Here is a 121,896-nt window from a genome sequence, read left to right as displayed (position 1 = left end):
TTCTCTTTAATTCCAGGTTAGTTTTATGGATTAATTTTAAATAGAAAAATGAAAATTTTAATTTCTTTTAATTTGAGTCAATTTTTTATGTTTTATTTATTGTTATTATATTATTTATCTCATTTTAAATGTGACAGTAAAATAATTGTGTTCTTAAATCCTGTAAACTAAATTCTTTTTCTATATTTCAAATGTGAGATAAAAATAATTGCGTTGATAAACCTTTTTTTTATGAGTTGATATCAATTTCTATAAGTATTTTTTTGAAATTATTTTTTATAACATTTTAAACAATTTCTAATCCAATTTCACAATTTTTTATATTTATTTCACTCAACCCGCGAGTCAGCCCGTTAATCCGCGAGCTCGTAGCGAGCCGGGTTGGGTTCATATTTCTCTGGCTCGTTAAAACCTCAGATTGACACAACCCAACCCGTTTTCAACCCAACCCATACGGGCTGACTCATATGGGCCGGGCTGGCCCGTATAGACACCCGAGTGAGTGATTGAGAAAAAAAAAATGCAATATATGAAACATCATGTGATAAATTTTTATTTGAAATAAAAAATTTTGGGGGACAATAAGTTAAAAGATACATAAACATACAAGTAAATAATGCATATATTCATTTAAAAAAAATGCATATATTTAAAAAACCCATTTTTGACTGTATCTCTATCATCTTATCATATTGATTATTGACTCTATTATTTCTCTCCATTCCCTTTCCATCTAATGTCTACAAATCACTTTCCAAGAATGAAAGTTAAACCCTGAATCCCAACTCTATTCACCTTCTCATTTATCTCCTAACCAATGACTATGAGAACCTCCTCATTCCCTTCATCTTATTCATCACTGCAGTTCACTCATCTCTGGCTGATATCGCCGGCATATAAAGCGTTGAAGGTACGGTAATCACTTCGTGCTCTTTCAACACATTTTTCCGTGCAGCTGATTTTCATTTTCTGCTCGTTTTGTTTGCATTTTGTTTCTAGGGTTGTGTTTAAGCTTGGATCATATTCGCAGACATCGTTTTTATGAATGCTAAGCTGTATTAGTAGGTTAGGTTATGCGTTATGCTGTTTGCCTTAAATAATTTGGTGTAGAAGTATGGAAGTTTTTTTAAATTGCAGAGAAGAACTATGATTCTTGATTTCCTTCAATATTTTTTTAATGAACAAATGAATTGCATTGCTCATCGATGCTTTGTGTGCGTAGAAATACAAATGATTGCGCTTCCGCCATTGTTACTAACCTTGTTTTTATTTCCATGATCTGCTCCAGAGATGAGACTCCGTTTATATGGGCATATCTACCGAGTCGCTTTTATATGTGAGGGCCAAGTCGATTCCATGGTCAATGCTTGTACATGTGAGTATTAATTACCTTTCATATAGATCATCTGTTAAAGTTGGTGTTTCATACTCAGGAGGAGGTTTTAACTTTTTAAAAGATAAAAAGACTGAACCATGGGTTTAATAGTAAGTCCAGGATGCAATTATGAACTGAAAGTAGGTAAATGATAACTGGGTTTAGACCCCGTTTGAATACCAGCTTATTAGAGCAAATTGGAGCATATCTACTAAAAAAAGCACTAAATAAGCTCCAATAAGTGTTTTTTTATTTGCATCCAAACGGCGTTACAAAAAAGCTTCGTATGTGAAGATGGAATGGTGGGAGATGCATTATTTACATTGCAAGAGATGAAAATTTGAACTACTAAACATTCTTTGAATTACAAGACAGCATTTGGTCCCCCATCCGACCTCAAGAACTAGTTGATAATTAGTGTCCAAGGGCAATTTACACATGTAGCATACTTTTTTTTTTCTTCCCTGGTGATGATTGTTACCTTTAAGATCATGATGGATGTATCGTGTGTGTAAAGATAGTGATTAACATTTAAGGAAAATTTTTGACTTTCAAAACTTATCTTTTGTTAAAAGCTTGAACCCTGTAGTTATAATGTTTCTTTAATCTTTATGACTGTTCTCCCATTGCTGCATTTGTTTTTGGGTTTTGCTAAAGTTTCAACAATAGTCAGGCCTTATCTTTAATCTCTTCCGCCCCCTTCGTTGCAGTTTTTGATGCACTTAATGCATCTGGAAAGTGGAAAGTGCTAATTTTAACAAAACCTTCACTTTCCACTCATCTAATTTGGAGATTACTCGGCCCTTTAGGTCGAATTTGGAGATTACTCAGCCATCTAGGGCGAATTCGGAGGTTTACTTGGCCCTCTAGGGCTAATTTGCTTCATATGTCTTGAATTTGTTGCTTTCTTTCTAAGTTAACCAAATGGCTTGAGAGTTAAATCTAACTCCAGAGATGTACTATGCTACATCAGCCGGAAGCTTCTAACAATAGTGAAATGACCTTACATTAGCTAAAAATAAAATGTGCATTGTTAACCAGTAATATTTTAGATAGCATTAAGTGCACAACACAGATAGCTAGGGATCCTAAAAAACAGAATGGAACTTAACTTAAACATTTAACTTGAGCATTCCCAATTCCAACCACATTGATAAGCAAGATAACTAGGTATCCTAAAAAACATAATGGAAAAATAATCCTATACACAGAACACACACTGGAAGGATTCAGAAAAGTTTGGTAAACAAAGGAACAATACTAAGATGCCAGTGATAGCAACACAACCAATGCAAAAAGAAATAGATAATTTTAGCTTAATGAAATTACAGTATTAAACTTCATTGAATATCAGGAAAGGTCCTAGATTTTCTAAAATTATAAGAAAACTAGAGTATTGACTCATAGAAGAGCCAACTGAGCTTTTCTCCATGAGCAAATTCTCTGGAGAATGTCTACACGGTTCAGTTGGAGATATAGCGGAAGACCGGATACAACATCTTCGCTCTTGGATGCTTCACTGTTGTCATTAAGAGGAAACCGAAACCCCTCAAGAAAGACATCAATTCCTGCCAGGTGCTGAGCCCATATACAAGGACATGAAGCTCTGAAAATCGAACGTCATAGACTCATAGCGTCTCCAACAAAGAGTTTGGCTGACTGCATCACCTTTCACATAGAAAGGAATGGCACATGAAAAACGAGTTGGAGACAGTATTAAAGATGAGGATAGCTAAATGAAGAACATGTCAATAACAAGAAGACTGCTAACCTGGTGTGGAAGCTCGAGTCCTGTATCATTGGGGAATAATTTGCATAAGATTTCATTGTCAGGACCATAGTTAGGTCCTTCTATTCCAACCCATACAACATTCAACTTCACGAAGTACTAAAACCTTAGCGCTAGCTTTTTACATAACAAAAACCTATCTAATAAAACGTAATATAACATCCTGAACTCCTGCCAAAATCCATAGCGAATCCTTTCCTTCATTGGAACCCGTTTAGCTAGTTATGGTTTTGATGGATCAGATTAGCAACAATCATATTCTACTGCCATAAATGCCTATATACTGGAAGAAACTGGCAAGGCTATCTTCATAAAATTTCTGACATGCCTCAATCGCATAGATAAAGAAGAAAAATGCTATTTAAACTACTTCTAAAATTACACTGTTTTGCAATTTGTACGCAAATGCTGAATCTTTTGATCCCCTTCCAACCTAAGGGATTTCTAAAGTTCAGTTTAAGGCCTCATTCTCATATGTATAATGTAGCTTTTGTATGTTCATTAGAAATAGCTAATATAAGCAATGAGTTGCCTATAGATGGGAATAATGGGATGATTTTGAACTTTATACCTATATAGAAAGAAATAAAAGTATAATTGATGAAAAAGGAAATAAAAAATGTATGATTTTAATGTATTTACTGGCGATTTAATTCGAAGGGAGGGCCTGACACTCGCAATTCTATCCTCATCTGAGTTTTACCTCATGCACTTCGGGCAGTCGTCCGTAGCATTCACAAGGAGGATGAACTTCTTTTCTAGGAGAAGAAGCAATGACGGTATTCGAGGAATAAACATGGGCTAACTCTGTGCCAACAGTCGCAATAAGACAGAGGATGCAAGCGTTATTCGGAATGATTCCGCGTAAAGCGTTTGTAGTGGTCTAGGTAGCGCAATTGCTAGAGCATGGGAGAATGAAGAGTAATGATTTCAACTATTCACTATTTCATGAAGCTCGATCTTTCCCCCGCATGAACCTTACAACCAAGAGAAACCATGAACCAAAATAGAAGAGTTTCCCCCACCAATGAGTAAGCCTTAGGCAAGCTCATAAGCCAGAATTGAGGCTTCTCGTTTTTTAGATGGAATAAAGGGGGTTTTCTAGTTAGAGAGTAATGTGTTGGGGCTAATGTAGGATTCTCTCAAGGGCTTACTGGATTAGTTAAATACCTAATGCATTCTCCAACCGAAAAAGTCATTTTTGGAGGATAAATTATGCGGTTTTGGCAACCATTCCAGTAGCTAATCCTACCCAGAACGTAGCACCTCAGACCACTCAACCTCAGGGCTCAAATAACTGTGTTCGACTTGAAGAGGATGATTATGGACTTCATTCAAGAAAAGAAATTAACATTTTTTCAAGATTCTGTACAAAAAAAACTTAAATAGAGGGACAAGACATATATTGTGTATATAAGATTCATTTTTATTCTAAAAGTTTCCAACAAAAGATTTTTAATTCAATTTTTTTTCCTACTCGAACTAATCCAACTACTTGGCTTTTTTTAATTTAAAGTGATTGGTGTTATTTAGGTTAAAAATAATAGATGAATTGAGTCTAAAAAAAATAAGAGTTGTACCTGTATGGAATTCTTTTACAGAAATATGATCTCTATCCCCTTTATCCATTCTCCTATTCTACCTTGGGCTATGAATTTCTCTATCAATTCCATTACCTTTTTTTGGTGTTCAAAATCAATTCCATTACCTTATCCTTACTCATGAGGTTCCAACATTTGATCCTTAATCAATTGGTAGGGGTCATCCGCTCAAGAGCGTTTTTTCTCTTATTGCATGTGTAAGAAAATTAGCCAAATTACCAGTCAATAAAGTAGAGGGAGAGAAGGAAAAAGTGCAAAGGATTAAGGCCCAGTTTGGAAGAGCTTATTTGAGCTTATCTGACAGCATAAGCTCTTATGCCAGTGTTTGGGAGAGCTTATGCAAACAGCTTATGGTATGCCATAAGCTATTTTCAGCTTATTTTCATAAGCTACTCATGATAGCTTATGAAAAACAGCTTATGCTTATACACAGCTTATTTTTAATTTATTTCAATAAATTTTTTAAAATAGCTTATGAATAAGCGCTTATGTCATAAGCGCTTATAACCATAAACGCTTAATTAAGCTGTTTATCCAAACGGGGCCTAATAAGTTGGAGGGGAAAGGAATGGTTGACACATTGACTGCCATCAAGAAAAATAGAACCCAACATTCAGGCCAACATTATCTTCGTCTAATTTTCACACATTTTCTCTTTTAATCACTCATCTATTTGCGTCTCTTCATCTATAATATTTCTCATTTCTATTTCTTCTATTCCCACCTTGTGGTGTTGATGAAGTTTTAACCTTTTGAAGAAAAAAAATTGTATCACACAAGTTTATTTTATTTTATTTTATTGTTCAGTTCCGGTCTATATTTAAATCTAATTTAAAGCGGTTTGGGTTTAATAAATTTTTCAACTTTCATCTTAATTTTATTTTTGAGATGTCAGTATATAAATCTCAAAATATTTAATACATATTAAAATATAAGTTATAGTGTGCCATATTTTATTCGTAAGTCATATGTCATATATAGCATAACTAATATGAATTTTTTTCATATCATTGCTATCAGAAAGAATCAATACACTTTTATAATTTTATTTCTGTTTTAATTTAATTAAATGATTAGACATTTACTATCAGAAAAATTGTATTTTTTTTCATGCAGATTGTCTCTGATTCAAATGTTCAATAAAAGTTAATTGTACTTCCCCATTGTCGTTAAAAGTCATAAAAAAATAGTGCTAGTCTGCCTCTTCGCCAACTCAAAATCTCAAATAACGTTGGAGTTGCTTGTGTGAATAGTTTCCAATTGATCACACAAATAGAAAATGTCACATCACACACAGTGGCGTTTTTTGATTCTTAAGTCATGTGAAGCTCCTTTGTATCTTCATACTTCTTCAGGTTCTTTCGCTTAAACATGAAGCTATTCATGTTTTTCTTAGCATGGGCTTTTGCTCTTTTAGCTTCATCATTGGCTTCTGCTGCGACTGTGGAACAAATATTCAAAGTAATTAACTACTTCATTTGATTTCTTTTTGCTCAACTAGTTGCTGATTGCTATCTTATAATGTTGGGTTTGCTTCATTAAACAACCTAGTGTGTATATTTTATTTTGTCCATAAAACAGGTTACAAATAGGCAAGTTGATTAGACTGGTAGTTAGTGGTTAAAAATAGGCAACCTAGTGTGTATATTTTATTTCCAAATTAGTTTCAGTTTGTTATTCTCGTAGTGCCTAGTAGTTTAGTTTCTGTTTGAGGAAAGAGTTAATAGGTTGTATATAAAGAACTCATCCCAACCTTTGTACCTTACCTTGTTCATTTTTCATTCAATACAAGTTGATTACAGATTCGCCGACACCATATCCTTACACCATTGAAAAAGCGCAAGATTCTTCTTGCCCCCTTTACATCCATCCCAATGAAAATCCATCCATGGTTCTAGTTTCAACTGTCTTATTGAAGAGTAACTACCATAGCTGGTCGAAGTCAATGAAGATGAGTCTCCTCACAAAAAATAAGCTGGGATTCGTGGAAGAAAGTGTAGCAGAACCAGCAGAATAAACTACTGACTTATCTTTGTGAGAAGATGAGTCTCCTCACAAAGAATAAGCATCCTTCTTTTGGTATACTTTCTCTTTTAAGTCAGTAGTTTTCCTTCATTACTTGGAATAGGGGTCATGTTTGTGATGTATGTCACTTTACCAAGCAAAAGAAACTATCTTTTCCTTCTGGTGTTACTCAATCTAATGAAAATTTTGAGTTGATCCATGTGGATTTTTTGGGTCTTGCATCCATTTCTTCTTTACATGGTCATAGGTATTTCGTTACTGTTGTTGATCATTGTTGAAGGTATACTTGGCTGCTTTTGCTTAAAACTAACTCAGATGTCCAGTCCCTTTTGCAAAATTTGTCTTATGATTGAATTTGGCACTCATGTTAAGACCATTAGATCAGACATTGGACTTAGTTTTTCCTCACTCAGTTTTTTGTTAAGGCTTAATAGATCAAAAGTCATGTGTTGAGACTTGGGACACCTCAACAAAATGCCATAGTTGAAAGAAAGCATCTCACATTCTAAATGTCACTAGAGCCTTACTTTTTTAAGCTCATCTCCCTAAATCCTTTTTGTCATATGTTGTTAGCCATGCTGTGTTTCTCATTAATAGACTCCCCCTACACCCTTTTTTGCCAACAAAACTCCATATGAGCTTTTATATCAAAAACCACCTTAATTTAGTTACCTTAGGTCCTTTGGTTCCCTATCCACACTTCTAAGAAACATAACCAAATTTGATCAAGGGCAAGAAAATACATCATCATTGGTTTTACACCTGGCACAAAAGGTGACCTATTGTTAGGGAAATTCTGATTTCACGACATGTGCTCTTCTATGAGCATCCATTTCCTTTCCATTGTCTCACACATAACTTCGACTGTGACAATTCCTGTTCTCTTCCTTTACCTACATCTTTGGGCACTGACCTAACATATTTTACTGTGCCAAATCACCAAGCCACAAATCCAATCTCTCTACCTGCTGTTTCACCACATACCTCAGACTCCTTCATTGTCTAATCCCACTGTAAGACATTCTATCTGTCCTAAAAGATTGCCCTCTTACAATATTATCAGCATACCATTCCATCCACAACTGCATCATATTCCTCTACTGGCACAAAATCCACAGGTATAAAGCATCTTTTATCCTCTGTGATTTCTTATCATTCATTGTTGGTTAGACTGGTAGTTAGTTAAGTTGTTTCCAAATTAGTTTCAGTTTGTTATTCGGTTAGTGACTAGTAGTTTAGTTTCTGTTTAAGGAAAGAGTTAATAGGTTGTATTTAAAGGACTCATCCTCAACCTTTGTACCTTACCTTGTTCATTTTTCATTCAATAAAGGTTATTACGGATTCAATAGTCCAGTTGCCGCCGTGGCCTTTAGTGTAACACAAGTACAACTAACTTCACAATTTGCGTTGCACTTGATTGTTTGTGCTTACCTGTAATTTTCCTCATCAAATATGCATCTAAAACAAACATATATGTTTTTAGTTTCTACCTAAAATGTTCATTTGTTTGACTGTATGTTCATCTTGTATTGCAGGTTCAAAACAGGACTATCAAACGCTTGTGCAATGAGCGAGTAATTGTCACAGTTAATGGTCTTTTCCCTGGACCAACGATAAATGTCCACGAAGGTGACACTGTGATTGTCCATGTATTCAACGAGGCACCCTACAATATCACTATTCACTGGTAAATACATCCTTATATCTTCTAAGAATTTGATAAAATAGCATGAAGTGATCTTTTGTCAACATATTCTTCACGTTCCCATTTCAAATTCAAATTCAACACTTTATACCCATGAGTGAGCATCACTTCCTTTATTTGAGAGATTATTGGTGATTTTTTTTTTTCTTTTGAAAGACTTGAGTGTGATGATATCTTCCGGGGTTAATTTAGTTACTTTTGAATGATTAATACGGTGAATCATGTAGATTTTAGGTAATCAACTTGAATGTTTTACTCTATAAATCATTACTAGTGAAATTGTCCTGTTTCTGTTTGAAATGCCCTGAATCTTTGTTTCCCTTAAATTAATGTCTCATGGTTTATGAAATTTTGAACTACATGTGTAGGCATGGAGTGTTTCAGCTCTTTAGTGGTTGGGCAGATGGTCCTGAATATGTAACTCAGTGCCCAATTAGTTCAGGAAATAATTATACATATAAATTCAAGGTGCAAAACCAAGAAGGAACATTATGGTGGCACGCTCATGCATCTGTTTTACGAGCCACAGTTCATGGTGCTTTCATCATTCACCCTCGTTCTGGTCAATTTCCATTTCCCAAACCCTACAAGCAAATTCCTATTATATTAGGTATTAGTTTCTTTTATGACACATTTCCTCTTAACTATATATAGTGAGCCTTCTTTATCTATGAAGTAAGTCTTGCTCTAGCAATCTCCAAAATATAATTAAAAAATCTGTAATTACTTCAAAGTGTTATAATATTTTAACAAGTAAATATTTTATTCAAATGCAGGTGATTGGTATAATGCTGGTGTTGAGGATATGGAGAAAGCTCTCGCCGCTGGGGGTCGTCCTGAGTTATCTAGTTCCTTCACAATCAATGGATTGCCTGGAGATATCTTCAGTTGTTCTCAAAAAGGTATATTATATATCCTTTAATAGTAGTGTTTAATATGGTTTTACATTGCGGTAGCAATTGCGGTTACAGTTGTGATTGCAATTCTTAAAGTTGTAGAAATTTCTAGATAAGTTCAGCTGATGCCGCTGCAATTGTAGTTGTGTTGCAGTGAAGAGAACTTGGAAAACATGTATATTTTAGTCACAATTGAGGTTGTCGACTGCAATTCAAAATAGTTGTGCTTAGCCTTCTCAATTGTCAAGTGTTAATGCATTTTATATTTGACATAATGGGTTTTGAAGTACCCACAACTGTAATTGACCGCAGTTGCAGCCATATAAACCGCATCTGAACGCAATTCCCTAATGCAGCCGCAACTGCGTCCACAACTTCAATTTAAAACCCTGCATTTAGTATACCAATTGAATCTAATGCAAACATGTGAAATCATTTACCTTGTTCACATTTTAAACAATTTAACTCTTTCAAACTACAGGACAGAATTCAGAGACATTCAAGATGAAGGTGAAGCAAGGAAAAACCTACATGCTACGAATGGTCAACGCTGTACTCGAACTGCATCTATTCGTCACACTAGCTAATCACAATTTCACAGTTGTTGCTGTGGATGCTACATACACTGACCCTTATGTGACCGATGTCATTGTTATTGCCCCTGGCCAAACCCTTGATGCTTTATTCACCGCAAACCAACCCATTGGTTCATATTACATGGTTGCATCTCCTTATAAATCTGGTGGTAAAATGTTTGATAATATCACATCTCGTGGTATAGTCGTTTATGATCATCAATATGCACAATACTCATCGTCACATCTTGTGATGCCATCCCTACCATCATTGAACCCTATGATGCCATTCCTACCACCCTTCAATGACACTCCAACAGCTCACAAATTCTATAGCAACATAACTAGTTTAGTAGGGGCCCCGCATTGGGTTCCAGTCCCACTTGAGGTGGATGAGCACATGTTCATTACCGTTGGATTAAACCTACAAAGGTGTGATCCAGCGACCGTCACCAATGACACGTGTAAGGGTCCAATGAATCATACTTTATCTCCTAGCATGAACAATGAGTCATTTGTGCTCCCTAAGGGGAGAGGGTACTCAATGTTGGAAGCGTTTTTTGAAAATATGAGTGGAGTGTATACTACAGATTTCCCTAGCAAGCCTCCAGTTATGTTTGACTTCACAAATCCTGACATTAGATTTGATTTGAATCTTATATTTGCCCCAAAATCAACAAAGGTAAAGAAGCTCAAGTTCAATTCAACGGTGGAGATTGTGTTTCAAAATACAGCTTTTATTCATACGGATAACCATGCCATGCATCTTCATGGGTTTAACTTCCATGTTTTGGCTCAAGGGTTTGGGAATTTCGACCCCACCAGTGACGAAGCCAAGTTTAACTTGGTGAACCCTCAAATACGCAACACAATTGGTGTGCCTGTGGGAGGATGGGCTGTCATCAGATTCCAAGCAAACAATCCAGGTATTAAATTTCTTGTTTATTTCATGTCAAGTCATCAATTCAAAAATAGCACCACCCCTTTTATACAACCTATCCGTTCGCACTCCATCCGCACTTACACCAAGGTTGAGAAAGAAAGAAATGAGAGATATGACAAGTAAATGATAGAGAAAGAAGATATAGAAAAAGAAAGTGAGTGAAAATGAGATGGAATAGAAAGTCGTGTGAATGAATGAATGAATAAAAACTCTTTTATATACCATTTCACAACATCTCATAATTGTTGATGTAGTTAAATTAATTAGGGGAAATTATATCGTTAGCCATATTAAAAGTTGGCTCATCCATGCACCATATTTGTACTACTAACATGGTAAAAGCATGTTTATAATATGCTCCTTATATGATAAAATGAATTTGTAGATAAATGAACATTTTTTTGTCAACGGTATACAAAAGCATTAGTTTGACCTTAATTAAAAAAGTGATGTGAATCAAGTTAGAAAAGGTAAGTACTTAAATACTATTCAGATACAAATGCTGTTACTCCATCAAAATAACATATGGTACAGATTTAATTGCTTGAAGTTTTGACCAACGACGTGGGCTTCTGATCCTTTTTGTTTTTTGTTTTTGAACAGATCCTTTTTTAAACAAACAGAAACACTAATTAATTTATTAATTAATGGAGAAAGTAAAATCCTTTTTGGTGAATGTTGAAACTTTTTCTATGTCATAAGAAGCAAGATTTCCGATATAGATAATAGTCATATCATCTTGTTGAGGATAACACCCTCTAACACCTTGGTTAATTTTGCAGGGGTATGGTTTGTGCATTGCCATGTGGAACATCATACTCACCGGGGATTTAATATGGCTTTTGAGGTTGAGAATGGACCAACTTTGTCAACTTCACTCACTCCACCCCCAGCTGATCTGCCAAAATGTTAACCAGGTTTGAAACTGGAGAAACACCCAGTATCAAAAATCAGCACCAACTCTGCCCCGTTTTACATGTTTTCTTGAAATTTAAGCTCTTCTTGTCTTTGAATATTTGAAGCATTGTAAAATCTCTTCAAATTATAAAAAATGATAGGGTTGTATTTCTTACACAAAAATGGTTATATATATTATATTTGTCTTTACTATAGTAATATCATAAATTCATATTGAACTTTCAGTTTTCTATAGACTAGAACTAGTTCACATCCTCGTTTTTTGGAGACGGTTTGCTTACACTCAAAATGAAAAGAGAAAATTGATTAAAGAAATTCTTATAAATTGGGGCACATTATGCCATGTCAAGATCATTTTAAGCTGCTCTGGTGCACAAGTAGGAGTTTTTCCTGTAATTGTTGGCTTCACATTAGAACATTTGGTGGTTGTTGGGCTCTGTTAAATCTAAGATCAACATCATTTAGCTCTACACTTTCACATGGTACACCACTACTGCAAACAAGAACCACCCCTTTCTGAGTTGCTGAAGTTCCCTTAACATTCTTGAAGGAAACCTTGCTTATCTTTATATTATATGGACTCTGAGTCATTCAAAGCAACCAATAGATGGACAAAAATTAGTCATTTAAATTAATTTAGTTTATACACAATTTGATCATTAAATTTAAAACATCAAATTTAGTAATGTTAAAATAATAATATATAGGGTTATTGGGTTAATGGTTGAATTAGTCTCTGAGTTTGTAAGCGAGTTTGATTTTAGTTTCTCTGAGGAAAAATGACGATTAGTGGCGGTCAAAAACCGCCAGTAATTGTAAAAATGACCGCCACTAAACGTAATTTATCCTCGGGTGGTCTAAAAATCAAACTCGCTTACAAACTCAGGGACTAATTCGACCATTAACCTTATATATTATTATTTTAACAATTACTAAATTTGATGTTTTGAAATAGTTTTGAATGAAATATTTATAAAATTTAAACATTTCTTGATGAGAAAGCATTCTTTTATTTTTTATTTTATTTAAATATTTAGGGAATATTTCATTAGCATCTTTTAGATGATGTTAAAAGAGGTAAAGATTTTTTTATTTTTTTTGAAATGGAGGTGAAGAAATTATAATTCATTCACAAAAGGTGCTAAAATTATAATTCATTCACATTTCCACATCATTTCCCCTTTTACTTTTTTATTTATCTTTTTCTTCTTCTTTCATTCATATCACCCATCACAATTTCTCTTTTTCTCAATTTACTTCCTTAACTTTCTTTTCTTTTCACTCAATTTCCACTTAAATAGGAGTGTGAGTGAAGGTGTGGTGGAGTGTAAATTTTATTGAAGATGCTGAAGAATCCCTCGTGGCACAACCATTGAAATCCTCGATTGATCACAGTCACAAAAAGGAAAATGATATGAAGAAGATAAGTGGGACCATGAGTATCACAAATCATTACTGACCTTACAATATCTCATTCCTTCAGTGCCTTACAACACAATCCATGCAACTCACCACTGAAAAGATAGACAAAAATATCTAACAAAAAATTAAAACTTTTGCAACAACCATGGTTGCAATGGCAGCAGCAACAGCATCTTCCCAGTTGATTTTCTCAAAGCCTTGTTTCTCCTCACGCCTCTGCCCCTTCCAACTCTGTGTCTTTGACACCAAAACAGTTATTTCAAATAGCAGCAGGAGAAAGCATGTGGGTGGCTCTGGTGTTAGATGCATGGCTGTGGGGGAAGCAAAAGCAACCACTGAGACAAAGAAGAGAAGTGGATATGAGCTTCAAACTCTAACTAGCTGGTTGCTGAAGCAGGAGCAAGCAGGGGTTATTGATGCTGAGCTCACTATTGTTCTGTCTAGCATTTCCATGGCATGCAAACAGATTGCTTCTTTGGTGCAGAGAGCTAGCATTTCCAATCTCACTGGGATTCAAGGAGCTGTGAATATTCAAGGGGAAGATCAGAAAAAACTTGATGTTGTCTCCAATGAGGTCAGTGTCACAAGATTCTATTGGTCTTTTCTAGAGTTATATTATGTGCCTCTTTGGATCGGCGTAGTCTAAAATTGTGTTGTAAAATTCAGTTGTAAAATCTCACAGTCGATTATATTTTCAACGCAGAAGTAGTCTCTCTAACTTCTACCAGAAATGATTTCGAATCTGAAATCAATTATGCAAAATGACTCTCAAACATGAGCATTTTCATCCATAATTGATTTTACTCTACCAGAATCGGTTCAAGAGTTTCGCTAAGGGAAACCAAACACAGTCTATATCTGCTTCTATTCAATGAGTAATTTTGATTTTGCCCATGTTAAAAAAAAAACAAGTATCCTAATGAAAGGATTAGACAAAAAGGAGTTGTATTGTTTGTCTTTGTCAACCTTTATTATCAAAATTGTAGCTTCATGAATGCAAAGGCTTGTTTAGGTAGCTATCATTAACACATTGCATTGAATAGGTGTTCTCAAACTGCTTGAGGTCAAGTGGAAGAACAGGAATAATAGCATCAGAGGAAGAGGATGTGCCAGTTGCAGTTGAAGAGAGTTATTCTGGGAACTACATTGTAGTATTTGACCCACTTGATGGGTCATCCAATATTGATGCTGCAGTATCAACTGGGTCCATTTTTGGGATTTACAGCCCCAATGATGAGTGTCTTGCGGATGTTGGTGATGACCCCACAGTAAGTTTGGGAATTAATATGTTTTGAAATTTAAAATAAGTTGATTCAATTCACTTCATTTAATCAAGAAATAACAGATGCATAACTACAATTAAGGATCTTGAAACTTCCGATTAAATTTCCAAAGGTAAGGATAATAAGGTTCTGTTATAAGAAAATTGAAAAGGTATTCTATTTTCTTTTTTTATATGATTGATTATCTTGTTATAAAAATTCCACTAATAATAATAAGGTTAAAACGTAAGTAACTAGGAATCAAGTGGATTACATCTTACTTCTGTTAATTAAATTAAAACATATTCTCAAATTGTAATTGAATCACTATAAAATGTTAAAATATGGTAGTTAGAAGAAACAGAGAAAGCTAACAAGGGTAAGCTCAAATTTTAAGATCAACATTGTCAACATAAAGATTATAGATTCATTTCTTACTAGTGATCTTTAGCCTCATTTGAGACATGTAGCATATAACCTTGACCTTGGAATGAGCATCCTCCATCTCCCCCAAAACTTTCTCTCATCATGAAAGGAAGATATAAGTATAAAGAAACAACTAAGAAAATGGATACATTGTTGATGGGTTAGTTTCAGCACTTAATGTACATGTTAATTTGCAGCTTGACACAGAAGAACAAAGGTGCATTGTGAATGTGTGCCAACCAGGAAGCAACCTTCTTGCAGCTGGTTACTGCATGTACTCTAGCTCAGTAATCTTTGTTCTCACAGTTGGAAAAGGAGTGTTTGTATTCTCATTAGACCCCATGTATGGCGAGTTCGTTTTGACTCAAGAAAATCTCCAGATACCAAAAGCAGGGAAAATCTATTCTTTCAATGAAGGGAATTATCTGTTGTGGGATGATAAGTTAAAGAAATACATTGATAATCTCAAGGAGCCAGGTCCTAGTGGGAAGCCTTATTCTGCAAGGTACATTGGTAGTTTGGTAGGAGACTTCCACAGGACAATTCTATATGGTGGGATTTATGGGTACCCTAGGGACAAGAAAAGCAAGAATGGGAAGCTTAGGCTTTTGTATGAATGTGCTCCTATGAGCTTCATTGTAGAACAGGCTGGTGGAAAAGGTTCAGATGGACATCAGAGAATACTTGACATTCAACCAACAGAAGTAAGAGCCTATCTGATTCCCTTTTCAGTTTCCTGAATTTAAAAACTATCTTCACTGATGTTATGCCTCTTAAAGCTTTAAAATTTCATGACCAATGTTTTAATGTCTCATTCATATTTTCTTTTCATGGGCAGATTCATCAACGTGTTCCTCTCTACATTGGAAGCGTAGAGGAGGTGGAGAAAGTGGAAAAGTTCCTGGCTTAAATGAAATGTAAATGCAAGGAAAGCTAATTTGTTTATCAAGTTTATGGTCAATGGAACTTTTTACAGTCAAGCGGTTTTAAGAATTCATTTTTTGTTTTTTTCTCCTATATTTTGTGCAAAGAAAAAGATAAAAAAAGCAAAAATCATTCCAAGGGTTCTCTTATTTCTACAGCACATATTACCAAGCCTTCATTGCGTCTAGTATTGATGTATCAAATGAGATGTAATGCCTCCGTAAATTTCCTTACTCTTCTGTTGCTAAGCTGATTTAAAATCACTAAGCTGATTTAAAATCACATATGCCTGAAAGGTTGAGTAGTTTAGATGCCTCATGCCTCTCAATGGAAGACAACATTGCGAGAAGAAATAGAAACCTTAAACAAAAACAAGACTTGCAACCTGTTGAATTTCATACAGGTTAAACGGCTGTCAGGAAGCAGGTTTGCAAAATCAAATTGGATGGCAATCATAATGTGCAACAATAACGTGGAAGACTGGTGGTCAAAGAATATACTTAGAAAGAATGTATTGACTTCAACAAGATATTCTCTCCAACTATCAAACTTGACACTAATAGGGTAGTCCTTGCACGTGATATTTGATTCCGTCATTATTAGCCTCAAATACAACAAACCACTACCATGCCAGTGTACATACTACAAGAAATTTGTAAATTAATGACTTAATACATCAGAAGGCCCCTGAAATTGTAAAGGGAATCAATTCCAGGGCCTGAAAAATTTTCGCATCAAATTGGGTCCCTAAGAATTTTTTTTTAATTCAATTAATGACAAAGGGTGTCAGACGGTGATGTGGCTTCAATTTTAGCCTACTCAGCTTTTCCACGTGGCATTTTAAATTTTTTTAATTGAAAAATTCAAAAACTTTATTTTTTAATTCCACCTCATATATTAAAACCTAAATTAAAAAAACCCAGAAATTTCCTCTTCTTCATCATTTGCAATTCCAAAAAATCATCTCTGTCATCCATTATATTTTTCCATCTTCAACCCCTAAACTTAAAAAACCCAGAAATTTGCTCTTCATCATTTCCATCTTCAATCTATAGCTTCTCCTCCTCCTCCTCCATCTCTTTCTTCACAGGAATAATCCCAAACTAAATACCTTCACCACTGGAACCACCACCGTGAACGTTGTGAGCAGGAAGAGCAACTTTGTGGGGTTTTTGTTCGTTGACCCCAAAATCTTCATTGAGAGGTGGGAGTTGCTGGTTGAAGTAGCGGCTGAAATTTTCAAGACTGTTGAAGGCAAGGTGGTTGCTTCAATTAACAGATCCGAACCCTTGTGCTCTGGTACGACACCATCAGATCTGTCACGCTTTCATTCCCTCGATGGTGGTTGTTGGTAGAACAAATGGATCTCGACGTTTCCTCTTCCAAGCTTCGATCTCACTCTCTCTTTGCAGAGGTGCTCTCTTGGAAAAAGAGGAAGGGAAGGAAGAGGTGGTGGCGCTGATGTGGGTAAGGTTTTGTGTTGGGGAAAGAGGAAGAGAAGAAATGGGTGGCGGCTGGAATGCTGGCTTGGTGGTTTAGCCGTTTAGGAAATTTATGGTTCACCAGATTAGGGATTATTAATTATTAGATTAGGTTTTATTTAGATTAGGGATTTTATTTAGGTTAGGTTCTTATTTAGATTAGGTTTTTTATTTTTTTTATTTATGCTTTAATATGAGTTGGAATTAAAAAATAAAGTTTTATAATTTTTCAATTTAAAAAAAATTAAAAATGCCATGTGGAATTGCTGAGTAGGATAAAATTGAAGTCTGGCAGCATTTGACCTTAATTGAATTAAAAAAAAATTCGTAGGGACCCAATTTGATGCGAAAATTTTTCAGGCCCTGGAATTGATTCCCTTTATAATTTCAGGGGCCTTCTGATGTATTAAGCCTAAATTAATAATATAATCGTCTCAATGTTGTCTGTAGATGAGACCCAAGAGGGTGACCAGCCGGCCCGCTAAGCTGAAGGACTACGTCGTTTAGGGTCGGGGCCTTAACATGGATGAATTGATTTTCACTTACACTTTGTTTGGTAGGATAGAGAGAGATAGAGAAGAGAGAGTAGAGAAGAGAGAAGTTGAGTAGAGAGAAATATGTGAGAAATAAAGTATATTTGTTGATTGTTTGGCATGATAGAGATGAAAGAGAGAGATGAGAGAAAGAATGGGGTGGATAATATAAAATAAAAAACTAAAAAATTTAATTTTTAGAAAAAGACTATGATGTCCAGCAAAAGAAAAAAAATTACAACTTTCAATAGCCTTGGAGAGAGAGAAGACAAGGACAAAATAGGAAACAAAAAAGTAAACATCATTCACATGCTATTTCTTCTCAAATTGGAGAGAGGAAAAAAAGGAGTGGGACCCACGTTAAAAAGTTATCTCTTCACTAGAGATGTAGCTACCAAACAAGGTTGGTTTGAGCATTTCTTCTCTATCTCTCTCTCCCCTATCTCTCTCTTGCCAAACTCTCTTCAAACAAACATTATTGTTTCGTTATTTCCTTTTGTATTTTCACTCTTTTAATTCAATCAAGAACCTAGAAGTTGGGGTGGGAATAGGCTGGACTCAGGTAGACTTTGCGTAAATAGGCATAGTCTATTTAAAAAAATTTAACGTATGAGTCTAGCCTGTCCTGTCAAAAGGCTTTTTTTTCTTGGTCCGATGGGTTTCTTGATTCAAAAGAGGGGCCCGAACAATTTTCTGAAGAATGAAGCACACACACGCCTTACCCTTTGCCTCGTACATCTCTCTTCTTCACTCTGTTTCCAAATTAAATTGATAGCTTAAATCAGGTCCTGCTTTTGAATTCTTGGATAATGCCTCTTGGTAAATTTGATGATGGTTAATTCTTGCTTGGGCAATTCAGTTTCGTAAGTTGAAATCAACTTAATGGTCTTGATAATTTTTCATCTTCCCTTTTCGCCTCAGGCAGAATACTATTATTCTTTATGATACACGTGATCAAAGACAATTCACTGAGAAGCCTTTCCATCACTGTGTCATGTGTCAACTGAAGTTGTTGTCCCGATTACCATTCACTGATGCAGGGTTGGCTTCTTGGTTGCAAAAGGTTAGGGCTTTGTGCATTTTATTTATGTTAATTACTGGGAGCGTAACACAGCTTTTTCTTTGTAGTCCTAGGACTTTTAGGCAACAGGCTTAAAAGCAGTTGATGTCCTTGATGTATTAACTTTGTGCAAATGTTTCGTCTATGTTTGTACCCTCTATGTTTCTCAAAAGTGTAACGAATGCTCTGTTGGACCTTGATTGGATAGAACCCTAGATACGCTATACTATAAAGAAAACAATAAAGATAAGAATAAAAAAAAGCTGAATATTCATTGATTCCATTAAGGTCCAGTACATCGTACATATAAAGGACAATCCTAAGAATGAGGGATGAGAGACAAGTGTCACCATCATGATGGCAGGAAGATACTAGAACCTGTACCGACTAACGAAAGAAAGAAATTCAAAAACAATTAAATAAAGTCTTCCAGCCTCTTGGGTTTGTTAACCTTCCTCTTGGGCCTCTCATTAGCAATTGGTTGTGGCCCAATAGTTGGGGAGCTATCAACTCCTTTCCCCTTAGGAAGAGCCTTGTCCGCAAGGCTAGTAGGGTTTGGGCTGAACCCGGCTGAGGTGGCGTGATCCGGAAGGGCTTGGGGACAGCTGGACTGCACTAAAGGAACACGCGTGACTGGAGCCTTGTCGGTGGTCAACGAGTCATCATGTGAAGTGTTTACAGGGGTAGGTACTTGTGATTGAACAGAGCACTGTTGAACCTCTGCATGTTGGGTATTTGCTGTGGGTAAATTTGAGCTCGGAGAATCGATAATGGCCCCAAGGTTTGAAGAAGCGGAGCCTAGAGTCGGCGTTTGTGTTGGACCTGCGAAAGGGTGGGCTTGGGAAAGGACGGGTGACGGGGCGATAACGGTAGAAGGAACATCAGCGAACAAGTCTGTGGCCAAGGGGGGAAGGGGTGCAAAGGAGGCTTGTGGGTCACCATGGAATCGTTTGAGGAGTGATGCATGGAACACGGGGTGCAATCTGGAGGTTGGAGGGAGGTCCAGTTCGTAGGCAACCTTGCCGATGCGGCGGAGCACCTTGAAGGGACCGTAGTAGCGTTTGGCCAGTTTGTTGTTGGAGCGGCGGGCCAAGCTTTACTGGCGGTAGGGTTGCAGGCAGAGCAATACCCAGGAGTCTACCTCAAAGGTAACTTCCTTACGCTTTTTGTCAGCTTGCATTTTCATCCGTTGTTGAGCTCTGGCCAAGTTGGCTTTGAGGGACTGGAGGATGACTGATCTGTGTTGTAGGGATTCGTCGAGGAGTGTAACAGATGAGCTGCCAGCAACATAGTCCAGTATGGAGGGGGGAAAGCGACCGTAAAGGGCCCGGAATGGTGTCATGCCAGTGGCCGAATGGAAGCTCGTGTTATACCAAAGCTCAGCCAAGTGGAGGTATTTGAACCAAGTGCGAGGTTGTTCCCCAGCAAAGCAACGTAGATATGTTTCAAGTCCCCGATTGACCACCTCCGTTTGGCCGTCGGTTTCAGGATGGTAAGCGGAGCTGAAGCGAAGCTTGGTGCCCATGACCCGGAATAAATCACGCCAGAAATGGCTAAGAAATAGCTTGTCGCGATCCGAAACAATGGAACGGGGCATACCATGAAGCCTACAGATTTCGACTGAAAAGCGAGCAGCAAGCGATTGGGCGGTGAAGTGTGAAGGGAGCCCCATAAAGTGGGCATACTTGCTCAGTCGGTCCACCACCACCCAAATTACTGAATGTCCGTGGGATTGGGGAAGGCCGGTGATGAAATCCATAGAGAGGTCTTCCCACACCTGAGCTGGACAGGGTAAAGGTTGGAGTAATCCCCCTTTTTTGGTTGGCAAATATTTGTTGTGTTGGCATTGAACGCAGGTGGTGATAAATTGTTTGGTGTCCTGTTTCAGCCCCGGCCAATTGAAGGAGGATGCAATGCGTGCCAGTGTTGGCTTGAGACCTGAATGGCCAGCTATGGGGGTGGAGTGGAACTCAGTGATGATGTTGTGGCGCAAATGGAGAGACTCGGGTACGAAAATGCTACCGCGGTAGAATAGCAGACCTTGATGAAATGTGAATTCAGATTGCGCGATTGAGTCCTGTACTAACTGCTCTCCTTCCTTGGTTGTGTAGTGGGTTTTGAGGTGATCGATGATAGACGGGACTTGAGAGGAGAACACTGCCAGAAGGGAGGGGTCCTGTGAGTGACAACGTGATAGAGCATCTGCGACTCTATTTTCGGGGCCAGGTTTGTAGTGAATTTCATAGTCAAACCCCAGTAATCGTGTGGCCCACTTCAGTTGTTCCGGAGTCTGGAAGGTCTGGGACATCAAATGTTTCAGGCTTTGCTGATCGGTGAAGATTTTGAATTTGTGACCAATAAGGTACTGACGCCATTTCTTCACTGCTTCAGTGACCGCGAACATTTCCCTTACATAAGTGGATTGTTGTTGCATGTGTAGGGAGAGCTTGCGGCTGAAGAAGGCTATGGGGTGGCGATCTTGGGATAGAACCGCACCAATTGCTAGCCCGGAAGCGTCGGTTTCGACCTCAAAAGGTTGCTGGAAATTGGGCATGGCAAGCACTGGAGCAGAAGTGATTAAGTCCTTCAACTTGGTAAATGCGGAAGCAGCTGAAGAATTCCATGCAAATTTCTCAGGCCTGTCATTCTTGTTGGTCTTGAGGAGTTCTGTAAGTGGGGCAGCGTGAGCAGCATAGTTCCGAATGAAACGGCGGTAAAACCCGGTCAAACCGAGGAAGCCGCGGAGGGTTGTGAGGTTGTGGGGAGGTGGCCAATCTAGGATAGCCTGGACCTTGGAGGGGTCGGGTCCAACTCCTTCGGCGGTGATGATGTGGCCGAGATAATTGACAGAGGTTACCCCAAAAATACACTTAGAGAGTTTGGCAAAGAATTTGTTAGATAACATAACAGATAAGACGGTGTCCAAATGATCTAAGTGTGTGGAGTAAGAGGGGCTGTAAACAAGGATATCGTCAAAAAATACCAGCACAAATTTCCGCAAGTATGGACGGAGGAGATCATTCATGGCGGCCTGAAATGTGGATGGGGCGTTTGTGAGGCCAAAGGGCATTACGAGGAATTCGTAGTGACCGTCGGCAGTGCGGAAGGCTGTTTTGTGTGTGTCCTCCGGGGCAACTCAAATTTGGTGGAAACCGGAGCGGAGATCCAGTTTGGAGAAGTATTTGGCTCCACCCAATTCGTCCAAGAGTTCGTCGATTGTGGGAATGGGAAATCGATCCTTGATGGTAAGGGAATTAAGGCTACGATAGTCCACGCAAAAACGCCATGTTCCGTCCTTTTTCTTGATGAGGAGGACCGGGGAAGAGAAGGGGCTAGTGCTGGGAACGACGATCCCCTCTTGGAGCATGTCGGTCAGTATTGTAGCCATGGCTTCTTTTTGTGAGTGTGGGTAGCGGTATGGACGAACGTTGACCGGAGGGGTGTTGGGTAAAAGGGTGATCCGGTGGTCGTGGGAACGGGGAGGGGGTAACTCGTGGGTGAGGGAAGGCTAGTATCGATGGGTAGTGATGAAGGAATGAAGGAAATAGTATGGAATTCAGCGATGGAGTCGGTGTGGCACAAGCGCAAGAACGTGTTGAAGGTGGCTGGCGTAGGTGGAAGGAGGGGGCGGCCGGTGAGGGTGCAGGGAGAACCATTGACCATAAAAGTAATTTGTGGGATACTGAAATCAGATTCGATTCTGCTAAGGGTAGCCAGCCACTCTAGTCCTAAGACCACATCAGCGCCGTGAACATCGAGTAGGTGGAACGGAACCTGAAAGGTGTGACCCTCGAGGATGACCTCTGTCCCAGGACAGAAACCGGAACAGACAGGTGGGCACCGTTTCCAACCATAACTGGGAAACTGGTGATGGGAATGGTGGGTAGGCCGAGGAAATTTGCCACGCGAGGAGGAACCACGTTGTGTGTGCTTCCTGTGTCCACGAGGATGTTCACCGGTTGCCCCATAACAAAACCTTGAAATCGAAGGGCCTTTAGAGAAGGCTTCCCGTCGACAGCTTGAGCGGAGAGGTGGAAGTGGAGGGATTCTTCGTGGATAGCCTCGGTGGCTGGGGAAGCAGAGTCGGAGGCGGCCGCAGTAAGTGGATCCTCCGGGGAGAGCACCTCATCTTGGTCATCGACTAGGAGGAGAAAGAGCTTGGGTTGACACTTGTGCCCAAAGGTGTATTTCTCATCACAGTTGAAACAGAGGCCAAGGGCGCGTCGTTCTTGCTGCTGCGCCTGTGATAGTCGTTTGATGGGTAAGGAAGGTGTTGGGGAAGGTTTGGGAGGTTGAGATGCGGGTGGTGCTGTTGGCCGGGGGTTGGTGGAAGAGTTCAGAGGGGATGGAGTAGGTGGAATGTGCTGGGTTGGTCGCGGGAAACGGGAGTTGAAAGGCTTAGGTTCCCGGATCTTGGCTTCAATCATTTTTGCCAGGCCAATGGCGTGGGACACAGAATAGGGTCGGAGGATAGCAAGCTCTTTCTGAATATCAGGGGCCAGCCCAGAAATGAAGCAATCCATCATCGTTTCTGGAGAGAGGCCTATAACCTGGTTCGATATGCGTTCGAACTTGGCCTGGAAATCAGCAACGGTGGAGGTCTGACGGAGCTTGAATAATTCTTGCTGGTGGTTCTCGTAAGCTGAAGGGCCAAAACGAACCGCAAGAGCCCTGGTGAAAGCTTCCCAGGTAGTGAGTTGGTAGTTATGGTACATCCATTTATACCAACTAAGAGCTTCGCCTTTCATATAAAAAGAAACTAACTCCAGTCGTTGTTCCGCAGGTGTTTGGTGGAGCTGGAAAAATTGCTCCGCGTGAAAGAGCCAGTCCAACGGGTCATGGCTGTCGAACAGCTGCAACTGCAGCTTTAAGTTTTTGGGTAGAGCTTGAGGGTTTGTGAGTGGTGGATGGCCAGTACCCAGTGGGGGAACAATGAACCCAGGGGGGGTGAGGGAAGGAAGATGGTGGGTGAGGAGGAAAACCTAAGTGATTGTGGGGTTGCGGTGGAGGGGTGAATGTGTGGTGGGTGGGAGAGCCAGTATGAAGATGGTGGAAACATGGGGAAGGGGTAGTGAACGGAGGTGGGGTGGGGGTGGGGGTGGGGGTGGAGGTGGATGGGGTGGGTTCTGGAGAGACAAAGCTGAAACCCGCTCGAAGAGCCCATCCATGGCGGAACGCATATCAGCTTGTAATGAAGAGGTGATGGATGAGAGCCGCTCATCAATGACAGCAAGGACCTCGGGACTGATGTTCTCGGTAGGAGGCATAGAGAGCAGATCTATGAAAGCACCAAATGTTGGACCTTGATTGGATAGAACCCTAGATACCCTATACTATAAAGAAAGCAATAAAAATAAGAATAAAAAAAAGCTGAATATTCATTGATTCCATTAAGGTCCAGTACATCGTACATATAAAGGACAGTCCTAAGAATGAGGGATGAGAGACAAGTGTCACCATCATGATGGCAAGAAGATACTAGAACCTGTACCGACTAACGAAAGAAAGAAATTCAAAAACAATTAAATAAAGTCTTCCAGCCTCTTGGGTTTGTTAACCTTCCTCTTGGGCCTCTCATTAGCAATTGGTTGTGGCCCAATAGTTGGGGAGCTATCATGCTCCTCCGTTACTCTTACGTTAAAAAACTAACAGAAGAGCTAACACGTGGAAATTACGTTTGAAATTGGAAAAAAAAAAGAGTGGGATAGATCCATACCGAGGTCCTTTAAGTGGCAAAACCGACACCCAACTAGTAGAGCTACATAGAGAATTGAGTTATTTATCAACATAATTTTATTTATATCATTTATTTCTTCATTTTCTTTTCACCCCCAAAGTTCTTCTCCCTTTCCCTTTCCCTTTCATGCTGCCATCTCTCCTTTCCCTTTTCACCCCGAAACGTCTCAATTGTAATTTGCAGACAGAGTGATAAGTTGCTTATCCAAAATACATATTGTTGTAGCTTTATTTACTACAAAAGTTGAATATTCAAGCACACAAGAAAGCAATTAGGATTCAAATTTTAATGTTAGTTCAATACTAAAGTAACAATAACTCAGACTTCAAAATAGGTTCTAAATCTTAGTTAAAATCTTAAATACTAACCAACTAGATTTAACACTAACAAATAACCAAAAGAAGGGCGAACGCTATAGACAATCACTTAAAGGGTGACAGTTTTAGCTTAACCAAATAGACCAAGTGTTCAAGGTATAAATGAATGGGGTTATCATCCTAAATGAAAAGCAGCCTTGGATAGCCACTAAGGAATAATTGATGTAAAGCATCTCCAGCAGTAAGCAGAGTTAACAAGTCAGCCTAATCATTCTTCAATTTGTCACTCATTTACAATTTTCTTGATCCAAAGACCGCGGGCGCTTTTTCTCTGTAAGCATAACATAGCAGCGAGTTAACATTGTTGGATCTATATTGATAACTGATTTATGAGAGCAAGTAGCATCTGAGAAAATGTATAGAACAATTGGAAAATTAATTTACCAGGGCTAAAAACCGTTATGCTTTTTGTGACAGATTTCATTGCAGTAAGACAATCAGGGCCTGCAAAAATTAAAGCATCTTAGTAAATTGTACTCAGCTAACAAAACTGAGATTTACAAAATGATTTCATTACCTAGTATTCTCATGTCTTTCTCACACCGAACTTCAGCCACATTTGATATGTCAGGTGTGACATGACCACTATTGCATTCATTATATGACCTGTTAGATAATGAAAAAGAATATCAGATATAAAAGCTGGACTAAGATCTGATTTGGATACGGACTAAAGAGCGCTTATTGGAGCTTATCTACAAAAAAAGGCAGTAGATAAGCTCTAATAAGTGTTTTTCGGTCCGCATCCAAACAGACTCTAACTAAAAAATGAACTAGCAGGATTAAACAGAAACAATACCCAGAAGCATTATCCTCAGAAGGACTTGATGTTGTTGGATTGTAAGAAAAATCAATGCCATCACAAGGAAAGTCTAGATCATTCAACAGTTCACTGAAGGAGAAGTCAATTCCTAAGGCATCTAAGTTAGGAAAATCAATGCCAAATATGTCCAAATCCTTTTCAGACTCAGATGTAGAGATCTCATTGGGCAATGGATTGTTCAAGCTCTCAGGAATATCAACAGCGTCGAAGTCCAACCTGCTCCTAACATGATCCCTCTTATTCACCCTGTTTGAATCTGTCTTCACAGGAGAAATGCAATGACTCATCTCTATGTAAGCCATCTGTTTTGCAGGGCTGACCATAACCCTCCTGGTTGAAATTACAGTGCAACGAGTCGGCGCAGCCTCTCGATTGCTAGGTGCAACTGACGAAATCTCAGCAGGGGATATATTTGTATCACTTTGCAATGATTTTCCTCTTGGAGGTGTCTTGGGAACTGGTGAATTACTTGAAACAGCATGTGAAGACTGGTTAAATAAGCATTTAGCAACATTGGATCCTTGAACTTGTGACTCACTGGGTGTGCATTTCTCAGCTGAAGTCCTAATTGCAGAAGGTTGAGCCTCCATTTGAATACTGGCAACATTATTAGACTGCTGTAATGTGTTTTGACCTGAGAATGAAGATAAAGCAAAATGTATATGATGATTTAATGAGATTGGCATATATCAACAAAATGTATATTATGATTTAATGAGATTAGCATATACCTTGGCTGGGAATTTTCCTAGTTGATGATCTACCTCGAGATTTTTTGGCAGCTAAAGGAGCATCAACAGCTTTAGTGTCTTTTCTCTTTCTGTCAGATACGTTTGTCAAGAGTGTTGATGAGTTTCCACCCTCAGCATTTGAATTGCTAGAAGGAGGCAATGACTGTATATTCATTCTGTTTTGCGTAGAAGTAGGAACACCTACACCTAATACCAAAGCAGTGAAGATCATAATCAAGAAAGGTCAATATGTCACTCAAATTACTCAAGTGAAAACTAGTTCTCATTCCACCTTTTCAAGATGCAACTTAAGGATGAAGCCAATTGCAACTTAATGCTAAAAGGTTTAGAACTATAGACAAACTCTGAAGCCAATTGACAATTATTCACCATTACATAATATAGATTATAATTGTTCCTAGCTTACACATATTAAAGAGAACACCAAAAATAATCTTGTCACTAAGTAAACATAATTTTTGCTGAATATATTATACAGCGCAACCATGTCAATGAGAGTTCTTCAGTCTCCTTGACTGTAGATATCTGCAAGTTTTCTTTACTTTTCAGAACCACAATCTTGGTAAGAACTACAAGCATACACTATATAACTAATGAGCATTTTCATTTACTTACAATAAACAAAGTAGAATTGAAAACCCTAAATTGAATGTGCTCCGTATAACATATGAGTTGACATTAACTAAAACAAAAGTATATTGATTAATCAGCAAACTTGTCAATTTCTGCATCAAAAATCTTGTAAAGTTCTCCTTGGAGGAAAATTACCATACATTTGACCTGCACATATTGGTGAGGGCAAGGGATTGTACCTGAGTTAGGTTTGTTACTGAATGTTTTTTGAGGAACCACCGCACCCGCAGATTTTGCAGCCGGAAGAGGGAGGTTTCCACTAGCATTGTAAGCAGTCATGACATTCTGCATACCCTGCAACAGCATTTGAACCCTATTTTTCTCTTGTTCAACAATGGCCCTTTCTTGATCCACCATCACCTTCTGCTCCTTCAAACAGATATACTCATCCAGCATCTGCCCCAATGTCAACAAACTCCTGGGTGCCTGAAAAAAAATACCCAAATTTTCCATAAAAACCAAGAACCCTAATCCTAATGCACAAATCTAAAAATCCAAACTTTAATATCAAAACTAAATACCCAGATGAATTTTTTTGTGTAAAACTGGAGAAAAACTAAAAGGGTCGCGGAAAATGTAAATGGGCATTGAAAAATCCGAAACCCAAGAAAAGGGGCATCACTGAAAACCCCAAATTAACGATAGAAAATGAGACCCAATGAAAATGGAGAAAAACAAAAGGGGGAGTGAAAGAGTACTACCTCATGAACAGGTGAATGGGCGATGAGGGAAGAAGCTTCGATTCTGAAGGCGGAGCGAGTGGAGGAGAAATTGTTGTCAGCAAGGTACCTATCGACGATGAATGCGACCTGTGTAGGGGTGACCTTGCCTTTGCCAAAGGTCTCTGGCTTCTTCGGTTTGGAATTGGATTGCTTCCCCGCCATTGCTTGCAGTGAGTTGATGAGTGAGATCAGATCAGAGATGCATTTGGCGCTGCCTTAAAAACTGGATGCAAAACCACGCGGGAGTTTTGTTTTCAACTGGTGAGAGAGCGTCTTCCTAAATTTTGGTCCTTTTGGCGGTAAACATAAAAAAATATACTGCATAAATGGCAAATTGATTTTATACTCTTCAAATTTTGATACAATCAAAGGAATTTTAACCATTAAATAAAAATCCAACGGTTCAGATTCAAAGATCGAATTCAACAGATGATTTGTTAAGGGTAGAGATGGCAAGAAAACTCAAACTCACGGGTCCTACCCAAACCCAACCCGAAATTTCGGGCGAAACACGATATTTTTGGGTTTGGGTGTGGGTTTGAGTTTTACCCAAATTTTAAAACTTGTCTGGGTTTGGGTGTGGAATTGATTAAACCCGCACCCAAACCCAAATCCAAATTTGTGGTTGTTGTTGTTTGTTGAAGACTTCGACCAGGAAGTTTAATTAGAAGAATATTGAAGAATGAAGTTTAATTAGACATTTAGACTTGAGATGTTTATAAATCCATGAATTATGTTGTTTATCAGCTTATATTCATAAACTATAATTTTTCCTTTCTATTGGAAAGATAATGAGGTTTAATCAGCTTATGTTCATGTTGTTTCCGGATCGGGTATTTGAGTTTTTTGCGGGTTCGGTGCTCACATCGGGTTTTGGATTTGAGTTTGGGTAACCCGAAACCCAAGGGTTTGGATTTAATTTTTGCACCCATATTGGGTTTGAGTTTGGGGTTAGGTGTTAAGTTCGGGTTCGGGTTCAGGCGTGGGAATGGTCAAACCCGCACCCACGAGGCCCATTGCCAACCCTAGTTAAGGGCGAAAGTTGAACCCTCCGATTTTCATTTCATTAGTTGAATTTTTTTTTTTCGAACTCTCGTTAGTTGAAAATTTGAAAGTTCTTGAATGTTGATTGCGCTAAATACACTAAAAATTGACACCGAGAACTCATGGATTTGGATCATTTCATGTATATATATTGGTTGTGTTTGGCACGCTTAGCTGATAGCTGAAAAGCTAGCTAAAAGCTGAAAGCTGATAAGCTAGCTGAAAGCTGAAAAGCTACATAATTAGAACAAAAGTGTTTGGTAAAACTAGCTGAAGTTGTAAAATGACATAAAATGACATACTTGTATAATTTTTTTTTTATTTAACATTTTTTCACATTAATACCTATATGATATTAATATTAATATTATTATAAATAATTTAATTTCACTCAAGTTATTTATCATCTTAAAAATATAATATTATTAATACTTATTTAATTTTCTATAATTTTATTAAATTAAATAGAATAAAAAAAATTAGTAATTAGTAATATAAAATTATTTGTTTCATTCCAAAGTAATAATTATTTGTGTGTGGGAACGATATACATATGAGACAAGTGTGAACTGATAAGTAAACATGTTTACATATAAGGCTAAAGGTGGAATTTTAATAAAATAATAAGGATAAAAATGAGAATATGTTTAATAAGCTATAAGTTTTAAGCTACCTGAGATAGCTTATAGCTTTAAGCTTTAAGCTATTGAAATAAGCTCATTCACCAAACACTTTTATAGAGCTTTTAAGTTAGTCAAATAAGCTTTAAGCTAGTCAAATAAGCTATAAGATAGCTGAAATGACATGTCAAACATAGTCATTGTTTTAATAATCTTGATGATAATGATTCTAACCCATTTAATTCAGTTATCTCAAATTGATCCCTGACCCCTCACGTTCTGACTTATCATATTATTATTATTATTATTATTATTATTATTATTATTATTATTATTATTATCTCAACAATCTTACAAAGTAATTATATGTCCACACATTGCGTGTATCATATTTTAGTAATTTCTTAAATCTGAAGCTAAGATGTCGAGCTGCCACAACATGTTATCTAAGCAATTTTAGATTGTAAGTTAAAAATATGACAATCACTACAAGAATAACGAAAATTGTTGATGGTAAAAAATCGTAGACAAGCCCTAAATGTCATTGTTAAAGAGAAATTATCAATAACCAAAGATTTGCCGGTATTAAGCTCCTTGATTGTATTTACTGACGATTTTTGAAAAGCGGTCGGTAACTTAGCATTGGTCATAGTCGTTTATATACAATATCAATAGTTGATAAGTTACCGACCACACAGATAGTCAGTAATAAGCCGATCCGGACGAAAAAAATAAAAACCTTTACCACGGATGAAAGTGCTTCTTTGGTCGAAAAAAAATTAATTTTTTATTTCTTGCTCTCTTCATTGATAGAACTCATTTATAGTTTAGTAAAAATTACTCATATTATTAAATAATATAATATAAATGTAAAACTTTTCATTCGATTTCCATATTTAGTCCTTTTATAAATCAATAAAATAATATCTACTATATACAAAATTAGAAAAATAAAATATTGAACACTAAAGTTATTTCATCAAAATCATAATTATTAATATTTATTCAATAAAAATATATCAATAATATGTAAGTTATTTTCTACATATACTTATCATATTAATTATAAATAGCAATTTAAAATATTTAGACTCTTTTAGATTTCCTCAGAGTCTAGGTATTGTAAATTAAGAATGATAAAATGCATGTTTATATAACACATTTAAAATGTATGTTTACATAACAAACATATAATACATGTTTTATTTTGTTACACGGAAAAATACATATAATACATGTTTACTATCTATATATGTGTTTGTCTATATAATCTACAAATATTCATAACATTTTATGAAATGTATATTTTTTGTATATATTGAGTAAAATTAATAATATGAAAAATGACATTATATTTTTTATTTCTACAAAATTCTTATTAATGAATTAAGTTTTTTTTAAACAATTTATATTTAGTACTATGAAAAAGTAAGCTAGTTGCATGATTTATTGTTACTTTTCGACTTCAAAAAAGAAAAAGAAAAACGGGGTCTTTCGGTAGTCATCATCATGCGATAACTATTCTTAACATGGTTGATTTTGGGTCAAGCGAAGAATATCACGAAGTTTCTTTAACAATTTTGGTGGATAACACACTCTCTTAAGCTTTTTGACATTGCCGCTATGGACCATTGCAAGACTCGTGGGTGTGGATGTTATTGAAGAGACAAAAATTGGCAGCTTGAGCTCATTGTATCGAAGTGTCATTGCTCTTGTAAAAGAGCAATTATGGTCACCAACATGCAAAGAGATGCTGATACCACTGGACCTAGGCCCCAACGTACAATCCAAAAACCAGCCCGCTACAAGGACTTCTACTAGAAGCTTCTAGCTAATTCTATTTCTATTCAGCTTTTTAATTATTTCCCATAGGGAAACTATATATGTCTAATGAATCAAGTCAGCTTAGTCTTCTAAAAAGGATTGGGCCATATGTTGGGCCTTCCTTGCTTTGGGACCAAGACTGTAGTAGTTAAATAGCCTTTGTATTTCCTTTTGAAAATTAATGAGAAAATTCGAGCCTTGCTCACATCTTGGTATTTTTCCTTTATTTCCTTTTTCCTCTGCTAGGGCTTTCCCTAGAACAACTTCTTGCTACCAGATTTTGGTGCTTTCATTTCCCCTGCCATGGCTTCTTCGTCCCGTACCCCCATGGAGGACCTCGAAGACCGCTTCACCTCCCTGCTGCGCCGCCTCGAGTTTCAAGACGCCAGAAACGACGTATTCAATGCCATTTTGCAAGGCCTATCTCAACAGATGACAGATCTGACGGCTCAACAACGCCGGCAACCACCGCAGCCTCCGCCGGGGTTCGAGTCCCTCGCTTCTGCCTCGTTCCAAACTCCCACCGGCCTTCTCACCTGCGGATCTGGTTCGCTACCCCCGAAGGTACCCAAGCTCAAACTCTCTTCCTTCTCTGGCGTAGATCCCCTCGACTGGTTGTTCAAAGCTGAACAATACTTCCAGTATCTTCAAACACCACCGGATCAACGCTTGGGCCTCATCGGCTTCTTCATGGATGGCGCCGCCCTGAGCTGGTACAAGTGGCTCCATCAGAATGGCCAGATCTTAACATGGGAGGAGTTCACACGCTCCCTGACCTTGCGTTTTGGTCCATCAGCAAATGAAAACCCCCAACAGGAACTCTTTAAGCTTCAGCAACTAACCTCTGTAGCTGAATACCAGTCACGGTTTGAAAAGCTGAGTAATCAGGTATTGGGGCTTTCCCCTGAAACCATTTTAAATTGCTTCATCTCTGGTTTGAGTCCTGCCATTAAGCGCGAGTTAGCTATCCTACGCCCATACTCTGTTACACAAGCTATTGGGTTAGCAAAACTTGTTGAATCGAAACTCAGGGACTCACCCAAACCTACACCATTCCGCTCATCGACCCCTCCTTCCCCAGGGAGACTCGTTCCGCCCGTGGGTGGCGCGGCGAATCCACAACCCGCGACTCCTCGGCCAGCGGCACGCCCGGCGAATGCTTCGCCCGCAGCTAGACCAACCCAGTACCCCATTCGGCGCCTCACCGCCACTCAGATGCAGGAACGCAGGGCACAGGGTTTGTGCTACAATTGCGATGAGCGTTATGTGGTGGGACACCGTTGCCGCACCAACCAGTTCCTCATCCTTCAAGTTGAAGACCCGGACGAAGACCCTGACCCTGACAATGACCAGCACAGTGTAGGAGAAGCTGAGACGGAAGAAGCAGTTCACTTCCAAATTTCAAATTCAGCCATAAGAGGTTTACCTTCTCCTAAAACTCTGAAGTTTCAGGGCTCAATATTTGGACAACGCGTGCAGGTGCTTGTGGACACGGGGAGTTCACACAACATCATGCCACCTCGCATGGCTCAGTACCTGCACCTCCCTGTGCAAGTCGTCAGCTCATTCCCAGTGATGGTTGGAAATGGGGCACACCTCTTCTGCGCCGGGATTTGCTCGAACACACCTTTATTGATAAATGGCCAGGTGTTTCAAGTTCTGTTCCACCTCTTCGACATACAAGGCGCGGACGTCGTCTTGGGCATGGCCTGGCTACGAACCCTGGGCACCACCACCGCAGACTGGGCAATCCCAACCATGACCTTCCTTTTCAACGGCGAACCATTCACTATTTCGGGCCAGCCCCAACCTCCTCCTGACTCAGCTTCCTTCCATTAGTTCCAACGGTTGACCCACCAGCACACAATCTCCGAATACCCCACCATCTCCATGCTTCCCACAGCTGGCGCTGTCCAACCAGAATTCCTGCAAATAGACTCGTTAGAAAACAAACCAGTGGAGCTAAATCAGTCAATTTGGGAATTGCTTAAGTCTTATGAGTCAGTATTCAAACCTCCCCAAGGGCTGCCACCCCCACGAACGCACGACCACCAGATTACCTTGCTACCTAACACCTCCCCAGTCTACGTGCGTCCATACAGATACCCCCACTCACAAAAAGAAGCGATGACAACCCTCCTCTCTGATATGCTGCGAGAAGGCATTGTGGTGCCTAGCACCAGCCCTTTCTTGTCACCTGTGCTTCTTATAAAAAAGAAAGATGGGACGTGGAGGTTTTGCGTTGACTATCGCGCATTGAACTCTCTTACTGTCAAGGATAGTTTCCCTATCCCAACTGTGGATGAGCTGCTCGATGAGCTCGGTGGATCCACCATCTTCACGAAGATCGATTTGCGTTCTGGCTTCCACCAGATTCGGGTAGCTCCTCAAGACACTCACAAGACCGCCTTTCGGACAGTAGATGGGCATTATGAGTTCAAGGTGATGCCATTTGGCCTCACCAACGCCCCATCCACCTTCCAATCCGCGATGAATGATCTTCTGCGACCTTATCTCCGCCGCTTCGTGCTTGTGTTCTTTGATGATATATTGATCTATAGCCCTACCTTGGAGGCACACCTGGAACATCTCAACACCATCTTGACAGCCTTGCTAACCAATCAATATTTTTCCAAGCTATCCAAGTGCGATTTTGGTGTCGACACTGTCAGTTACTTGGGACACCTTGTCTCAGCAAAGGGAGTGCAACCAGACCCTGAAAAGATCACAGCCATAGTGGATTGGCCAGCACCGAAGTCCCTCACCGCCCTCAGAGGATTCCTCGGGCTAACAGGCTTCTACAGGAGGTTCGTGCGCAATTACGCAGCCCACGCGGCACCCCTCACCGACCTCTTGAAGCAAGGGGGATTTGAATGGAATCCCTCCGCTGATGAAGCTTTCAAACGATTGAAGGAGTTGGTCACCACGGCTCCCGTCCTCACGCTTCCCGACTTTAAGCTACCCTTCTTCATAGAGACAGATGCGTCAGGACTAGCAGTTGGAGCTGTGCTCTCCCAAAAGGGTCACCCTATTGCCTTCTTCAGTAAGAAGCTCACCCTACAGATGCAATCACAATCCACCTATGTTAGGGAAATGTATGCTATTACAGAGTCAGTAAAGAAATGGAGGCAATACTTGATAAGCCACAAGTTCCATGTTTACATTGACCAACAAAGCCTGAGGCATTTGCTTACATAGTCCATCCAAACACCATAACAACAAAAATGGGCCTCAAATTGACAGGGTTTGAATTTGAGATTCATTACAAACTAGGCTCTAGTAATAAGGTGGCAGATGCGCTATCCCGAAGCTTTGCAGAGGATTCCACGAGCACCTTTCACTCCTTTACTACAGTCGTGCCTTCAATCCTTGTTGAATTGCTCCAATTTTATCAAACCTCAAAGGGTCAAACAGAAATGCGTCAGAAATTACTAGAGAAAGGGTTTTATCAACATCAAGGGTTGCTTTACTACAAACGGGGAATTTACCTTCCAGACTTACCTTCAATGCGGAGGAACATACTCGCTGAGTATCACGCTTCGCCGACGGCAGGTCATTCTGGGCTGCAACCCACGTTGGCTCGCCTTGCTGCTTCCTTCAATTGGCCAGGACTATACACACAAGCCTCGCATGCCAACATAACAAGTATCTTCCCACTAAGAAGCAAGGCCTTTTGCAGCCCTTACCTAGTCCTACCTTAGTGTGGGAGGACCTCTCCATGGATTTCATCACTGGACTGCCAAACTCCCATGGCCATTCCGTAATCTGGGTCATAGTTGACAGATTAACTAAGTATGACCACTTCATTGGGTTGCCCTCCAAATTCACTACTGAGAACCTAGCGGGAAGTTTTGCCACCGACATATGTAAACTCCATGGAATACCCCGATCAATTGTGTCTGATCGGGACAAGCTCTTCTTGAGCCAGTTCTGGAGGGAGCTTTTCCGCGTCCAGGGAACCCAGCTTCGGTTTAGCACGTCGTACCACCCTGAGTCCGACGGACAAACCGAGGTAGTCAACAGGGGGTTGGAAACGTACCTCCGATGCTATGCCGGCGAGCAACCCAATACCTGGTACCGTTACCTTCATCTGGCAGAATATTGGTATAACACGGCTCATCACTCTTCCGCTGGAATGAGCCCATTCAAAGCCTTGTATGGAAGACCAGCCCCATCGATGTTGAACTATGTTCCTGGAAGCACCACCGTGGAATCCTTGGATGCAACCCTGCAAAACCGCAATATCATCCTCAAAATACTCAAGGCCAATCTGGGAAGGGCTCAACACAGAATGAAGTTGGAGAAGGATAAGCATCGGCAAGAAGTTACCTTCACCGCCGGAGATCAGGTCCTCTTGCGGTTGAGACCTTACCGCCAGCAGTCCCTCCTGCGCCGGAACAACCAAAAGTTGTCACCGCGCTACTATGGCCCCTTCCAGATTGTCAACAAGATCGGATCTGTTGCATACCATCTGGATCTGCCGGGTTCAAGCCGCCTCCACCCAGCCTTCCATGTGTCGTTGCTCAAACGGTTCCATGGAGATCCTGTGCGCGCGCTCTCCCCTCTTCCACCTTTAGCCACCGACATCGCCGGAGACACACCCGCGACCATGGAAGCTCCATGCGCAGACAAGCCAGCAGAAAGGCAACCCTTGAAAGAAAAGGAGAAGGGATCGAATGAAGACAGCTCCATTGCTCACACAAATCCAACCCCCAAGGATCCAACCTCAGACTTGGATTTTGGCTCAGGCCAAAAGAGAGAAAAGGAGGCAGCTTCAACCTCTGGAAGTACAAAACAAAACACAAGTACTTCAGTTCACACCTCCAACCCTAATATCACTTCTGAAGGAAACGAGGACCCAGGAGACCCATCCGATCCTCACAACCTTTTCCCATCCAACGGTCCAACTAAGGCAATTGCCTTGGATCCTTCCTTTCTCTCTTCAGCGAACAATCAGCGGGACCACCAAGGCCACACAGCTGGCTCGCACGTGCCAAAATGAGCCTCGGGCAGTGAGCCCAACACGCAAACGGCTCCAGACCCTTCCGTTAGTCCCACGCGCCTGCCACGCGGTTCAAATCAATCAACGGGAATCTGAGTCATCCACCGTCCGATGCATCCACTCATCAACCTAGCCATGAGGACATGTCTTGTCTTCCAAGGGTTGGTATTGATACCACTGGACCTAGGCCCAAACGTACAATCCAAAAACCAGCCCGCTACAAGGACTTCTACTAGAAGCTTCTAGCTAATTCTATTTCTATTCAGCTTTTTAATTATTTCCCATAGGGAAACTATATATGTCTAATGAATCAAGTCAGCTTAGTCTTCTAAAAAGGATTGGGCCATATGTTGGGCCTTCCTTGCTTTGGGACCAAGACTGTAGTAGTTAAATAGCCTTTGTATTTCCTTTTGAAAATTAATGAGAAAATTCGAGCCTTGCTCACATCTTGGTATTTTTCCTTTATTTCCTTTTTCCTCTGCTAGGGCTTTCCCTAGAACAACTTCTTGCTACCAGATGCTTCTACATCCAAGAAAATTCATGGAAGGTTATTGTCAGCAGTTGAAGCTCAACATTGACACACAAATGCTCTGAGTGTTGTAGCACAAGTCGTTTCAGTGCAAGAATCAGAAATGCTCATGTGGAAAAGTAATGAACAAGTTAATATTGCTAGAAGATTGTTCGAGTGTAGGGAAAGAGAAGGGCTTTATTAAAGAAACAACCAAGTTTTACATAAAAATAGAACTAACAATAAATCATGCAACTAACTTACTTTTTTACCATCAGCGATTCTCGTTCTTGTAGTGATTGTCATATTTGTAACTTACAACTTAAAATGGCTTAGATGACATGTTGTGACAGCTCGACATCTTAGCTTCAGATTTAAGAAATTATTAAAATATGATACACGCAATGCGTTGACATATAATTACATTGTAAGATTGTTGAGAGATTAAAAAAATATAACAATAATAATAATAATAATAATAATAATAATAATAATAATAATAATAATAATAATAATAATATGATAAGTCAGAACGTGAGAGGTCATGGATCAATTTGAGATAACTGAATTAAATGGGTTAGAATCATATCATCAAGAGCATTGGAGATGAGTTGAGACGTCATTTAAAAATCTGATGTGACAAGCAAAGAGTAAGAAAGAAGAGTTGTGTTGTCAGTGTTACAATACGAGCATAAGAATTAATATATTATTAGACTCAAACCCGCACGATGTGCGTGAGAAAAAGATTTCATGATTTTTCTATATTTAAAAGTTATATATTGACAACTAGTAATGTTAAAACAAAAACAATTTAGTGAATTGGTGGTCCATTAGTTGTTTAATAATTTTGTTTCATCAACAATCTTTCTATTCTTTGGACCAAATCATGAATCTTTTCTCTATAAGAATTATTTTATTGGACATGGTGAAAATAATTTAGTTTTTTTTCCCCATTTTCCTCCTAGAAAAACTGTGAATGAATAGTTAAATTTACATATTATCAATCAAATACTTCCATCCAAGTTCTTATTATCAATTTAAATAGGAGTCTAGTTAGTCAAAATCAAAGGCTTATAAGCAAGACCCTCCATAATATTGGAAGGAAAATTATGAGATGAAGCCTATGACTGAGGCTATCAGGTTGATAAACAATGCATTCGAGTACATACTCCAGTCTGAGGGAGTAACATTAGAAAAAGACTATCCATACACATAAAGAGATCGTGACCGTAGCAAATTTGATAAAAGCAAAATTGAGACCATTTGATGAATTTAAGTGTGGTTTCCCACTTTAAGAACAAATTGTTGAATCTTGGAAGAATGATCCTCTTGCAAGTATTTTTTGTTCCAGTCAAAATAATTGACCATAGGAAATAGCTGATATATGACCATAGAACACCAAATAAGAACCGAAATAGATTGCATGTCTTTTTTTTTTATGACCGCTCATATAGAAAATATTGTTTGGATCTCTAACATGTCCTCTTCTCCTTCCACAAATAAATTATAGACATATATATCTATTTTTGTAAATAGTATAGACCGATTGAAATTTAGAGATATACTGATACTTGATTTGTTCGGTACAATTTCTATCAATACAAAGAGTCTTTGTGCAGACATATAGAAAAGAAAGCTTGGAACTTGCTTATGTTCCAATAATGGGGATTAGAAAGCTCAATTAAGTGGGATATGTCTTAAATAGATTGGGGAAAAAACATAGATGCAAAATTGATCAAAGTTATAATTTTATTTTCTATTTTTTTCTTAGAAAACCAAATAGAGAATGAGAAATGAGACCGAGTGTAGGTTAGCTTACCGTGTGAGAAAGAAGAGTGCGACATTTGTCACAACTGTTTCATTTGACTTATCTTGCTTTTCTATTAAATTATGAGATGATCCATGGTAAGGAAGTAGTGCTGATTATGAATAGGTGGTAGTAAGAAAACTGCTTTGGATTGGTGGAAGCATATATGACATAAATAAAATGAATGAATTGATGAAATGAAAATATAATGTTGGGAGAGAATTGAGTGTGGTGTAGATGTAACAGTTTGTAAGTAGAATGAGGACTCGTTCGATACATCATATTAGACATGATAGTATAAACTTATACAATACATTATGGACTTATTCATTGTTTGGTGCTCACATTGTATTGTATAAGCTTATACATCAATTCCCTCTTATACATTAAAATGATGGATTATTTAATCCGCCATATAGATGATGGATAAGACATGATAAGAATGTGATGTATAAACTACTTGAATATATTTAATCAACCGTCACCACCACCACCCTCCACCACCATGTCGCCACCACCCTCCACCGTTGCCGCGACCACCACCGCCACCATAATCACCTACCAATACCACCACTATTGTCGCCACCAAATTATATAGTGTATGACCAAACATTGTCTAGTATTAAAATTTTATCAGGCCTTATCTTATCAGGCCTAATACAATCAGGTCTTATATTATCAGACAAGTTTGGAATATAGATGGTTGTACCGTAAGTGTGATTGCATAATTTTTTAGATAGGAACGTTTCATGGAACCTTTAATAAATTTTTTAATCTTTTCTCTATAGTATTGGGAGAGTTTTTTATGGAGTAATGATATCTTAACACCTCACTTTCTTTTACATTTTATTTTCACTCTTTCTTCTTCATATTTCTCCCAGCATTTTCTATCACATAATACATCATATCACTTATTCTCTTCTTGATTACTGGGGTGAAGGTGAAAAATGGGTGAGTAAGTACCAATATTCTTCTCAAACTTATCGCAGCCTTTCTGAACAGAACGGTAGCTAGAATGCGGTGTGTTTTAGAGCGTGGACCATCGCCGAAATCATCATATGACAGCTCCATTTGTGTCGTGTAATTGTATAATCCAAAGTTCTACTTCCTTAATGGCAAAGAAACCCGATATATAAGGCACCGCGTAATCCATAACGTGGTCTCTGAGCTATCAACTATGGAGGAGCCTCTGCTATCAGGTACAAATTTCAATTCTTACCCTGTATAAATTTTTTCAATTTTTGTTGTTGATCTTGAATGTTTATCATGATTTTGATTCTGGGTATTTATAATTTTTTGTTTTTGTGTTGGGTTTGAAGTAGAACAATCGGTTGAGAAGCAGAGTGAAAAATGGAGCTCATATCAACATATGGGTCGAACCGGTTCTGCTTCATTGGGTGGGACTGAGGTGAGTGTGGGTGAAATACGATCTGCTGCTGCTGCTGCTGCTGCTTCTTCTTCTGCAGGTTACTATCCTCCTTCTCTTCATGGAGCTTTGGTTGGATCGCCCGAGCCTGATCCTACAGGTGAGCGCTCTTGGTGTTTTCTAATCCTGTTTTCAATGATCATGGTTGGTTTGGACTTTTATGTTATATGTTTCTGATGTTCATTTCCATGACTAATTACTGAAAAAATGTATTCATCATCACCATCTTCTCCCTTTTTTTTTATAATTATGTAAACTTTAAAGGTTGTGGAAATTATAGGATCCAAGTAACATTTAATGAAATTTAAGGAACCTGAGTTGGGGCAATTTGTTTGTTTTTCTTTAGAAACATCTTTGATATATATGAAGCAAACATATTACTGCTAGTTTTCTGGCTTATGTTCATTGTAGAAGAGTATTTTCCGATGTAAACCTGCATGTTAAACTTGTTGCAGTGCAAGCACCTGTTTATCAAGGTGGATATGGAGGAGATTATGGTGGACCCAGAACCGAATACAAGAGGTATGGGTACCTGAAGCGAACCTATGAAAGATGTGTTTTAGATGACTTGTCATATTGAAACTAGGCTGTGCGTGAGGCTTTCTAATTTTGTGGTTTTAATGCCCGAAGGAGTTAATAGTTCTGGTTTCATTCTACAATGATTTAAACCGTTTTTTGGCGGATGTTAGATGTTTGATTGTTGAAATTAATAAAAGGGCAGAGTCAGCCATAGATAGTGAAGTTCAGATATACCAACATTATTGGGAGTGTATAATAGTATGGTCTCAAGTCAGCATTCATCAATTGCGTTTTCATCAGTGTTTATGATACTTTCTAACATACATTTTAATAATTAATCATATCGAGATAGCTTCCTAGCTTGCAGTATTATTGTTATCTTTGACCAATGTGTCTATTTGTCCGGTTCCTCATTTTAGTCTTGTCTTACTTTCTTGGCACGTTTGGTCTTTCACCTTATTTTGAGTGAAAGCATTGAGTTTGTACTTTGTGCATGTGTGAATGGGTAGAAAAATGTCCAATTACATTAGATAGTAAAGATGATGATGATGTTGTTATCCATTGAAAAAGCTGCATGATAGATCAAGACATTTGGTCCAACTCTTGGCTTAAGGCTCTACGAATAACCCTGAAATGATTGAATCAATTATTATGAATTTACTGTGTGATAGATAGTTAGAGCATTAAATTTAGAGTTACAAGGGCTTTTACGGATGTAGCTTTTGAGTGATCTGAGGGGTCTACACATCTAGAAGACTACAGGGCTGAAAATAGAAACAAAGGTATATGGGGTTTGATATCAAAGGGTCCCAAAAATATATGAAACTATAGAAGTCTTTAAGTTCCCTTCAATGTTCATGTGCCCCCCTATGTCCTCATCAAAAGGGTTGATTTTGGTCTCTTTGGTTTAACATGACCTTCAAGGAACCAAGGAATATTTACTACTTGAAAATTTGTGATCACATATATTCGATCTGTGTGATGATGTTACTATTCTCATGGAAAACTACAGTATTTTTGCAAGTTGAAAATTTGTAGTTAAATATATCTGATCGGGGTTGAGGTGTTATACTGTTATGTACCTTTCATATGGAGTCATGCACAAAAAAGTTAATCTTATACAGCATGAATCAACTAGTTTAAATACTTGTTTATTTGCATTGGAAATGCTCCAGTTCGATAAGATTAGTGGATCACTCACAGATATTTAGTCTTGCATATTCCACGCGGATGTCTAGTTCTGAGTTTGAGGGGATGTGTAAGTCCCACATTGACTAGAGACATAACTTAATTCGTCTTTATAAAGGGTAGAGCAACTCTCACCTTTGAGATAGATAGATTCATTCGTCTTTGAAAGATTTCCCTATAACTATAGGAGTGCATCAAGGGTCAATTTGAGCCCTTATCTCTTCATCATAGTTCTAGATATACTTACAGAACACATACACGGGACAGCACCACGGTGCATGATGTTAGTTGATGATATAGATTTAATTGGAAAGTCGAGAGAAAAATTAAATGAAAAGTAAGAGATATGGAGACAAGCCTTGGAAACACATGGCTTCCGCCCAATGCTGTCAAAGCTTACTATATAGTATATAGCCAGCTCTGTAGCACCGTTGTGGCGTGTAGTGGCCTCTGGCTGTTCCTGGTTGCTGTGTAGCATCACAATTTAGTGTAGCCAGATGTTGTGGTGGGTAAAGCAATAGAAACGGCGCTATTTGGTCATCATTTGGTGGGATTGATGAGAACCTAAAGATTCCCTAAAAGAATTATCTTTAAGGTTGGTTGTGGGGGATATTTTAGGGTTTCTCTTCAAATACATACTTAAAAGGGTTTGAAGTGATAAAAACCTTTTCACGCCTTTCTTCCTTCCTCTCCCCAAGCTAACCCTTAGATGGTCTGTTATAGTTCATGTAGTTAACCCCACCTAGTGGGAAAAATCTTAGATGATGATGATGGTGGTATATTATATATATCTAATTAAAAAGCATTGTTCACATCTAAGTTGTCTCTAAAATGTACGTTTTCAACAAAACCCATTATGATATGGATTTCCCGAGTTGAATTTTCCAGCACTATATTGGCAAATAATCTTGGGTGATCCACTTTTAGGGAAACCTTGGATGAAGTAGAGATACGAGAGTTACTCATTGATCATGTAGGCCACCGTTGTTGTTGGGGTAGCCGTCCTGCTCGATCATGGAAGATTCATGCGGTGGAAGACTGTAACGTTTATGTTGGAACTCTGGATACTTTTATAGAGGAAAGAGAGATCATAAAAGAGACGGAGACATACCTTGGTGGCAGTTTTGATGGACAGGATAAAGGGCCTGAACTAAGTATTTGGGAATTGGATCTAAGGTCTCAGTTTCCTGTTCTGTTTGCACCCTACAAAGAAGTACGTGAAAAGATTCCTCATTCTGAAATTATTGAGAAATGCTCAGGTGATTTCTGGATTTGCATCTCAAAGTTTCACAAATCAAATCTATATGTATATATATACTGCTATTTTCTTAATATTTCCTTTTGCCTCTCCTAACAAAACCCTGGAATTATTTTCAGGTTGTGCTGGGCGGGGGGATCTAGTCTGTGCCACATGCAATGCAGGCCAAGAACCTGGATATTATAAAGAAAATCAGATGAACCAGTGTTCTACATGTTATGGAAGGGGTTTGATTGCTCATAAAGATGGTTCTGACACCCTGTGAGTAGTTTTTTTGCTCACATGGAGTAGGTGAAGCTATGGTGCATATAGCAATGGAAAATCTAGGATGCATTGCTTTTTGTGAATGTGGAAATTTAAATTTGTAATCCATTTATTCAATTTTCATTGTCTTGCAGATGTGTGAAATGTAATGGTAAAGGGAAGATTCCTTGTGCGACTTGTGGATCTCGTGGACTAATTAAGTGTGAAACATGCAATGGAAGTGGATCTCTTCTATCACGCAGTGTTGCCATTATTAAATGGTATGTCAATCTGCCACGTCAAATCATGCATTGTCTAATTTTGTATAACTATGAGGGGTACAATTGGTGCCGACTGTACATGCTTCAATGATCTCTAGATTAATTTTAATCAAACTTAGTGTAACTGTTTAGAATAAATCACCCGGAGGAGTTGCTTTACTAGGTACCCACTTTAAAGGCTTACGTGCTTTTTAGTAGGGACTATATTTTTTTGGAGGAATTTATTTGTTTGGTTCCGTAGTTTTCAAAATCCCCTTCCATATACTATTTGATGTCCAAAACAGTGTGATATGTATACAAGAAATCTGTATAGAGTGAAGTGCATCACCAGTTATTATGAACTGATCTATGGTTGATACGTTATCAGTAATTGTTATTGTTAGATTATATACTTAAGCTATTCAGGTCAATTTAAATAAACAAGGCCTTTGTGTCTGGTAGCAAGATTGTCTTATTCATGTTGGGAAGTAAAATAAATTCACTCTAATGCTGATTCTATAACTTCCCTGCATAAACTTGTACTGTCTTATTTTGATTGTCCTTGACAATGTCCTGCATATTTTAGCTATCCCCCACTTCCTCCAATTTGCTCAAGAAAGATTTGCAACGGTTTTTTACAAAAATATGTGTTTGACAAAACAAGAGAATTTTAAACATGGTAAATGTAGGTAGTAAGAGGCAAATCATATTAAAAGAGTGTAGCTCAACAAGTGAAATAAACCTGAATTTCCCTATGATAATACATTTTGTGTTTTGAACATGCTCTTAAAGCTGAAGTTGGTATCTGAGGTTTAAAATAAAGTTTGCTGTTTGTTGGTGTGAGATTTGGAGAGTATGGCTTTCTAATTAGAGGTAGAAAGATGTGAATGTTAAGGTGTATCTTGGTAAAACATGATAAGAAAAGCTCCAAGATAAAGCTTTAAAATGTTGTTTGATGGGAGAGTTGTCTGACATGGGTTTCAGAAACATTCAACATCCAGAATCTAATTAAGAAAAGTCTTAGGAAAGGTTCCTAAGATGGCTTGATCTTTTTTGAAATATAGATTCTTATGTCCTAGTTTACATAGTAAAATTAAAGCCAAAATGCCAAGGATGATTGTAGGGAGAAAAGCATTAACATAATTTTAAATAATGGAAAGCAGAGTTTACAGAAAATGGAGCATTTACTATTTATGATCTTTATGTGGCCATGAATCCATGATGAAGATTTTGTACTGTTCGAAGGTACATGCGGCAACTCAAAATAGTGAGGGACAAAATGTCTGTCGTAGTTTGATGTTTGAGCATTGCTGCTCAAACCCTTGTGCAATTTGAAATCTGTCAATCTATTGATGATCAGATCAAATATTGTAAAATTACTTTATTCATATTTTCAGTATCATGCTACTTCATACATGTAATCTTCTAAAAAGTTCCTTGTCATACAGTTTCATGTTATTTGTCATATAGATTCATTTTCAGTATTGAGCTCGCGTGTACTGTTACAGGAAGACACTTTCAACTCGAAAAGTAAATGCAACAAGAGGAGCAGCATCAGTACCAGATGAGGTTTTCCACAGAGCCAAAGGAGTTCAGCTATGCAACACTCAGGCTTACCAGTGCACTCCTGCGTTTTTCGCTGATTCCTTCTTTCTCAACAAGTTCTCTTCTGAAGTCATTGCTGAGAGAGCTCAAGTACCGACCACCGCAAGGATCATATGTGAGAGACACACAATCTCAGTTGTGCCGGTGACTCGCGTCACCATGGCTCATCGTCGGCAATCCTTCAGTTTCTATATCATAGGATATAGCAGGGAGGTGTATTTAAAGGATTATTACCCCTCTAGATATTGCTGGGGCTTGTGTCCATGTTTGGAGTGGTTGAAGTTATAATGTTAGAAAAAAATTCCATCCTGGCAGCATTTGGCAGATGTACATGTGAGTTCTATGTTGTTCGTTCTGGTTGAGAATAACAGAAACAGATTTCTGTGTTTAAGGGGTTTGTAGATGAACTTTATTGTATGCATGATATATCCATTGGCTTGTATGGATCACAGCTATGTGGTTACATTTATGAAATAAAGCTAGATTCAAGTGGTACCAATTACCATACCACCTGTAAATACTTGATATTACTGTTATTCTTTCATTTATTCATCAACATGTTTGCATCGTTTAAGTGATGAATACTTGTTATTGGTTCAATAATTTCTTAGCTTGTTTGGATCACTAAACTGGTAAGATACATGGGAATAGTAGCAACACAATTCTTTTATGGGAATAGGGTACTAAATGTACTGTTTAATGGTAATAATCTTCTCCATTATTGGTTTAATCATAATTCAGCATGACATTATGCTCGTAAAATGTCACTTTTTCTCAATACATAAGAGAAAGAGAGTTTCTTCCTTTTTTGAGTTGGAAAAACTGAAATGTCCTTGAGACTAAACCAAGTAACCAACTGATTTCCAGGAAACATGTTCTTAGACAACTTAGGTCCTTTGAAGAGAGCTTATTGTATGATATCATAAAAGGGCATGTGAGACGGTTGGAAATTGAAAGTCCTGGCCTACACAAGACCAGTCACAAGTCAACAAATTCAGTTCAAATACCGAATGCATTCAACTAGAAGACTCTACTCGTTCACCCACAATTGTAGCCAATGCTAGTGTAGTTATTATAGTTAAAAAATAAAAAGAGAAGAAAAGGAAAAGGAACGCAACCTACCTTCTCCCAAAGACAAAAAAATACTACTGTACTTGATTTTTTTAACCATCGATGTCCTTTATGAAAGTCAATTTTATTTGAGTGTCACCTAAAATATTCCCATAATAGATATGCGTGAGACTAATATCTTATCTCACTGTCAGCGCACTAAGCTTTCAATTTGTTAGAGTTGGTAATTAAATCCCCAATCACTTACTTACATGATAAAGTGTTGAATCACTATGCAAACTCACTTAATTATAAAATTAAATTTATATAAGACGAAAATATCCACATTCTAATTTTTTTATATGTTGATGTGGGGCAACTGGGCAAGCCCCGAAACTACACTAAAGCATTCCTGAGTAAGAGACACCATGCAGTCTCCATAGAGGAGATAATTACAACCAAAAGGCGATCAGTCACATTCTAATTAAACTTTGCTCCTTGAAGTTGAACCAATTGCCTATTGATACAATTTGATTAGTTTGACTTTTGAGTGAAGACTTAGAATTGTAGAACGATAGGGGCTATAGGATAAACAAGTAATTTAATTTATATCAAACCATAAAATAGCAAAGAATAAGGTTTGGTTTCAGCATTTATCTCTATAACCGGTAACAATGAGATTAATAAATACTTAAGGAACCCAGCTATCTGCTAATGTACTGGACCTTGTTAGTTTTACTTATACTTTAATACATATATTTAAACCCGACAAATATTTTTATTTTGAAATATATTATTATTAGGCTTAATTCCAGTTTGGGCCCATGATGTTTCACAAATATGCGATTTGCGTCCCCCGTGTTTAAAACGTGCGGTCAAGCTTCCTGACGTTTCTAAAACGTGCGATCGAAGCCCTTCCGTCCATATTCGTTTGGTTCCCTCTGTTTACCAAATAGAGCTGCGTCCACGTGTAATAAAACGAGCAAATTTACCCCCTGATCTTTCATCTTTGTGCAATTTGCCTCCCTAATGTTTAAAACGAGCAAATTTACTCTCTCATGTTTCAATAAAATTTAAAATAAAACAATTTAATTAAAAAACTGAATAATATCATAATATAACTAAATATAAATTATAAAAAATCCAAATCAGTTCATCTTTTTCACCTGTAATCTCACTCTCTTCACCATAGCCATTTATGTGTTTTTTGTTTGTGCTGGATCTGTTTTTTCATGAAAAATGGAGAGAAATGTGTGTGTTTGAAAGTGGAAGATGAACTAGGGAGAAAATTGTTATTACTATTCTTGATAAATGTGTTGTTTTGTTAACGAACATTAATTGAAGATTCAATTTTTTTCTTGAATTGTTGTTGATTTGAATCTGTTTCAGGTTGTGTTACTTTGATAATGAATGATTTGTTTTCATTCAAGATTAATGATATGTTTTTTTTCTAAAACAAATCAATGATTTTTTTTTTACAATCTTTTAAAGATTTATTTTTTGAAATTCTGTTTTTAAACATAAGGGAGACAAACTGCACAAAGATGAAAGATCAGGGAGTAAATTTACTCGTTTTATTACACGTGGACGCAGCTCCGTTTGGTCAACAGACGGAACCAAACGGATATGGACTGAAGGGCTTCGATCGCACGTTTTAGAAACGTCAGGAAGCTTGACCGCACGTTTTAAACACGGGGGACGCAAATCGCACATTTCTGAAACATCAGGGACCCAAACTGAAATTAAGCATTTTTTTTACAAACAATAAAACCCGTTTGGGAGTTAGCTTTGAGGAAACCTGGATGAGGAATACCGTATCCGACTATCCGAGCCGAATCTCCAAACAATACCCTAGGGTTCTACACACTCCTATATAAACTCTCAGAGCACACTGCGCCACCAGTAGTTGTCAAACTGAAAACCCCGTCCCCTTCAAATTCGTTAGTATATCGTACGTGTTTCAAATTCCAATCTTCTTCGAAGGTTGTTCTTACGTTTGTTTCTATTTTACGAGCATCAGTGAAGAACAAATCCAAATTGTTATCCTTGCACTTTGATTCATTATGAAAATGAAGAAGTTTATGGGGAATTATTAGTCTGAGATGCTCTTTTTTCAATCTCTCTTTATATTTTCAATCTGTTCTTGCTTTATTAATTTTTTTGATTTTTTATGCTGTTAGATTTATGGATCAGTGATGTTAGTTTTAAACTGCGTTATCTATCTGAATCTTCCTAATGGAATTGAAGATAACCATAATCTGCTGAGATCCAATGTCATGTGAATCTATACTGTAGAGCTTAAAGCGTCCCACTGTTTACTGTGCTTATGTTTGCTTGATTTGGGTGTGTAGAGCTTTAGGTCTTAATTGGGAATCAACTGTCTTGGTTTTTTTAAGCTGAATAAAATCATGTTAACATGTTTTGGCCATTTGTTTGAGGATCCTGTATGCCCAGTTGCATAGATCTTCGAGGTTGAATTTGTTCAGCTGTATGGTATGCTCCTTGATTTGTGCTACCTCTGGTTTTATTAGAACCTTTTCATAATTATGATCCACTCCAAATTTGTCTCTATCTTATTTGGTGCCTACAAATCAGTTGGAATCATAACTTCACTACCCAATAGCTTCACTACCCAAGGTCCATTGAAAAAGAGTGTACTGCATTGAAGTTTAGGTGACCTTTCTCTCATAGATTGGGCTTTGGTGCTCTCTTAACTTAAATTCCTGGGTTGGGAATATGTTGTTTTTTATCTTTTGAATGAGTTAATATAACTTTTTGCAATTCGTTTGAAATTTAAAAGTACTTGTAATGAGTAGAAATGTAGAATAGAACTCATTCAAAAGCTAAACATAACACATTTCTAACCTCTTCAACCACTTCCATTAGACATTATTATAGAGAAATTATAGCTCATTCCAACTTTATTGTTTGAAAGGAACTCAACCTTGTTACTTTGATTGATTTTGTGGTCTATGAGAAACGTTGATTAGTGGACATGATTATTAGTTTGAAAGATTTATGTATGCGAATTAGCTTTTGTTTATGGGTTAAGGTTCAATTGATTTTGGGATTATGGTTCTGTGGAAAAAAAATCATCGAGTATGAAAGAAAGTAGGGAGGGAAAAATGGCGTGGAGTTAAGTGAGCAGCCCATGCTTTCTTCATCTTGTTTTCTTTGTGTTCTGAAATTTTTTAAAATTTCTCAATTCCCATTTCCACTATAATGTCTTCATAACAAAATCATCACAAGGATTTGATGGGTTCATGAAAAAAATCATCTATACAAATAATTTTCATCCAAAACCCATAAACTTGTAAATCTCCATGCCCAAATAACTAGAATGAACCCAGAAAAGGAAGAAGGAGGGAGAGAGCAACAATAGCACGATAATTCAAAGAAAAAGTGAAGAAGGAGAAGAGAAGGACATGAACTGGTAGTGCTAGCCCAATGGTTGAGTTTAGGAATGATGATTTGGGTTTCGATCTGTTAATGGTTTTGACAACAAAACCCAAACCTGATTTTATGGGTAAAATCCGATATGATTGAGTTTGGGTTTGGTATTGGTAAATTCGCACCGGAACCCGAACAATATATATGAAATTGTAAAACTACTCTTACATATTATGTTAACAACTTAATTTTTTAACAATTTGATCATATTTGAACATTAAGGTATCATATTTTTTAGCAAAAAAGATATAAAAGGTTTTTTCACAACAAAATAATACAAGTTCCATTTTGTTTTGCAAAAAAATTTATACATTAAATTAGGTTAGGACGTGAATTTGAGGTTACCACGGGTATGGGTAATAGGGTTTGGGTTTAATATGAGAGTTTGATTGAGTTTGGGATAGGCAAAACCTGAGCCCGACCCGTTGCCATCCCTAGTTTCAAGTTTTTAACAAAACAATCTCATGCAAATCAACGAACTCTTATTAAAAAAAATCAACCCACTTCTCTCGGCATTCTTTCTCCCTTGATCCCAGATTGCATGACACCAAACAACTTAGTGGATAGACTTCCCTCCTCCAGACTTGGATTTACAAGCACTTTCTGTCTAGTATCTTTTATAGACATGTGGTGGAGGGTTACACACAGGACCAGCCTAGAGCGACGCGATGGATTTGTGGCAAGAAAGTAGGGCTGTCCACTACAGCCCGGCCCGAACCAGACCCGAAAAAACCGAGGCCTTTTTTGGCCAAACGGGCGGTTCGGGCCGGAAACCGGGTTGCTCGGGTGAAAAAAACCGGGTGTTATTGGGTTAATTCGGTCGAGTTCGGTTTGGAGCCCAGACCGACCGAACCTGATATATATAAAAAAAAAATCCAATAACAGGCCCAACTCGAGTGAATGAAAGGCCCAAACTAAACCTAATCTAATCTGGCCTCTCTCTAACACTCTCCAGTTCTCAAACCCTAGCTTCTTCAACTCACTGCTTCTTCTTCTCCCTGCTTCTCCTTTGCGCCGCCACCGCCCTTCTCCTCTGCGCCGCTACCACTTCGACATCTCCATCTCTTCTCTTCTCACTCAAGCCCTAAAGCCACCTTTTTTTTCTCCATCTCCTCTCACTCAAACCCTAGAGCCGCCGCCACAACCACAACACCATTGGCATTCAATATCTCTTATCTTCTCATCATGCTCCGCCGCCACCGATTCGAAGAGCCCCTCCACCACCACTGCTGTTCTCTCCGTCACGAGCAACAACCACAGAAGAGGCTGATGAAGATGGATTCACGCCGGCTTGGGATTTGAGGCATGCAAGAAGATTGTATTTCTGTTGACACTTTTCTTCTTTGTTTTCTATATTGCGGTGAATGGATCTGTAATTTTGATATTGATCTACTTTTTCTGGGATCTTTTATTTGTATTTATGGATCTGTTTGTTCCAGTTCTTCTTCTTCTTCCTTTTTTTTTTGATTGTTTTTTGGATTCAAAATCCGTGCGAATCCGACCGGCAAACCGCCACCCGACGAAACCCAACCCGAATAGCCCGTAACTGGTGAACGGACGGTGGCGGGTCTGGTGGTTTTGCGTTTTTAAACCGACCAAAACCGGGGGTTTGGCCTGAAACCGACCGAACCCGCCCGTTGGACAGCCCTACAAGAAAGGGACTTCCCCAGGTCAAGAGAGCTCATCTGGATGACATGGATGCGCACATCGTTATCTGGACCCCCTTTCGCGATCATAGATAATGCCGCCACTAACAATTGTCAATGTATTCGGGGTACATTCGTGTACATTCGTGCATCGAATGTTAGTCGACCTTATCTCCTGAAGAGGGTGCTCTGCCAGTTCGGCTACGTTCAAACTGTTCCCAAGGTCCCCCCAACCACAATACTATGGTCGGGGATCACATCCGTTCATTACACCCGACTCTGCGCATACACAACATGGTGGAGTGGTAAGTTTAAGTAAAAGTAGCTTACATCCGATTATGTTTTTTATTTTATGTTTCACTAACATCCAAATTTTCAGGATATCATGCGGCGGATGGAGGACTGGTTCACAGAGGCGCTGGATGCAGATGATGCACCTCAGGTAAGGAATCGTTGTCGAGGGATTGTGCAGAGGGCCTTGGACTATGTCAGACAGCGGAGCACCTCCACATTTGTGTACCGTAGGAGGCTCAAGGGAGACAAATCCACATGGCCTAGTTCATGATTGCATTTCAGGATGTCTGTTTTTGTTGACTGTTGGTGTTGATTGTAGACATGGCTTTATATATGTTTACGTAGTTCAGTACTGATGACTTTATTTATATATGGATCATCTCATTTGGTGACTTTGTTCATGATTCTGGTGTTGTTTAATAGGTTCAACATTTTAACATTCCGGGTTTTTTTTATCCCGAAATGGAAATAAATTTCATTTTAACACTACGTTTGTTTTCCTGGATTTCATAATCCCATAACACATGCCAAATGTATTTCGAGAATGATTTTACCCGAATACATTTCATACCTAAGCTTCCAAAATTTAAATCTCGAAACGTTAAAGACATTAAATGTACTCCGGGTTATAATCCTCAGAAGCTTAGGCATGAATGAAGTGTTCTAGGTTTTAAATCCCAGAACATTAATAAAAAAAATTCTGAGAATACAAAAGCCAGAATGCATAATAAGAAGAATACTATACACAATTTACTACATTAAAGTGATGTGTGAAATTAGGGGTGTTAAATTTAACTCCCTTAGTGCTTTAGGCATTTTTGGCCTAACCCACTTGTTTTGAATGGCTATGTAGAATCTCCCCACTATATAAGGAGTGCTCTTTCGATCAAAACAAAGGAGTGCTTTAGGCAGTTTTGGCCTAACCCACTTGTTTTGAATGGCTATGTAGAATCTCCTCACTATATAAAGAGTGCCCTTTCGACCAAAAAAAAAAGGAGTGCTCTCGTTGTAGTTTGAGACATCTTTAGTCATATTTAGAGAATTCACATATTTTCAAGTGTTTGGAGCATAGTTTCTCTCTTGGGGTTTTCTTCAGAGAAGACTACCTTGAGGATTATCAAGGGTGCATCACACTTGTGGCTTTTCTTCACCAATGTTTATCATTCTTCAATTCTATGGAGAGTGTGGCGCATAGATCACCTTCTCCTCCTTTTCCACTTTGCAGTTTCTTCACATTTTGGTGAAAATCCATGGAGTTTGAAGATGGATCCTTATTATTTGGTATCAAGAGTCTCTTGAAAAAGTTTTTGTTGATTTGAAGATCTCTTCCTCAAAAAGCTTCAGCTCAAAAGTTGCTGTTACCAATTTGTTGTCTCCTTCATTGAACTGATAGTTCAAATACGTGGAACGAAACTCAGAGTTAGAGTGATTGTGAGAAATTTAGGCAGTGTTAGTGAGAATCAAGGCAGAGAAACTTTCAGTGAGAGGTGGTACAGTGCAGTCCGATGGTTCAAATCTTTAAAGCACAACCCTCATCATGCACAAAATCTGAGTAATTATATATCCAGTACAAACAAGATGAGACAAGGTGATTCATGTGACTGCTAAATAGTAAATCCAACTTATTTAGATTAAAGATTATAGTACAGTGTTTTTTTCCCCACATGGAGATGAGACATCAAAACCTAAATGCATCCAAAAGAAAAGTCATAAGACCCAATCTAGTTTACCAGATTGTTAACTTTAATGGTAGGATGTGCCTGAGTGTAGGTTTAGATTGATCTTTTGGTAGTCATGTTTTCTCCACCTTCTCATATAGTCTATTCCTAATCTCCAATACGACTAGATATCCTTGTGATCATATGACATATATACTCCAGTTTTCCCTTTTCTTTATTTGCGGTATGCAATCAATTTTATTGAGTTGAAGAAGTGACCTTCAGGCAATTTCACACTTTAATATTGAAAGAGAGCTGGTTGAATTCCTGGAGAAGAGTTCAAAAATTGTGTCCTTTGAGCAGGAACTGGCAGGGTTGAGTGACTCTGCAGAGCATCTGACAAAGTGCACTTTCCATTCTATCCATTAGAAGACATATTGGAAAGATATTATAACAACCACACTACAACCATACCAAATGAAAATTCACAATATCTGGAGAGTAATGAAAAATAAAATATTCACCCTAAGGATCTTGACTCCATTCTTACAATCCCAAATCAACATACACAAAACCTGTTAAACACTGCTTTGAAACACTACACCCACATAACAGAAAAGTCCTGGTGAGCAACCAGCACTGCTCATCTCACAAACAAGGTACTAAAACAAGGTAAATCAAATAGAAGGACAAAGAGTGTGATGTGAAAAAAAAAATTATCTTTGAGGTCTTGTCCTAAATTATGTGAATGATAAATGACAAAGCATGAAAAGGTAGAATCATGTCACTCATTCTATTTCCTTACACAGTATTGAGAACCTGATAACATGTTTTGGGAAAAAAATTATATATATTCAAAATGAACACCCGGATACAGTTTCAGACTAAATTTACTTAGTACTAAGACTCAAGTGAAGATTTTCAGACTAAAATGAACAGGAAACTTTTAAATCCAATAGGCACAAATCTGTCAGAAGCTAAACTGCACATGATGAGATAGATTTATGTTTCACAATTTTCATAGAATCAAGTCATTTTTCCTCATAAACTTAGACATATATCGCATGTTTGGAAATTTTTCAACAATTGATTCTAAAGCTAGAATTAGTTATGTGGAGAAGCTTCTGTCAATATCTTCTGGATGCCAAATTCATTTTGAAGAAATGGAAGCAGATCAAAACATGCTAGTACTTTCTAACCATAATTCACTCTAGAACATTTCATCCTGGAAGTGATGGAACCAAACATCTATGAAAAGCATCAAAATCCAGTGAAAACATACATGAACATCGCTCTATAAGGAACATGGCATGCAAGCTTCAGTTTCAGGCATTGGTTTGGTTCCAAGGAAATAGGAAGACAAATATCTACAGTTTACAAAATATACCAAGACATTTTAGAATATTCACATGGTGGCTAGCTGAACCTACTACAAGCATGTATCACAGCAGAACATCACACTGAACTAAAATGGGACTTAACAAGCTTAAAAAATTAAAAGATCAAAATTACATATAATTCCTATTAAAAATTAACAAGCATAAACAAGTTATGCAACACTGACATGAGAAAACCACAGTCTAGTAATGGACGGATGACAACTAGTGCCACCCAAATTTAAACCGAAATCAATATTAAACCTGAATATGCCCAGTAAACACCCTGACTTAAATATAGTAAATACTGAAATATCAAAAGCAATAATTCCTTCTGAAGAGTTACAACAGCAGTGAAATATTTAAACAAATACGTAAAATCTAAGATGAGCATTGAACTAGAGAAAAGGGAGGGATACAAATTAGTAGTAAATGGTACCAATTTGCCAAAAGAAACATCCAATCAATTAAAGCTTTTGCACATAATTTAACTGTGTAATCAGTAGACATAGAACCATAATGCTAAACCAATTAGTTCTATATGAGAAAGAATATGGTTGATCAATTCAAAATCAGGAAATGTCCAAAACTAATGAACTAACCTCAGCACAAATAAATTATCTTTCAAAATCAGTATGGTGTGGGATCCTCAAGTTCCTGTTGGCACAAAAAGATGACACAATCACCATAGTATATCTACAAAATAATGATAGGGACTCATGACCAAGGTGTTCTACACAGCATAGTTCCAATCCCAGACCCAAAAACACCATGGTAGAAAATAGAGACACGAAAAAATAGAGCATAAATGGAAAATAGAGTGCAAGTACACAACATCTGGCTGAAAACCACGAGGCTTGGCCAAAATGGTGCAGGAGAAATGTACTGATTTTTGCTGGAAACCACAGCTTCTGGCTGATATTGTACTGATTTTTTGCTTATTAGTGATAAGTGATAACCATGTGAGTTTGAAATGTAAAACCTATATCACTTTGTAGAATGAATTACAATGAACTAAAAGAAGAATGAAGTATTGATAAAATTTGTACTCACTGCAACAGAAGTGATAGAAATTGAGCGACCTAGGTCATGGGAACATCTCACAGGAAACTTGAACCTACAAACGCAAAGAAGAGGATTAAGAAACTCGAGCGATTATGTGGACTGAAGCTCAAGCGATTATGTGGACTGAAGCTCGAAGAAGAAAAGGGTTAGGAACTCCATTTTACCTTGAGCAATTTGCGGACTGAAGCTTGAGCGATTAGCAGGACTGAAAACCTTGAGCAAATGACATTATTCATCAATGCAGTGATTTGAAAACCTATTTCCTTTCCCATAAATTTACCTGAGGATATAGCCCATGACAAGGTTTGGTTGCCATTTGCAGTATGCCAATGGTATCATACCATGGCAAACAAAAAGATTAATCGAATATGAAAACTGGATTTTGCTATCCTAAGAGTTTATAAAGAATAAAAGATTTGATCTCCATAAGATGGTCATCATAAGTAGATTCCATTATTCTCTTATGGAGCAATTATACAAAGCAAAAGGTGTGCACATGCTTAGCGAAGACCTTGAGAGTTATCTTCAAAACATTTTAAGGCAAAAACTTTAAGATGCAATAAAGAAGAAAAAATACTAGTATTCCAAAAATAGATGAAGTCTATAATCTATATCATTGATAGAAGTAGCTTCTGCAGTAGCCCAAAGCAGGCGCTAAAGCTTTTTATCGCAGAAACTATCCACTGAATGCAGAGAGCCAGAGAGAGTGACTGAAAGATGCCTATAAACCAAATAACCTATATAACATTAAGTGCTAGAACACTAGTGAAGATAGCAGAGTATGCAGACCAATCTAAATACTGCTAAAAAAATCAGCATTGCAAAAGGAATGAAAGAAAGGAAAGGAATAGATCAATTAAGGAAAGAGAAGAGAAACAATGGCGTAATTGGTGAAACAAATGAAATCGTGATTCAAATCTGAATATGTTGCAATTTCATGGACAAAGTATCACTTAAGAGAGTTAAGACCATAATATGCATGACAACAATGCTTCTAACATGGGTGATCCTTTTCCAATGCTCCTTAAAGTGTTATTTAAAAAAAAGACATCATTATATCTAATCCTAATTTAGAGAATGGAGATAATGTAATTAAATAAAAATAAAGGGAGGAAATACAGAATAATCTTGCTTTATTAGGTTAGGCTGAGATAATCACAATAATTAATCTTTATGGTGGAGTATTGTTCTTTCTTAATTTTGAGTTCCTTATGGTGGACAGTGAAGTCAAGTTTCAAGCAGATAAAGACCAATGTACATTATTACTATCAAACAATCAACATGAAATATACAAACTGATTGTTGTCATTTACCAGCATCGTGCAACAAAACCTAGGTCAGCATCATCAAATTATACATCCTTAACTTAGATTTGATCATATTTCGAAAAGGAAAAAAATAAGAAGCAAACCATGTAACCATGAAAGCAGAGTTGGATCTTGATCTCAATTTACTAAAAAAATGGACAATGACATAACAAAAAGTTAATTAAATAGTTGTTTACCAAACTACAACAAAGCAAAACCTGAATACAAGAAACACTGATTTACAACACAAGCATTCAACTAGTTCCCTTCCGTAGATCTACTCCTTAGCATCGTTAATTGTTTTATCTACAACAATATTCACTTTCTTGTACTCAAAATCTACAGGCTGCACAACATACTCCTCCGGCACCACCGGACGTCTGTTACCAAAGATGGTCCAGAAATAAAGTACCATGAATGCCGTCAATGCTCCACATCCAGCGCCAAATATCATTGCAGCAAGAACTTTTGAAAGGCAATCACTCCTTGATTTCACTGCCGGAGTTTCAGCGTTCTTAGCAACGATCTTGGGATCCAGAGGCTCAGAATGCATCCAGTGTGGAAAATGCCTCGCGCGAAAGCTCCATGAATAAAGAAAGCATGCTTGAGAAGTATTATTCCCTTTCACTGAACTAAAGCCTGCAAACATCTCTTTATCCTCCTGCACATTTGAGAAATCAATTGAGTGCCAGAGCAATGGATCAGCAGGCCTTGATTGACCATATTGACTCAATCTAACTTCAATGCGCCTTGAACTCGCTTCATAATCAATCCAAGCATGCAACTTTCCCCCACTTCTTAGACTCATGTTCACAGAAGAGGTATTGATAATTTTAGCAGGAACAGAACTACCAAAATTAATTGCCACAGCCACATTAAAACTAGCAGAACCTTCATTGCTACCATCCTTTGAAGCACTAAACTGAACACCAATAGCCTTAAACTCCCTATTCTTCAATCCAAAAGAAAACCCAGATGAAGTGTTACTAAAAACCTCACCTTCAAGACCACTTGGGACTAAAACAAAAGCCAAGCCATTCCCATCATCCAAGGAGATTGAGAATGCAAAGTAGGTTTGAAATGAGACACATCCCCTTGCATTACCATCAACAAGCTTAATGGGCTTCTTATACATGACTTTCCCACTCCCAGAATTCCCATACCCAGAAAGAAAAACTTGAGAACCACCATTGACAAGCCTTGCATTGCCATAAAGTCCCACACTTGAGTTGAATTTTGGATCTTTTCCAAAATTTGTGAAAGCAAAAGATGAAACTGAATCAGAAGCTTGGGTTTTGAGGAAGAAGATGAGGAAGGTTAAGGCTGTGAAATGGTGGGAAGTGGAAAATGGTGACATAATTGAAGTGGGTATGAGGTAAATCTGGGTGGGTATGGCTCTAGTGTTGGTGGGTTGATCCCATTTGCATATCAGAAAGGTAATAAAGGTGGTTGGTTCTAGGGTTTGAGAGTGAAGAAAGAAAGAAAACCGAGGAAGAAAGTTTAAGAATCTTAGGCAAGTTGTTGAAGTTGGAGGTTGTGAAAATTAAATAAGGTTTTAACTCATATTCTGCAACTTCTTGTGCACTTTACTAGTTACACTTTCTCTCAGTGCGACCCAAACAAGGGAATATAATTTAAAGGGTTAATTATGTTTCTTTCTCGTAATCTAGTTTGAGTTCAGAGTTCTTAAATAGTTTCACATGAAAAGAGAGGGTTCATGTCAAGTATGGTGTCTTTTTCAGCATACAAAATAAATGCATGTGCTGCTTTTTGTTGGTACTTCTCTTTCATATTCAATACCTCCAACAAAATACAAGTGTTTGTTTTTTTCCCCAAGATATCTCCACAATCTCGACAATTATGAAACTAATCTTTTGAGGTATAAGTCTCTCCCAATAAAAGCACACATTACCTTGGAATCAAACTCTGAACTACATACTGCACAACTATCAAGTATTGTTTTTTCGCTGTTCTGAAAACAACATTTGTGATTTTAGCCTAAATTGGAAGCATTGATACTTTATGCAATGAGTGTTTTTAATGAGTTTAATAAATATGTATTATCGGTATAAAATAGTTTTACACTGACATCCAATTATATTACGGCATATAAGATGAATAGTTAAATTCGTTTTTAATTTTAATTAAAATAAAAATTATATTATATAATTTGTCGAAAATCAACTGAATGTCTATGTAAACAAAATTTACACTATCAGTGCACAATTCTTTAATTTTTTTTCTTAAACCGATAATTTGTTTGGAGATTTTTTAACTGTAGTACTTTCGACAAATAACTTTTATGAGATTTAAACTTGTGCCATTGTTTTTAAGAAGATCTAATTTTTCTACCATTCATACCTTGTCGGTAATTTATAAGAGTAAATAATGTAAATAAAAGAATTCAAATGTAATTCAAGACTTATTATAAAAGAAAAAAAATTGAAATGTATAAATTAATTAAAAAGGTGATATTTTATTTTCTTGCCAATGCAAGCTCATGCTTGGAAATTATATAATATAAACATCATTCATGTTTTAAAAACAGGCATGGAGTCCTTCTTAAACCATCTTCCTTTCAATTATATTTTCGGATATTTTTTTTTTATTATTCTATTACATCAATTGTAATTTTTATTAGTTTTCCTTTTCTATTTCTATCTCTCTAATATTTTGTATTGATTAAAGTATCTAAATAATCAGTAACTATGAGACTAGTCTATCTCTTTACGATCGATCAACGTATAAAGTGATAAAGGGAATGAGTGAGTTTTTTTTTTCATTTCTAGATCTTTTAAGTGTGAGTTTTATACGAAGTACAAACTTGTATAGAAAGTATCAATACTTGACTTCAATTCAAAGGGATTCCGACTGTTTCATATTAAATAACATAACCTTTTTCATGTTGAGAATTCAAGTGTGGGTTGGAGTTCCACATTGGTTAAGTAAGGGCAAGGAGAAGACTTTATAAAAGATGTGACCCATAAACCTAATGCCTTAAGGTTTTGAGTTAAGATGAGACGTCGATATCTCTTAATGTCTTGCTCCTCGGCTCATGGGCTCCTCTATCTCCCCCAACAAGTGGTATCCGAGTTGATAGTTCGTGGGACCATGGTAACAACTCCTTGTGTTGAAAGTCTTCCTAACAGTGTGGCTAGGAGGTGGGTTCCGTTGAGTAGCCATCGACGGTACAAGGGTGGATAGCTTCCGCGGAGAGGGGTCATGATAATGTGGTAGTGACTCGCACTTGAGGTGGAGATTGTTGAAAAATCAAGTGTGAGTTGGAGTCCCATATTGGTTAAGTATGGGCGAGGAGAAGACTTTATAAGAGATGTGACTCATAAACCTGATGCCTTAAGGTTTTGGGTTAAGATGTGGCGTCGATATATCTTGATGTCTTGCTCCTCGGCTCATGGACTCCCTTGTCTCCCCCATCATTTCATATAGAAAAAGTTGTGTAAGCGCTTGACAAGTGCACAAAAGAAAATAGGGATTCCGACATTATGTAAAGGGGACCACAAAACACATGTATAGATTCACCCGAGCTAAAATACTGATAAAAGAATTAATGGTCAAATTAGTCTATGAATTTGTAAACGAGTTTGATTTTAGTCTTTTTGAAGAAAAATAACATTTGTCATTTTCACAATTACGGGTAGTTTTTGACTGCTACTAAACGTCATATCCTCAAAGAAGCTAAAACCAAAATCGCTTACAAACTTAGAGGCTAATTTGAATATTTATCAACCCTTGGTAAAATATTCTAGTCTTAAGTCTTCAATAATATTTTACTATGTATTAGTATGAGTATAATTTTTCTAAAACACACGATAAAATGTTATTGAGTCAAATCTAAACTAAAAGTAATTTTATCCAATATAAATTTTGAATGATTTAGACAACCACCAAAGTTTTATTTTGAATTTAAGTCAATATAATTTTTTTATTTAAAACTAAATAATTAAAAAAAAATATAAGTATTTTTATTGTATATGAATATTTAAGATTGGTGTCACGAATATATCGACTATTATGAATACCGTGTTTAAGAAAAAATAAATCTTAAAATTGGAATATGTACAAAAATTGTAAAATGTACAAAAGGAATGAGTATAAAAATTGTGTGTGACATTATTATTCTCATCTTTAACCTGCACAGCAAGTAGATAGCAGTAGCACCCTTCACAATCCACGAGCCACGAGGAAATGGAGAAAATGGTATGCATTGTGGTGACCACTTTGACACTGGCAAACCAAGATTATTAAATTAAATAAATAAAATGAAAATAACTATGCTACGCGTGCTTCCCTTGTCTTATTCCCAAACCTGACATAATGGGTAGAGGATAATTTGAATAGAGAGGAGATGGTGATCACCCCTGTTTGTCATGCATGTGAGGGATAGGGAAGAGAGATAATAGAAGGTATGACCTATTAGGCCTGTCCAGTTTTTGGTTGCCCGTTCAAAATTATCCGGCCCGCTACAAAAAAAGCTTCTCGGATGAGCCGGTTCGATTCGCGGGTTTGCCGGGTAGCAAAAACCGATTTTTGGTTGTTTGGTTCGGTCAAATTTGGTTTGATCTCTGAACTGACCAAACCGACCGAATAATCAAATGATAAAAAAAAATAGACACCTCATACAAGGCCCAATCCAACCTTGAACCTAAAGCCACCGTTAAAAAAAAAACACAAAAACCCTAAGGGCCCGTTTGGTGACCAGAACAGGATAGGATAAGACAGGATAATAATCATATCCTGTTGTTATCTGTTGTTTGTTGCGCCAGCATGATAGGATGACACTATCCTGTCTCTTATCATATCCTGTCAATCATGTGTAAAAGTTATCCTGAGGGAGGACTTAGGATAGAACATGATAGAATACCAGTTATATATTTTCTTTCAGTATCCTAACTCCAAATTAATTTATTTTAATATTTTATAATTTATCATTTATAATAATATTAATTAATAAATATAAAAATATTAATTTAACTAAAATAAAAAATAAATAAAATTCTTATTCATAAATAGTAAAATAAAATACTAACTTACAAATATTGATTTATTAATCATAATAGACTAATTTAATATTTTCTATCTTCTCTTATTTAAAAATTATTTATCTACTTATATAATAATTTAAATATAAATTATTTTTGAAATAATAATATTTTTAATTTAGTTAATTTTTATTGTTTATCACGTGTCACAACTAAGTGAAAACCATTGATTACAAATATTAATTTTTTTAATAGTAATAGATTAATTTTCTATTTTCATCTCCTATTATTTAAAACTACTTATCTACTTATATAATAATTTATAATTTAAATATAAAGTACTTTTGAAATAATAATATTCTTAGTTTAGTTAACTTTTATTGTTAATTATCACGTGTCAAACTAAATGAAAACCAATTGGTTAACCGCATAATTTTATTTAAAATATAGGTTATCTTCAAAACAATAAAATAGGCTAATTAATAAAATTTAAATTTATTTTTTTTTTATTTTAAAATATAGACTCATTCATGAAAATGTAAAGAAATTAAATTTAATAGAATGGTCAATTTTTAAATGCATTTTTTATTCAAATATAAATCTGATATTTTTTTTCCTTATCATATCATGTCCTTATCATGTGCACCTCAAACACAGGATATGATAAGAGTCTATCCTGCTCTTATCATATCCTGTTGTTATCCTGTTTACATATCATATCCTATCCTGACCACCAAACGGGCCCTAAGTCATATAAATACTCACATTAACCCATTAACTCTAAAGAACCTCCAGCTGTCACACTCTTTATCTTCTTCCTCAGCCGTCACACTCTTTCTCTTCTCTTCTTCCCTTCTCCAGAACCTTCAGCCGTCTCTTTTTGGGAATTAGATTTCCCACCCCAGCCTTTAGAATTGTCACCCCACTTAAAAGTGGGGAAATACTAAATTGTCCCTCCGTGTTTTACTCCAGGATATACGCTTTCGGATTGATCTGAATGTTCAACTTTCGGATCATATTAGTATTAGAACTGAACACGGGATCAATTCATTCACTTTCGGTATCTGGTTTGAGAGGTCCGAAACTTTAAGTTTCATATTAATCCGGTTTAGCAACTCTCGGACGTCTTAAAAATGGGTGGGGTGGCAAATTTAATTATCAAGCAGTCTAAAACTTATAGTCTTAGAGAGATCCAGAACTTATAGTCCTGGAGAGATCCAAAACTTATAGTCCCAGATCACTCTTACCAAATGCAGCAGGATGCAGTTATTTTGCTTCACTTTTTAAATGCTTAATTTGGATTATGTATTGCTATTTTGCTTAACTAGGATTATGTAACTTTTCAATTTTAAAGTCATGTTATTTTTGCTGCAATTGGACTAAACTTGTGGTTACTAAAATGTAATTAACTTATCCGAAAGTGTAACTCTCGGACGGAGTCCGAAACCTCAACAACTGGACTGGGGTGGAGGTTTAAGTCCCAGAGGGTAGTCCCGGCATTTTTTTAAAAAGGCTGGGATGACAATTCTAAAGGCTGGGGTGGGAAATCTAATTCCCTCTCTTTTTTTCTCTTCTTCCCATCCCACTTTCTCTTCAAACCCTAGTCGCCGCCCACACCAGAGACCATGCCTCCTCCCACCATGACTACAACCCCATCCCATCCCATCTCATATTTTCTCCACCATTGATCATCTTACAACTTCCTGCTTGTAAGTTAGTGCAATTGGATAGAAAAAATAACAATAACTTAACGGTGAATTAATGCCATAAGAGGTAGTACTAGCAACCATTAGGATTTAACAAATGAATTGGAACTAGGGTAGCGGGGTTAACTGCACTCATAGTCATAAGACTTCTTAATATATCATCTTATTACCTTTTTTATTCTCTTTCTCTTTGCTTTCACTATTGCCTCACACAAACACCCAACTTTTGATTGCTCAAACTTTACAGATTTCCAAACATTAACGCTTACGCTTTTGTTGCTTTCTCAGGATTCGATAATTGAGACTTCCGTTCTATGAGACTTTTGCGAAACATCTTATAAACTATTGTTCTGATTTTCAGCTCACCAGGTGGAACTTCTATGTTTTAACACATGAAAATATGAGAAACTTGGTGATAAATTTCAAAAGGCTGAAAGGCACAAACAATTGGTTTCGCAAGAGGGTTGGCCTCATTCATCCCTTTTGCTCATGTTATTTCGCTTTCATATGTGCTTTGTTACCAGTATGTTTCATCTTCTATAAGAAAATGTTTGGAACCGCGGAAAAGATTAAATGTCAGTGCTTGTAAAGTTTGAGATATAGGACCACTAAATTAGTCTGTGTAAATGTGTAATGTGTTCAAGTCCAAGCCATTTAAAAAGACAGAATTATTACATGCTAGATGAATAAAAAGCTTCAACAAAGAATTTCACCCCTTCTTTTTGAGTCATAAAGCCAGTATGATAAAAAAGGAACACAAAAAAGATGATGACAACCATAAACAAAAACAGCCTTATAATGTGGGGCTCCATTAACTTGATATAGGCTGAGATTGCCTCATCATGCAGAGACAATAAACAAATCATATAATGAATCTCGCTAAAGTAATAGGGAAAAGTGCATAAATTACAACAGGCTTGTTCCCGACAACTGTAAAACTATGGCGAGGATTGATTTTGGATTTACCGGTCAATTTTGTTGTAGCTAGATAGATTCTTCTTCAATGTTAATTTCATGATAGTATATACTCCATTCGTCCCTAAAAACTAACACTTTAAAATTTTTACACACTTATTAAGAAATTAGCGTTTTTACCTCGTGCGTTGCACGACAAATATTGTTCTTTGAATAAGCAAAAAATATTGAGTTTACCCATCTTTGTACCATCTTTCTCAAACTCTTGTTCTCCACTTGCTCCAGTGAGAATTCTAATTACATCTGGTCAAAGACAAATAAAAATGTAAGGAAAAAATAAGGAAAAAATTAAGAACTATTGTTCAAAAAATCAAAAGGCTACAGAAGGGTTTATACCTATAAGGAATGACGTATCAATGTCTTTATACATTATGTCACAAAGTGGAACGAAAGAGTATGAGGTTAAGTTGATAGCCTTGTTAGGAACCAATCGTACAGAAGTGTGAATATCAAAGTTGATATTGAATGGATGCGAGGTTGGACAAAAATCACGACCACTTTCACCAACACCAAAGAATGAAATCTAATATACACATCCTTTACTTAGCAAAGACTAAAATCGATAAATCAGAGTCTTCCTAACTGAAGCATGAATCTTACAACCTTGAAATTTAAAAGTAAAAAAGATAAGAGATTTACCAACCATAAAAAATGATATTAAAACAGTGTGAGAAATTAAAAAAATGTTATACCTTGTCTTCCATAAGAACCATGCCCATAGAAAAAGGGAGCTTCGAATCATATAAGCTCGGACTTAAACATAAACGATTGACTTTTGCAACAATAGTCCAGTTCTCTTTTGAGGCATCAATTTTGGCGATCTGGCAGCCATCAGAACAAAGGTTAATTTCAAAGATATCAAGTGCTGAAAAATGGATGGAATGATATGTCATATTTGATGTTTCATTTGGCTAAAAGTTATCTATAGATATATGATTTGTCATATTTAATGTTTGATTGTTTCCAAGTTCAAATAATTTTGAAAAAACTCGCCTAAAATGTTGCTAAATATTTGACTTGAAAAAACGAAACAATTCCTACATTAAAATGTAATTAATTGTTTTAAATGAGGGTTTTAAAAAGAAAACAAATTTCACTTTTATTTCATATAGCATTCATTAGATCTTTTAAGAGTTGACTACAAATGCCTATAATTAAGTTGTTTTTGTAAGGAAATTGAATGAAATTAAAAATTAATTTCGAATAGTAATTTCCTTAAATAGATAGCTAATGACTTTAATAAGTAATTAATTATTTAAAATATTTTTTCATTTTAAAAAAGGAAATTATTTGAAAACATATTTGCATTAATTCACGTCATTAATTAATTTACATAAGGAAATTGAATGAATTAATGAATTAATTTCGAGTATAATTTCCTAAAATAAATAGTCAATGAATTAAAATTTAATTAATTATTTTACATGAGGTTTAAAAAAAACAATTATAGCAATAATTTACTGGAAAAATGAAATAATTACTACATTAAAATGGAATTAATTGTTTTAAATGAGGTTTTTAAAAAGAAAACGATTACAGCTTTTATTCCATATACATTTATTAGATCTTTTATGAGTTGACTATAAATTATTATGGTTAAGTTGTTTATGTAAGGAAATTGAAGGAAACTAAAAATTATTTCGAATAGTAATTTTCTTAAAATGTTTTTTCCATTCTAAAAATGGAAATTATTTTAAATCAAAGAAAACGCGATTCATGTCATTAATTTATTTACATAAGGAATTTGAAAGAATTAATCAATGAATTTCGAATAATAATTTCCTTAACCAACTTGTCAATGCATTAAAATGTAATAAATTATTTCAAATGAGGTTTTATAAAAACACGAATATAGCATTTAATGTCTTTTATGAGTGCAAATACAAATTAATATAATTAAGTGGTTTATATAAGGAATTTGAAGGAAATAAATAATTAATTTTGAATGGTAATTTCCTTAAATAGATAGCTAATGAATTTAATAAGTAATTAAATATTTAAAACATTTTTTTTTCATTTTAAAAAATGAAATTATTTCAAAACATATTTGCACTGGATTCACGTAATTAATTAATTTATTTAAGGAAATTGAAGAAATTAATGAATTAATTTCAAATATTAATTTTCTAAAATAAATAATCAATGAATTAAAATTTAATTAATTATTTTACATGGGGTTTAAAAAAACGATTATAGCAATAATTGACTGGAAAAATAAAATAATTACTGCATTAAAATGTAATTACGAATACAGCTTTTATTCCATATAGCATTTATTAGATCTTTTATGAGTTGACTACAAATTATTATAGTTAAGTTGTTTATGTAAGGAAATTGAAGAAAATTAAAAGTTAATTTCAAATTGTAATTTCCTTAAATAGATAACTTTTGAATTTAATAAGTAATTAATTTTTTGAAATATTTTTTCCATTCTAAAAATGGACATTATTTTAAATTAAAGAAATGATGAAAAATCATCATCATTATTCATTGATTTTCCACACACGCAAATTATGTATTTTAAGAATATATGTCGCTGATGCTCTGAAATGATGGAACTTAATATAAAATGTTTGTAAGTATATAAAATTACACAACCTCAAGATATATCTTGCTTTTCAAAACAAAGACTCGTTCATTATAGGGAAGAATTGTAAACACAAGTAGAATGAAAGATTTGAATTCATCTAAAATAATAACATATAATCATAAAAGAAGCAATTGTAAATATAAACCGTAATTTATTAATAAACCTCGAAAACTAATATGCAACACATAAATTCAAACATTTTCCGTTTCCCGGTATCATCAATCTTTATTCTTGTTCTACTTGGATAACAAATATGAGAACCATGAACGGAAAGCTTATTTCTCCTCCTTAACAAATCTTTATTCTTGTTCTACTTAGATAACAAATTTATCATCACTTTCTATTCATCATATCTTCTCCTTCTTGACAACTTTCAAAAGCTTATTTCTCCTCCTTAACAACTTTCAAACATTTTGTTGGCAATCATCAAGTACAATTGAAAAAGACAACAACTCAGTATTAGTTAACGAAACCAAATCAGATGTAACAAGTCAATTGAATAGAAAGTGTGAAAACATACCTTTTGATATGAAATCAGCAATAAGGAGGTTGATTTATAGGAAATGATTTTGAAAATCACATTTAATGGGGGACAACTAAACTAAATTATAGGGAAATCAATGCAATTAATAAATTTGTGAGAATTCCTGTGGCTGTGACACTTGTCAGCCAGTGAGGGGGGTGGGATGAGAGTGCATTTTAGAATGACACGTGTCTAATTCTTTTGGATAACGTTGTTCTTTTATAAAATATATAGATGCAATTACTCTATTAAAATTACTCACTGTGTTCCAATATTACCCTTTATCTCACCTGCTCATAAATTCTCCCATCATTTTACACCATTAAATGAGACTTACGTGGTTACTCCGCTCATTTACTATTCATCTACTAAAAGACAATTATAAAAAAAAAATCAGCATTTATCAAATGATTTTCACATTGGTGTTCATTAGAGAAAGAGCAATGCTATTTGGTACGAAGGTCTAAGGCACGAGAGTGCACGAGGAGCAATTAGTGGCGGTTTCACACCGCCACTAACTTGCGGTGCCAGGAAAAAATTCAAATTTAATTCATTTCTGGCGGTTTAAAACCTCTACTAAAAGGCGGTGCTTTAATAACCGCATGCGTTACACATTTCTGGCGGTTTCAAACCGCCAGAAACTGCCTCGTGCGTGGTGCACGAGACCCCACCTCGTGCCCCACAGCATTTTCCTTAGAGAAAAACTAACCCCATTTGCTCATGTCTTTTGGTTGCTCCATACTTCATGTTTTCAATAAAAAAAACGTTGAACTCTTTGCCTCCATACATTTGGATGTTAAAAAAATTCTGGCTCTAGGAGTAGTTTAATTAAAATGTGTTTACCTCCATAATTTTCAATTGTTTCCCACCATAATTTTAATTTGTGGCTCTATTTATATAAGAAATCTGAACATAAAAAAGATCATATACTCTAACAATGGCTACATATCATATTGCCTTTTGGTTTGTCGTCTGGAATTAATAGTTGGCATTGGAATTGGTTTAATAAATTACCCCACTGTTATGGGAACCTTCAACAATGCACTCTTGGATAATTGTGTGAGTAATTAAGAAGAGTTTTATTAACGGGTAAAATTGGTAAAAATAAATAATACACTCTTAAATTTTGTAAAGTGTCAGTTAATTAGGAACAAATTAAGCCAAAATTAGTACCAGTTATTTAGGAACCGAGGGAGTATGAACTTTTGTAGTGGTAATTTCTTGGTTTGATATCTACCTTCAAACGTTCATTTTTATGACACTGAAAACTAAGGAGGTTAAACCCTAGAAAAAGCTTTACAACATAGTTAGAGTTCGGTACGCGGTGGCCCGCCCGCCCCGCATTGGCCCGCATTTTAGCGGTTCTCTATTTTCCGGGTTATAGCCCGCACTAGTCTGCGGTCTCTCGGTACGACCCTCGGATTTCGACCCGCTTACCCAACTCTAAACATAGTATCACACATTTTTTTTTAATATGCCAATAAAATGTATTAAAAGGGATCACTACGATGCTCAACCCCTTAATACAACATGAAGAAGAGAGAAAAAGAAACTAGCATCACACATATGCATCACAAAATAAACTAGTAAGCTCAAATCCAATTGAAGCGGATTAAACCTCATGGAACTTCGGGCAAAGACAAAGGGTGGTGATAACCACCGAAGGATCTGCAGTTAGTGGGTGTAGGTGGGTGGCTGGTGACAAATGTTGCAGGTGAGTGGACAACAAAGATGACACACTAGTGGTAGGTGATTGGTAGTCGCAGCTTGGAGCGAAGGTTCTAAATAATGTGAAAAATCCACGTTGACAACCTACATCTAACTAGAACTGCCACGTATGCTGGTGAGTAAGTAAAAAAATAGTATATCTCATATGTATTAAGACGTCATATGTCCTTATTTAAGTAAAAAAAATTGTTACTAAAAGTTATAAAAATATTTTACATGACTACCATTTTGGATTCAACCCTATAAGTTAACTAGCGAGTTATAATTTATTCATACCTCTTTTTTTTTCTTATTTCATTTTCACTCTTTTCTTCTTCTTATCTCTCTCTTCTTTCTCTATTATATTATCTATATAATATCTCTTATTTTTCTTTCATTTCTCCTTAATCTATAAGGTGGAGGAAGAGATGAATGTGAGCAAACAATTATTCTTAACCAACACATTCGCTGAGATATATTCGGTAGTATTCTTGCTTTTTAACGAAACCTTCTGAAACAAAAATTAGTCAATTAATTAAACACAAATTTGCCTCATTCTAGAATCACCCTCACTAAATCCTCAACTTTCATTGAAATATCCATTTGTTCTTCATCTTCAAAAACTTAAATTTTTATCGAAAATATAGATCCAAGCTGTCACAAGAAAATTGCATTATCAACGGTTCTTCCATCGGCTACTTCCACCACATGGGCCCGTTTGGTGGTCAGGATAGGATATGATAAGATATGATATGTGAACAAGATAAAAACAGAATATGATAAGAGCAGGATAGACTCTTATCATATCCTGTGTTTGATGTGCACATGATAAGGACAAGATATGATAAGGAAAAAAGTATCATATTTATATTTGAATAATAAAATACATTTAAAAATTGATCATTCTATTAAATTTAATTTCTTTACATTTTCATGAATAGTCTATATTTTAAAATAAATATAATTAATTTAAATTTTATTAATTAGCCTATTTTATTGTTTTGAACATAGCATATATTTTAAATAAAATTATGCAGTTAACCAATTGGTTTTCATTTAGTCGTGACACGTGATAATTAACAATAAAAGTTAACTAAATTAAGAATATTATTATTTCAAAATTTTAAATATAAAGTACTTTTGAAATTAAGAATAATTTATAAGTAGTTTTAAATAATAGGAGATGAAAATAGAAAATTAATCTATTACTATTAAAAATCAATATTTGTAATCGATGGTTTTCACTTAGTTGTGGCACGTGATAAACAATAAAAATTAACCAAATTAAAAATATTATTATTTCAAAAATAATTTATATTTAAATTATTATATAAGTACATAAATAATTTTTAAATAATAGGAGATGAAAATTTTAAATTAGTCTATTATTATTAATAAATCAATATTTGTAAGTGAGTGGTCTATTTTACTATTTATGAATAATAATTTTATTTATTTTTTATTTTAGTTATATTTATATATTTATATTTATTAATTAATATTATTATAAATTATAAATTATATAATATTAAAATAAATTAATTTAAAGTTAGGATACCGAAAGAAAATATATAAATGATATCCTATCTTGTTCTATCCTAGCTCCCCCCTCAGGATAACTTTTACACGTGATTGACATGATAGTGTTATCTTATCCTGCTGGCGCAACAAACAACAGATAACAATAGGATATGATTATTATCCTTTCCTATCCTATCCTGTCCTGGTCACCAAACGGGCCCTTTGTATCTTTAGCCGATTAATAAAATTCTTGATTTAAACAAACATTCTTTTGGACTAGACAAAAAATTATTTCGCTTATCTTTGACAACTTTTTCAAAATTCACACAGCCAGTTGAACTAAGGGTAATTGCAGGTGAATAGTCGGGGTTCGAACTCTGAAGATGGATAATTTATACTAATTTACTAACAACTAACATTTGACTATAAAAAAATGTAGTAAGATGAATGAGAAAAATAGTACTGACTCAAGAACCATATACAATGTTGGTCTGGTATGGGCTGATCAATATGTATATTACTTAGGCTGACCGAATCATGTATTAAATGGGCCGGGTAACCCATGATCCAGCCGGATCAAAACCCAACTATAAATAAAGAAGGACCGCCCAAGCGGCAGGATCCTATCATTTTCACGCATTTTACTCACTTTGTTTAATCTCGCTTGCTCTCGATATTGGTTAGCCTAAGTCTGCGGTTCCATACCGGAACATTGGCGCCCACCGTGGGGCCCTGGATACTTTCCTAGGCTTCAATTTTCACCGCAATGGTGACTCGATCCGGGGCGAACGGAGAGAGGAATCATGTTCAACAAAATGATGTTCCTCCCGATGCTCTTCAGCGGATCATGGACGATCTCAATGAACTTCGTCAACATAATCAACAGTTACAGAATCAACTTACTGATATCAATCAGACTCAGGGTTTATGAGAGGGCGATCGAAGAATGGCTGAGACGGTGGTGGACTTTCAACCTTTTACAGAGGAAATAGCGAACACTGCCGTCCCAGACAATTTAAAGACATTGAAACTCGACTCTTACTATGGCGATTCAGATCCAAAGGACCATTTAGTGTATTTCAACACGAAAATGGTCATTGTAGGCGCATCAGACGCGTTGAAGTGCAAAATGTTGCCATCAACTTTTAAGAAATCGGCGATGATTTGGTTTACAACTCTACCGTCAAGGTCAATTGTCAATTTCACTGAATTATCTACAAAGTTCTTGTCTCAGTTTTCTACCAGTCGTGCACAAAAAGTAACTCCGGCGACATTATTTAATGTTCGTCAAGGACCAAATGAGACTTTGCAGTCTTACATGGGGCGTTTCAATCAATTATCTATTCATTTGGAGGATAAAATGCCAGAAATTTGCATTGCAGCTTTTGAATTGGGCTTGAAGCCGGGTGGTTTGAACAGTAATTTGAGTAGAAAACCTGTGGAGACAATGGTGCATTTGCGCGAAAGGGTACAAGGGTACATCAGGGAGGAGCAGAGTGATCGGATCAAGAACAACCGCCCGAATGCAGCGGTTCCAGGGCAGAAACAGCAGTTTGAGACGAAGAAGGGAGCGGTTGCAGATCAATATTCGAAGGGATGGACCGAACGTAGCAACGCAGGGTATAATAATCGTAACCGTTATGACGACCGATTTGATAACCGTTCTAATTTCAAAAATCGTGCTCAACCGTATGGAGTGCGTGGGCCAGGACATTCGATGACGTGGACTCGGAACCAAAATGACCGTGCAGTACCTTTGGCGATTAATTTGACTGAAGCTTTGCACACGTGTTTGGAGGCGAATGTTATTCGTTTTCCACGGCAGCCAAAGCCGTCAACGGGTTACGTGGACAAGAAGAAGTGGTGCGAGTATCATAGGATTTCAGGGCATAATACTGATGACTGTTTTACTTTGAAGAAAGAGATTGATAAATTGATAAAGGCTGGATATATGAAGCAGCTTGAGGGGCGAAGCAATTCAGATGAAGCAGGAACTTCAACAAGACGAACCGAAGATGGAAAAGAGATTGAGGGCGATGGTCAAGATAGACAGTCAGATGGAAAAGCAAAGGGGCGAATTCATTCTATTTTTGGTGGATTTCGTGGCGGAGGAATAACTAATTCAGCTCGTAAGAGGTACGTTCACTCCATTAATGCTGTTTACTCTAACGATTGGGGAAGTTGGGCAACCAATCAACCCGATATAACGTTTACTGTGCGAGATTTTGAGGGAATACAGCCTCACGAAGACGATCCAATTGTTGTAATGCTGAGGATTGCTGATTATGAAATTGAGAGGGTACTTCTGGATCAAGGAAGCTCGGCGGATTTGATTTATGGTGACGCTTTTGAAAAGTTGGGGCTAAATGAATCTGATTTGTTGCCTTATGATGGTTCTTTAGTGGGTTTTTCTGGAGAAAAAGTATTTGTTCGAGGATATGTGGAATTGAAAACTGTCTTTGGAGAAGGGAAGAATGCGGAGGCATTTGCTATTAAGTTTTTGGTAGTAAAATGTACTTCACCGTACAATGTACTTATTGGGAGGCCATCACTAAACAGATTGGGGGCGATCATTTCTACAAGACATTTAACGGCGAAGTATCCATTGAGCAAAGGAGGAGTTGGAATTTTAAAGGCTGATCAAATGGTTGCTCGAAAGTGTTATTCAGAAAGTTTTAAGCAGTATGGGCACATGGGTAAGAAAGCAGTGAAAGAGGGGCATCGAGTCTATGAGGTGGATTTAGAACAGTCAGAAATTATTTTGGATCCTCGAGAAGGATTCAGTGAGTACAAGATGAAATCAGAAGAGGAAACTAAGGCGATCCAAATTGGTGAGCGAAACTTGAAAGTTGGTGTCAATTTAACTACAAGTCAGGAAAACAGGTTGGTAAAATTATTATCTGAGAATATGGATTTGTTTGCATGGAGTGCAAGAGATTTACCAGGAATCGATCCGGAATTTATATGTCACAAATTGGCTTTAAATCCCGGGGTGAAACCTATTGTTCAGTTTAAAAGAAAGATGGGCGAAGAAAAGGCAGAGGCTGTAAAGGTGGAAACGAATAAGTTACTGGAGGCTGGATTCATTAGGGAAGTAAAGTATCCAACTTGGTTGGCGAATGTTGTTATGGTGAAGAAGGCTAATGGCAAGTGGCGAATGTGCACAGATTATACAGATTTGAACAAGCACTGTCCTAAGGATTCTTATCCTTTACCGAATATTGATAAGCTTGTGGATAGGGCATCTGGATTCGGAATGCTTAGCCTCATGGATGCATACTCAGGATATCATCAAATAAGAATGTATCAGCCTGACGAGGAGAAAACAGCTTTCATGACAAATCAGGCGAACTATTGCTATCAGACTATGCCGTTTGGGCTGAAGAATGCGGGAGCAACATACCAAAGGTTGATGGATAAGGTGTTTGACAAGCAGGTGGGGCGGAACATGGAGATTTATGTAGACGACATGGTGGTCAAGTCAGAGGAAATGATGGCGCATTGTTCTGATCTCGAAGAAGCTTTTGGCGAACTAAGAAAGCATAACATGAGACTTAATCCGGAAAAATGTTCGTTTGGAATTCAAAGCGGAAAGTTTTTGGGTTTCATGATCACGAGGAGAGGAATTGAGGCGAACCCTGATAAGTGTAAGGCGATACTCGATATGCAGAGTCCAACCTCAGTTAAAGATGTGCAGAAGTTAACAGGAAGAATAGCAGCTTTATCCAGGTTTCTTCCGTGTTCTGGGGAAAAATCAGCACCATTTTTTCAATGCTTAAGGAAGAACAAAACTTTTCAGTGGACTGAAGAATGTGAGAGGGCGTTCCAAAGTTTGAAGGATCATTTGTCCAAGCCACCAATTTTAGCCAAACCAGTTCCAGGTATTTCATTATCACTGTTTATTTCCATCTCTGATAATGCAGTTAGTTCAGTTTTGTTGCAAGAAAATAAGGATGATATGAGGATCATATATTTTGTGAGTCATGCTCTTCAAGGAGCTGAAATTAGATACCAAAAAATTGAAAAAGCTGCATTAGCTCTAATCATATCCGCCAGGAAATTAAGACCTTATTTCCAAGGCTTTCCAATTATGGTAAAAACAGATTTGCCACTTCGCCAAGTTTTGCAAAAGCCTGATCTGGCTGGACGAATGGTTTCCTGGGCTGTTGAATTGTCAGAATTTGAAATCACTTTTGACAGGAAAGGTCTAGTTAAAGCACAGGTATTGGTGGATTTTGTTAATGAAATGTCTTCCAGTGAGAAAAATATGGAAGTTGGCGAATGGAGTTTGTCTGTAGATGGTTCGTCTAATGTCAAGGGAAGTGGAGCTGACATAATCTTAGAAGGGCCAGGTGGCGTGACAGTTGAGCAGTCACTCAAGTTTGACTTTAAAGCAAGCAATAATCAGGCAAAGTATGAAGCTATAATTGCAGGTTTGAAGTTGGCGATCGAGATGGGGGTCAAGAGCATAATGATTAAAACAGATTCTCAGATAGTTTCCAGGCAAATTCAGGGTGAATATCAGGCGAGGGACGCACAGCTGGCTAAGTATTTATTGAAAGCTCAGGGATTGATAAAGCAGATAGGCACAGTGCAGGTCAATTATGTTCCGCGGGAGGAGAATACAAGGGCGGATATTCTATCAAAGTTAGCAAGCACCAAGAAGCCGGGAAACAATAAGTCAGTTATCCAGGAAGTCTTAAGTAGCCCAAGTATCGAAGAAGATGAGACAATGATGGTGTTAAATTTAGCGAATTCAGATTGGATGGGGCGTATCAAACAGTGTTTGGAGGCAGAAGGCTCTAATGTGTTGACATTCTCTAAGGATCAAATTCGCGAGGCGAGTCGTTACACATTGTTGGGCGATCAATTGTACAGAAGAGGGATTGGAGTTCCTTTATTGAGATGTGTCTCTAAGGATGAGGCGGAAAGAATCATGTTTGAAGTTCACGAAGGTGTGTGTGCAAGTCATGTAGGGGGAAGATCTTTGGCGGCGAAAGTGCTCAGGGCGGGGTTCTATTGGCCAACTTTACGAGGGGATTGTATGGAATATGTGAAGAAGTGGGGTAAATGTCAAATTTATGCAGATTTACATAAGGCGCCGCCTGAGACTCTTAGCTCAATGAGTTCATCGTGGCCATTTGCAATGTGGGGAGTAGATATTCTGGGACCGTTCACTCCAGCAGGTTCTCAAATCAGATTTATTTTGGTGGCGGTGGACTATTTTACTAAGTGGATTGAGGCGGAATCAATGGCGAAAATAACAGCAGAAAAAGTCAAAAAGTTTTATTGGAGAAAATTGGTTTGCAGATTTGGCATTCCAGCAACTATCGTCTCAGACAATGGAACACAGTTTACAAGCAGGAGTGTGAAGGATTTTTGTGCAGGAATGGGAATTGAGATGCGTTTCGCCTCAGTTGAGCACCCTCAGACAAATGGACAAGTGGAGTCAGCGAATAAAGTCATTCTCAATGGAATTAGAAAGCGTCTAGGCGAAGCTAAGGGATTATGGGCCGAAGAGTTAATCACGGTCATTTGGGCGTACAATACTACTCCTCAATCAACTACTGGCGAATCACCTTTTAAGTTGACTTACGGGGTAGATGCGATGATACCAGCAGAATTACAAGATGTAACTTTCAGGGTGGCAACTTATAATGAAGAGCAGAACGACATGAATAGAGTGGTTGATCTCAATTTAGCAGAGGAAACGCAAGCAGAGGTTCGTTTGAGGCAGGCAATGGTAAAACAGAGGTCGAAAAGGCGATACAATTCTAGAGTGGTTCCGAGGCAAATGAGAGTTGGTGATTTGGTTCTGCGTAGGAAGGCAAAGGGGCCTGATGATTCGAAGTTATCACCTAATTGGGAAGGACCTTACAGGATTCTGCGTGAGCTTGGTCAAGGGGCGTATCATTTGGAAGAGTTATCGGGGTGAAGGGTCCCAAGGGCTTGGAATGCACAGCATCTCCGTTATTATTACAGTTGAAGTGCAGGGTGGTTCGTTCGGTTTGTTTGATTTTGTACAGTTTGTTTCAGTGTATGTTTGTCCAAGACTATGTTTCGTTGTTTCAGTTTGTGTGTGTTGAAGTCTACGTTTGTTGGTTGTATTGTTTAAGACTATGTTTGTTGTGTAAGACTAAATTCGATGCACTCTTTTCTCTACCCCAGGCGGGAGAGTTTTTAACGAGGCATAACCTTTTTAAAATGATCAAGGGCTTATCATTTTACTTATTTCTTTTATCCATAGCGGAAACTTATCAACTAAGGTCTATCAATTGGGCGACGTCAGACAATTGAGAAAAAAGTAAGTCTCTTAAAACAAGAGCATCCGGCCACGAATTCATAAGCACAGTCTTAAATTGGATTTAAGCTTGTCCAAACTAAGCACAAGTCTCCACGCGAGCATACTAATGAAATCAAATATGTTGACTTTGATTTCCATGAATAATAACTATGTCAAAAATGTAAATTTGACTAAGTTATATACACAAAGGCCTTATGATTCCAAAGTAGTTGATTAAGTTTAAATTTTATAACATTTAAAGAGATCTATTCCAGAGTATTTTACTATGTACAGTAAAATGTGAGAGTAACGAGTTCAATTAAATGACGAAGGCGGACCGATTCGGGTGAAAGGTTAGTAAACGTTATTTATGTTAAGTTATATTTTGAAGTTATATGATAACTTGAATAATTAGGTAAGGTTATGCTTATATTTTTTTTTTTTGAGTCATATGATAATCCAGGTGACTAAGTAAGGATATGCTTAGTTATAGACTTAGTTATTGTGATAGTTGTTTGGGTGAGTAAGGGATAGTGTTATTATAGAAGTTATGACAATTTCAGAAGTTATTACAGTTGATTGGGCGAAACAATTAGATAGAGGGCACTCATGTGAATACTGAAGAAAATTTCATTATGATAAAGGAAATTGTTACATAAGGTAAGGAACGTTGAGTAATTTAAAGCAGAAGAGGCCTGTAGCCTTTTACATTGTCGGTTGAAAGAGAAGGGGCTAACAAACTCAGAGCCTAGATCATTCAGATAGTTTCACCACCTCCTTCTTTGTTGTTGACATTTCCTTCATCATCTTCTTGGTTTTCTTCTTCCTCTTTTTCTTCTTCTTCATCAACTCTTTCCTCATCCGCGTTATCCGGGCCGATCAATTTGCCATTAACAATGCGGGCGTAAGGGTCTGTTCCCGTCAAGTTGATCGCCAGGTCAGGATTAAGGAAAGTGACTTGAGTAAGTGCTTTAGAAAATCCAGCTTCAAACTGATCCAGAACGGAAATTTTCAAGTCAGCGATTTCGGTTTTCATCTGGGAATTTTCTTCAAGCATTTGATTATGCACAGTAGTCAATTGAGCGTAGTCAGCCTTGATTTTTTCATTTTCCTCATTCAAGGTTTGGAGGGTAGCATTGTTTTCATCAGAGGTTTTCTTCATTTTTTCCAACTCTAAAGCCAAATCCGCGGCTTTCTTTTCATTCGCCTTGTTCGACTTGTCCAGCAACTTGAGTGTAGCTTTCATTTTTCCAATTTCTTTTTCCTTCTCTTCAACAAGTTTGGCTGAAGCGAGACCATCGAATCCGGCTGATTCAAGGTCGATCATCTTGGAGATAGCAGCAATCTCCAAGCCCTTTGTCATCATGGCTTGACAAGCTTCCTTCAAACCTAGTTTCCTCATCTTATCACGGTCCGCCTCGAACACCAGATTTGTTTCCACCAGGGAGTTGAAATCAATTTTGGAGTCCCAAATTGAAGTTACATCATCCGAGGATAATTCCTCAAACTCTTTCAGCAAGTTTTTCCAACAAACGGGTGGGGTGCTTGATGAACAGCCTTTGTTCGCCAACGCAGATTCGCCTTTGCCCATGAACTTCTCCAGTGAGGTTTGGTTCGAGGCTTTGCTTTTGATAGAGGTAGGATCTTCATTCTTCTTTTTCTTTTTTGCGGGGCGGCCTGATTCAGTACCAGAGTGGCTGGTGGCATGTTCGTCCACCGACTTCGCGGGGTTCCTTTTTTCGCGAGCAGCCTGTTGTTCGCGGCGAAATCGAAGGATGTCTTATTCAGTTAGGCGAGCCATTGATCCTGCAAAATAGTGAGCAAGAGTTAGAACTTGGTAAAGTCTTCTTATGTAATTTAAAGGAAGGGGCGAAACAGGTTAGAATGCCTTACCAACATATTTTTCAACTGCATTTTTAGAGAGAGCAACCATAAAATCTGTAAGGTTTAAGCCTAGGCCAGATAGAAATTTGCAGTCTACTAATTCCTCGGGGGTAAGAGCATCATCGGGAATTTTGATGATGCTCTCGTATTGGTTCGTCCAATAGAAAGGAAATTTTGGGCTTCCATCGGCAAAGTAAAATATGTCTTTGCAAGCATCAGATTCGCGAAGTTTGAAAAATTTACCTTTGAAGTGTTTGTAATGGCTTTTATACAGGGTGAACAATCCTAGACCCCTAGCGGTGGCGAGTGAGACATATTCGCCCTTCACATTTCGTCCGCATCTTTCAAAGAAGTAAAAAAATTTGTTGCTGGTAGGTATGATGTGTAAGGTTTGACACAGGACTTCAAAAGCTTTTAAGTAGGCCCAGGCATTACCATGGAGTTGAGTGGGGGCAACGTTCAAAAGGGTTAGAACCGAGCAAGTAAAGTCAGAGAATGGCAAATCATACTTTAGATCGGAGAACAGACTTTCGAATAAGTAGGTAAAGTTTCGCCCTTGACCATCTGTTTTCCCGAAACAACATGGTTCATCAGGGGCGCATGGAATTATGTCTAGGTGGGCATCTAGGCCATCTTTCCTAAAATTATATTTAGTGACTAAGTCGATGACAGCTTTTGGGGTGCAAATCTTTGAAAATTGTTTTTTAATTTTACTAGAAACCCATAGAGAATCAGCAGGAGATGGAATGGTGGAGGCAGAAGCTTCCTTACGAGTACGTTTGGTAGTCATTTTCAAAGGATTCCTGAAAGGAAGAGTTTCAAAGTGTGAGAAGAAGAGAAAAAGTAGTTTGAATTTCTGGGTGGAAATGTCAAACTTTGATTTTCTGGGTAGAAAGGTAGAACATTGTGTTGAGTTTCTGGGTTTAGTAGAGTAAGTTGTTCATGTGAGGCTAAAGTTTTAAAAACAAAAAAGAAATGTAGAAATTAGAAAGAAGAAGAGGATGAGGTTTACCTGTGAAGGAGAGAAGTTTGAGCGATTTCTGGGATTTTGGTGATGAATGCAGTGGGGTCGTCGAACGTTAAGCAAACTTGGTGGAGAAAATAGAAAAATTCTTACTGTTGTGGATGATCGGAGAGGATGATAAGGGTAAGAAAAGTGAAAATGAGAGTGTGAGAGAAGGGTAAGAATTTCGGATCTTATATAGAAAGGGGGAGGGGAGATGAAAAGGTGAATTGAATGGTGAGTAAAGGGACGCGTGTCCTCGCGTGTGGGCTGTGTTCGAGGCAAAAGTTCTGACGTTTGGACCAAAGGGATACGTTGGTTTGAAATTTTTTGAATTTGAAGGGATGTGATTTGTTAAGGGAGAAGTGGTGAGGGGTATTATAGTCTAAAGACGTGACGTTTCGAGACTAGGTGCGTTTCAGGAGGAGGTATAATTTTTCGTTTAAATTTATAACACTTTATTACATTTATTGCAGCTTTGATGATTGTGTTAGTGGAATTTCAATATATGTGATAGTATTGTAGTATCAAGTTCCCAAAAATATGCAGGAGATCTACTTGATGAACTTAAAGCATGTAAAGTAATAATGATTTCGAAATCTGCCACGGTAAGGGCATGTGAAGTGACAGCTGAGTGGATGTGACAAGGTTGGTTCAGCGTGCAAAGATGATATTCATTATGTGTTAGTTAAGATTTATAAATATTTGAATTTACACGCCTTTATTGACATTTTATGTGATGTAAATTGCTGAGGGCTTATCAAAGACACTTTCGCCTTATACTAAGCCTTAGTGTCTTGAGGGCTTGTGGTCTGGTATGGGCTGATCAATATGTATATTACTTAGGCTGACCGAATCATGTATTAAATGGGCCGGGTAACCCATGATCCAGCCGGATCAAAACCCAACTATAAATAAAGAAGGACCGCCCAAGCGGCAGGATCCTATCATTTTCACGCATTTTACTCACTTTGTTTAATCTCGCTTGCTCTCGATATTGGTTAGCCTAAGTCTGCGGTTCCATACCGGAACAAATGTGACTCATAATTTGCATTATTTATCTGAGCATTTTTTTTGTCAATTATTTATCGGAGCATATATACAAACTGGAACTTGGATTCAAAAGAGGGAAACAAGCCCAGTTACAAAGTGGGGCGCTAGCCCAAGCAAATGGAATCTCGCATCATGGATAAAGCTTCGCAGAGCTGCACAACAATGAGCATTCCAACAAGGGCCACTCCTCCAATTTCCCACCACCTAATTTTCTAAAACCCAATAATACCTTCCACTTCAAGAAAACCCCTTTCCACTTCTAACTTCCCACCACTTTATCTTCTTCAAATTGACAAAAAACAATCTTCAAAAAAAGCTCTCTCACATTCCTCTCATTCTCTATTCTATCACATTCCCTCTCACTTGCTCTCGCATTCTTCCCTTTCACTCTCCCTCTCCTCATCTTCTTTCTCCTTATTCTCCATTCCCTCTCACACTCACAAGCCCTTCTCACCCTCTTACTCTCCTTGTGACAAGTGCTTTCCCTCTCTCACTCTTCATCTTCGACATCATACCAGGTTTGTCTTCTTCAAACTTCTCGCTTACGCTCTAATTTTTTTTACGGGATTTAGGTTATTTCAGGTTTTAGAATCAGGAAGGCAAAATGTAGGATCCAGGAATTAGATCCCGGAAAGTTGGCAACATTGAAGTAGGCTTGTTTTGGGTTTTAGAACCCAACCCCCTTTAAAGTCCCGGAAATTAGATCATGGAACGTCGGCAATATTGAAAAAGGCTTGTTCCCGATTTTAGAACCCGAAACCCCCTTAAAGGTTTCGGGAGGGAATTATGTCCTGAAACATTAGCAACGTTAGATAGGTCTGTACTGGGGTTTAGAACCTGAAACCCCCTTTTTAAGGTTTTGGGATTTAGATCCCGCAACGTTGGCAACGTTAAAATGGGGTTGTTCCGGGAATTATAAACAAGGAGCTTCCGGGATATAAATTCCGGAACACAAAAAACATTTTAATTTTGAATTTCAGTTCAGGGAATTAGAATCCGAAAGCTTCCGAGATATAAATCCTGAAACACAAAAAAAAATTGAAATTGCTAAATTTTTTTCTATGTTAATTTTATGTTAATTTTTGCATGTACTTATCATTGTTTATACACAAATGGCTTGCACACGTGAAGGCAGACGAGGCTAGGAGGGTTGTGGTCGTGGTTGGCTGTCGGGACTGCGTGTGCCACAAATTGCCTCACATCGCTAGTGCCGACAGGATGCTGCACACACATCAGCTTCAACTCCACCACCGCATATTCAGGAGCCTTCTCATGACGAGCCTGCACATGAGGAGCCCGCCACAGCAGCCGATGCTCAAGAGGAGCTCGGATTAGCCGCAGTCCAGCAGGAGCCTGCCGCACCCTATGTCATAGTTGTTGATGCTCAGCAGCAGGTCGTGCCTCCGCCTCCACAAACTCTTGTGCTTCAGCAGGGCCCTCAGTTTCCTAGAGGTTCTGAAGACTTGTCATTGCTGACATAGTACACTGAGCACGTGGCTCTTTTTTTATTGCATGCCTTGCTCCTGAACGACCAGGTATGAATTGTTTCTCAGAGTTAATGCTTAATCTATGTTGATGTCTGTTGAATGTATGCTAATATTTGGACATGTTTTCAGGATTACACTGACAGAGGGGACCTCACCGCCGCCACTTGTGGGAACAAGTTGGCGAAAATGAATTGTGAGGGTACTCCCGAGGTGTTGAAGTTAGTGCAACATTCTACCATCTACACACTTGTTTCCCGCTCTCACACTATGATTAATAATGCCTTATCTCAATTTTCGTGGAGAGGTGGCATAGGGAGACCTCCTCCTTTCACATGCCCTTCGGGGGAAGACCATCACGCTGGTTGATGTGTCGTGCTTGCTGCACATTCCGGTCGTAGGGATCTTCTTTACGGTTCCGATGATCGGCAGAGAGGAGACTATTCCTGCTTGCATAAAGCTGCTAGGCGCAAGTCGTGATTCAATGCTCAACGAGTTCATTATATAGGTGGTTTTATTGGGACCTAAGGCCATTGCCTATTTAGCCTTGCAGTGTCCACGACTCAGCCGAAAATAGCAAGTAATTAAAAAGATGACCGTGCATTTCATATTTAATCACTTATCTTAAATATTATTGGTTCACTCATACCCGTAATAATTTAACATATATTTTGTCCCGATTGATTTACCCAATCCCCCTATTTATATCCAAAAGCAAAGAACCTTAACAAAACAAAGTCCCTATATCCAAACAAGTCTGGGTACTGGACCCTATCCAAAATTCCAAACCGTGCAGACATGGAAACATCGTGCCCCATTTTTCTCCATCAGTCTTCTCCCCAATCGTCTTCATTCTCAATCTTCTTCTAATCACACTCACCCCCAACACAAAATCCAAACCCCTCCCTCCCTCTCTCTCTCTGGCATTCAACAATGAGAACATTCCTCGTAGACGACAACCACATCCCCATCGACATGCGAACCTACAACCCAAACCCCAATTCAACATCCCTCATCAGCATCGTCGACTACAACATCCCCGACGGCTACAACCTCTACGACGTAACCTTCCATTCCGACACCGTCCACACCCTCCTCACTTCCAAACCCGACGCCGTCAACGACTGGCTCACCGACACTCTCCACCTCCACCAACCCCACCCCTTCATCATCGCACTCCACCTCGAATCCCAACCCAACAACAACCACCAACCCGCCACTCTCCACCTCTGCGTCGACCGCCGCTGCGTCATCTACCAACTCGCCCACGCCCAATTCATCCCCTTCCACCTCTCCTCCTTCCTCCGCGACCCCAATCACACATTCATCGGCGTAGGCATTGATGCCCACGCCGCCAGGCTCTTGGAGATCCTTAATCTTCCTGTGGCTAACTGCGTCGACCTCCGCTCCCTCGCCGCCGATGTGCTCGGTGACGAGGCGATGACGGCGGCGAGTCTTACTACGCTGGCGCGGCGCGTTCTCGGGAAGGATGTGGAGAAGCCGGAGAGTGTTGCGAGGAGCAGCTGGGACCGTGTGCGACTCACGGCGGAGCAGGTGAAGTACGCGACTGTGGATGCATTTGCCTGCTATGAGATTGGACGGCGTCTCTACTGTAATGCGTTTTGATTTTGTGTTTCCATTGTCGTTTTGCTGTGTTTGGTGCAGTCTTAGCAGTGTTGTTTGTTTCTGTGTTTCTGAATTTGAGGATCTGAACTTATTTTTTAGGTAAATCTGACAATGACAAATATTTAGGATTATGTAGCAGTCATATATACTTTCATGGATTTATGCCTATTATTTCTAAATCAAGTGGCTCTTTGGATGAGGACCAGAAGTTATTGGAGCTTCTCAATAAGAGATTTTACTTAGTGCCTATCCAAACAAGCTTAATCATTACATTTGTTAGACATGTGAGAAGAGAATGAAACAATGCATAAGAGCTTTTGTTTCATGTTTATCATGTTTTTAAGATGAAATACAAAAACGGTAGATTTTGGATGCGGAGCAACGATAACTCGTTTGAGTTTATCGAGTGTTTTCTCAAGTAAATTAGCTCTGATAAGTGTAACACTTCTACTAAATGGAAATGGAAATGAAGTATCTTCCATTTGTAACAAAAAAAAATAATGGAAATGAAGTGGACACAAGAGAAATATGAAGAAAATAAAGAGAAAATAAGAGATATAATGAGTGATATGATTGAAATAGAAGAGAGAAATATATAAAAATGTATATATTGTTCAAAATCACGCTTCTGCACCTTAGCAAGTTGTAGCTTGAATCCCGCTTTTGCCATCGCTTGAAGCGCGGGTGCCAACTGTATCATGAAGTGCCAATAGACTCCTAGCCAACTGTATATCCTCGTTCGAACTTCACACACAAACTTACAAGAAAACAGAAGAGTATGGTGGTGGTCAGTCAGTGTGGGTGGTGGTGGTCTTGACACTCGATTTTGCTGAAGTGGCAGTGGTGGTGGTGGAACTGGTGAAAGAGGGAGGAGGAAGTGGTGGTGACGACGATGATGAAAATGGTGGTTGTGAATGTCGTGGTGGTGATGATGTTACATGTTTAATTTTTATTTTTATGATGTTACATGTTATTTAAACTAAAGCCATAATCGCACAACTATATTTTATAATTTTAATTTAATTTTTTTTTATAGTTTTATAAATGAGGTTAAAATTGCTTTAAAAATATAGTTTGGTGTTGGAGGAATATAATGGTTTTGGGGGAGAATAATTGGACGATTGATGTTGCGGTGAAGTGGATTTACCACGAATGCAAAGAGTGTGAAACCTGGCTAGGGAAAGGGGCGGATTCCGAGCAGGACATGGGCCTCGTTCGTTGGCAACTCCCTCCTCCGGGGTGCTGTAAGAGGAACACTGATGGAGCGTATAGCGCCACACACCGTTGCATGGGTTATGGAGGACTGCTGCAGGACTCCTCTGGACATTGTATGTTGGGGTTTATTGGTGGCTGCAGCGGTGGTGACCCCCTCCTGTCTGAAATCTTGGCGTTGAAGGCTTGTATGAATTTTGCTTGGGAGTGTGGGGAGCGTCGTGTTATATGTGAGGTGGACTCTCTATGCATTGTTGACACATTGCAAGGTAATGGGGTGCATTTCCATGAACTTGCGGAAGAGTTTTTGGAGGTGAGAAGTTTACTTCATAAGGAATGGGATATTCAACTTACTCATATCGTCAGAATTGCGAATGGTGCCGTGGATTGCCTTGCTGGTCTTGGAGTGGATCGTCAGTGTGCTTTGACCCGTTTTGAGGTGCCTCCTCAAGAGGTTAATCCCATCTTGGCTAAGGATTTGTTAGCCGTATAGTTTTGTTTTGTTTTGTTTAATTTTTCGATGTACAAAAAAAATTGCTTTAAAATTGACCAAATAACAATTTCTTTTTTCAATTTTGCCAAACACAATTTGTTTTTAAATTTACATGTAAAAATTAAAAGTGAAAGTTGTCAACAAGCCGAAAAGTACCTAGGTAATCTCAACAGTTTCAAAACAAAAGATACTCCAAATCCTTAGGAAGGAATTCAAATCTGCGGCTGCTTTGGTTAATTACTTTTTTTTGTTTTCTCAACATTCGTCCAATCCCCATGTGGAGTAACAACCTCTGTATGTTAATCCCCATTATTTCGCATAATAACACCCTCATCATTTTTGCTAGCTGTTATTCCTTAAATCGCGCTTCATAAACTCACTCTCCATTCTTCTTTTGTAAAATACAAATTATAATTGAGAACGGCACTCTCAGAATAATGGGCAACGCCCCAACAAAACACCCAAAGAAGAACATACCAAAAGAGACCATGGCTACAACTGCAAAAAAGGAACAAGTTTGCCTGAGACTGCTGGTTGATGAGAAGAAAAATAAAGTTTTGTTTGCAGAAGCAGGGAAGGACTTTGTGGATGTTCTGCTAAGTTTCTTAACCTTGCCGTTGGGCACGATTGCTAGGCTTGTTGGTAAAACCGATGAATCAAATATGGAGAAGATTGGTGTTGGTGTTGGGAGCCTCAGTTCATTGTATGAAAGCGTGACCAATCTTGATGAAAATCAATTTTGGACAGCAACATGTAAAGAAATGCTGCTTCGTCCAAGGAACTCAATGGAAAGCTATTGTCAAAATATAAAGCTCAACATCGATGACACGGAGAAAACAAAGTACTTCGTATGTAATTCATGGGAATGCCTTCGTAAGCCTAGTGTGGCTTGTTGACCACATTTAAGAATCAAAGATGCAAGTGCGGGAAACTCATGGCTCTAGTGATCAAGCATCAAAGAACTTCACCTTCAAACAATAATCAAGGGTTCGTTCCAGAAATAGCTACTTTTATTATTTCAGATGACCTAAAAGTGAAGCCGCATAATTTTCAAAATTCTGTTTCCCACATGATTGTTGAATATGAAGACTTTGATGCAGTGAGTGTGACAGTGAATGTCACCCAGAAGGAGGTATCTAACTCTATCTCATTCATGTTAGGAATTTTCAAATCATGATTTTGATAAAAAAAAAAAAAGCTTTATCCAAATACTTTGCAACTTTCATGTTTAAACTTTTTTTTTTCTTTCTTTTCCTGTTTTACATTTTTGAAGAAGTAATGAGGGCAAGGCTAACGAGTGATCAATGACTTGTTTCAGTTGTTTGATATGTGTTTTATTTATTTATTTCAAACAGTTTTAAGAAATAATATTTTACAATAAATTTTTAAAAGAAAATATATTAAAAACTTGTAATTTAAAATCAGAAACAGAAAACAAATAATTAATGCATCTTGAGATGATATTTTGTAATTTTAGTTTTAGAAAATAAAAAGAATAACCATTTTTGAAAAGGTTCCGGAAAAAATATTAATTTTTAAAATTTCAAACAAACATCACACCAGAGTACTCCTCTTAATCCATATTCAACGCACTAAGCGATAAGAGTTCACTAGTGAAGTTTTTTTAATTAAATTTTAGGAGACCTAACTTAATTTAACTCTAAAGAATTGAGAGTTGCTCTACCCTATAAAGAGTATCTGTTATAGATCTAGCCAATGTGATGAGACTTCTAACACACCGCTCACGTCCGAGCGGGAAATATAGAGTGGTGAATATTTTTAATTCAATTATGGCTTATCCAAAAAAGAAAAATAGAGTGTGGAATATGCAAGACTTGCACATTAACGGGTAACCTAAATATATGAGATCTTCACAACAAAGAAATCTGATACAATATTAGAATTTAAAATATTAGAATTTAAGAGACATAACTTGACCTAAACTAGTTCAAGAGTCGATGGAGCTGGAAGAGTTACTTTTTCAAAGACTATCTAGGTCATATCTCCAGTAGTGTGAGAGTTCTAACATGACAAAAGTTAACTTAATATCCATTTGATCTGCCTTGCAACAGGAATAATTAGTAGCCGAACTCATATTTTGAAACCTGAAAATTGTAATTGTGTTTTGAAAATAAAATCAATAAAAGTAAATTTATATTTAAAATACATGCTCTTTAGTCCATAAAAGTTGGCATAATTGCAATTTTGGTCCCTGATCTAACATGATTGTGCAAAAGTGATCCCACATGTTTAAAACGAGCAGTCAATGTCCCTAACGTTTGTGCCGTGAGCGATTTAAGTCCTTCCATCCACTTCTGTTAGTTGACTAACGGAATTGCTGACGTGTGCTTCATTAATTGACATGCCATGTTGTGTTCACCCTGCCACATAGATAAATAATAACTAAAATATTATTATGAATTAAATTTTTCCCAACCTCTTCTTCGTCCCATCAAATCTCATCCGAGCAAATCATAGCTGTCTTTAAATCTTCATCTTCATCATCATCATCATCATACTCATTCATCTTGATCTTTAGAAAAAAGAAAGAAAGAAAAAAACACTAATAAATTCAAACACACCCATAATTTATGCGACTTATCCACCATGAGTATCCTTCCTTCTCCATGGCTTTCCAATCATACAGGGGGCTTTTACATTAAAATGGTGAAATGCTAAAGACAAGAAGCCAATGATCAAAAACAGAAAAAAGGCTTGCTACAATTTGCTTCAATATATGTTAGGAATTCTTACAGTAAAGAAACCATAAACCCATATACACCTAGTATACAGACAAAGGGGAAAAACCAGAAACCAGAAACTCATACCCACTCAGAAAGTACCAGAATCCATGTCCTTGGCAATACCCCCATCGCTCCAAACCTCCCGAAAAAATCAATTGAGATCCCAGAAACCTATTTGTTCAGACTCAGAAATCTAAATCACCACCAACATTCACGCATAACACATAAAATTTGTACTTCCAGAAACCAAGATTGAGACCACAAAACCCTCCACCCAACCCCCTCTCCTTCTAGAAATCAAACACAAATCAGAAAATTAATTTTGTCCACCGAACCTTCACATCGCTCCTCCATATCCTCGCCCTAGCCACCATCTTCCTCCTCTCACACCCACGCGAACAGATCTGGGACTCCATTATTCTCTCATAGATCTGCGACTCCATCATTCGATCTGTTGTTGCTGTTGATGTTGTTGCCGTTGCTGGGGTTCGGTTCTTCCCTCTAGCCCAAAATGGTTTCATTATAGGGATTGGTGAGAGAGGGGACAAAGGTGGGTTCGTCTTGTTAAGTGGTGGTGACGTGGTGTGGTTGGGGTGGTGGTATTGGGGGTGGAGGTCTAGTTCCAGATCTGAGAAGAAAAATACAACAGTTCTTTCAAAGGTGCAAGAGCCGTTTGATTTTGATTTCAGATTAAGTTTTCTTTTGTGCCTTTGGTTGAAGAAGGTGGAAAATGGAGGTTGAAGATGATTTTCTGGTTAAAGAAAATGGAAGATGAAGATTAAAGATGAAATTTTTAATTTGGGGAAAATTATTTTAATAATTATTTATGTATGTGGCAGGGGGGACACAACATGCCATGTCAATTAATGAAGCACATGTCAGCAATTCTGTTAGTTAACTAATAGAAGTGGACGGAAGGACTTAAATCGCTCACGGCACAAACGTTAGGGACATTGACCACTCGTTTTAAACATGTTGGATTACTTTTGCACAATCATATTAGATCAGGGACCAAAACTGCAATTAAGCCTTAAAAGTTCTATCCCTTTCAAGCTCTCTCTAGTGTTGTTTATTTTTGTAGATAGTGGACCTACTCCGGTGCTCTCTATTGTCCACGACACCATTGACTGACACATTCGTGCGGAAGAAAAGATTTGTTGTAAATGCGCAACCGGTCTGGGATTTTAATTTGGGTGATGCTGAAGCTAATGGTGGAGGGAAGACCATGAAAGTAAAGGTTATGCTAAGAAAATCCAATAACACAATATTGTATGCTTTATGTGAAGAGGATTTTGCGGATTTCATTCTTAGTTTTTTGACCTTCCCTTTGGTTGGGGTCGAGAACATGTTAAATGGGAAGTGTTGCTTGGGAAGCATTGATAATCTATACAGGAGCCTGCTTGATTTGGATCCTTGTAAATATATATATGCTATCCCCTGAACTCAAGGATAAGATCGTTAAATCTCAAGTTGCGCACCTTTTCAAACTCCGCAACCAGATATTACCAGTTGATGAAGTGCCTACTCCTAACTACTCTTGTTTTACTAATTACTATTCGTGGCATCTAACTGCTTTACAAAATTATACTGGCCCTAACCATCAGCGAGAGGTAATTGCTCCATTGAGCTATTTGGAGCCACAGTCATCAACGGGTGAAGCGTATAGCAGTGGCGGCGGAAGAGGATTCGTGAAGAGCTCATCATCAGTTTACATGGTGACTGATGACCTGATCATCACTCCGAGTTCACCTGTTTCCACCGTTTTATTTCTCGCCAATTTGAGAATTCCTCCCTCTGATTTGGAGGAAATTACTATCGACATTGGCAAAAAAGAGGTAAGTTATAATTAGCATGTTATTGAGACATGAATTTATGTTATTCAAAGTTCAAACCAATTGCCTTTGAAAAAAATGCATGAATTGCTAATCAATAAATTAATGGTTTTTATGTTTTTAATATTTCGGGTGCAGGCTCTCAGCCTTCTTAGAGCTTCTTTGATCTCATCATCTGCTCTCACAAATGGTCTCAGTCCATTCATTAAACCCGTGACCGTGAAGAAGGAGAAGTTGCCAAACTAACTAGCTACCTTTGTTACATTATTTCTAAGTTGAAACAATCAAACTATACTCGAATGTTTAGCTTATATATTGATGCTTTGATTAAACTGCTGGTGATGAATGCCACATATATAATGTTAAGGGTTATTTAGTAGCTAGAACGGTTTTAGTGATAAATCTCAGGAATGATTGGTATGATTGCAATGTTGCACCATTAGAAAAGGTTAAAAGTACACTATAAGATATAATGGTACTAGGAGTAGTAGCCTTGTGTTTTGGTATCACTAATCTCATGAGACAGTAATACATATGCATCTAGGGTAGAAGGGAAGAGGGAAATGATCCCCCGACATAATGAGTGCTTTGTGAAATTATCCTACCAATAACTCACTAGGAATTCCCCTTCTAGGCTAGTTAGATTCAAAATTTGAATTAATGAAAATAAGAAGGTTGTGAGCCCTTTTATAAGAGAATGAGTGCAGAACTATTACCGAGTGGAGAGAAGGTTCCTGTTCGGAAAACTCGACTACCTGATCTTATAAAAATATAAACCGTGTGGGTTTTGCAGGTATACTTACTCGGGGAGTAAGGGAACGAATGCCTATTCCTAGTTTTTCTAGAAATCGATAGGAAGAATAATGGGGTGTATATATGTTTAATGATTGGAATGAAAACACAATGAGAAATAAGTGATAGGAAAGTACTATAACTACCACAAGAGGAGAGTGAGAATACAACAACACCAATGGTGATTTTATTTAGAGATGAATAGACTTGAGATTTACACGAAAGTACTACCTCTCAGTTAGTTCCGACATGATCCCTAAGGTCAGACCCCCCAGACAACGCAAATGTTCTGGACCTAGATTTGACTAAGACCAGAAACCCTTTTAGGAAATCCTAACATAGCACAGAAGTAGGAGCAAATATAGGAACTGCTACGTCATTTAATTTATTTTAGTATAATAAATGACCTCCCTTTTATAGTAAGGGTGGTCTAAAACCCTAGTCGCCTTAAGCTCTTCGTCTGGAGTGGTCCTAAATAGCTAGGACTTGTCAAGCCCAGTTACCTATAAAATATTTGGTATATCGGAAAGATAAATTGCATCAGCTAGGAATCGACCATTGGACCTCCCCTACCCATCCCATATGTCCCAAACTCCTACCACTTGAGCTATCCTACGGGTCTGGACTACCTATAAAATCTAAGCACAATATATAATATACATATATATTTTTTTTTTGAAAGTTGAAAATATTATTAAATAAAGAAAGCTTCATGAGAACTAGCCTCACATATCAGATAACTAATTACATCCATCCGTTAAAAATGGGATCATATCATAAAAAAAACTGACATCAAAGTTATTTGTAAAACTATGCATTCATAACCATCAAACTAAAACTAAATTTGAATGTAAAATGAGAAATAAAAAGTAAAAACTCATTTAAGCTTTTTATTTTAATATAATTGCTTCATGCTCTCAAAGGCTGGTTTTTTTTTGGATAAGTATATATATTAAATCAAAGTTTTTTTCTGGTAGATATATGTTAATCAAAGTGACACGCTACTAATATTCTTAGCATTAAAAGTCCTTGCATTCTTTGATCGATTCTGAAATTTGAATTGTCTTCTTGACTTCAGTTCTCTACGCGTATGACCTGTATTCCTAGTCGAACTAGAGGGCGCGTAGTAGTTTCCGTGAACCGTACAAGAATTGTTCTTAAGGAAACAATATAAGGGCTAGGTCTAGCCCTTAATTTCTAGTCATCTATATATACAGAACAATACAAGCGCAAGGTCTTTCATTTCAGAAAAAAGATACAAGGAGTACAAAATATATTTATACTACCACAGAGAATTCATCAGAAGCATTTTATTACATTATGGGGTGTCTTTGCTTTGGACGAAAGAAGAAGCTAACCAAATATAGCAGACCAATTGTCCCAAAGGGTTATGGAGGACCCAAAGGTTACCAACCTAAGCCGAAGAAAAAGAAGCAGAGTAATTGCCTGCCATGTTGCATCGACTGTTTCTCTACAGGTGTTGACGTTGCTGCCGAAGCTGGAGGAGGTGGTGATGGTGGAGGAGGAGGTGGTTGTGGTGGTGGAGGAGGTGGCTGTGGTGGCGGGGGAGCAGGCTGTTGATCACAAGATATATTAATTCTTTGTTAGCTAGGCAATGGGCATGATGTTGTAATTTATTTATTGATTTAATACTCATGAAATTAGTTGACTGGTGTCTTACCGTGAGAAAATACACAAAATTAGTTTTCTTAATTTTCCTTTTTACACCAAATTAGTTTAATAGTTTACAATTATATATCTAAATTTTCTACTTTCTGAATTGGATTTTTGGAAAAATAATGAGATTTTTTCGCTAATGGACCAAGATAATTGGATCTTAAATTTCACAAATAAAATTTATTTATTATTTATAAATAATCATGTTGGTTGATTTGAGTAAATTTATCCACATGGGTCGTCTAAATCACCCATGTAGGTAATTGTCCCAATGATATTTAAGATAAGTTGATTTACAAATTTATAAAAAAAGAATGGAACTAATCCGGTGCAAAACTTAATTGGGCTTAGTAAGTCACTCTCTTGTAGCAAAAATTCTGGTGAATTAGCCCAGTATAAATTCCAACAACTAATTTTGTCATAAGATTAATATAACTAGTGTTTTTTACCCGCGCGTTGCACGGGAAATATGTCTATTGTATTTGATACATTAATTAATACTTTGATTATTAAAAATATATTAAACAACGAATGAAATAGAAAAGTCAGAATTGATGAGTAAAGTAGACGTAAAGACTTCTCTTCTAAGCCCGATTGAGACCAAGAGGAACTCGTTTCACATTCTTCGTAAATATGAAGACGATAACACAAATCATAGATATAAGGAATTATCAACATATTAATCTTAAAAAAAATTAATGTGATAGTAGCACAAATCAAGATTGTGTAAGATATATCATAAAATATAACATTATTGTGTTTATTCCAACTAAGTAGGGATGACAATGGGTAGGTACTATAGTACCATCTCCATACCCGCGTTTTTAAAAATTACATGTACCCGTCTCCATACTCACGTGGGTAGCAACTCGAAGCTCTCTACCTTTAGACAATTAAATGTCATTACAGGAAGCTAGCTATCCATCTTTGCCAAAATCTAAATCTATAGATGACAATGAGTCTCAAAATCATAGGGTACCCGCAAAAAATACCCACTATGGGTAGGGTAAAAAACCGTTAAATGGGTATGAGGTTGAATATAGATAATTACCCGCAAAAAATAGAGGGTATGGGTGCGGGTATGAGCACTATAGTACCCAACCGGCTCATATGCGCACACACATGTTATCATTATTATTATTATTATTATTATTATTATTATTATTATTATTATTATTTGGAAATATATTAACAAATTAACTTAAGCTATAGCTTTCAAACTCACTATTTAAAAAAAAAAGTTTGGGATATATTAATTAATACTCTAAAAATAAATAATAAATAAATTAAGATAAAATCAAGAAATAAACCACCTAAATCCTAATCAAATCTAAAATTTAAAAATGTATTTTTTTTACTCTAAAAATAAATCAAAAATAAATTAAGATAAAATCAAGAAATAAACAACATAAATCCTAATCAAATCTAAAATTTTAAAATGTATTTTTTATGAGAATTAATCTGAGAATGACACGTGTTATTTTTTTTTCCAATTAGTGAATATTCTGCACCCTAGAAGATTTTCTTTTCCTAAATCCTTTTGCTTTTGATTAAGAAGAGAAAAACAGGAATCCTTGAAGCATATGGCATCTTACAATTAGTTAAAGAACAAAATCAATTCATGAAGAAGATTGAAACAGAAACCCATAATGAAGTCTTGAAGAACAAAATACCCTCCTTCACTAATTTGAAAGAACTGTGGTGAAAGAATTGTATTTAGTGTATTTGTGAATCTTGGGGTGGAACCTTTGTGAAACAAAAAACCAAAGGAACATTTCAGTCAAGAGAAACAAAAACTGGTGTATTGCCCCATATATGCGCACCACAGCAAATTATCTATATATGTGAGAAAAAAACAAAACAATTCTCCCACCCAAAATAATTGTGGTTACTTCACCAATAAACTTATACTAACAATCAATTTAAATTGAACTTAAGGAAATATATAGAGTAAAGTAAGATAAGTCACCCAATTGACATACTAAAATATGAGTATATGCAAAACTAATGAGTTTGAGGAAAACATGAACCAACCTTAAGAATGGGCTAAACATACTCTTGAAGATTAAATGTGAGCTCTTCATATGCTTTCATCAATTTGACTGACCTGTGCATCATTAAAAAAAAAAATTAGTAAGTTGTGCATCATTCACATACAGTGCAAATAGTATGCTTATACACACAGCTCAAACATGATGAATAAAAACATGCAAAATTTGAGAAATGAATATAAATTCAGGCTATCCTAAGTTTCGTAAATTTCTATAAATTATACCAAAATTTGGTTTAGAATGGCTTCACACGCATGGATTTCTACAAACTATACTAAAATCTGGTTTTAAAAAATACAAAAGCGGAAGAAGAACAATAGAAAAAACATTACATCAGAATCAAAACATTACGTCTTCAACAATGATTCGCTAAAGGGTCTATGCAAAAATTTGTAAACTTTTGGATCAAAACACACAAAATATGTGAAATTTAAGAATCCAGGATTGAATTACGAACAAAGGATAAACTGAAATGACACAAACCATCAATCACAACATGATAAACTCTTCTTCACGCAACATCATCTTACGGCATACCTCTGTCCTGATCGCGACATGTGGCAGAGGTAGAAATAGCAGCTATCAAATCTCTGCGTGTCCATGGTAGCTTTGTGGACCCTCAGCACCAAATCAACTCCCTTTTCTTAGAATTAGCATTAAATAAAAAATAAGATAAATTAAGATAAAATCAAGAAATAAACAACCTAAATCCTAATCAAATCTAAACTTTAATAAGGTACTAAATAAAGATAGATAAAAACTACCAAAATCTAGCAAATCACAATAAAAAACTCATAAAATCCTGAATTAAATAAAAATATGAAAATTCAATAAAAATACCATAAAAATTCATTTATACTCTAAATGTAACTCAAAAATAAAATAAAATATTTCATGAAATTAAAATTAAATAAATAATAAATAAGGATAGATAAAAACTATCAAAATCTAGCAAATCACAATAAAAACTCATAAAATTATGCATTAATTAAAAATCCAAAAATTTAATAAAAATTAATTATTATACTCTATAAACAAATGTAAAATAAAATAAAATATTTCCTGGAAGTAAAATTAAATAAATAATAAGATAAAATTAAGAAATAAACAACCTAAATTCTAATCAAATCTAAAATTTAAAAAGGTACTAAATAAAGATAGATAAAAACTACCAAGTCTAGCAAATCACAATAAAAACTCATAAAATCCTGAATTAATTAAAAATCCGAAAATTTAAGAAAATTTAATTAATATACTGTAAAAGTAAATCTAAAATAAAATAAAGTATTTTCTGGGTTTAAAATAAATAATAAGATAAATTAAAATTAAATTAAGAAATAAACAACCTAAATCCCAATCAAATCTAATATTAAAAATGGTATTAAATAAAGATAGATAAAAACTAACAAAATCTAGCAAATCACAATAAAAACTCATAAAATCCCGAATTAATAAAAAATTCGAAAATTCAATAAAAATTAATCAATATATTCTAAAAATAAATTAAAAGACCAAATCTTATCTTTTAAAATAATATCAATCAATTATTTTAGAATATATAAAATTAAAACATATATCAATTGAAAATTATATATTCTAAAATAATATCAATTAATTAGGTTAGAATATATAAAATTAAAACATATATCAATTGAAAATTATATCCTCTAACAAATTGACACGTGGAATAATTTTTATGAGAATTAATCTGGTGCTGACACGTCACTAAGAATTAATCTGGTGCTGACACGTCACTATGGAAGTTCTTCTTTTCTAATATACTAGTGTTTTTTACCCGCGCGTTGCACGGGGAATATGTCTATTGTATTTAATACATCAATCAATTCATTGATTATTAAAAATATAATAAACAACAAATGAAATAGAAGAGTCGAAAATGATGAGCAAAGTGGAGAAAAAGTCTTAAATTGAAAATTTTGTTGCATAGATTGAAATTTTGTTGCCATCTGAAAATTTGTACACACCAATTAATAAGTAAAAGGACTAAAATTGTTTAAATATATAGGCGCAGCTTCCTCTTTCTTACACTCACATAAGAGGGACTCTAAGAGTTCTCTTCTATCTTAAGCACTACAATACACTATACGCAAAAGAAAATTTAGTCATCACAACGATTTTGGTTAGCAAACACTTGGGCTCAACTACTGCCCTGGCTTATTCTTCAACAGTTTGGCACCACTTTAATGGAGTCTCAAGCCTCTGAGTTTGCAGTTTCATAAAACAAATTCTAATTACATTAAAAACTGCAAAGTTAAATACTTCATCCTTAGGCAATGCAGGATATCAAATTTAAACTTACCCATGAGTACTTACTAATCGTGTTTATAAACTCATTAAGGGAGACCAAGATTATCAATAACAAAATTTGCATTGCTTGTTTTACATTTGATTTACCTCTATTAATTCAAAATTACCAAAAAACATAGAGCAGGAGGAGATCAGGAAATGGGATTATGTTTTACAAAGATACAACAATGAAGGAAATGAATGACCTTTAGTAAAAGAAGTAAAAAATGTTCAAATATAACTTGACAAACAAAACCTACCAAGACTATAACTTCAAAATATTTTTCATTCACTTCAAGGAAATGAATAACCTTTAGAGGTATACTATCAAAGTAAAACAGAACCAAAATCTCACAAACCTAAATGAGCATAGCAGTTCAAAATCAAAAGAAATTAACAACTATATGTTAAGTGTTGAGTTCATTATTACAATGGAGGTAGTTAGCAATTTGAATTGAGTTCATTTAAGGGTGTGTGTATTGTAAAACATAACCATCTCAATGATTATTTATACTTGGAGGAAGGAGGCGCTTAAAACATATCAATCCTTCAAACCATTACAGAAAAACCGAAACACAGAAAAATAAGTATGATACCTACAAAAAATCCAGCTCAATTATTTCCTTAGGCGTGATAAAGACTCACAAATATTCAAACTTCATATCCTTCTCCCTCTCGTTATCTGAAATAGTAGCTCGAATACCCTATGAATTCTACATCTGAAAACACTCAAAAGAAATTGTATTAACTGTAAGACTAACTATTTTTAACAACAAATGTGAGTGGTTTATCCTGAAAGCTGCTAAATATTGTTCATTCCAACCACTCTATGTATAACAACTTATTTGTACTTTGTAGTACCTTTATTGGTCTTTGGAATAGGAATGGTAAACTCTACATAACTTCCACCAATCATTCTGCACTTCGCTTAATACCAATGCCTCCTGCAAAATTCTAAAAGTAAACTCCATTTAGTGACGATTTTGGCTCGAGAGATCTAGAAATGATAGAAAAGACTATTTTCTTCGTAAAGAGAATTAGTGATATTTAGCAAATTGTTTGGTGTGAACTGAATTTCTAGAAAAGCATATAGTTGCCTTCATTGTATAGTCAAAGCATGCATCAACTTTCATGAGAGAACTGAAAGTAGAAAAAGTCAAGAGAAAATTGTGCTAAAATTTGTAGTAGAAAGGATTCGAAAAAAAGTCTAATGCTTAAAATAGAGGGCAATGAAGAATTAATTTTGAATAAAAAGAATACTGACCTTTATAAAATTTTCCATTGGAGTGCTTAATGTCCATAATTTTTTAGTAATAATGCATGTCTTATGATTCATCCTTCACTTCATGTCATATCCACATGCACCCCTACAAAATGAGAATAATCTAAACAAACATTTAACTCTCTACTACAGTTCTATGTTTCATATGCAATTTTTGTAATAAGTTCATTCAGCATGATAGATACCACCATAGTTCCCTCTCCTGTTGTATTCTTCTGCATCTATCTTAGCATGAAGCATTTGATTCTTACTCTGCAAAGTGATGAGTCTATCCTTGAAATCTGAATTCTTCATCTCTAAGTTTTTTGACTTTTGTTTCCAATTAATTTTAAGCATGCCCTTTCCTCTTCTTTGTTATGCCTTTTTCCTTGCTTGTTGAGCTGAAACTCTATTCCTCAGCAGCCTTTGTCCTTTGTCCTCTCCAAAGTGGCTAGTTCCTCAAAGAAAATGTGATAAAAACTTATCAGCATGAATTTGTCATCCGATTCTTTAATACTCCAGGTCAAATCTTCTTTCTTTAGATATCAATGTTAGCCTATAGTTAAAAAAATAGATCTAAAATACTTGGTCCAACAAAAGATAATAGATAAAAAAAAAATAAGCTTCTAAAAAAGAGGATAGATATACAAACCAATAATGCTATCTTAGCATCAATTGGGATAACTTCTTCATTGAAGACTTTTTTAAAAGATAAGTTCATGGAATGGTGTCTTATGTTTTTGTTTTGCAAAATTGGCTCCTTTTCCTAAATAATTAAGTATAACAAACATGGTATGGTTAGATTCTGTCGATGTAGCCATAAAACAACTCTGGTAACTGCTCTTGGAGACGCTAAATGATATCACTAAAAAGCATAAATTAATTTCGCAAACCCTTCTTAAAATTGGAATGTACTTCTGCAACAGTTGAAGGTTTATACTCTAAAAGTGAACTTTACCAAGGTTTACAATAATGTTAGTTGCAAACCAAACTATTACTCTAAAAGAAAAGTCATACATATTCTAGAACTTCAAATTCCTACGGGAGTTAAAAACATAGCTTTACATATCATGATGATATATACTAACACATTGGAACTGAAATGAGATTGACATAGAAGATATATTTGATGCATCCTTGTGAGGACCATTTTAAGATGTTAAAACGTTGAGATATTCAGTTCTAAATTAACTCAATATTTCAAAGATTACTGAAATGGTATTCAAAAGCAACTTAGAATTGAGATATTAGGATCACTAACCACAATCTTCTCAGCAGCTTCACACATCATATTGACCTTGGCCTTGAATATAAATACACTGTCATTACACACCACAAAAAGCAGCACATTCCAATGTCCCGTGAAATTGCATCCCCAAATACAATCTATCAAATAAGAGCAAATATGATTCTAGGAGAGGAACCACAATAGATGTTCCATCTCCTCTAAAATTGTGTTAAGAACTCTATCACACTACAACATTGAAGGCTTGATTGAGAATAAATCAAACAAATTTCTGTAAAGAAAATACTTATCATGGAGTCTCAACTACTAATTTACATGAATAAAGCTACAAATTGAATATGCACAATTAAATTCTCTATAGTTTATGTATACATTCGCCTCCTATGTCAGTGGACTATACATGAAAGAATACAGAATGACTTGAAGACTATCTTAGAAGAGCTTGCTGGCAATAGACAACCTACACCCCCAACAAAGCATTGGACTAATGGACACCTACCAAAGCTTAGTATTAATATAGTTTCCATGAGATATTGAGCAATGGTTGTTACAATCTCCAACCACCAGGATTATGAGTAAGTAAAAGATACAGATATGAAAGAAGAGATTGAATGACAGAGAAAATAACACACAACCATATAAAATAACTCATGATCAACATAATCATCTTCTATTGCATCCATTTGCATGCCTTACGCTATATTTAAATCCATATTTTAGGGGAAGAATACCTATAAAAGTGTGGAGGCTAGCTGCACATGCTTTAATTAAACTTGCTACAATGAAAACGTAATTGTCATGGTTTGCTTTTCCTCTTTCTGTCTGGGAACAACCACTGAAATTGAAAAAAAAAAATAGGTAAGAAAAAGCAAAGAAAGAGACAAAAAGGAATATTAGATGCAAACAACCCAAACATTTCTTATGATTATAGCAGAATTCACCTCCTTCAGAAACGACCCAAACGACAGTGGGAGAAAAGAAGAATCAGGCAAAAAGAAACTAAAAGAAAGATATGATGATAAAAGATGAACTCCAATCAATGCTAATATCTAATTTGCTCAACTTTAACATATCTAATTTGCCGGCCTTCAAGAGATAAATTGTTTGAAATATATGCTTTGATGGTACCCACTTCATTATAGAAGATTAGAACAAAATCCAATACATAAATTGAAAGCTATATTGCGTTAGAAAAGAAGTAATGGCCCTGAAAACTCCTCAAGATAAGACCTAAATTGAAAGCTCTATCAGTTAGCTATGCTAGGTTAAAAAAAATTGTTCCTCATCAGCATCTACATGATTAACCTTTAGCTTAACTTAAATGCTACATTAGGTAGATGTAGAATTTATGCTTTTGAACTTTGCTGAGAATTGAGTAATGTTCAAATTATCTCCCCTCATCATCAAGTGCATCCATCAACCCTTCTATTTCTACAATACACCATAAAATTTTAAAAAGAAAGTAAAATAAAAGAGTAGTATGATTCATAACACCCCAATGGACAACACATCATTTTATTTACTCGATAAAACATTCTTATATCCAGGACAAATAATTAATAGAAATAGGTCAATAATTGGCATGAACTCTATTAGTCAAGGCCATAATATAATGGTAGGATGAGGATTTAATGAGTATATTTTTTTTTTAAGAACAACGTAAGTAGTAGGGATATATTTTCTTTAGCCATAGCTATAAGAATAGAAAATCATTCTAACAAATATATCAAAAGAGGATGAGGAAAATAATCTAATTACTCAACAATATTATTTATGTCAAACACTTACACAATTATCAGCACCACATGAAGCAAGTTGCATACTCGAGTGATCTTTCTCATCTTTCATCAATGCTAACCGGTTCACAGTAGAGACATATAGGGGAGGAGATGGCTGATGCAGTATTAGTAAGGAGTAATCTAGGTTTTTTTGGGTAAGCATGAGTAATCTAGGTAAATCTTAGATAATGAAGGAAAATCTTTTAAAATTTTAATATTTTATGAAAATGTTTCTCAGATTTAAAATTACCTTTAAAAGATCGGTTTCAAGATTTGTTATGGAAATAAATTTTAGGTGAAGAGAAAGTTTATTTTTAGAGTACCAATTAAATTTTATTTTATTTTTTATTGAATTTTCGGATTTTTATTTAATTAATCGTCTTCATTATCTCTTTAAATTTGGAAAACTCTCAAGCCTAATTTACTGCATATTTACAACAATCCACTAATTTCTCCTTTTATTCCTTTTCATGATCTACAATATAAAAATAAAATATGTAGTGCTGAGATTATAATCCATTAAATTTTTTAAAGATTTTCCCTAATTATCTAAGATATGCATCAACCATCTCCTCCCCTATATATCAATATATATTTATTATCTCCTCCCCTAATTTTTTTTAACCATAAAAATTAATTAATAAAATCTAGCAAATAACAATAAAAACTCATAAAATCCTGATTAAAAATCTGAAAATTCAATAAAAATACCCTAACAAATTAATTACTACTCTAAAAATAAATAATAAGATAAATTAAGATAAAATCATGAAATAAACAACCTAAATCATAATCAAATCTAAAATTTAAAAAGGTACTAAATAAATATAGATAAAAACTATCAAAATCTAGCAAATCACAATAAAAACTTATAAAATCTTGAATTAATTAAAAATCCGAAAATACAATAGAAATACAATATAAATTAATTAATACTCTAAAAATAAATTAAGATAAAATCAAGAAATAAACAACATAAATCCTAATCAAATCTAAATTAATCAAGAATTAACCTGAGAATGACACGTGAAATTTTTTTTTATGAGAATTAACGTGAGAATGACACGTCACTAAGAATTAACGTGAGAACGACACATCACTAAATCAGCCTGATAGGAGTTCTTCTTTTCTAATATATATTGATATTGATATTGATATTGATATTGATATTGATATTGATATTGATATTGATATTGATATTAATTACAATCTAACTTCTGCCGTCCACGCATAATGCAATAGACTGAATAGAGCTTCATAAAATATTGCAAATCCAAGAAGTCGATCAGAATTATTAGAGATTAATGATGGACGAGAGATGATAGGAGACAAGATAGTGTTATCATATCCTGTTGACGCAACAAACAATAGATAACAACATGATATAATTACTATCGTATCATATCTTATCATGTCCTGACCACCAAATTGACCATAACAAAAAGATAAACTCATTTGCATGAGGCAGAACCTTGACAGCTCTCTTTTAAGTTTTAAGAGCCAATTTGGGATATATACCTTGTGAGTTGAATTGTCATGATTATAAAACTGTTCACAATGAATGCGGATGGGAAAATGAACGTATAAGAAATATGACTTTCTATATATATAGAGAGAGGGTTTTTCTAACTTACAGATGGTGAAATTTTAGAAGGTGCAAGATATCAGCTTACATCTTTTTTTCAATGAGTAAAAAGCCAGGGTCATTTTTTTAAACCACCTCAGACTTATGGACAAGAAGGTAAATTTGCTTTTAGTTCTTTTTTTTTTAATCTGAAACCCCATTGTCTCTCTTCTCACCAACTTTACTTTTTCATCATATTTTCATCTTCTTCAATTGCAAAAGCTGTTCCTATGCTCCCGTAAGAAAACATTTGCTCCTCTGCACAACATCTATTTTCAATTTATTGCTAATTAAAAATCCTATTGGTCGATCTCAAAAAATCTAACTATTAAGTTTTTCACTATTCGACGATGATTGCGGTTTTGTGTTTTCAACCCTCTTCGCTTGTTGAAAAAAAAAACTGAGTCTAACTGCATCAGAAAATATGACTAACCAGAAAATAATCATAACTGATGAAGTAACCATTGTGCTTCAATTCAGCACCTTCTGCTACTATGGCTGTCAACGTTAGGAGGGACGAGAGAGAGAGAGTAAGAGAGAAATATGAGTTTTTTCAGATTTAAAAAAAAAAAAACTAAAGTGAAGAAGATGACGAAAAAGTGAAGTGGGTGAGGAGAGAGATAGAGGGGTGTTTCAGGTTAAAAAAAAAATACTAAAAGCCAATTTACCTCCTTGTCCAGAAGTTTGAGTTAATCTTAAAAAAATCACCTGGCTTTTTAGTCTATGGAAAAAGGTGTAGGCTGATATCTTGCACCTTCTAAAATCTCACCATACGTAAGTTAGGAAAACTCATATATATATATATATATATATATATATTATATTATATTATATGAGTAGCCTTTCTTATTTTGAACTCTCTTGCGGAACTTTGAGAAGACTTCAAAGGCTTATGTACGACCTAAGTAAATCTTGTGTAATCATCAACGATGACAGCAACATATCGACGTCCAGAAAGACTAGCCATTCTAGTAGTTCTAAACAGATTCATGTGTAACATCTTCAAAGGTGGCCTGAAAGTACTCACAACGTTCTTCGCTTTGAAAGAACTTTTTAATTGATTTCCTTAAAGACATATAGTGCATGTCATCAGATTTGAAGGATAGCTTTGGCAGACCACATACCAGGTCGTGTTTGATGATATTGGTAATTGCCTTTAAGGAGGCATGCCCTAGCGTCTTGTGCCAAACTCATTTATTGTCCTCTGAAGACATTGGACATGTTACGTTTTGATCAGCAAGTTTCTCCAAGTTCATCTTATATAGATACCTGTGTCTCTACGCTTTAAAGACTACTTTGTCATTTTCGTTTGTCACTTTGTTAAAGGAAATAGTGAATCCATTATCGTAGAATTGACTTATGTTAAGTATATTATGTTTGAGACCCTTAACTTACAAGACATTATGAATGATAGAAGAGGTGCTTTACTAACTTTACCTTCACCTATGATTAAGCCTTTTTGATTTCCACCAAAGGTGACAGTGCCACCGTCTTCACTAACTTGGAGTTCTGAGAACATGAACTTTTTCTCGTCATGTGTCGTGAGCATTCGTTGTTCAGACACCATTGGTTGAGTCTCTTTTGTCCTGTTAAACACATCTGCAACAGGAAATTTTTTGGACATAGGTACCCAAATACTCTTGGGTGACTTTTTTGTTAGTTTTTGGTTTGAAAAGAACCTTCTTTGTATATGAGGACCTTTCATTTGTTTGTTCAAGTTTGAAATCTACAGTGAATTTTTTTTACTAAAATATCTTGATCCAAATGATATCATTGTGATATCAGACGATGCATCATTGGATTGTGACTCATTCTCCTCATCATGACGTAGGCCACTCTTGTCATAGACAAATCTGTTGTTGCCGACCAAACTTAAAAGATTATCATGACCAATAATGAATGTTGAGAGATCATTAATTAAAGAGCCTATTCTCTTTTTTAGCGTAACTATATATTTAGCCAAATCATGCTCTTTGAGTTTCTCATTTTGTTTTTCTAAAAAGAGGTTTTCAAGTTTTGCATACAATGAAGTCTTTTTCAAGTTGTGAAAACTTTTTCTTTAATAATTTATACTGATGATAAAGCATGAGAATGAGAAAGTAATTCATAATATTCATCTTCAAGGGATTCGTACTTCTTGCATTCGTAGCACACAACATGATTCTTCTCAGAACATTGTTCTCCTTCATTTTTGTAGTTTGATGAAGTCTTTCAAAAGTTTGAGTCATTTCTAAAGTTTCCGCTTGACTCGCTTTTGGATTTATTTTTCTTCAGCCACATTCTCTTGAACTTTCTGGTGATGAAGGCTTGTTCTTCATCTGAATCTTCTTTAGAGTCTTTCGTCTCCTCAGAAGATTGTAAGGTTTACATGAGTTTTCCCTCTAGAAGCTCATATAAATATTTTTTTATTGATGACCAAAACTATGAAGACCATAGCAAAAGCTATGGAGACCTGAAGAAGTCAATGAAGACAAGAAGACCAGACCAAACGAGCAAGGACAATGGTAATGCTTCAAGACAAAGAGAAGGTCAATGTGAAGGACATGAATATCAAGAAAATATGTTAAAGATCGAGGCAAATAAAAGAAGGTCAAGACAAGATATTGAAAATAAAAACAAAGGCCTCTCAGAAGATCAACAAGAAGAATTAAGAAGACGAGCTCAAAAAAGAAACATCAAAGACTTGAAGAAAAAGGACAAACTATTGAAGTCAACGCAATCAGTCAAAGACCAAGTGAACAAAGTCCATAGAATAACATTGTCCATATGCTCTATAGTCTGAAGTCTACCTGCATCATCTTAAGCCATCGTCTGAAGACTCCAGAGTCTAGCAAGCAACAATCAGCGTCCAAGAAGAAGAAGTGTCCAAGGAGCAAAATTGAAGACAACAAAGAAATAGTCCTATGCATCTTGAGAAAGCTATAAGACCTTCCTTAACATGAAAGCAATAATTCAACTCAATCAGACAACATCATTCGAAGCATGAAATATCAACTCAATGCCTAGAAGTATTAAATTGTTGAAGAAAGATGAATGATGCAAAGGAATGACCCCAAGACTATGCTAATTCAACAAGCACCACAATTCGGTATCATACAAGCACTCAAGGTTTGATCACTTGACACACTCAAGGTCAAGACAACGTCTGCAAATACCTTACACAAGTTCCCTCAAGTGTCTGATCCCTCTAATCCAGGAAGTCAATGAAGGTATGAAAAACGATAGAAAGGGGGGGAGGGTTTGAATAGCGTTTTCAGAATAAAACTTCTCACTTAAAATTTTAACAAATCTTTCGAAACACAAGTAAAGTGCTTAAGATAAGAAATGAGAAAAGCACACAAGGATTTTATCCTGGTTCACTTGATGAATCACTCAAGCTAGTCCAGTCCACCCGTGAAGGTGATTTATTCCTTCTTAGAATGAAGGCAATTCACTAATCAGAGATTTGTTACAATTGCACTTGAAACCTACAAGTGACTAACAATACACTGACTTAGCTCACACTAAGATTCACTCTCTTAGTCTTCTCTAGGATCCGATCAACCTTGATCTCCTAAAGGTAAAAATAAACAACTGTTTAAAAAATATTGTTTACAATGAGATTGCTTCTGAAAAGCTTGTAGTAAACACAATGAATTCGATGAAGAAAGATTGCTAAGAAGATTTGAATATTGCTTGCGCGTATAAGTTTCTTCGACAGCATCTTTCAGTCTTCAGCCTCTATATATACTCCAAGGATTAGGGTTTGAACATTGCATGAGAATGCTACCGTTGGAGGGCAGATCTGGGATTTCCAGCTTCTGCTGTGGCTGAGAATGTTAAGTTAGGTCGTCAGGATAGTACACTGCTTTTGTACTTTGGATAGTGACGTGACCTTTAACCTTGTTGACTTCTGATCAGAGGAATGCTTCGTGTTGGAACTTGTGAAGCTTGTTGATCAGAGTCAGAGGGAAGCATGGATCCTCTGACAGTTGTAGCTTCTGATTCTGAACTCAGAGGAGAAGTACTTGGTCTTCAGAGCCAGTTTGCTTCTGGACTTCAGAGACTTCACTTTTCAGCTTCTGGATCTTCAGAGTCTTCTAAACCATCAGAGCTTCTGAGCCTTCAGAGTGTTTGGGTTATCAGAACGTCTGGATCTTCAGAACTTCAAGTGAGCTGAGTCCACATCAGAGCTTGACTATCTTCAGATCTTCTGAAGCTTTTCTACTGTTCAGTTTGAACATAGAGATTGCGAAAGTGTTGCTAGGGTCACTCTTTAAGCAAAGTACTTCTGATTTGTGTGAGATTATATCAAGGTCAGAGCCTGTCATGAACATACTCAGAAAACACGTTAGAGTACCATAATTGTTCATACTAAAACGTTAACTTGTAATAATCAAAACATAGAGTTGTACTTGTAAGATCAAGTTTTGATCTAGTAGTACAACTCTATGTTTTGATGATTACAAGTTAACCTTTTGATATGAACAATTGTGGTACTCTAACGTGTTTTTCTGAGTGTGCTATTTACAGGCTCTGACCTCAACTCAATCTCACACAAATCAGAAGCACTGTGTATAAAGGGTAACCCAAGCAACGCTTTCGCATTCACCATGTTCAGTATGAACAGTGGAAAAGCTTCAGAAGTTCTGAAGCAATACAAACTCTGATGTGGACTCAGTCGCTAGAAGCTCTGAAGATCCAGAAGTTCTGATAACCAAGAAACACTGAAGGTTCAGATGTTCTGATGGTGTAGAAGACTCTGAAGATCCAGAAGCTGAATAGTGGAAACTCTGAAGTCCAGAAGCAAGAAACTCTGAAGGCCATGTTCTTCCCTCTGAGTTCAGAATCAGAAGATACAATGGTCAGAGGATCTGTGCTTTCCCTCTGACTCTGATCAACCGGCTTCACAAGTTCCAATATGAAGTATTCCCCTGATCAGAAGTCTCCTAGGTTTAAAGGTCAAGTCGCTATCCAAGTACAAAAGCAAGTGTACCTTCCTGACGACCTACCTAACGTTCTCAGCCACAGCAGAAGCTGGATTTTCCAGAACTGCCCTCCAACGGTAGCATTTCCCATGCAACGCTCAACCCTAATCCTTGGAGTATATATAGAGGCTGAAGATTGAAAGAAGTGGCTAAAAAAAAAAGAAACACATATACGCGCAAGACATATTCAAAATATTCTAAGCTTTCTTTCATCTGAAATTCATTGTGTTTACTATTAGCTTTTTAGAAGCAAATCTCTTGTAAACAATTCTTTGATAAACAGTTTGTTTAGTTCCTTTAGGAGATCAAGATTGATCGGATCCTAGAGAAGACTAAGAGAGTGAATCTTAGTGTGAGCTAAGTCAGTGTAATTGTTAGTCACTTGTAGGTTTCAAGTGCAGTTGTAACTCTTACCTGATTAGTGGATTGCCTTCATTCTAAGAAGGAAGAAATCACCTTAACGGGTGGACTGGAGTAGCTTGAGTGATTTATCAAGTGAACCAGGATAAAATCCTTGTGTGCTTTTCTATCTCTTATCTTTAGCACTTAAGTTCTCGAAAGATTTGTCAAAATCTTTAAGGTGGAAGTTTTGTTCTGAAAACGTTATTCAAACCCCCCCTTTCTACCGTTTTTCATACCTTCAATTGGTATCAGAGCGCAAGTTCTGATTACCACACCTAACAGTGTTCAGTGATCCGGGCCGGTGTGAAAAACAATGGCTGCCACCACCAGTGAAACTCAAAGAGATGGTTACAATGCAAAGCCTCCTATGTTCGATGGTCAAAGGTTCGAATATTGGAAAGATAGACTGGAAAGTTTCTTTCTGGGTTTCGATGCAGGTCTCTGGGATATTATTGTGGATGGCTATGAGCGTCCAGTTGATGCAGATGGCAAGAAGATCCCAAGGTCAGAGATGACTGCAGATCAAAAGAAGCTGTACTCACAACATCACAAAGCAAGAGCAATTCTTCTAAGTGCTATTTCCTATGAGGAGTACCAGAAGATTACAGATCGTGAGTTTGCTAAAGGCATTTTTGAATCTCTGAAGATGTCTCATGAAGGAAACAAGAAAGTCAAAGAATCAAAGGCATTGTCTTTGATCCAAAAGTATGAATCCTTCATCATGGAGCCAAATGAGTCCATTGAAGAAATGTTCTCCAGATTTCAATTGCTTGTAGCTGGCATACGACCTCTCAACAAGAGCTACACAACAAAAGATCATGTCATAAGGGTCATCAGGTGTCTTCCTGAAAGTTGGATGCCTTTGGTGACTTCAATAGAGCTCACAAGAGACGTTGAGAATATGAGTTTAGAAGAACTCATCAGCATTTTGAAATGCCATGAGCTGAAGCGCTCAGAGATGCAAGATCTGAGGAAAAAGTCCATAGCCTTGAAATCCAAATCTGAAAAGGCTAAGGTTGAGAAGTCAAAAGCTCTTCAAGCTGAAGAAGAAGAATCTGAAGAAGCATCAGAAGATTCTGATGAAGATGAGCTGACTCTGATCTCCAAGAGACTCAACCGCATCTGGAAGCACAGGCAGAGCAAGTTCAAAGGCTCTGGAAAGGCAAAAGGAAAGTATGAGTCCTCAGGCCAGAAGAAGTCTTCAATTAAGGAAGTCACATGTTTTGAGTGCAAAGAATCTGGGCACTACAAAAGTGATTGTCCAAAGTTGAAGAAAGACAAGAAGCCAAAGAAGCACTTCAAGACGAAGAAGAGTCTGATGGTGACATTTGATGAATCAGAGTCAGAGGATGTTGACTCTGATGGTGAAGTCCAAGGACTCATGGCCATTGTCAAAGACAAAGGAGCAGAGTCAAAGGAAGCTGTTGACTGTGACTCAGAATCAGAAGGAGATCCTAACTCAGACGATGAAAATGAGGTATTCTCTTCTTTCTCTACCTCTGAACTGAAACATGCTTTGTCTGATATCATGGATAAGTATAACTCTTTATTGTCTAAGCATAAAAAGTTGAAAAAGAACTTATCTGCTGTTTCCAAGACTCCTTCTGAACATGAGAAAATTATTTCTGATTTGAAAAATGAAAATCATGCTTTGGTAAATTCTAACTCTGTGCTTAAGAACCAGATTGCTAAGTTAGAAGAAATTGTTGCCTGTGATGCCTCTGATTGTAGAAATGAATCTAAGTATGAAAAGTCTTTTCAAAGATTCCTAGCTAAAAGCGTGGATAGAAGCTTAATGGCTTCAATGATCTATGGCGTAAGCAGAAATGGAATGCATGGCATTGGCTATTCTAAACCAATTAGAAATGAGCCTTCTGTGTCTAAAGCTAAATCCTTGTATGAATGCTTTGTTCCCTCTGGTACCATATTGCCTGATCCTGTACCTGCTAAAGTTGCTAAAAACCCTCTTAAAAAGGGATCTTTCTCTATGACTAAATATCATGCAAACATTCCTTTAAAATATTATGTTGAGACACCTAAGGTGATCAGAACCTCTGGGGTAACTAACAAAAGAGGACCCAGAAAGTGGGTACCTAAGGACAAGATTATCTATGTTGCAGATATCCTTGATAGCTCCACTGAAACACCAATCATGGTATCTGGACAGTGGATGCTCGCGTCACATGACAGGAGAAAAGCGTATGTTCCGAGAGCTGAAACTTAAGCCTGGAGGCGAAGTTGGCTTCGGAGGAAATGAAAAAGTCAAAGCTAGTTGAAAAGTTTGCAGATTTAAGCATTAATGTTTCTGACAAAGGCAAAGCTCCAGAGGAAGTTGAGCCAGAGGAAGATGAACCAGAGGAAGCAGCTGGTCCCTCTAACTCACAAACTCTGAAGAAGAGCAGAATCACTGCAGCTCACCCTAAGGAATTGATTCTGGGCAACAAAGATGAACCAGTCAGAACCAGATCTGCCTTCAGACCCTCTGAAGAGACCTTGCTGAGTCTGAAAGGATTGGTGTCCTTAATTGAACCCAAGTCCATAGATGAAGCTTTTCAGGACAAGGATTGGATTCTGGCCATGGAAGAAGAATTAAATCAATTCTCCAAGAACGATGTTTGGAGCTTAGTGAAGAAGCCTGAGAATGTCCATGTTATTGGAACGAAATGGGTATTCAGAAACAAGCTAAATGAGAAAGGAGATGTAGTCAGAAACAAGGCAAGGCTAGTTGCTCAAGGCTACAGCCAGCAGGAAGGAATAGACTACACTGAAACATTTGCTCCGGTAGCAAGACTGGAGGCAATCAGACTGTTGATCTCCTTCTCAGTAAATCACAACATAGTTCTACATCAGATGGACGTAAAAAGTGCCTTCCTAAATGGTTATATCTCAGAGGAAGTCTATGTTCATCAACCCCCAGGTTTTGAAGATGAAAAGAAACCAGACCATGTGTTCAAATTGAAGAAATCACTCTACGGTCTGAAGCAAGCTCCCAGAGCATGGTATGAGAGACTTAGCTCATTCCTTCTGGAGAATGAGTTTGTAAGGGGTAAAGTAGATACAACTCTCTTTTGCAAGACTTATAAAGATGATATCTTAATTGTGCAAATTTATGTTGATGATATTATATTTGGTTCTGCTAATCAATCTCTATGCAAAGAATTTTCTGAGATGATGCAGGCTGAATTTGAGATGAGTATGATGGGAGAATTAAAGTACTTTCTGGGAATACAAGTTGATCAAACACCAGAAGGAACATATATCCATCAGAGCAAGTACACTAAAGAACTTCTGAAGAAGTTCAATATGCTGGAATCTACAGTGGCCAAGACTCCAATGCATCCTACATGCATTTTGGAGAAAGAAGATAAAAGTGGTAAAGTATGTCAGAAGCTCTATCGTGGAATGATAGGTTCACTTCTATACTTAACTGCATCTAGGCCAGACATATTATTTAGTGTTCACTTATGTGCTCGTTTCCAATCAGATCCAAGGGAAACCCACTTAACTGCTGTTAAGAGGATCCTAAGGTATCTGAAAGGCACCACTAACCTTGTCTTGATGTATAAGAAAACATCAGAGTATAAGCTTTCAGGTTATTGTGATGCTGATTATGCTGGAGATAGAACAGAGAGAAAAAATACTTCTGGAAATTGTCAATTTCTGGGAAGCAATCTAGTCTCATGGGCAAGCAAGAGGCAATCAACCATTGCACTATCAACTGCAGAGGCAGAATATATCTCAGCAGCAATATGCAGCACTCAGATGCTCTGGATGAAACATCAGTTGGAGGATTATCAGATCCTTGAGAGCAATATCCCAATCTATTGTGATAACACTGCTGCAATCTCATTGAGTAAGAATCCTATCTTGCATTCAAGGGCAAAGCACATTGAGGTAAAGTATCACTTTATTAGAGATTATGTACAGAAGGGCGTACTTCTTCTGAAGTTTGTTGATACTGACCATCAATGGGCAGATATCTTTACAAAGCCCTTAGCAGAGGATAGATTTAATTTTATTCTGAAAAATCTAACCATGGACTTTTGTCCAGAGTGAAGATGGATCAGAACCTCTGACTATGATACTTCTTGATCAGAAGATGTCTAGTCCAGAAGGTAACTCAATCAGAGTGTGTGTGCCCACTGGTACTGACTCTGAAGCTGAGACAACAACACGTGTGTCAGAATTTCTGATGCATAATTCCTTGTGCCCGTGTGACAGTCTGTTATGATTGCGTGTAGATATGCTTATCTCCTGTGTGTGATTGTGTATTTTACTGTTACTATCTATCTTTAATTTTCAACCGTTGATCTTAAAGTGCTTTTTGAATCAACAACGGTTATTTGATAAAACCCACTATACACACACGTTCTCGTTCACTTCCGGTTTTCACTCTCGCTCTCTCTGCTTTTCAAAACCGCCTCTTTCTTGATTTCTCTCTCGATCTCTCTTCATCTTTCAACCTTCATCTTCTACCTCAAACCTTCAACCACTTCAAAATGGTGAGACAAACCAGAAGATCTACTGCAGATGCACCTCAGTTCCCTCACATGGTAGTTGGTCTAGCAACGGGTCAAAGGGGCTCTGAGAATCCGACACAAGAACAAGTTCAAGCTCAAGAGCAGATCGTTCCAATTGCAGAACGGGGCTGTGCCGTTCACTGTGTATTTGCTCCTGAGGAACTTCAAGTCCTGGCAGAATGGAGATTCGACCTCGACAACCTGGCTGCAAATGGGTATGATCTTCGTCCTGAAGTCCAAGCTTAAGGTTGGGGAAACTACTTCAACCGACTTCGAGGACCGGTGTATGAGAAGTTGGTCAAGGAATTCTGGAAGCACGCCGACTGCGATGATACTCAAGTGGTATCTCATATTCTTGGCAGGAAGATCATCATCACGGAGAAGTCATTCGTGAATCTGCTAGGTGCAGACACTGCTTATGGGTTTCGATTCCAATTCACTGAGTCGAAGCTGAAACCCAGCACCAAAGACAAAACCAACCAGGCCCTGTACACCACTTTCAAACCGGGCAAGACAAGTTACAAGGTGATGGACCTTCACCCCAAACTCAGGATCTGGCACAAGATCCTGCTCAACTGCATCAATCAGAGACCGAAGGGCAGTTCCCCAGATTACATCAACTTCAACCAGAAGGCGATGCTGTTTTTCATTCAAGACAAGAGGAAGATCTGCCTTCCCTACTTCCTGTTCTCCTACTTGAAGGAGTGTATCCGGAAGTCTAGAACTACTGCCTCAATCAAGTCAGCAATCAAGTATATCCCCTTTGGGAGACTGCTGTCTGATCTCTTCATTGAGAGTGGCCTCATTCAAGACCTGATCAATGCTGGTTGCACAGAGGACTTGAGCACAATGGTCAGCGATGTCTTCACTGCCAACTCTCTGAAGAAGATGGGTTTGGTCCAGAAGAAGATTGCTCCTGCTCGTGAAGACACATCCTCTGAGATCAGAAGCAGACGGATGCCTCTGAATGACTACCCACTGTGGACTCAGGCAGACAATCCTGAAGCCATCCGGTGCTATGTCGAAGACCTAAGGGCTCAAGGCTTCGAAATTGATCTTGATGATTTCTTCAGCAGACTGCCGCCAGCTCCAGAGTTTCCTTCTCCTCCCAAGAAGAAAGCTCAGAGGAAGATGGTTCTGGAAGAATCCTCTGAAGAATCTGATGTCCCTCTGGTCAAGAAGACGAAGAGAAAGCCTGATGATGGTGATGATAGTGATAGTGAGGATGGTCCTCCTAAGAAGAAGCAGAAGAAGGTCAGAATCGTGGTGAAGCCTACTCGGGTGGAACCAGCTGCTGAAGTAGTCAGAAGGACTGAACCTCCTGCCAGAGTGACTAGATCATCAGCACATTCAAGTAAGCCTGCACTTGCTTCTGATGATGATTTGAATTTATTTGATGCACTTCATATTTCTGCCTTGCTTCAACACTCCTCAAATCCCCTCACTCCTATTCCTGAATCCCAGCCAGCCGCACAAACCACCACTCCACCACATTCCCCAAGATCTTCCTTCTTTCAACCTTCCCCTACTGAAGCACCTCTCTGGAATTTGCTTCAGAACCAACCCTCTAGGTCAGAAGATCCAACCTCTCTCATTACCATTCCATACGACCCATTATCTTCTGAACCCATCATCCATGACCAACCCGAGCCAAACCAAACAGAACCACAACCCAGAACGTCTGATCACTTTGTTCCCAGAGCATCAGAACGTCCTGCTGTCAGAACCACGGATACAGACTCTTCAACAGCCTTTACACCTGTATCCTTCCCAATCAATGTTGTTGATTCTTCTCCCTCCAATAACTCTGAATCTATTAGAAAATTCATGGAGGTTAGAAAAGACAAGGTGTCTACCTTAGAGGAATATTACCTTACTTGTCCAAGCCCTAGGAGATATCCTGGCCCTAGACCTGAACGTCTAGTTGACCCAGATGAACCTATCTTGGCCAATCCTATCCAAGAGGCAGACCCCTTAGTTCAACAAGCTCACCCTGTCCCTGACCAACAAGAGCCCATTCAACCAGACCCTGAACCCGAACAATCAGTGTCTAACCAATCCTCGGTTAGATCACCTCACCCTCTGGTTGAAACTTCAGACCCTCACCTTGGAACCTCTGAACCCAATGCTCCCATGATTAACATTGGTTCTCCACAAGGTGCCTCTGAAGCTCATAGCAGCAATCACCCAGCCTCTCCTGAAACCAACCTCTCCATCATTCCCTATACTCACCTCCAACCCACATCTCTCTCTGAGTGCATCAATATTTTCTATCATGAAGCCTCCTTGAGGCTCCGCAATGTGCACGGTCAGACTGATCTCAGTGAGAATGCTGAAAATGTGGCTGATGAGTGGAACAATCTGAGCACTTGGCTAGTGGCTCAAGTTCCGATTATGATGCAGCTCCTGCATGCAGAGGGCAGTCAGAGCATTGAGGCTGCAAAGCAAAGGTTTGCTAGAAGGGTGGCTCTTCATGAACTAGAACAGAGAAATAAGCTTCTTGAAGCTATTGAAGAAGCCAAGAGAAAGAAAGAACAAGCAGAAGAAGCTGCACGTCAAGCAGCAGCTCAAGCTGAACAAGCCAGACTTGAGGCAGAGCGACTTGAAGCTGAGGCTGAAGCTCTTAGATGCCAAGCACTTGCACCAGTTGTGTTTACTCCTGCTGCTTCTGCTTCCATTCCAGATCCTCAAGCTGCTCAGAATGTTCCTTCCAGTTCTACTCAGACAAGCTCATCCAGACTCGACATCATGGAACAACGTCTTGACACTCATGAATCCATGCTGATTGAGATGAAGCACATGATGATGGAACTTCTGCGACGCACTGACAAACCTTAGTTTTAGGATCTCTTCTTTTTCCTTCTTTTTCGTTACCTTTGTTTTATCTTCTTATTAAACTCTGTTTCTTTTTATTTATTTATTCTCTTTTGTCCGTTTGTGATTATATATGCATAACTATATACTTATGTCACATATGTTTGCTAAACTCGTTTTATTCATAATTGTTTTGTGTTTACATCATATTTCTTTCCATCATATAATCTAGAATGGAGGATCTCTCCTCATTCCTCTGCACTCCTGGCGCTGCTCTGACCTATCCTTCTCCAGACGCTCCAGTACATGTTGGATGTTGCTGAGCCTGATCTTTAGCTCATCCCTCTCCAGAATCTCTTCTGAAGTCTTGAGCTTCTCTTCCAAACTCTCTTTCTCTTCCAGCAGCTTGAGTTCAAGCCGGCTGAGTTCTTGCACCTCCTCCACGAAGGCAAGAAATTCCTTCAGGTCTCTCTCCAACTCTGGACGCAGGTCCTCTTCCAGCAGTGTCCGTGTCAGCTCCGCGATGGTAGTTGCATCCTCTGGATGCCTGATGTTCAGGAACAAGTCCTCTTCAAAGGCCTTCTTCCTCAGCTCTTCTAGTGCTACGTTGTATGATGCCATTTTTCACTACAAATTGTTCACGGTGTGAAGCTTACCTTTCTCTCCAACGCTTTATATAGGCTTCACTTTCTCTCTGAAAGTTAATGCTCTTACAGTTTCTCGAGGTTAAGTTCTTGGTAACTGACCCTTCTATTTACTCCCTTGACCGGTGGTAAACGTACTTCTCTTGCATTAACTCCTTTATCTATTTCGCCTACCTCTGATTCTTACATCGTTTTCATTTTATCTATTTCAACTTAGACCTTCTCTAAGGGGGAGTACCTTGTACTTCAAGCTAAGTTTTTCACACCCCAAGCTTTTTGCTTATGACAAAAAGGGGGAGTAAACCCAGTCTTTGGAGATTTTAAGAGTTCCACCTTCATGACCATAGATGTGTCACTGGGCAAATACAAGGAATACATTTCACTTCTTCTGAAGTGATTCTAAGTTGACTCTGATACCCAAGACTCTGATACCTTGTCCATGACTCTGATTACTTATGCGCTCTGATTATTCGTTTTTCATCTATGTCATAAGTTTTTCACTCTGAACTCTTATATCATTTAGCTCAGAATCTAGACTTTACTAACGTTTTCATCAAGTATTAGATTCAGGGGGAGCTAAGCTCAGAATCAAGCAGTGACTTGAATTCAGAATGAGCAAGATAAACTATTCACATCAGGATAAGTCTTATTATATATCTCTAAACTCTGAGTGAATTCAGTTTAATGTTTAAGAATTGTTCATCAAAAATCTTAGTTTTGTCATCATCAAAAAGGGGGAGATTGTAAGATCAAGTTTTGATCTAGTAGTACAACTCTATGTTTTGATGATTACAAGTTAACCTTTTGATATGAACAATTGTGGTACTCTAACGTGTTTTTCTGAGTGTGCTATTTACAGGCTCTGACCTCAACTCAATCTCACACAAATCAGAAGCACTGTGTATAAAGGGTAACCCAAGCAACGCTTTCGCATTCACCATGTTCAGTATGAACAGTGGAAAAGCTTCAGAAGTTCTGAAGCAATACAAACTCTGATGTGGACTCAGTCGCTAGAAGCTCTGAAGATCCAGAAGTTCTGATAACCAAGAAACACTGAAGGTTCAGATGTTCTGATGGTGTAGAAGACTCTGAAGATCCAGAAGCTGAATAGTGGAAACTCTGAAGTCCAGAAGCAAGAAACTCTGAAGGCCATGTTCTTCCCTCTGAGTTCAGAATCAGAAGATACAATGGTCAGAGGATCTGTGCTTTCCCTCTGACTCTGATCAACCGGCTTCACAAGTTCCAATATGAAGTATTCCCCTGATCAGAAGTCTCCTAGGTTTAAAGGTCAAGTCGCTATCCAAGTACAAAAGCAAGTGTACCTTCCTGACGACCTACCTAACGTTCTCAGCCACAGCAGAAGCTGGATTTTCCAGAACTGCCCTCCAACGGTAGCATTTCCCATGCAACGCTCAACCCTAATCCTTGGAGTATATATAGAGGCTGAAGATTGAAAGAAGTGGCTAAAAAAAAAAGAAACACATATACGCGCAAGACATATTCAAAATATTCTAAGCTTTCTTTCATCTGAAATTCATTGTGTTTACTATTAGCTTTTTAGAAGCAAATCTCTTGTAAACAATTCTTTGATAAACAGTTTGTTTAGTTCCTTTAGGAGATCATGATTGATCGGATCCTAGAGAAGACTAAGAGAGTGAATCTTAGTGTGAGCTAAGTCAGTGTAATTGTTAGTCACTTGTAGGTTTCAAGTGCAGTTGTAACTCTTACCTGATTAGTGGATTGCCTTCATTCTAAGAAGGAAGAAATCACCTTAAGGGGTGGACTGGAGTAGCTTGAGAGATTTATCAAGTGAACCAGGATAAAATCCTTGTGTGCTTTTCTATCTCTTATCTTTAGCACTTAAGTTCTCGAAAGATTTGTCAAAATCTTTAAGGTGGAAGTTTTGTTCTGAAAACGTTATTCAAACCCCCCCTTTCTACCGTTTTTCATACCTTCAGTACTACATGATCAAAACTTGATCTTACAGTCAAAAGCACACAGCTCAGATCGTCCAAATTTCAAAGTCTCACTAGTCCATAAGATGTGATCTGACTTTCACCTATGTACAAACCGGATCTATCCAAAGGAGAATCAAAGTTATGATGACTCAAGCATCTAGAAGAGGAACGAGTCTCCTAAGGAAGTAATTGAAAAAATCAAGCAACTAGAACCAAGCAACCAAAGTCAAAACACACTATCATATTTCACATGTGACTATTTGAGCATAATGTAATAAAGTACCAATCAAGGCACAAAGCTATCACTTCCGCAGAAGCTATGGGGAGCGTCTATGAGTCAAAAGCAGATATGTCTTATCAAGCACAAGCTTCAACGAGCAAACGACTAAGCAAATTCAAACTAAGCCTGAGCATGATGAGCTGAGACAACCAAGTATATCCTACAACCATCATAGATGATGAAGATATGTGCATAAGTGCTCATCAACGACGCCAATAGTCTTCATCCTTCTGCCACAGAGAAGAGATGCTGATAACATGTACTTGTGATCAGAACAGTTAGTTTCTACTCTCCAACATTCACTGCATACACTTAGTAAGTCTCACACTTTACAAATGTCATATTTCCAAGACTTAGTATAAATAACCAATGAAGTTGAAAGAGAGAAGGTTGTTGATGGAGATCGAACCAGTGGAGAGAATGTTGATTTACTGAGAAGCAACCAAAATGACTCAGAAGAAAGTGATATTGAAAGCTATATTTTGAGAGATGAGCTCAAGAGTTAAGCTCCAAGAGCGAAAAGAAAAGAGCTGAAAAGAAAGAAGAGAAAAGCATGAGCCAAAGCGTCATATCTAGACATGCTTTTGAAAGATTCATGAGCTTCAAAGTCATATGCATCTTGTTGACAAGATGAAGATAAAGAGAAAGAAGAAGAGATAGAATGCACGGATAGAGGGAGAACATTCCCAATCTATTGAGAAGTGTATCCTCAACATGAGTTCTCACATGTTGAATTTGTTAATTCTATCAAAGAGCCAACAAGAGGAATTCTCTTGCAGATGTTGATGGTCCAGTTTTACACTCTCACGTGTGAACTCGTTTGCCACTCGGCACTCTTGTTGGTGCTTCGCCCTCCGGCGAAGATCAAAACCAAACTTGGTACCATCGTGGAGATATGGACTAAAATTGAATTCTCTTACATATACATAAACTAATTTGATTTGATGATTACCCATATTTTGTTGGTAAAACTCATATTATTACTGTTGAATGTAAAAAAAAAAGATTATTAATTACTGTTGATTTGTATTTGCATCTGATTTCGATTTTGAAACTGCAAGTCAATCTTGTGTTTGATCACAAACAAACTTGTGGTATATATATGTAATAACAAGAAATAAAAAAGAACAATTATTTTCATCCGTTGCATGAATCTGTTACATAAAACTGGAATATGAATTAAAAAATTGTACGTATATTGTGTATACATTACTGGAAACAAATTAAAAAAATGAGTACAGAAATTAAATACAAATTGAATAGGACCTATCTGGTTTTAACTTCCTAGCTAATAAGAACATAGTAATGCATCATAAAACTTGGATGATGGAATATCGACTCCCTTCAAGATTAACACGCACTTCCTCCTCCTCCTCCCCCTCCCCCACCACCACCACATCCACCACCTCCACCTCCTCCTCCTCCACCACCACCACATCCTCCTCCTCCGCCTCCACCTCCTACACCACCACCACCACATGCTCCACCACCACCTGCGGCAATACCATCAGCACCTGCACCCCCAATGATCCCACCCATCATTCCACCATGAAAATGGCTATTCTGATGATGGGCGAAACCACCCCCACCACTTCCAATTGCTGGCCTCACCCCTGTTGCTCGACACAATAAGCTCAATATTATAAATACGGCAATCATGCAGACAGCTATAATGATGAATATTACGAATGGTTCCATCTCAAATTATGCTAAAGTTAATTGTGCATTAAATCCTCCATCTTTGTCATATTTATAGTACTCTATGAAGAGGGCTGACTTTTCGATAGTCATATATGTTAATTTGCTTGTCTTCGCGAGAAGCAGCTTGGCATATTACGTACGGAAGTTTATTGTGTAAGCACAAGTAACTCATTAAAGTACACGCTGCTTAGTGCTTACATTCTATTGGTTAATGTGATCAATTTTGACCAAGACCTGGTCTTTAATTTGGACAAACGTTTATCTTCAACTTTCTTTTCCGGGTTGAATGGAACAAGCCCGCATTATCTATGTTGTATAATAGTATTATTTAATCTCTCTGTCTCGGAATAGTCATAATTACTTTATCTATTTTTTTTTACATCGGAAAGATAAATAATTGCACAAGCCATGAATCGATCATTGGACCTTCCCTACCCAACTCATATGTCTCCAAACTCCTATCACTTGAGCTATCCTACGGTGACACTTTCTCTATTTTTCTGAATGAACTTTTATATATATATATATATATATATATATATTAATGTATCGCATGAGAAAACCATTTTTATATAAGAAAATAAGAATAATATTTAAATTATTAAATAAAAATAGGTGGTAGATTAGAACACTCAATTAAAATATTGCGAGACAGGCTAATGCTTTTGCTAATTCTTTAGTAAAACAGGGTTGTCATCGTGTTGTTCATCTTTGGGCTTTAATTTAATTTTCGCCCATTTGTAACATACTTGCTTCTTTAATAAATGAATCTCTTGTCTGTTAAAAAAATATAGGCTTAATTCCACTTTGAGCCCCTGATGTTTCGCAAATGTGCGGCCTGCATCCCCTGTGTTTAAAATGTGCGGTCAACATCCCTCATGATTCCAGAACGATCTATTGAGACCCTTCCGTTAAGTTCCGTCAGTTGACTAAACGGAACCCACATCTTCTTCTTCTTCTTCTTCCCTTACACCCAATCTTCTCACCACCGCAACAACTACCACTCAACCACTCCAGCACCATCACCGCTAACTTCTTCTTCTTCCCCACCGCAACAACTACCACTCAACCACTCCAGCACCATCACCGCTAACTTCTTCTTCTTCTTC

General features: G+C 37.1%; 7 protein-coding genes, 1 long non-coding RNA gene and 2 other non-coding genes across 14 annotated transcripts; 6 read left to right on the top strand and 4 right to left on the bottom strand.

The window, feature by feature from the left end:
* Nucleotides 1-708: 708 nt before the first annotated feature.
* LOC130729219 (laccase-7) lies at nucleotides 709-12,051 on the top strand. 2 transcript variants are annotated; one of them, XM_057580884.1, is made up of 8 exons: nucleotides 709-910; nucleotides 1,289-1,375; nucleotides 6,121-6,226; nucleotides 8,326-8,477; nucleotides 8,864-9,105; nucleotides 9,272-9,397; nucleotides 9,873-10,892; nucleotides 11,692-12,051. In XM_057580884.1, coding segments are annotated over exons 2-8 (1,779 nt in total). In that variant the 5' UTR covers nucleotides 709-910; nucleotides 1,289-1,373; the 3' UTR covers nucleotides 11,823-12,051. The 2 variants fall into 2 exon arrangements, with proteins under 2 accessions (XP_057436867.1, XP_057436868.1); XM_057580885.1 differs by lacking the exon at nucleotides 6,121-6,226 and having other exon boundaries at nucleotides 710-910.
* A 1,253-nt stretch (nucleotides 12,052-13,304) lies between these two features.
* LOC130729220 (fructose-1,6-bisphosphatase, chloroplastic) lies at nucleotides 13,305-16,080 on the top strand. The gene is made up of 4 exons (XM_057580886.1): nucleotides 13,305-13,823; nucleotides 14,293-14,517; nucleotides 15,135-15,641; nucleotides 15,776-16,080. The coding sequence occupies exons 1-4, from the start codon at nucleotides 13,395-13,397 to the stop codon at nucleotides 15,845-15,847; spliced, it is 1,233 nt and encodes a 410-aa protein (XP_057436869.1). The 5' UTR covers nucleotides 13,305-13,394; the 3' UTR covers nucleotides 15,848-16,080.
* Nucleotides 16,081-23,917: 7,837 nt separating this feature from the next.
* On the bottom strand, nucleotides 23,918-24,202 carry LOC130719214 (mediator of RNA polymerase II transcription subunit 10-like). The gene has a single exon (XM_057569846.1). The coding sequence runs from the start codon at nucleotides 24,200-24,202 to the stop codon at nucleotides 23,918-23,920; it is 285 nt and encodes a 94-aa protein (XP_057425829.1).
* Nucleotides 24,203-24,872: 670 nt separating this feature from the next.
* Nucleotides 24,873-28,257, bottom strand: LOC130729218 (uncharacterized). The gene is made up of 7 exons (XM_057580883.1): nucleotides 27,959-28,257; nucleotides 27,437-27,683; nucleotides 26,604-26,810; nucleotides 25,849-26,506; nucleotides 25,567-25,655; nucleotides 25,434-25,493; nucleotides 24,873-25,320 (listed from the first exon to the last, which is right to left on the bottom strand). The coding sequence occupies exons 1-7, from the start codon at nucleotides 28,139-28,141 to the stop codon at nucleotides 25,277-25,279; spliced, it is 1,488 nt and encodes a 495-aa protein (XP_057436866.1). The 5' UTR covers nucleotides 28,142-28,257; the 3' UTR covers nucleotides 24,873-25,276.
* Nucleotides 28,258-39,727: 11,470 nt separating this feature from the next.
* On the top strand, nucleotides 39,728-45,801 carry LOC130729217 (uncharacterized). 2 transcript variants are annotated; one of them, XM_057580881.1, is made up of 7 exons: nucleotides 39,728-39,983; nucleotides 40,107-40,310; nucleotides 40,666-40,732; nucleotides 42,845-43,176; nucleotides 43,295-43,436; nucleotides 43,574-43,699; nucleotides 45,187-45,801. In XM_057580881.1, the coding sequence occupies exons 1-7, from the start codon at nucleotides 39,962-39,964 to the stop codon at nucleotides 45,569-45,571; spliced, it is 1,278 nt and encodes a 425-aa protein (XP_057436864.1). In that variant the 5' UTR covers nucleotides 39,728-39,961; the 3' UTR covers nucleotides 45,572-45,801. The 2 variants fall into 2 exon arrangements, with proteins under 2 accessions (XP_057436864.1, XP_057436863.1); XM_057580880.1 differs by having other exon boundaries at nucleotides 40,104-40,310.
* Nucleotides 45,802-48,343: 2,542 nt separating this feature from the next.
* LOC130734940 (small nucleolar RNA snoR26) lies at nucleotides 48,344-48,441 on the top strand. Its single transcript, XR_009018273.1, has one exon. It is a non-coding gene; the product is annotated as a small nucleolar RNA snoR26 (small nucleolar RNA).
* Nucleotides 48,442-48,516: 75 nt separating this feature from the next.
* LOC130734941 (small nucleolar RNA snoR27) lies at nucleotides 48,517-48,606 on the top strand. Its single transcript, XR_009018274.1, has one exon. It is a non-coding gene; the product is annotated as a small nucleolar RNA snoR27 (small nucleolar RNA).
* An 8,648-nt stretch (nucleotides 48,607-57,254) lies between these two features.
* On the bottom strand, nucleotides 57,255-58,751 carry LOC130729216 (L-type lectin-domain containing receptor kinase VIII.2-like). The gene has a single exon (XM_057580879.1). It carries the CDS (start codon nucleotides 58,484-58,486, stop codon nucleotides 57,407-57,409), a length of 1,080 nt encoding a protein of 359 aa, XP_057436862.1. The 5' UTR covers nucleotides 58,487-58,751; the 3' UTR covers nucleotides 57,255-57,406.
* A 25,040-nt stretch (nucleotides 58,752-83,791) lies between these two features.
* Nucleotides 83,792-84,484, top strand: LOC130719189 (uncharacterized). The gene has a single exon (XM_057569828.1). It carries the CDS (start codon nucleotides 83,792-83,794, stop codon nucleotides 84,482-84,484), a length of 693 nt encoding a protein of 230 aa, XP_057425811.1.
* Nucleotides 84,485-98,079: 13,595 nt separating this feature from the next.
* Nucleotides 98,080-100,557, bottom strand: LOC130732433 (uncharacterized). 3 transcript variants are annotated; one of them, XR_009017036.1, is made up of 5 exons: nucleotides 100,115-100,557; nucleotides 99,126-99,311; nucleotides 98,857-98,959; nucleotides 98,454-98,546; nucleotides 98,080-98,311 (listed from the first exon to the last, which is right to left on the bottom strand). It is a non-coding gene; the product is annotated as an uncharacterized LOC130732433 (long non-coding RNA). The 3 variants fall into 3 exon arrangements; XR_009017034.1 differs by having other exon boundaries at nucleotides 98,080-98,546; XR_009017035.1 differs by having other exon boundaries at nucleotides 98,080-98,546; nucleotides 99,126-99,304.
* Nucleotides 100,558-121,896: the final 21,339 nt, after the last annotated feature.

Source organism: Lotus japonicus, chromosome 1 (genome assembly GCF_012489685.1).
Source record: "Lotus japonicus ecotype B-129 chromosome 1, LjGifu_v1.2".
NCBI lineage: Eukaryota > Viridiplantae > Streptophyta > Magnoliopsida > Fabales > Fabaceae > Lotus > Lotus japonicus.
Note: the sequence above shows the minus strand (reverse complement) of the source record. Positions and strands in the feature narration are given on the sequence as shown.

What these genes read in the sequence shown, in the direction of transcription:
- LOC130729219 (XM_057580884.1), top strand. An exon ending in CTGTGGAACAAATATTCAAA is followed by an intron (nt 6,227 to 8,325) that starts GTAATTAACTAC and finishes CTTGTATTGCAG; the next exon opens with GTTCAAAACAGGACTATCAA. An exon ending in TACAATATCACTATTCACTG is followed by an intron (nt 8,478 to 8,863) that starts GTAAATACATCC and finishes CTACATGTGTAG; the next exon opens with GCATGGAGTGTTTCAGCTCT.
- LOC130729220 (XM_057580886.1), top strand. Translation starts at nt 13,395, where the DNA reads ATGGTTGCAATGGCAGCAGCAACAGCATCTTCCCAGTTGATTTTCTCA. An exon ending in TTGATGTTGTCTCCAATGAG is followed by an intron (nt 13,824 to 14,292) that starts GTCAGTGTCACA and finishes TGCATTGAATAG; the next exon opens with GTGTTCTCAAACTGCTTGAG. An exon ending in ATGTTGGTGATGACCCCACA is followed by an intron (nt 14,518 to 15,134) that starts GTAAGTTTGGGA and finishes GTTAATTTGCAG; the next exon opens with CTTGACACAGAAGAACAAAG.
- LOC130719214 (XM_057569846.1), bottom strand. Translation starts at nt 24,202, where the DNA reads ATGCCTCCTACCGAGAACATCAGTCCCGAGGTCCTTGCTGTCATTGAT.
- LOC130729218 (XM_057580883.1), bottom strand. Translation starts at nt 28,141, where the DNA reads ATGGCGGGGAAGCAATCCAATTCCAAACCGAAGAAGCCAGAGACCTTT. An exon ending in CCCATTCACCTGTTCATGAG is followed by an intron (nt 27,684 to 27,958) that starts GTAGTACTCTTT and finishes ATTTTTTTTCAG; the next exon opens with GCACCCAGGAGTTTGTTGAC. An exon ending in TAGGAAAATTCCCAGCCAAG is followed by an intron (nt 26,507 to 26,603) that starts GTATATGCTAAT and finishes CTTCATTCTCAG; the next exon opens with GTCAAAACACATTACAGCAG.
- LOC130729217 (XM_057580880.1), top strand. Translation starts at nt 39,962, where the DNA reads ATGGAGGAGCCTCTGCTATCAG. An exon ending in GGAGGAGCCTCTGCTATCAG is followed by an intron (nt 39,984 to 40,103) that starts GTACAAATTTCA and finishes TTGGGTTTGAAG; the next exon opens with TAGAACAATCGGTTGAGAAG. An exon ending in AAAGATGGTTCTGACACCCT is followed by an intron (nt 43,437 to 43,573) that starts GTGAGTAGTTTT and finishes ATTGTCTTGCAG; the next exon opens with ATGTGTGAAATGTAATGGTA.
- LOC130729216 (XM_057580879.1), bottom strand. Translation starts at nt 58,486, where the DNA reads ATGTCACCATTTTCCACTTCCCACCATTTCACAGCCTTAACCTTCCTC.
- LOC130719189 (XM_057569828.1), top strand. Translation starts at nt 83,792, where the DNA reads ATGAGAACATTCCTCGTAGACGACAACCACATCCCCATCGACATGCGA.